A 118,629-nucleotide genomic window follows, 5' to 3' on the forward strand; every position below is an offset into this window, starting at 1 on the left:
GACGGCAACACAGCTGAAGCAGAAGCAGTCCATGGCGAACCTGAAGCAGTCCATGGCGAACCTGAAGCAGGCAGCGGTGCACACACAGTGCAGCAAGTTCAAGGGGCGGCCTCTGTGCAGCAAGTTGAGGAAGCTGGTTACGTGCCTCAAGCAGACGCCGGCGATGAAGCTGATGTTGTGGCATTTGACTTAGGTACTCCATTGCATGCACTCATTATTTTATTTTTATTTTTATGCATGCAAAGCTGAATGAACAGTCCCATGCAAAATTTGAGTATGCCAATGTCTTTGTGTAGGCACTCCTGCCAATATCAAGAGGAGGCGGTACTACCCTCCTGAATTTAAAAGAATCATGTACGCGATGTGCTTAGAAAGAATAACTCCAGGCGTGCTGAAGGAGGGAGTGACGAAATCTGTTGCTAGTGATATGGGGGTGCCGTTGAGAGTTGTCCAGCGTGCATGGCGTGAAGGGAAAACTGGTGGTGGAATTTCAGCTTTTGATTCCAATAAGAAAAAAAATTGTGGCGGTAAAAAACATCCATTTAACCCAGATGTAATCAAAGATGTGCCACTTAGAGAGCGTCAAACTATCCGTAGCCTAGCCAATTCCATTAAGATGCCAAAGAGCACATTGCATAAGCGTCTACAAGAAGGAAAGTTTAGGCGCCATACAAATGCCATAAAGTTCACCTTAACTGAACAAAACATGAAGGAACGTGTGCGATTTTGCACACAAATGCTTGACAACCTTAGCTTACCAGATGACCCAACATTCAAATCTTTGTACAATGTCATTTACATAGATGAGAAATGGTTTTATAGGACAAAGAAAAACCAAATTTATTACTTGGCGCCGGGCGAAGAGATCCCTCGTAGAGCTGTGAAGAGCAAAAATTTCATTGAAAAGGTGATGTTTCTTGCTGTGACAGCCCGCCCAAGGTTTGAGAATGGTGTATGCACATTTGATGGTAAAATAGGAATTTTTCCCTTCACTAAATTGGAGCCGGCCAAGAGAAAAAGTCCCAATAGGCCGAGAGGTACGAATTTTAATTTTGTTTAAATAGGAGCACTAAGTATAGCAACTCTACTTATCTTGGTTACTCTACTTGCATGCATGGTTGATTACAGGAACCATGGAGGTAAAGGCCATGACATCGATCAACAGAGAAACTATCCGTACGTTTCTAGTCGACAAGGTCTTGCCTGCCGTCAAAGAAAAATGGCCTGCTGAAGAACGAGGACGCCCAATATTCATTCAACAAGACAACGCGAAGACTCACATTGCAGTTGATGACCCGGATTTTTGCCGTGTTGCAAAAGAAGATGGGTGGGATATAAGGTTGACGTGTCAGCCACCCAATTCTCCTGATCTTAATGTTTTGGATCTAGGCTTTTTTGCAGCCTTGCAGGCATTGTTTGAAAAGTCATCTCCGTCAACCATCCAAGAAATTGAGGCTAATGTGGTTAAAGCCTATCTAGAATACCCGGTGGACAGGGCAAATCGTGTGTTCCTTACACTACAAGCATGCACGAGGGAGATTATGCTTGCAAAAGGAGGACAGCATTACAAAATTCCGCATATGAATAAGGGAACATTGGAGAGAACTGGTCAACTTCCAATAAGGCTGCAAGTAGAGAAGGAAATTTATGTAGATGCAGTGCGTTTCATCACTGCATAGCTTACAACATGTCTCTTTTTTGTTTGATCTTCAGCAAACTAGACTGCATGTAATCGATTACATCATGAAAACATTTAGATCATTCATGCAATTCAGGAAAACTAGGAAAAACGATTTTGTACATCATAGGACGGACGATTGCAAGGGCCTTCTCATTTGGTTCCCTTTCTTTTTCTCTTTCGGCAGCAACAGCTGCAGCAATGCTAGCTTCTTCCTCGACGTCCTCAAATGAGTCTGGAACATAGGTGTCGCCGGCTAGTGAGTCAGGGACATACCGAATGCTGTCAAAGTCGATCTCGGCGCCATGATCGACATCGGCCTTGGTCGCGAGCGGATGACCTCCAGATTCACCGTTGGCTTGCTGTTGCATGGAGACGGCATCTTCATAGCTTTTCTTCGCCAGCTGCCGCGCGCGGATGGCACGGACACGAAAGGCTCGAGCGCGGCGGAGCTCTAGCTGCGCTTGCTGCTGCATGCATCGGGCGCGCATGCAACGGGCACTCACGACCTGCCGCTTCGCCATCGTCGGTCAAATGCAAGTGAAGTGGTAAGAGATGAGAAGCCAGCGAGAGATGCATGCAAGGACTACTATTCTGGGTAGATATATGGACTCAGTTAACGCCATAACGTCTAGATTCAACGGGAGGGGAGTGGTACGAGGAGTCCAGCGCTCCAGCAATTAATCCAGCCGCCGATCCAGCGCATGCGCAGCCCCTTGCGCCTAGTATCCGTGGACAAATAGAAAAAGTAGTTGCGCCTAGTATCCGTGGACGGAGGGAGTACTTAATATCTTCATCCAATTGTGATATATTTTAGTTAGTAATTACTCTATAATATTTTCATCCACATTTATAATCTTTAACTTTTCACTTTGCATCGCAGGTATGCGCTTGAATTTGTTTAATGAACCTTAAGTTTGAGATACAATTTTAGCATAGAAATCTATATTCTCATCACTTTATATCTTATAAATGGTGACACACATCATGCGTATAGACCTTAATTATTATATCGTATAACAATAGTGCAAGATATAAACGATTTAGAATCATATATTGCTGTATATTTTAAATTAAGGTTATTTGATTCAAACATAAAGTTACCTCATGTTATTTTTAATAATAGCATGTGTGGGTAATATAGATGCAAATTTAAGGGGTTACTTTAAGTTTTTTAAGTAATAGTGGGAGGCAATTCAGTTGCAAATTAGGGGGTTATTTTATATATTGTTTATAATAGCATAAGTGGGTAATTTTGATGAAGATTAGGGGGTTACTTTAGTTTATTTTTTATAATGGCAGAGGTGGGTAATTTATATATAGATTTAGGGGGTTACTTTAGGCTATTTTCATAATGGCATAGGTGGGTAATTTTTTAGAAAATGTAATAATCCAATGGCTATGATGATTTTAATCTAAATCGGTCAGATGTTTTGTTTTTTTTGAGAATTTCTATGATTTCTCTCTTTTTCTAGAGTGTCCACCTAGAAATCCTAGGTGGCTTCACCTTAAGGCTTCAAAAGGAGCCTCCAATTAGTAATAGTAAGATGGTGAGTAAGGGTTTCTTTCTAGGCAACATATCGTGTGCAAACCAACCAACCTGTGCAAACTTGGAAACTAACAATCAGGACCACTAGATGCTGATCCAATGGATGGGGTAAAAGGTGGGACGATTTTGCGCTTAAGCCCCCCCACCTGCCAGCCTTTATTCCAAAAAAAACCCCTTCCCTCTATTTCCCCATCGCCCTAGGCGTTTCACTGGGCAGGCCGCCGCCACACCCGTCACGCCGTGCGCCCGGTGCCAGTCCCGCCGCTGAGCGCCCGTGTCCCGCCGCCGCCCGGCGCCCGTGTCCCACCGCCACCCCTTCTCCCTCCGCTAACAGTTTTCGATGCCCGATTGCCGCCAGGCAGGTCCATCGTCGCCATCGTGAGTCCTGCCAGCCATCGCGAGTCCCGCCAGGTGAGTTCATTTTTTAAACTACTGGCCAACGTTGATTCCTTTTTTAAACTACTGGCCAACGTTGCCAACGTTGATTCCAGCAGCACAAAAGTAACTCACCTGGTTTTTGTATCGTTCCGCAAGTGTGCCCGATTTCCTTTTCGTTTGATCTGCTACTCCATCTCGTGACCTTGTGTTTGCCTTGCTATCTTGCAGGAGAATGTACCCGGACGGTGCGATGATGCGGAACGACGGCGACAGCGGCATGGCCGCGTGCAGCTCCGCCCACTACATGGACACCGGCTTGGGCGAGACATTGACAGGGAATGACGCGTCAAGTTATGGACAACGAACGGGCATGGACGGCGGACAACAGCAAGAGCTGCAGCAGCCATGGACAGGGAATGACACCCTCTCTAAAGCCGTCGCCGTTGATCCCGCCGTCGTCGGACTTACAGGAAGAAATTTTGAGGCTGCCACCATGGATCATTTGAAGCCTGTGGTTGGAATAATGTTTGATACACTTACAGATGTGGAGAAATTTTACAAATCATATGCACATGATGCTGGTTTCTCTGTTCGTGTTGGTCAGCACAAGAAGCAAAATGATGAAATATTATTCAAGCGGTATTATTGTTCAAGGGAAGGGTACAGAAAGGAGAATGTAAAAAATGTTATTGACGAATCCGGAAAAAAGAGAAAGACACATAATGTGATGGAAACCAGATGTGGTTGTGAGGCACATATTGTTGTCAAGCTTTGCAGTGACAAGAAGTATCAAATAGCTTCAATGGTTGAGGAGCACAGCCATGGTTTTGTGTCACCAGATAAGAGGCATTTGCTAAGATCCAACCGTAATGTTAGTGAGAGAGCAAAGAGTACTTTGTTCAGTTGTCATAAGGCCAGCATTGGCACCTCACAGGCATATAGACTTCTCCATGTAAGTGAGGGTGGATTTCAGAATGTTGGGTGCACGCTGAGGGATTTACAAAACTATTACCGTGACCTCAGGAGCAAAATCAAGGATGCAGATGCACAAATGTTTGTGGCACAACTTGAGCGAAAGAAGGAAGTAAATCCTGCCTTCTTTTATGACTTTATGGTGGATGAACAAGGACGACTTGTTCGTGTGTTTTGGGCAGATGCCTTATGCAGGAAAAACTATAGTGTTTTTGGTGATGTGGTTTCGGTAGATTCAACATACACTACTAACCAATATAACATGATTTTTGTACCATTTACTGGAGTCAATCATCACTTGCAAAGTGTTTTCCTAGGGGCAGCATTCTTGGCAAATGAAAAGATCGAGTCATATGTATGGTTGTTTAACACCTTTCTTAAGGCTATGCGTGGAGTAGCACCTCATCTAATCATAACAGATGAAGATGCGAGCATGAAGGCTGCTATTGCTCAGATTCTACCGGATACAACTCACAGACTTTGCATGTGGCATATCATGGAAAAGGTACCTGAGAAGGTCGGACCCTCTATAAGAGAGGATGAACAGTTCTGGGATAGACTGCACACGTGTGTTTGGGGCTCCGAGACTTCAGATGATTTTGAGTCACAATGGAATTCTATCGTAACAGATTTTGCACTCATGGGAAATGATTGGTTTTCCACAAAGTTTGCCATGCGTCAATCATGGATTCCAGCATACTTTATGGACATACCTCTAGCAGGAATCCTTAGGACTACGTCACGATCGGAGAGTGCAAATTCTTTTTTTAACCGTTTCATTCATCGAAAATTGACCTTTGTTGAGTTTTGGCTAAGGTTTGACACAGCATTGGAGTGCCAGCGCCAAGAGGAGTTGAAAGCTGACAATGCAAGTCTTCACACCACTCCTAAATTAATGACACCATGGGCCATGGAGAAGCAATGTAGTGTGATATATACACATGAAATTTTTAGTAAATTTCAGGAACAAATCGTAGCTGCAAGAGACCATTGCATTATTCAAGGCATTACAGAGTGTGAAGATATAAAAATTGTCACCATCAGTAGTCTATCTGGAAAAGAGCGAGTGGTTCAGTTGAACAAGTCAGACATGTTTGGTAGGTGCTCCTGTAAATTATATGAGTCCTATGGCATCCCGTGCCGTCATATCATACAAGTGCTTAGAGCCGAGAAGAAAAATGAGATACCATCGATTTATATTATGAAGAGATGGGAGAAAAGATGTAAAAGGTTTGTATTGTATAATTTTATTTTTCTATAGCTGTTTTGTAGAATAGTCTTGATCAGATATTCAATTTTACAGGGAACTATTCTTTGATGAAGAAGGTAACCTGCTGGATGAAAAGCCTGAAGATCCTATGGAGGTGGCAATGCGGAAAAAGATTTCAGATTCACGCAACCAGTTTGAAGATCTTATCCAAATGGCTAAGAACTCTGAACAAGGGATGGACTTTTTATTTTCTAGTTTATGCAACCTAGTAGAACCTCTCCAAAAGATCACGCCTGCTACGAGAGTTAATAAACAAGATGAGTATGAATCTTTCCTTGGCAGTAAAATTCCAAATAAAGTCGAGATACATCCACCAAATGATATCAAGTCGAAAGGGAGATGCAAAAGAATTAAGAAGAGCAAGGAGATGAAGGCTGGAAGCAAGGGTAAAGGTAAACGGACGTGTGGAAAATGTAAGCAAGTAGGGGATCATGATGCACGCAATTGCCCAAACAATGTTGTTGGCTGATTTTTCAAGTTCATGTAATCATTTAAGACCTTTTGGAATGCTTGTTGAGTGATATTTCAACTTCATGTACCCATTGAAGACTTTTTGGAATGCTGCTTGTAAACACTTTCATCATAGAGCATATATCATTATACAACATGGACATGGAGTCCACTGCAATTTATTTCATCAGTGCATTTACATAAATATCATTGTATTTACATCCTTACACATAAGTCAGTCATTACACATATTACTGCCTTACACAGAGTACATTCAGATTGCTAATGAATCACTAATTTCATTGCAAATGCAAGACTCAAAGTAACAGCTAGAGGCAGCCCTTCAGGAACAGCAACAACAATAATAGTGTCTGCTGTTACAAAGTAGTTCACTATGGTCAACAATAATCGGCTTCTCAATTTCAGATGGCTTCAGGCTTCATCTCACGTTTCCTTGGTAAAACACGTTTAGTGTTCTCACGTCATAAAACATTTAACCTTAGATTTCCTTGGTAACCACGTTTAGTGTTCTCACGCAGCAGGAATAATTTTAGAAGATCTCTTAACCTTAAAGTTTATAGCTGGCTTGACTCTTTCGTGAATTCCTGTAGAATATTTTATTAGCAACAAGAATATAAAAACAATTAGTAGCTTTTAAGCACGATTACATCCCAAAGCCAACACCTATTCTTCAAAAAAAAAAGCCAACACCTATTCTTCAAAAAAAAAAAGTCAACACCTTTGACAACTTCATGTGAAAGGGTAGGAATATAAATCCCAGCATATGATTCACCAGCTATGTAAAATGGATTTGTCAGGAACTCATGGTAGAGCTGAAACCACTGTTAAGAGTAAAAGAAAAAAGAAGAGAGAAAGAACTCAGGTTTTTGTTCCTCAAGAAGATGATAAATATCCAGAACCAACATGATGAACCTCTACATATACGAATACGATATACCTTGAGAAGAAAAGTATGCAAATCATTAGCAGTCTGAAGGTCGCCAGTTGTATAAGGTTTGGACTTATCCTTCGCGTATGACAGACCAACACCAGCAGGGGAGTCCAAGTATATCACACTAGACACCTGAAACGAAATGGAACAACGCAATTCTCGTTAAGATTATTGAAGAACAGATAGTTTCTGCGCTTACATTATGTAAATAGATCCAACCTTGGACCAGCTGTACGGGTTGCGATGAAGCTTTGGCAGGCTTCGAGCTGACCCTCCTGACTCAAAGTTGAATGGTCCTGAACGAGAAAGCCACAGAGGATGCAGCATCAGTTCCAGATTCAGAAGGCACAAGCTGGTACTGAAAGCTTCCCCTTGTTCCATGCTCCTGAAAGCTTCAAATCATGCTCCTGAAAGCCAGAGGGTACTGAAAGCTTCGAATCATGCTCCATCCTCCTATATTTCCCCTTGTTCCATGCTCCTGAAAGCTGGTACTCTCAAATTATGCTTGTCATAATGCTTCATTTGAATTCTTTATCAAATTATGACAACACAGCTTGCAAACCTGCAGGCTTGCCATCAATCTCGATATCAAAGTAGACCTTGTGGGTGACCTCCGTCAGGTCCTTCTTCGCCTGAAATCCCGATAAATTTTTCCATGACGCATCCATATCGATATCCGTACAGGAAAAAAAACAAATCAGAAGTCAAACACAACAGTTAGCTACTTGTATAGTTGGATCCGTATCTAACAGATTCAGACACCAGCGCAAGCGTCGCAGATAATCAAATCGACGAATAGCTAGAGCAGTAACGCGTACTAATCAGATCAGATCGCGGAAACAAACACGCAGATGGGGAGAAGGAGAAGTGCAAACTATGGGTAGGTGGGCAGGGGACGGACGAGGTTGATGAGAACCTGGGTGAGGCGAGCGTCAGGGCGGCGCTGAGGGCCATGGGCGGCGGCGGCGAGCATGCGGGCGGTGATGGACAGGGGCGGCGCCGGGTGCACGGGCGATCCCTTCGCGTGGCGGCGGCCTGGGTGAAATGGAAGGAAAGGCACGGGGTGATGGGGAAACAGGAGGAGGAACGGAGTTAGAATCGCCGGGGGGTTTTTGGAAAAAAGGCTGGCAGGTGGGGGGCTTAAGCGCAAAATCGTCCCACCTTTCACCCCATCCATTGGATCAGCATCTAGTGGTCCTGATTGTTAGTTTCCAAGTTTGCACAGGTTAGTTAGTTTGCACATGATATGTTGCCTTCTTTCTAACCTTTTTGTTGCAATTAGATTTCATTTGGAAGTTCACATATTGAAAATAGCATGTTCTCATAAAAACATTGTAAACTATTTTGCAAAAGAGAGAAAAAAATATTGATAACAAACTTTCACATTCAAACTTGCTTAGAAATCAGTAGGCATCTTTGAACTTTGAAATAGCCACTCACCGCAACAGCAAGTACCAAACAGAGTCTAAATCAATCGAGATCAAATATATCCTGGTCACATCTTCACTTTGTTCATTCTGATTGAGAGGAATGGAACTACAATGCACACGTCCGACTGACAGATAGCTCAGCAGCGAGCTTTAGGGCCTGTTTGGCTCACCATGTTAAACTTTAGCATCCGTCATATCGAATATTTGATACTAATTAAAAGTATTAAACATAGTCTGATTACAAAATTAATTGCACAGATGGAGTCTAATTCGCGAGACGAATCTATTAAGCCTAATTAGTCCATGATTTGACAATGTGGTGCTACAGTAACCATTTGCTAATGATGGATTAATTAGTCTTAATAGATTCATCTCGTGAATTAGACTCCATCTGTGCAATTAGTTTTGTAATTAGCTCATGTTTAATCCTTCTAATTAGCATCCGAACATCCGATGTGACCCTGCTAAAGTTTATTACCTCATATCGAAATACCCCAAGAGTACTCCAAAAAATTCTTCCCCAAAACTATTATTGGGGGTTCTTCCAAAAAAAAAATCCAAAAAACATATCAATCCACAGCAGATCGCTAATAAATAGCCCCCAATATTTTAAAACAGGCCACGTCATCGTATTGGGCCCATCGGAAGGGACGCATGAGCGTGCGGGAATCAGGATTGGGGGAGGAATGCCAACGCTAAAATATACACGGTGGTAGGTTGTTTTTTAGCGTTGCTAAAAAATTGGGGAAGGTTTGGGTGGACTGTTGGGGTTCGTTTTTTCTCTTTTTTCCCTAAAAAAATATTGGAAGTAAGATTAACAGCCTCTTGAAGTTGCTCTTATTCCCGCACACTCCACGACAGCAACAGCGACCCCATAGACTACAGGCACACACAGCAGCAATCACTCTCTGCAAGCAAACACACCCGGCCCATCCGCAAGACCGCGAACAGATTAAGTGCCATTGGCAACAACGACGCGGCGGCACCAGCTGTAGTTGCTGAAAGAACAGGGGATCGATCGACGATGTGGATGGACCTCGTGACCAGTGGGCGCGGCGATCTTCGTTCCATCTAATACCGCTTCAGGAAGTTCTCTATCCAGTAGCTTGACTGCTTGCGGTAGCGCTTGAGGCCATTGAGGCGGTCGATGAAGATGAGGCCGAAGCGATCCAGGTAGCCGTCGCCCCACTCGAAGCAGTCCATGAATGTCCAGGTGAAGTAGCCCTTGACCTTGACGCCGTTCCTGATGGCGTGGTTCACGAACTGCAGGTGCTTGGAGTGGAACTCGATCCGGTGCCCGTCCTTGAGCGCCTCCTCGAGCGGGATGGAGGCGTTGTTCTCCTCGGCGATGCCGTTCTCCATGACGTAGATGACGGGGTTGTTGTAGCGGCGGGCGGTGTAGAGCAGGAGCTCGCGGAGCCCCGCGGGGTAGTTGAAGAAGATGGACACGAACTCGGGCGGGCCGATGGGCACGCCGTCGCGGTATCCCGAGGTGTTGGCGCGGATGTCGCCGTCGTAGGTCTGCTCGAGCCCGTTGGGCGGCGCCGCCGCCGAGGTGTAGTAGCCGGTGTAGTAGTTGACGCCGATGAAGTCGTAGGAGCCCTTGACGAGTGCCATCTGCTCCGGCGTGAACCGCGGCAGCCGATCACCGAGGTAGCTGGTCATGGTGCCCGGGTACGAGCCGTGCACGATGGTGTCGAGGAACCACCCGTATATGTAGTCGAGGCTGCGCTGCACTGCCTTGCGGTCTTCGGCGGAGTCGGTGTTGGGCACGTACCAGTTGGTCACCACGGTGATGCCGATCTGCCCGCGCTGGGAAGGCTGGTACTTGGCGCGGTAGAGCGCCACGGCCTGCGCGTGGGCGAGGATGATGTTGTGCGTCACGATGTAGGGCTCCCGGGCAGAGTCGCCGGGGAAGCACGACTTGGAGACGTAGGGGGAGCACCGGCCCGGCGCGAACAGGCCCACGGCGTAGCCGCGCTGCGCGTACGTCCACGGCTCGTTGAATGTCGTCCAGTCCTTGACGCGGTCGCCGAACTCCTTGAAGCACACCTCCGCGAAGTCCACGTAGTCTTTGCTGCACGCACGCACCAAAATTGTTTTATAATCGATGGGCAATTAGGAACTTATAATCGATGGTCGATGACAGGTGTTAGTAGAACTGCACGCACACGATGTTTTCACTGAGGAAGCCTTCGTACTTTTCCTCCAGGGCTAGGGGCGTGTCCCAGTGGAAGATGGTGACAAATGGCCTCATCCCTGGCGATGAAAAGGAGATCCTTTTGTTAATGTTATCGACTTATTATCGTTGACAATGGACTTATATATGTAAGCTCCTGCATGCATGGATGAAGATAAATAGGGTGATTAGCCACTTTAAAAGTACCTTTGGCTATGACCTCGTTGATGAGGTTGTTGTAGAAGGCCACACCTTCTTTGTTGATTCCTCCACTCAGGGAACCAGCTGCAGAAAGCAAATGACGATACATAACACAAATGACAAATCTCTGTTACATACGACAGTTATTCGCGACCGGGTGTATGATATGGTATGTGTTGGGAGTTCAGCAAGTGCTTAGTGGTCAGTGCTCACTTGGCAGGATCCTGCTCCAGGCAATGGAGAACCGGAAGGCGTCCATGTTCATGTCCTTGAGGAGTTGCACATCGCCCTGCAAACAGTTCGGTCAGTCTCACTGAGTCACTGTTCGACACATCGTTTTCGAAATGCTCCGACCGAAAGATAGGTCAGTGTCAGTCACCTTGTACCGATGGTACATGTCAAGTGCCACGTCGCCGGTATCGTTGTTCTTGATTTTTCCTGCAATCGTTCACAAGTTTTTTCTAGTGGTCAGAAAGTGGCCGGTTCAGTGCAGAGCTGTTCTCCTGGCAGAGACCGGGAGGAGGGACTTGTGCAGACCTGGGATGTGGGTGAAGTTGTCCCATACGCTAAGCCCTTTGCCTCCTTCATTGTAGGCGCCCTCGTACTGCAAGCCACAAAAAGATGCAAGGCACCAACTTCATCAGGTAACAAGAACTTGCAGGCTTTGCAAATAGCTTGACAGTTAGGAATGTAGAGTGGAAATGCGCTGCGGGCATCTCACCTGGTACGCGGCGGAGCCGGTGCCGAAAACGAAGTCCTTGGGGAAGCTGTACCTGCTGAACTTGGCGTGAGCGCCGCCGCAGGCGAGCACGGCGAGGAGCACAGCGGCGAGGAGCCCCTTCGCCATTCCGGTCCCGACACCCATCCCCGGAGCTGTGGCACCGGAACGGCTGCTGGCTCCTACTGCTGAAGGTGGAGGTGGAGCTGGAGCTGAATTGCTGCAGCACTTCCAGTCCCGGCCGCCATTTATAGACGGGACGAGCTGGAGGTCCCTGCCCCAAACGATTTTTTGCTATCTGGATACCGTCACGGCACACCTGCATTATCGTTATTGGGAGGGAACACGTGTGCGCACTGCAGGTCGACACCGATCGCCGGACCTGGGGACACCGGAAGGGACAGCCCCGGAAGTCACCGATCCGATCCGGTGATCCTCGATGACCCGTGCGGCGACGGACGCGATGGATGAAATGGACGCGGCGGCAAGGTTTTTTTTAATCCACCATGAGGTCCACGCTGGCGCTCTAAACAAATTGTTTACGCCCGTCGCGGGCACGTTTTCGTGATCCGGCTCCGCCTCCTGGCCCCCGCGAAGGCTACCCGCGACCTGCTCCGGCATCGCGCGCGCTGGCTGGCCTGCGGTGATGACTGATTGCTCGCCCGCCCGGCCCCGGCGTCGCGGATCACTGGCGGTGAATGATTGGTGGGCGAGAGATCGGTCATGTCTCGGGTACAGTGGATTCTTGGGGGGTTCAGATGTGCGCGTCGGGGAGTTAAGGTTTGGAATGGAAAGGACAATGATCATGGTCCGATGATGCTGATCTGAGACAGATGATAAGCAACTTCAAAAAGCTGGAAAGGACAATGATCATGGTTCCGATGATGCTGATCTGAGACAGATGATAATAGAAGTTATGGAATGGGTTAGAGCAACTCCAAAAGGCTGCTAATCTTATCCCAATATCTTTTTTAGGAAAAAAGAAAAAAGAACTTCAAGAGTCCATCTAAAACTAAAAAAATTGGTGACGCGAAAAAAACACCCCTCCTCCCGCAAATATTCAAGACCCCCGTCTTTCCCCAATCCATGCCCTCCCCCTCCCCCCCCCCCCCCCCCCCCCCCCCCCCCCCCCCCGCGCGCTTCTTTCCGAGCCGGACGGTGCCGACGGATCCGCCCTCGAAGGCCACGTGGCCGCCGCCGGAGGCGGCGAAGAGCGAGGAGAGGTCGGCGTAGAGGTCAACGACGTGGCGGATGTAGCATGTTCGCTTCAGCTTATAAGCCGGCTGAAAAGCTAAAACAGCTGATTTGTTGTGAGAGAAAAACACTGTTTGGTGGCTGATAAGCCGACTGAATAAGCTGAAGCGAACAGTTGTTATTCAGCTCCCGGATGAGGCCGACGTTGTAGGAGAGGTTGCTGGGCACCTTGGACTCGTGGTTCTGGTTGATCTCGTTGATGAGGACGCGGTTCTGGTCCTGCAGGCTCTGCACGAAGCTCGTCTGGAACGCGTGCAGCACCTTGGTGTCCACGCCGGCGCCGGCGCCGCCGCCGAAACCCGACAGCGTCGTCTTGCCACCCTAGGATGCGCTCCCTCCTCTGCTTCTTTATCAGTAGCTCTGTTGTTGGCTTGCTGCGCGCATGTGCCTGAATTCTTGGCGTCTACTTGAATTTTGGGAGGGCTTGTCAGCTCTGCATAGTCTGCAAATAAGAACGGGGGAAATTGGTGAGAGAACGGGTGATGATGCCTGCCCAGGAACCGGGCGAGCTCCTGGTCCGGGAGGAGGATGCCGGCCACGGCCTCGCGGACGAACGAGTCGGTGACGCGTGGGGTCAGCGACCCGACCTCGATGTCGTCGGCGAGCTGATCCCAGTGGAGCTGCAGGAAGCGGATGGTGCGGAGGAGGCCCGATGCGAAGATGGCGCCCACGCGGAGCATGTCGTGGCGCTAGCACAGCCTGCAGGCCATCTGCGCGTACATGCTCTAGAACATGTCGGCGCAAAGGATGGCGGCCATCGGGCTGGTGTAGTCGTGGTATGGGTCGTAGAGGTCGTCGTCTCCGACTTGATGAAGAGGAAGTAGAGGGCTTTGCCCTTGCCCGGCACATACCTCTAAGCATCAGGTTGTAATCGGAGCATCAGTACAAACTGTGTGTCTTGTTCCATTCGACACCAATTCATCATGCCATATTTTTTCGTGATCCGTAGCGGCAGCAGTGGCGTGGCGAGCACATCGGCCTGGCGCTCGGCAGGCAACCTTGCCGCCGAGGCAGACGGCGGTGGCAACAACGGTCTTGGGCTAGGCCTCAACCTCGGCATCGGGTTCGGGTAGAAAGACGGCAGCAGAAAGGCGGCGCCGGCGGTTGAGGTGGTGCTGACCAAGTGCCTGGAGTGCTCTGAGAGGGGAAGGAAGGTGTCTGGTGTCATGGGTGGGAGGTGGGCAGGCCAAGTAAATGTAAATGGGCCTAATTATGATAACGTGGTCTTTTTTTTAAATTATTAGGGAGTAGGTTTTAGCCCTGCTGTGGCCTTGATATATTTTTGGAGGAAAATTTTTTAGCATAGTCCCCAATACCTTATTTTAGGGAAAAAAATTTTGAGCAACTCTTGGAGTCGGTGGAATTGTTCAAACACCCGAAACGTACGGCCCCAATCGAAAAGAATTTTTTTTTGGAGTGGTCAAATGTAGGCGTAAAAAATGAATGGTGGTTGTATTTTTGTAAGTGTTTCGATTTGGTAATTATATCAAAAGAAATGTAAATCATGGCAATTAGCCCATTAAGCTTGAATTATGTATGACTGATGATTGACACCACAGCATGGCCAAATCACAACAATTCCCACATTTTTACTTTGTATTTGTACCCCTTCCGTCCTCTAGTCCTTCCATCTATAACAATCCTCTATAGGCAAACCTTAGCAATGACGCTCATCCACATATTATAAAACATAGAGCCATCATTCATATGAGCATATTCCCTTTCTAATGTTGTTGTTGCTTCGTTACGGATGAGGAGATAAAAGGAAAGGACAAAAAGAAAAATAGGGGACTCAGATAGTAAGGAGTGGACAGAACAATGGATGGATAATACCGGACCATCATGAAACATGGGCAATTCAATTAGTGGGCCATCTACGAGCGCTTAGGGTCCCTAGACTTGTAATTGTTCGTTAATTATGCATGTTAAAAAAGCATATGGTTAAGGTGTTAATAATCGTATCGTCGTAGTTGGGTGTGATTTTTTTAGACAATGTTAGGTGAGATTAACGGGCATTATTTATACTTTACTAATTATGATGGACAAACTGAAATACGATGAGAAATACAGTATCTGTTCATCTGTTTTACGATAGTCCATTCATTCACGGAGTTCAAGTTTTACATCAAGAAAAACAAGTGGATCGACAAACTAAGTGCAACACCCTAGTTGGTTCAGAAGCTACACGTATGTGCAACTGTATTTTACTAGGAAACAGACAGGCCCACGTCGGTAGCCCCAGGGGGGTGACTTCACGAGTGCGCTGCATGCCCCTCAAACTCAAAGCCTCGAACATTTTTCTGGGTGGGCTCGGTGGGCGTTCTGGCCAAATTTTAGTGGGCTTCCACACTATTAAGTCCAAAGCCTACTTGCAAGTTTTGCAACTTAAAAGAGGAGCCCTGCCTGAAGACTTGCGTTAACATTCTTTTCTGCCAAAGCCTACTTGCAAGTTTTTTAAGTCTTTGTACAATAATATATGTTTTTTTAAACTATCACATCCTCTACAAACCGAGGGTGCATTTATCACTTACCACTGCAAAGACTTAAAAAAAATTAAATACCCAAACTTTATTAAATATCTACCCATGTCCAACAAATATCTCCATCATGAGTAACACAAAGATATAAGCCAAAGGTTATCGAAAGTATATTTTAAATTAGATTAAATGTGTTTAAGACTTTAAATAAGATCACAATCGCAAGGTATATACATATTTATACTGGGAGCGGAGGAAGCCTGGTTGGCTAGCTACTCCATCCGTGAAGTAAGCAGCCTAAATTCAAATCCTGTCAGACGCATCTTCGCTGGAGTGGAAGACGGTCCGACCAGGGTCACCCGTGCCTAGCGTTTCTCATAACGCAAGCGGGGCAGGGGCTACTCTAGCCTCCGACCACTCCCTCCATATTTTACACTGTTTCTACATGCTATACTGTCTTCTTCCAACAATTACAACACACAAATACCACCTAATCAGAAGCATATGTGTCAGGCGTACCGTGTGCAGCTACTCATGTCGATGAAGTCTTTCGATAGGAACCGAGAATAAAATGGTGAAAGAGTAGGAAAGACTAGAAGTGTTATCACAATTACAACAATGCGGCTCCTCAAATCGCGTACGCACCCTCGATCAAAAATGAGCCTCCTTTGTAGTAATGCAATGGGGCTCGGGTCACGGGCACGTGGGGCCTAGTCGCGTCAGCCGAGTCCGTCCGCGGTACTACACGCGCCAACTACCATGGCAGCCAGCCCTTCCATCTCTCCTCCGCGTTCGCCAGAGGATCGCGCACCAGCGGCGGCGCCGGGTCGTGCACTTGGACCCGCCGGCCACAGACACCGCAGGCGCCGCCCACTCCCGGCACGTCCACCGCGGCCACGACGCTGAAGTTGCAGCCGCAGTAGGCGCAGGAGCCGATGACCCGGGCGTCCATCGCGGCCCGCACGGAGCGGCACAGCTCGTCGTCCTCCAGGCCCACCGCCACCTTGCGCCGCTGGGCGAACTCGAGCGCCATGTCCCGGTGGTTGGTGGCGCGCCGGCGGCGGTACATCGCCGCCGAGACCGCGGGCAGCCCGGCGTCCGCGCGGACGCCTTCCACCCACGTCTCCATGAGCGCGCGCACCTTGTCGTCCGCGGGCCGGGAGCACGCCGGGTCGTCCGACGGCGGCGCCCGCACGAACGCCTCGTCGCCGGCGTCAAGGACGTCGTCCCGGTCGTGGCGTTCGTCACCCGTCGTGTCATCCTCCTCCGCCAGACACATCGCAGGCGAACCGACTCGCCGAGGTTTCGATCGTGCCGACTCTCCGTGACCAGTTACAATAAACTTTTTATAGAGCTGCGATCGAGACATCGAGTTGCTGGATCGTGCCGAGAGGTCGACGTGGTATCGCATACAAACGAGTAGAGTTTGGTAGGTACGGAGCAGCCGGCGGCGCAGGGTTTAAGTTTGGAAATCTTTTATAGACCGAGCTAGTACACTTCTAATTCTGGTTCTGTCACGCCGCTACCTTTCTCCGATGGGGATTCGGACTCATCTTCAGCCCGTTCGAAATGCGGAATCACAAATTAATTCGGATCTCCAGTCAAATATCAAGTGTTAGTACAAAGCAGACATGAATTTATGATGGTTCATTGAAGTAGATAAAATTCACCGTAGATATTGAGTTCCAGTCTTCCAGACTAGTAGTAAGCAACAACACGAGAAATAGCAACAGGACACTTGACAATGACAAGCTTCGTCATAACTGAATAATTCAGTTGGCTACGGAGTTCTAGAATCATAGGCTCATCAGGTGTTCGACCGAGTTCATGGACGCAAATGGGCTACACGGGAAGGGGACTCACGACGATCTACCGGCTAGGAATCCCCGTTCCGCCCTGAAAACAGAGTCGGCAAGGTAAGGCGCGCAAAACCAGGGCGCCCACACAGTGCTCCATGTCTCGTGGCGTGGCGACCGGAGAGGCAGGCAGTGCTGGACTGCTGGGGGAAGAAGGCTCCGTGCTTCCGTCCCTACAGGGACCAGTTCATGGCGTTGCTGGAATGGCCGAAGGTGCCGCTGGAGCTGCCGTGGTGGACGTGCGGCGGGTTCGACGGCCCGCTCCCCTGCAGCGCGAGCTCGAGCTCGCCGGAGAAGTGGCCGTGCCCGACCAGGTGCAGGGCGTCCTCGTGATGCTGCACGTTCCTGGATGAGCCCTCCACGTGGCCGCGGGGGCCAGTAGCCCAGGAGCTGGCCGCCGTCGCGTAGCTGCTCGCCATGACGGAGGGCGCCACCGGGGTGCCCTCGAAGGCGCTCGCCGCAGACATTGTTGGGGACCGGTTGTGGCTGGCACTTTCGGTAGTGGCATCCCATGGCTGAGTTGTTGACAGAAGAGAGAGAGCACAGCTGGAGTCGGTGGCAACTCCGGCGACACATCCGCCTGGCGGGAGCTCGAAGGCTGCGGGGAGCACCGAAGAAGGCCCCGCCACCGAGCCGCCATGGCCGATGTACGCGTGGTTGCCGTAGCCCGCAACTGTACTGCGGTGTGGGTGAATTCCCTGGTTCCCTTGCCACTGGATGGTGCCCGGCATCCGGTCGCCCCCGGGCTGGATCGCTGGCCACGCATCCCTCACGCTGCTCGGAACCCTTGGGTACGAGAAGTCCAGCAGGAAGCTTCTGAACCTGCCAGGCTCTGAAGAAACAAGAGATTGCAGAAACAGCAGATTAGCATACGCATTTGAGAAAAAGAAAGAGTATGAGTTCATAACAAGTTGGGGCACTTTATACCTTGAAATGATGCAGCGAGCCGGCCATAGCGTGAAGTGAGAGGTCCAGGTGGTGGCTTCCTCCGGCGCTCGTTGTGACCAATGAGGCGCCGGCGGCAGCTGCGTTTTCCTTGGTCGAATTCAGGTAACTCGTGGAACCTGCGATAAGAGTGAACAGTATAGGTTTACTCACGGTACAAACTCAACAAGTGAATTTACTGAAGCAGGGTCACAAGACAACCTATATAGCATATCAACTACCAGGGTAGCATCACCAAGAAAAGAATTGTCGATAAAATAATTATAGCATCTATAAATCAGCCGAGTTATAATCTAGACTGGAACAATGTCAGGAACTCATAGTTCTCTTCGATGTATACATTATGGCTACAGTGCACAACATCCCTAATTTTTACATAACAAAAGCAGGCTAAGGAATATCCGAGGATCAACCGCAATTTAGGAAAAAGAAAATTTGCAAGCACATGGAAAGAGAGGAATTGTTAACTCAACAACCAAGACTCTGCTACTAACCTGTAAATTAATACCAACTTGCATCAAATGAATAAACATACAAAGCAAGCCACATGTCATGTGAAAAGCTGCGTCGATTCCATACAAGCAGGGCGTGTGTGTTTTCTAATCCTCCTGAACTAGCATTTTTATTCCAAGTATACTAACTATATACAGCGACATTAACCAAAGACACGCCCTTCCATGATTAGATCCATACAACAGGGCCCCCATGAAAAAGATTTAAAAGGTTACCATGTGGGAAGAGCACCTGCAATCATTCACGGGGAGCGGACACGCGTAAAGCCTTAGTAAAGTGATGTGTTTATCAATGAAACAACAGGTTTATATATCAATCAACGGTCAGAACCTTCTCTTTTCCGGCGATTCTAAAGGCTACAGACAGTATGAGTAGGGCCGTTGCACAATCTTTTTCCCTCTCCAAAGAGTTCATCAATGTTCAGCAAAAACAGCAGCATTTAGGACTATGATGCGCGCGTGACCTTACACTTTATACAGATTTGGAGTAAACAAAGGTAAACAACATTATTGACCTAGTACAAGCAAGAACTAGATGTGGTAACGGATGAACTTAAGATTAATTTCCGCATCAACAAAGATAGTACTCTGATCCATTGCATTTTCACCTGTCCCAGCCCTGTTCCCAACTTCTGTTCCATTTCATTTGGGCATTAAATAGTGTCGTACAGGTTCTACAGTACTGTGGCTAGCCAATAGCCATTCAAGTAGGCTACCTACAGTAGAATAAGAAAAAGAGAAATCTAGGCTTCCTATATATGTGCTGCTCAGACAAGATACTCTGAATGTTCACATCTATGTCCCTTACTATTCTGGTCAGATTCCACTTGCTCAAATTTTACATCAACTTGACGCCACCAAACAATTGCGCAGCAACGGTACTCCCAGCACATCCTACCCTATGGATGTCATGTTACCACAATTCCACGAACACATGAGCACAGCAGCAGAAATTTTGTGAACTTGTCAGTAAACACTGTTAAAGTGGTTTAGATGTGTGGAAATCTTCAGAAAACCGTTGTCTTTCGGTTTAGAGAGAGCTAGATGAGCCAATTGCAGAGATTGGCTTCCCAAAGAAAAAATTCCCAAAAGCTACATGTGGCACATCCAGCCACTGAGGATCCTAGCTCCCAAGGTATCACTAGCGGAAGAATAGGCCGAAGCAGCAACTCCACTGGTGACAGGAATGAACAATTTTTCGAACCCAATTTGGGGTGGTACTGGGAGACGGAAGGAGTAAGGAGTTCGAAATTTTGTTTACCTGCTGCACTGCTGGCAGAAGCGCTGCTCGATGCCGGCGACGACGACGCGCGGCGTCTTCGTGTGCATGGAGCACACCTTGTGGCGGCAGTGGTACGGCTTGGCGCCGCTCAGATCCACGCCGCACCCCTCCACCTGGCACCTCGGCGGGGCGGCGGGGGGCGGGCCGCCGGAGGCCACGCCCTTCCCCTTCCTGCCGCCCGCCGCCGCCGCCGCCGCCGTCCCGCTCCCACCGGCAGCCGCGTCCTGCTCGAAGTAGATCTTCTTGCCGAACTTGAGCCCGTGGACATCGTCGCTCCCGCCGCCGTTGCCGCTGCCGCTGCCGCCGGTCTCCATTGCCACCCGCTGCCGTGCTGCGCCCTACGGTTTCGGTTCCCGTTTGCGGCGGCGTGGCTCCCTATCCTAAGCCCGCCCTCCTCTGACCCTCCCCCTCTCTAGCTACTAGAGGGAGGAAGTGCGAGAGGAGAGGGAGGGGCCGAGTGAGGGAGAGGGAAAGAAAGCTCAGCGCGAGGAGGGAGGGAGGGAGAAGCAGGCGACAACAGTGGTGGCGCCGCCCTTAAAATAACGCTTTCGCGTGTGTGGTGCAGTGTGCGCGCGTGTGCGCCTGTGTGGTGTGCTGCCGTCCCTTTCCTTTCCTCCCGCTCCCGCTCCAGCTCGCCAGCGTACACGCACTCCCACTCGGCTCCCTCCCAGTCCCCAGTCCCCAGAGGCCAGAGTCCCAGGCTCCCAGCCGGAGCAGCTGCTACACCCTAGCTCCACTACCGCACCACCACGCCACGCTCCTCTTTCCTCGCGCCGAGGCCACTGTTCCACGCGGCTACGCTACGCGCCTCCCCTACTTGCTCGGTCTCCCTTGCCGGCCGCCGCGCCTTATATAGCGCGCGCATGTTGGAGTGGTGGTAAAGTCCGGCCCCCCGATCCGGCCGTCTTAATAATTCGGCGCACAGTGGCTGCCTCCGGCGATCCCATCACGCGCGCGCGCAGGGGGGCCGGACGGGAGGGCCCGTCAAGTGTGCCGTCGACGGTGACGCGGGCCGGGGCGCGCGAACAGGGCGCCCCGGCCGGCCGGCCGGCCACACGGGGCCTCCGGCCTGTGACATGAACAGGCACCGGCAGCTAGCGCGCGCCAGCACTGTGCCGCGGCAGCGCTGTGCGCGCAACAGTGGCTGGCTGACGGACCCGTCGATGTAGAGGTAGCCAGCCGTGTGCCTGCCCGCTGAGCCCGTACTGCGTCTCCTGCGTCGGGGCCCTGCCCTCCCCTCCCCTCCCCCACCGCTCGCCCGCCTCGCTTGCTAGTTTGCTACGTCCACACCGGCCGCACCGCACCGCACGGCGGCGTACGTGCGATCAGGGTCAAGTCCATCAAACCGGGCCGACGAATGAACAGGGCGGCAGAGGCAGGCGCGCTCGTGCGCGCGTGGCCATTGGCCGGCGCCAGCAGCTGCCACTGCTCACTCTCGCAGCGGGCGTGGTGGACTATTGATGGCGGATGGTGGTGGTGGCGGGTCCGGCCGGCGAACGACGGTGGCTCCTATAATTGAGGAGGTGAGGCTGCTCGCTCAGCCGCTGGATATTTTACGGTTTAAATCAGGCCTCAGGGGGCTTTCGATTTGGTCTAACGTGGAGAGGTAGAGTACAACCTTTTTATTCTGGCTAGAGGGCTAGTACAGGATTCAATGGCATCAAGTACTATGCTCGTCGTTCTTATTGTAAGACCTAGATATAGGATTTGTCACAACTTTTTATTTAATTTGTATGAGGGTACCTTCCTTAAAGATCACATCACATGATTGTCCGTTGTACTCACGTTGCTAATTTTTTTTTTCTTATAAGAGTACTTCGCAAGTATATATATATTTTTTTAAAAGGGTAGAAAGTATGTTATCTACCACCTCGCGATCACATATAAAACTATATCTTGCATATGTCTACATATGTTATCTTATATTGTGATATACACTTTTCACATGCGAGTTCTTTTTCTTCAAACGTGGTAAAATACCTATTTGGACGTCGGATACAAGCATTACTCCTTTTAGTGTAGCATTGGTGCAACCGTATCTAATACAACTGTTCTAGCTTAGTGGTCTAGAAGACACATCCACAAACTATTTATACGTAACAGTGACCGCAGACTGCCGCATCACATGATGCGAACAGAGGAAAGATGAGATGAAGCCTACTGTGATCTGATACATTTTCGATTAGAAAATTTCCAACTTGTTTTTTAAAAAAAATCTCTATTTTTTGTCAAGTAGTTACTTGTTTGTATTCCTCATATCATGGACGTGAAAATCTTGTATATTTCACTGGCAACATGTCACTGGTAGCTTTTGAACCTTGATTCGGATTTGGAGTTCGTTCAACTGAAAACTTATGAATTCGAATTTGTCCGATGGCAATACAAAAGTCCCCAATTCCGTCCCCTTCATCCATGCATGCCGTTGGTTTTTCATATCATGTGCACGCAGCCTCGTCCACAAAAATATAAAGGAGCAGGTACCATTAGCACAGTCTTCGGCGAGACATAACAAAACGGAAGGGTTACATGGGGGCATGGGTCGATGGACGTTCTTGGCCTCTAGCCTCCCCCCGCTTTTGAGCTCGACAAGACGTCTCTTGCCATAGTTTAACCGCTGGTCTAGCCCCCGGGTCAGGGCGTGCCTTGGCGTGTTCGGATTGGTGGAGAATCTCTCTCTGAGCGCCCGCGCGAGCTCCTTTTTTTAGGGCTCAAAAGCTCGCAGCAGGGAGCTTTGGATTTGCCTCAAAATGCCCCAACTGATTGGCATGGGGCTCCGTGCTCGCTCACTACTCTCCCGTAGCAGCAGTAGGCGGGGGCACTATTTTATGCAACTTGCTTGCCTCTTTGAAAGCCTGAACCGCTAGCTGCTGCTGGTGCCCATGCATGCCACCTTTCTGAAGACTGGAGTTGGCAACAGGGGGTATTCATGCACAGGAGCACGCCCCGAGTATATACTAAGAGCTGCCAAGTACACATGATGAGTGCACTCGTGCAGCTAAACAAAAGTGCAGGGACCATATGCACAGAAGGAAGAATTAGAACAGTAGGAGGGGTTAGGGGATTGTATTTAACTAGGACGGGAATGCATGGTAGATTAATGATTAATATTATTGGATGGAAGTACAGTCTCAGGACTAAGATCGGAGCCACTCGGCGCAATGACTGTATGCTTGCTGCTTGCACAGCTAGCTAGTAAGTAGTAACGGTGGCTGTCCTTGCTTAGCTGCTGGAATCTGCTGGGTTTCTTGAAAAAGCCATTGCCTTGTACTGTTAGTGAGAGCTAGGTCCCCTGCCTGTGCAAAGCCGAGAGTGTATCAGACTATCAGTTACCATCAGTTGAGTTCTCTGTAAAATACAGGAGCACGCAAGTCATGGAGCCTTATCCAGCTTTTTATCCGAGCAAGTACTGGCCATGTGCGTGCTCGGCGGCAGCGCGCTGCGATGATTTTCCGGAAAGAAATGATTCAATCAGGAGCAGAAGAGAAAAGCAGCGGTAGTACTCGCCCGGCCGGCATCGTGTCTATGGATTGGCGACACAACAAACACGGTTCTTTGGCAGTGGCGTCGTCCTTCGCCTTTTGTCCCTCGGGTCGGTCGTTTTTGTTTCCGGCGACCGGCGCTGAGCCGGTTTGTTGCTTGCCTGCCCGTACAAGTTAGGATCGTGCTCGAGCCAGCAGCAAATCCTTTTAGAACTTGGAGATCCACAGTACGTCGTCGTCCCCCAGTTTAGCGTGAGAACGACTCGAGTGTTATTCGGTGGTGAATTCGGCTACGGTAGGTGGACGCCATGGTACAACACGTCGTACAACGTTAACCTGATGTGCCCCTACTCCTTGACCATGGCTTAATGCGGTTTGCTTTCTCACTGTCACCGTCGAGTCTCGGCTGCCGTCTCGATCGCACGGCGATGGCTTCACGAGCGCCCATGCGCGCGTCGCATTCGGCAAGTGCCCGGGTTTCCTTTCCCATCGGCGTGACGTCGTCTACACCGCCACGGGCAGCCAGCAAGCAAGCAAAGCAAACACCGAATCTTGCGGCCGGATGCCTAGCTGCCGCGGGTACCCGGCCGGCAGCGGCCGCGGCCGCGCGCGCTGGACGCCTTTGCCTCAGCTACAGAGACCCGACGGTGATGGTGCGCACGCGGGGGGGATCCGGATCAACAGAGAGAGCCATCAGGCCAGTGGCGCGCGCGCGGCCGTGGCACGAGGCGGGAGAGGGGCCGGACGGCCGGCTGGGCCGATGCTGGCTAGCTGCTACCGCTGGCCGCTGGCGCCAGCACTGTTGCTGACGCGTACCGGTGACTGCGCGGCGGGGCGCCGGGTCGCTGGCGCACGTGGGCCGCCTCGCCTCCGGGCGCCGTGCCGGGCCCCGGCGCGCTTGGGCGGGGTTGGTCACTGTGTGCCTGTGAACTGAACGGCGCGTGTCGCGCGGGATGGGCCGGCGCAGCGATGGCGCTCCGCCAGTCCGCCTGCTTGCTTGGTGATCTGGTAGTGCTAGGGCTATTGGCCGCGCCGGAGCCTATCCGTCCCGTCCGGATGCGTATTGCGTCGCAGGAGTGGCCAGCTACTGACCTACGGTCCAATATTTGCAGGCGGGTGCGGTCCAACCCCTTGTACGAGCTAGCTGTAGAAAAATACAATCCAGGTGCAGTTCTCTTGGCAAAAAAGTACGTACACGCAAGAGGGATGAGCCAACCTTCGACGTCAGCATGGCTCCGTCGTGCAGGGCTCAACAGTCATGGAAATTCGCGAGGCATGGCATGTGTTGGCGGTGTGATTTTGGATTAAGCGGTGCCACCGCTTCCCGGCCCGTGCCATACGTACAGGCAGAGCGCGATGCGGATCCAGGCGGACAGGCCCGCGGATTGGCCCCGCGCTGTGCATCATGTCGCTCAGCCAGCCCGGCCGGACGGGGAACAGGCGACCAGCGCGTGGGCTGCGTGCGATAGCTGCGCGCCGAGAGGAAGGAGAGGTCGCTTTCGGCTTTGTCTCTCTGTCGCTCGCTCGGGCGCCCCCGTCTGATTGGGCTGGCCCGACGGTGGAGCAGCCCGTGCGGGAGTCCGACCGCGACACTCACTGCTGCCATGCCATGGCCATCCCATCTTGCGTGCCGCCAGCAAGCCCCAACCCGAACTCGCAGAGTCCCGTACGCGTACCCGGCGCAGGTTCGTTCTCCCCGACGCAGCGGCCCGGGAGCGCGAGGCGGCGGTACACCTCGGATTGGACGGCACGGGGGAGAGCCAGTAGCGTACGCACACCAGAAAAAAGCCTGAGCCGCTGCCCGCCGCCGAGGACGAGACGCCTTTCTGGCTCGATTCGACGTGCTTGCCTGCTGCGACACTGCGGCCCTTTTCCCGACGTGATCTTTACTGTTGCCTTCCCATGGGTGCAACAACGGCAGCAAAGCGCTCGAGTGATGTGGCGTGCTCCCCTGCAACCTGCATTGCTGTTGGCATCAAAAGCACCAAGCACGTCCATACTTCTTCACAGATTTTGCGCTGCTTGAAAGAACGGATGTCCACCGTCGCCATCGAATCGTCGGCAGACGAAACATCTAGCGCCCACCTACATTCCCTTCTCTTCACTTTTTTACGCATACCAGTACATGAAAGTATAAAGGCAAATGCGCTATAGATGATGATCTTCCAAGAATTCAGCATGTGCCTGACCAGATGTGCCTACAGGCTACAGAATGCAGAAGTTCGACGCAAAAACAGCTGATGCTACCTCGCTGGCCGAGTCACTGCCCCAAACGCAAGATATGGTTCTATCAGCCTACGAATCACAATTCATCGGTCAGTCACATCTCCTTTTTCTTTGAAACTGTTGGACCCTAAAAGTGACAGGTCTGGGAAAATATGGTTAGACCTGTTTAGACCGGTTTTCCAACCGGTCAGACCAGTTTGGGAAAAGTTCCCAAAGTGCAAATTGGATTTCACCATGACGTAATTCTCGTTGAGATGATAGAAATGTATATATGGAATATCCGATTTGGACTTCGGATGAGAGAGTTATGCCCTCGAGAAGATCAGCACCCCGTGCAAACGCGCCAGACCGACTGACCCCACCGGTCAGACCGGTCAGCTGGTTGGATAAAAGTGCTTCAAATGAATATTGGACTTCACCATTGCGTAGATCTCGTTGAGTAGATCAAGATTCATATATAGAACATCCGATTTGGAGTTCCGATGAGGGAGATACGACTTTTGCAAGATCTGCACCCGGGTAGACCGGTCAGACCGGTTGCCCCGGCTGGTTTGACCGGTATGGCTCTGTGTAATCCGAGTAGGAGTTATAATTTAGCACAGTTTATATTAGAGTTGCGACTCCTACGTGGGGAAGATCTCCCCTCCCTATAAATATGAAGGGATTCGACGATTGAAGGGATAATCCAATCGACAAAAACCAATCTACTATTTTGTATCTTTTCCTTTATTCTTTGCCCAAGCTTTTCCAATCTACTACTTGTTGTTCTTCCTTTGTCTCGACAACGTTTGAAGGCACTCTAGGTGATCTGCCGATCCTAAAGCAACCCTGCGTGCGACTGCCCTGACGGAATCCTTCCCAAGCAAGTGTTCGAAGGTCTACCGCTGGCTTGCCCCACAACCGGTCAGACCGGTCTACGTCGAGGTGCTGCAGCGAGTCCCTCCACACGCCGTACGGTCGTGTGCGTTTGTGTGTTGGAAAAAAAAAAGCGTCAACAGGAACGAAGACAGTCACTCACACGTTGAGAGGTGGAGGACAGGAGGAGGATCGTGATCTGGAAGCTGTGGGTCGACGAGAATACAAATCCTTCGTGTAATTAGTCGTCGGAAACAGAGTACCCAAAGAGAGTTTTGGATGATATTGCATCACCCATCGAAGTTCGAACAAACCCACTAGGCCCTGAGTTACACGGTCCATTATGTTTCTTACCAATTTTGGCCCATTAATAATTACTAGAAAATCTCAAAGGCCCATTTATCATATCTGTCGCAATGTGTTTGGATTGATTTTGGTCCATTTGGGCTTCAACAATGTAAAGGGCCACAAGCGTATGAAGCCAGAAGTGATGTCTGTAGACAAGTTTGCTTGTTATCACCGCGAGAAGGCATCTGTAACTCTGTACCCCGAGTTGATTACTAAAGGGTGGTGGTGTCCTAAAAAAACAAGTGATGTCTGTATAAACCGAAATATAAAGGGTTCTTATCACCGCCAGGTTGCTTGTTATCTTCCGAAATATAAGATCTTATTTACCTTCCACTTTAAGATATAAGATTTCTGCAAGAGCTCGCAACGGAAGGTGCAGATTATGTCTTTCCTCCTATCTTCTACCCGCACGACCTTCTGACGATGTCGTCGCTGCCGCCGCGGCCCGTCTGACTCCGCTCGCGCCGCTCCACCTTGGCAGCTGCTGCCGCCGCGTCATGCGAGCATCGCCTCTCCTGATGAGCCGCCACCCCTTGCGTTGCCGTGCAACCTGTCAGGGTTCGGGTTAGGCTGCTCGGTGGGTCCATGTCCTCAGATATATAAAAAGGATGGCCGGGGATGGTCGTCGGTCTGGCAGTGGGTGGGAGGGATCGTGAGGTGGCGAGGGCACCTCCAGGCGTGATGGTGGTGGAGGGGGAGGGCGGTTGTGCAGAGCAGGAGACGGAGGACGTGATACTCACAATAGTTTGAGATGGCCATAGTTGCAGGCGGCAGCTCTGGTGGCGGTGGAGGATGTGAACTCTGGATGGAGATGAAAAAGAAAAGGAATAATTCCTTACACGCCGCGGGTTAAACTCTAAATCCCTCCTATGCTGCCGTCAATGACTATGGGGTCTCACATGCCATAGATACATCGATGTACACGGATTGTAAATTTTTCTGTAGCAAGAAAGAAAATTCCCTAAACGCTATTTTTTCTGTAGCAAGAAACAAACAAGTGCGGCGGCACGGGACGATAGGGAGGAGGAGGAAGTAGTTTCGTCGTGGGTCTGGTGGACCGTGCGATGTAAACGCTATCCACCTTTCCGTGCGATGTTTAGGAGAGCGTCCTTCCGAGAATCGGAGGCTAGCCAAGTAAAGCCCCAGTTTTTTTACGCAGGAAGCCTCAGCGATTCAGGTACTCGTGGGAACCGAAAGCTTAGGGTACACCCCTCGCTAAACTTTTATCACTTATCACATCGCATGTTTGAATACTAATTAGAAGTATTAAATGTAGTCTAATTACAAAACTAATTGAGTTTAATTAGCGAGGCAAATCTATTAAGACTAATTAATTTATCATTATCAAATGGTTATTGAACATCCGATGTGACTTTGCTAAAGTTTAGCACCACATGTCCAAACCTCAAGAAATGGCACCACTAATGATCCAAGCAGAGTCCTGGACAATAAGATGGAAGCAGAGTCACAGCATGCTCATGCCGAATCAGCAACTCCTTGACGCTTGATCTATACAACAGGAAGCATGACAAAAATGAAAAGGAAACGAAAATGCAATCCGTCATGGCTCGCATAGTGGCATGGCTAATCCAATCCAATCAGGAGCCTCACTTGCACTCCACCCCTGCCTCGGCTGCTCGCCGCGGGGTGCTCTTCCGCCGGCTCCCGTGGTGCCGGAACCCGCTCTGCTTGACGGCCTCGTCCTTCTCCTCCGCCGCCGGGTCGCAGCCTCGCTTCCTCGGTTGCCGACGCCTCCGCTTCTTCCCTCCGTTCTCAGCCGAGCCCTTGCCCGGCACGGCCGGTTTGACGCCGTCACTGTCCTCCATGGGCTCGACCTTGGCACTGTCTTGCTCCTCCTCGTCGGTGTCGTCAGCCTTGAGGTGCTTCTGCGGCCGCCCCCTCCTCTTGTACGCTGGCATCACGGCCTCCTCGTCGCCGCTGGCGGCGTCGGTGTCCTCGCTCTTGGTAGCTTGGGGCGTCGGCCGTTTAACCTTTCCTCCTCTAGGCCTGCCCATCTAGGAATGGAGAAACACCCTCAAACCGCGCCCTCAACCAACAAGGGAGTTGCGAGCTTGTTGCCCTGGTGCCACTACTCGGTCGATCCCACACCTGCAAATAGGCACGGAATAGAAAAGAACTGGTTCAGGCCGTTTTCATTCACACGCATTTTCAATATGTTTTTGAAAAGGTGGGAAGGAAAAACAGTGGGGAAGAGGTAACAGGAAGAATCTGAAGCTAGAAGTGGTTAATAGGAGACAATCAACTATTCTGTGATTATTTGTGATATGCTGTTGAAAATGACATTCAGATATTTTTTTTGAAATAATGACATTCAGATATTGGGGGAGGAAGATTGCAACCATAAATCTATTACTGATGAAGCGATGAACACCGAAGTAGAACCAAGTACAACTGAGACTGTACCATACTACCATCCAATGGAAAAAACCTGAAACAAAGGCAAGAAATGTGTCCGGAGCTAGTCTCACATCGCCTGCATCGACCTCTCCAAGACATTGACCAACACAATAAGCTCCGAGGCACAAGATCGATACGTATACTGAAGAAGAACACAGACATGAGGAGAGCTAGCAAGAACACGCACGGAACTGACCTGCTGTGGGCCCGCGGTATCATGCAGAGAGGCCGGCGATCTGTCGACTTCTCTCTGAATAGAAGCCCGTGATCAAGAGAATCCGTGGATAAGATATTTCTACCTGCATATCATAGCACTACAAAAATCATGAGAGATCTTCAAGGTTGAGCAAACGAAACTAGCAACCAACCGGGGGGCAAGAACAAGGCGAAGCACGGAGGACGCACGCGAAGATGCTGCAGATGGCGACGGATTGTAGAGAGCGGCGACCGGCGAGCGTCCGATCGAGGTTTCGCCCGCCGCAAGACTTCCACGGGCTTATCTGAGCAGAGGAGGAGGCCGGAAGAAGGAAGAGCTGACTGGTCACACTGTTCTGCAGACAGAAAGATAGAGGGGAGGGGACGGAGGATGCTTGGCTTGGCCGCCAGAAATACACTACTCCCTGACCCGTACGAGCACCAACGCGGCGGACGAACGTACCAGGGGCCCCATCGACAAGCGTCACAGTAAAAGCCGTTCCGCGCACTGCTCCCGCTCTTGCCCGCCGGCCGTGGTAACACAGGGCCAAAGGAAACGCGACGGGGACCTGGGAGCTCGATCGGTCGTAACCTGCGACACGCCAATGTGCAATGTCCCCTTGCTGTCTCAGTACGCGCACTGCTCCTCCCCGTACGGAGGGAGGCGACGAGACGAAACGGAGGAGGAAGGAAGCGAGCAGGGCAGCACCCCACTAAACGGCTGGCGAAGAGACACCAGACACGGGAAGGGGAACGGGACCTCCTCCCCCCACCTCTCCGGCACTGCAGCACGGCGGGTGAATAATCAGCCGGCTGGGCTCCGTCGACGGGTTTGAGCCAAAACCGTGTGCCCACGAAACCGGCCGTATCGATCGGCTCGCGGATCGGGGCCACGCGTTCCAATCTGATTGCTCGGACAGGACCGGCCGGGTCTCTGCCTCTGCCTTCTGTTATCCTGTGCGAGACGGGGGCGATGGCGTGTACGTCGCGAGACGGCGGCGGTCCTGTGTGTGGTGCGGCAGGGCTAGCTGCGGCGGGAGCAGCGCCGGCGTTGAGGACGGAGGCCGCCGCCGCCGTGCTGGACGAAGCTTGCAACGCACGACGGCGGGCATCGGTGTTCTGATCGTGTCATGCGTGATGCTACTGTCTTTTGGGCGGCAAATCCCGGCGAGCGACGTACGTCCGACCAAACGCGCGCACTCGGACAAGTCGAGATCTCGTGAAAAGGAAGCCCGGAGGGAGCCGTGGAACGGAAGGCGCCACGCGCGCGGCCGCGGCGGCGGTCGCGTCCGGCACACGAAAAGCCGCGCGCCGGCGGCTTCCCCGTCACTCTACCTGTCCGGTATCCGCCCGTCGCCTACCGCATCATGGAAGCAGCGAAAGTCACAGCTCGCCGTCGGTGTGGTATTCTTTGGTGAGAGGAATTCGTGTGATTTTTTTGCCTTTTCTTATCTCTTTGGTCAGGACTCAGGACACGGTAGCGGGCGGCTGGCGTTGATCGGGAGACAAGGGAGTACGGCGAGTGGGCGCAGCACGGCAGCAGCGGCGTTGGTGGTGTCTGCCGGCCGCGGCCCGCGGGTGCGCGCGCTGGCCGACAGCCTCGTGCCAAGCCCTGCAGCAGCGCTCGTGCCCCGCCTGCCCCGCTCCCGCGCCCCGTTTGCCGGGTTCAGACTTCAGACCCGTGCCCGTCCGTGTTCAAACAGGAGAGGGAGGGAGAACGGGAGACGCCAGCCGGGCAGGCAGACGCGTCGCGCGTGCACAGACGCGCGCGGGGTCAAGGCTCCAATGATCCCCTTGGTCGCCACGACGCGATGCAGGGGAGGAGCAACTCAGGGGAAGCCAGAAGCGTGCTGCCGTGTTGCTGCCTTGATGACCTCTCTTTATTTTATTTTTTCCCTCCCTTTTCTTGACAGAGAGAGAGAGAGAGGCGCCTATTTTTCCTTGTGTTTTTTTATTATTTTGGGATAAAGACGGAACTTAAAATAATGTACATGTTTATTTGATTTCTTTTAGAGGATGCATCGCTAGATTTCTCGTCTGTTTGAATTTTTTCTGGAACGTCGTAGTGCGCTTTGAGCTATAGGCCCATCTTGTATACCGCAGAAAAGCCCATGGACCGGATCGTATACTCAAAATGAGAGAAAGCCCACTTATTGGGTTATCGTTGGTCCGTTGCAGCCAGCAAGTAATAAAAGCCCATCCAGGGAAAGATGTGCGACCAATTTCTTCGGTCAAAATGTCAGTCGGTAACAAACAGTGGATTCCACTGACGAAAAACCTGGAGGTTTCTCCTTTTCAAAAAAAAAAAAACTGGAGGTACTAGCTGACAGCAGTTTCACTTTCACTTTCAGCCAAAGGTAGTATGCCACTCCACACACCCCAAGCCGCTCGTGATGATCTTTCCAACTGATCGCTGTAGGAAACTAGGAATTCATGATTCAGAGATAACGACGGTCACTTCGTCGCGAAGCAAAAGAGAGAAAGACGTAGATGATCACTGCTATGACTATGATCATCCGTGCAGAAACGTGAACTACGAACTATCACCCCTACATACTCGTATTGCAGGGAGGCAGCGGCGTGCCGCACAGGCACTTGTTGTGCGCGTAGCACTCGGCCCCGTGCCCCGACATGAACCTCCCCGCGGGGATCTCGCCGCAGAGTTCGTTGTAGCTGACGTCGAAGTGCTCCAGCCTCACGTCCATGAGCGACTTGGCCACCCTCCCCGTGATCCTGTTGTGGCTCAGGTCCAGGAACCGGAGGTGGTGCGGGAACCTGACCCCCGTCATGTCGAACTCCAGCCCGTTCCACGACAGGTCGATCTTGGCCGCCGGCTTCGTGATGCCGGACAGGAACGGCGACGGGTCGCCGGTGAGCTGGTTGCGCGAGAGGTCGATGGTGTCGATGCCGTCGCCGTAGCCGCTGGGTACCTCCCCCGTGAGCCGGTTGTTGGAGAGGAGCAGGAACCGGAAGCTCCCGTGCAGGAGCCCCGGCGGGATGGCGCCGGTGAGCAGGTTGCCGCTGAGGTCCAGGTACCTGAGGTTGGGTAACGCGGCGAGGGACGCCGGGATGGGCCCCGCGAGCTTGCTGTTGGCGATGGCGAGCGTGCTGAGGTTGGCGGCGCCGGCGAGGAGGGTGGCCGGGACGGGACCGGAGATGGAGGTGCCGTTGATGTCAAGGTCGCGGAGGCGCGTGAGGTTGGCGAAGGACGCCGGGACGGGGCCCGACATGCCCGGGACGGAGACGACCTGGAGGATCTCGAGTGCCGCGAGGTCGCCGAGCGCTGGCGGCACGCGCGCCGAGACGTCGGAGAGGGAGCAGAGGGACAGAGACACGACGCGGCCCGCCGCACCGCAGACCACGGCGGGGTCCCACGCGCAGCAGTTGGCGGCGGAGGGCCGCCACGCGGAGAGCCGGGCCGGGTCGCCCAGCTGCGCCCTGACCCGCAGCAGCGCCGCGCGATCGGCGGGGTGGCAGGCCATCACGGCGTGGGAGGGGGCGGTGTAGCCCGACAGCAGCAGGAGGAGGATGAGCAGGGGAAGCGACATGCGCGGCGACATTGCCTTGGCCTTGATCCGCTCTGCCCGCCGTTGCGCAACCCGTGGCGAGCGTGATATATGGCACTATAGCAGAGCTCGAGCGGAGGCGGCGCTGTGCTGGATTGGAGCAGCTAGCAGCATGCATGGCGCGTGATTTCGCACCAAGATCGTAGCACGTGGCCTTCTCCCTCTCTTGTTCATTGCCATGTGATTGTGTGAAACCGTGCATGGCTGCACAAAAAGATGCCTGAGCGGAGCCGTGAGCACGCACCTGACGACCTGAAGGGTACAGGTAGTTCAAAAGCTTCAACACTTTCTGTTCATGGTCTTCGTACTAACGGAACCCAATAATTGTCGAAACTGGCTTGGGCAGCCGGTGACGAGTACGAGTGGCAGAGGCGCGTGATGAACACGGATGGCAGTGTCTGCGCAGGACTCGGGCACACGGGCCGGACGAACAAGAGACGACGCGGGCCGTGGCAGCGCTGTGGGCTTCTTCTTTCTGTAGGCGCCGCGGCTTACCTACAGGCCCAGAACACCATGGAAATCCTATTTATTTTTCTTACCCACCTTGCACCGTTTGAGATTCGTGCAACACTACGTTGATATTGTATCTGGATAATAATTGGATCGGCAGCCGCACCCCCATGGAGGAGCCAATAGCACATGATGAGGACATGTGTCACGACGTGAGTGGAGGGAGGAGGATGGAAATCTAAGCAAACTCTAATCTTTGAATGATCTTTTTTCTCTTGAATCCTGCATCCAATTTAAAATCCGATTAACCGTGATCTTTGCTGGAATTACTATTACAAAGAAATGAGATGCAATATGATTATGTTTTGTTATATTTTTAAAAATCAACATTTTAGATGAACTATCTCAACATATTTTTAGTAAAAAAAGTAGGTGAATGTCAAAAAAATGTTGGTGAATGCAAAAAAAAAGTTGGTGTGCGTAAATTTTTTTATTGAGCAATAATATTGGTGAGGGTAAAAAAATATTAGTATATAATAAATACCGACAATCCTGCAAGACATTCCATTGTCCTACCTCCCATAAAGAAAAAACACCTCCCATAAAGAAAAAACAGGTGCACTAGTCAATTTATTCTCTCCACTGTTCGTCTTCTCAAAGGAGCAACAACTTAATAGTTACTTGAATTAGGTACCATAACTGCCGGATCAAACATTAGATAGGACTCAACTGACTCTACAGTATTATAAGTGTCTGTTAATTTGCTAGTGGTCTGAGATAGTGGAGTCAGCATGAACGTGCGCGAACGAGTCAAGTTAACTTCATCTTCCAACAATTCTCTAGTCTCGCAGATACTGTTGAAATTAGTACGCACTAAATAGAATCCATCATATACAGCAAGAACAGTAGTATTTGACTCTCTTGTCAGAAAAACCCATCCTCTCGCCCCCTCACAAAGTTAGATGAAGATATCACCAGTGTTATTTTCTTTACGATCCTGGGTGATTCCTGTTCTTGACTATAACATAGTCGCTACAGTACGCATCACCTTCTCCATTTCTCTTGTCCGATACAACCACCACGGATTTTCTAGCTTTATCATGAGCTACTAATGTGTTGGATGCCCATTCATGCGCACCATTTGAATGCATTAGTAATGTCAACCAGTAGGGGAGAAGCTAGAGCTCTTTCTCGACAAATATAAACCACCAAACAGAAGGAGTATGAAAGTTCTGCACAATATTATATTATTAATATGTTTAGCATACAAAATTCAACCTATTGGAAGAGATGTCCCACAGGACAATGCAATCATAAGGGCTTGAGTTCGAGGATAGACGTAATCACGATTCAGAATGTATATCTCTTAAACCAGGGTTTCGAGCAACCGGCAGTACAAGTCCACAACTAGTTGACTTACCACCACGTTATCAATGCATTTCCATTATTTTTAGGCATCAAGGGTCTCGACTAATCCCATGATATTTGCCTCTGATTGCAACTATGCCGAATATCATTTTGTTTAAAAGAAATTGATTACAATGGAAAGCACTAGAGGAAACATGAAAGGATTATCGATGTAACATAAAAATCATGACATCATATACTCGTGCTAATACAAATGAAGGCACTTAAACACATATAATCTTGAAGTGATGCGTGCAAACATTAAGCTGTTTGAAAATTCTAGGCAAACAGATATATCACATCAATGGAAATTAAAACCAGTTTGCGGAAATTAAAAGAAATTGTATATTTCCCAGGCTGAACGATTTGACAAAGTTTTTTTTATAGGATAAAACAGAACTGACAAATGACAATTGCAAATCAGACATGCGGGAGAGGGAGAGGGGTGGATGGTGACCGGCGAGATATAGCCGAAGCAGCGGGAGTCTCCTCTCCGATCCGACAGATGCAGGTTGTCTTCGCCCTCGGTCCTGCCTTGCACCGAGAATCCTATCAAAATAAAGAACACAAGACATGGTTAGGGTTCGAGGGAAAGGTTGGGTGGAGCTGAATGCGAGCGGGAGAGGGGGGAGGAGAGGGAGAGAGTCATGGATGGTCACTGGCTAGGTGCGGTGGAAGTAGCGGGAGTCGGCGTCATCGTGAAGAGGGGAATCACGTGAGGGGTAGGGCAAGGCGGCGCGAAAATCATAGCAGGAACGCCCGGCTATGAGAGAGAGAGAGAGTAACTTCTGTTGGACCATGAATTCACTCCCATCTCTGAATGTTGGACCATGTACCTACGTATGTCAATTTCATCCTTGGTTTTGTACCACTACTTTACATTTGTGTACATGCACGATTGATCTGTCAATGTTCAGCAGAGGAGAAGGGGACGACAACGGACAACAATATCCAGTGCTACTAGGGGCTGCCATGCTATGAGCAAATCGCATCCACCGGGATCAGTACAGGATGGACAGGATCTGGGCTAGGCAGGGGCATCGAGTTAGGCTAGTACAGAAACCTCCCCACAGGCCATGGGGCCATCCCAGCCTTTCACCTAGGCAAGAAGCCCGTGCGGAAATCGGTCATGGGCCAGATTACCCTATCGTTTTGAACATGAGATGGAGGTGCCAGACTTGAAATCCTATGCATCTTCGGGATGGTGGGAATGCTAGATAACTTTCACTTTAAGATTCATCTTAGCAGTTAATTTCGACAGCTGCTGAGCCTTCTCCTCCACCTATCATCAACATGCGGTGCAGATACTCTTGCTTGTCGTCACACTGCCGCCGCTCCTTCCGACTGTCATTCCACTGCTTTGCATTCAGGCAAACAAAGTTCGACGAGATCAGAGCTATTCCTACGAGGTTCAGGTTACAGGTTGGGGTTTGGGTTAGGGTTTGTTATTTGGGAGGTTTAGGTGTGTCGGGATTAAAATCATGGCTTGGGGAGGCCGCCAGCTAGGCGGTGGTGGCGGTGTGGGGGTGGGACGTCGGGGCGGTGAGGGTGCCGCCCGCCGCGGTGGTGGTGTAGTCCGGTTGGGAAGGGTTGGAGGGGGCATCATGTTCTCTTGAGTCTAGGGGAGGTGCTGGTTGTGGCCGGTGGCTCCGGCGACGGCGGCGACGTCGAATCCGGGTGGGACAGTGAATGAGGCGGGGGCTTGTGGCCGAAGATGAACGAGGAAGGAGTGGGACTTTGCTCTGCCTATGGAGAAAAGCAGCATCAAGACGAAGAAGAAAGGTCCACCCTCCGTCGTGGCCCTGATGGGCTATGTGAGGTAAAGATTCACACCTTCTGTGCGATGTATAGGAGCGCCCGCGCCAGACCAGATCCACACGTTTTTTTCCCCTCAGGCACGTACATAGGCATTAGCGGTGGGTAGCTGTTGACACTCATTATTGACACTTTTTGTGCTATTTAACTAGTGTTTTCATGCTTATTCTTATACTAACCCGCCACTTGGCACCTAAAATAACCCTATTTTTGCATATGTGTTGTATTTTGGCAGAAAATACGACATAATCAAGGAGGTTTGTATAAAGATCTTAATGCATATTTGGACATGGGTCATCAAGGGAAGCTAACACGAGGAAGGAGAGAACCAGAAGGACCAGGAAGGGCCCAGGCCAATCGGCCTGGGACCCTCTGGGCCGATCTGCCTGGCCCATTCAAGGATCCGGTTGACCTTCAATTTCTTCAGCATGAATTCTATGATGATCTCTAGAAATTTTTTCACCGACATTGATCCAGAGCCACTGCCTATTGGAGACTATAAATACCCCTCATGGACTTCAAGGAAGAAGAGTTGGAGAGGAGGAAATCACCACGCAAACACCATCCACTACCGCTACAAGTAGGAAAAACGGAGAGAAGATTGGATCCAAAGGAGGCCATGTGAAGAGGAGCACTAGGGGAGGAGGAAACCCCCTGAGCCGATCGGCTCAGAGGTGCCCGGGCCGATCAGTCTGGGTCTTCCCTACCCCCGTTCGTCATCATCTTCGGTCTAGTTGATCTACATGGCGTCTTTACCCCAAAATTCGTCAACATGTGTAAAATCATGGGGTAATACCTCTGTTTGTCCTCGGGGTTGTATGGAGATCTTGATTTGTAATCGCCAAACCTTTGGTTGAGATCTATTTGGTTATCAATCTTATCTTGATGATGCTCTTTCATGAAAAGGTTGGCCAACACTACTTTGGGTTGCTTATTTACTTACCTAGAATGATCATCTTGATGTGTTCTTATGTTTTGATAGTTGAGTATCCCTATGTAGTGACATTATTCTGGGTGGGAAAGTATTGGGTATGGTTCACAACCACTCACGATAACACCTAGATCTAATTCGTTCATGCATGACGATTGCATCTACAAGTGATTCTAGATCACTAGGATAAGCGTTTAATCTATCTTGTTCACAACCTTTACTCTCTATTCATCTTAATCTAGATTGCTTAGTTCTTTTGTTAGCATAATCATATCCTATTCAAAGAACTTTCGGTTACATCAATTAGTGCTTAGTTAAGCGTGCAAATCCCTTGTTCCGTGGATTGATAAACCTTGGGGGAATCTTTAAGGGAAAAGCTACAACCGATCCGTGCACTTGCGATTCATAATTTAGTGTGCTAACTGCTGTCAACAAGCTTTTCTAGCGCCATTGCCGGGGAACAAGTCAGTTTTGCTACATTTAACTTCGCATTAATTTTTGTTAACCTCTAATACCTAACTTTTTCTCTAGAAAAGAAAATCTTTGTTTTTGGTTTTAGTGTCTAGATGGATTTGATCAATCACTACAAGGAGGAAGGAGAAAAGTCGCTGAGGGACTATGCAATTCCATTAACCAATCAATTCGACATGCAGAAATCCAATTCAGGGCTTGCAACTAAGGAGTACGATCCGAATAAAGGAATAATCGACATGGTTAAGAGCAGTCCTTTCCAAGGAGTAGAGATTGATAATCCAAACAGACACATTGAGCGATTCACAACGCTTTGCAACACGCTACAACAAGAAAGAATTCCACCAGCTTGGTTTAGGTGGAATGTGTTCCCGTTTTCAGTTGCAGGTAAAGCAAAACGATGGTATGCAGAAGCTTTTTTTGATGCGAAGGGGAATTGGGAGATGTTAATGAGAAAGTTATGTGGGAGATTTTTCTCTGTGAGCAAAGTTCAAAATGTTCGGAAGGAAGTGATCATGTTCGTGTAAGAAGAAGATGAAGGAATAGATCAAGCTTGGAATATATTTAATAGACTACTTGAACAAGGACCTAAGCTTGTATTCTCAGGATGTTGCATACATTCTATTTTTCACTAACTCAAAAATACCGGAAGTTTGTTCACATGTGCACAGAAGGAGATCTAATGGAGAAAACACTTAAGGAGGCCGCTCAATTGTTACAGAAGATCAGGAAAGAAGCAGCCATAAATAGAGAATGGGATAGTTATCAACCTGGAGCGCAGGAGGAAGAAAATCAAGAACATAAGCTTGCTGGGATTTTCATAAAAGAACTCCATGATGATGCAAAAGAAGAACTTGTGGTGCAAAAAGAAGAAGAACCGACACACATAAAAGAGGAACCTACTCGGTGCGTCAAATATGACAAACAAGAAACATCAGAAGCTCGAAGCGTGGCGAATGCAAAGCCCTTGCGGGAGTTTGAACAAATGGATTGTATTCCTATTGACTTCAGTGAAATATTTGATAAGCATAGACCATATCCAAATAAAAAAGGCTAGGCTAGAGCTATTGAAATAGATTTTCCACCGGAGAGAAACACTGGCTATGTGCTTGATAAGGAGATAACTGGAGAGATAATTCAAAAACTCTGAATAAGAAGTAGACCCATACTATGTCACCGAACTGAAGAGAATCATGGGAGTGAAGCTGGAGACCTCACCATTTGCTAGACTGGGAAAAGTATACACGATTGGGGCTGATCAAGATTAAGGAGAATCTTTGCTTACACGACATATCAATTGCATGATTAATAGGAAGATCATATACAAAGCGCTTTGCGACATCAGAGCACATGTAAGTGTTATGTCTTCGAAACTTTGTCATGAGCTTTATAGTAAAACTTTACAGCTTGCTCCAACCCCGGTAAATTTAATCATAGGAGATGGTAGAACAATCAAACCTCTAGGTGTGCTTAGAAATCTAGATGTTGCTATCTCGTGAAAACTAATACCAACCGACTTCTTTGTTATTGATGGTTGCCATGAGGAACATGATGATATTATCCATGGTAGACCTTTACTTGAGTTGGTTAATGCTGTGCTTGATGCTGGGAAGGGCAAAGTAACAATTAATTTTGATGGTGCCAACTACACTTATAATTTTCTACCTGCTTCTTGACAAATCTTGCCTCTACTTCCTGATAACGAGGAAGTAGAAAGTGTATGTTTTGCTAAAACTTTTAGGGATTCTCTACTAAGAGCGATGGAAAACAACAAGGATGGTTAGGATAATGAACTGGGAGAAGCAACTGAAGCATTATCACCGCAATGTGGAACTTTAGAAAAAAAATTGAAGACATTGGAGATTTAGAGTAGCAAGAGCCTGAAGCACCAAATGTTGAGTAGAAACCATTACTCAAGGGATTAAAATATGAATATTTAGGGAACAATAAGATGTATCCAGTCATTGTTAGCGACGAGTTGAGCAAGCAAGAAACTGAGAAGCTGCTGAATTTTTATTAAGAAAGCATCAAAAAGTGATTGAATATACGATCAAAGAATTGAAAGGAATCAGTCCAGCCTTCTACACTCATCGTATACAATTAAAAGATCAATACAAACTAGTTATGGAGAAGTAGAGAAGATTGAGCCATGTTATGCGTGATGTAGTAAAGAAGGAGGTGATCAAATTGCTTAATGATGGAATAATCTATCCAGTACCACGTAGTGAATGGGTGAGCCTAGTGCATTGCATGCCAAATAAAGAAGGATTAACCGTTGTGACAAATGATAAGAATGAGCTAATTCCCCAGAGGACAGTGACAGGATGGAGGATGTGTATTGACTATCGGAAGTTGAACAAGGCAACTAGGAAGGATCACTTCCCTTTACCTTTCATTGATGAAATGTTTGAAAGGTTAGTAAAACATTCTCACTTTTACTATCTTGATGGATATTTCAGGTTCTTTCAAATTCCTATACATCCGTATGATCAAAATAAGATCATGTTCACCTGTCTCTATGGAACTTTCGCTTATAGAAGAATACCTTTTGGTCTATACAATGAGCCGGCATCATTTCAACGCTGCATGATGGCTATATTCTCGGATTTTATTGAAAACATTATGGATGTATTTATGGATGACTTCTCTGTACATGGCACTAGTTTTGATAATTGCTTGGAGAATCTTGATAAAGTTCGTAACGATGTGGAGAAGTTGATATAGTCCTAAACTAGGAGAAGTGCCACTTTAGGGTGAAGCAAGGAATAGTGCTAGTGCATGTCATCTTAGAAAGGGGGATACAAGTTGATAAAACGAAGATTGAAACTGTGGAAAAGTTACCTCCTCCAACAGATATCAAGTCATTGAGAAGCTTTCTCGAACACGTCGGATTCTACAGAAGATTTATTTAGGATTTCTTGAAGATAACAAAACCATTAACACAACTTCCGCAGAAAGACGTGAGCTTTAAATTTAATGAAGACTGCCTCCATACTTTCGGAACTTTAAATCAATCACTTATCAGCGCACCCATCATTCAACCTTCGGATTGGAATCTACCTTTTGAGATAATGTGTGATGTGAGTGATTACCCTGTTGGAGCAGCCCTTGGACAAAGAAAAGAAGGAAAGGTACACGTAATTTACTATGCTAGCAAGACTTTAAATGAGGCTCAAATGAATTATGCAACTACAAAGAAGGAATCGCTTGATGTAGTATTTGCTTTTGAAAAATTCAGATAATATATTGTGAATTCTAAAGTGATTGTGTACACCGACCATGCTGCAATTAAATATCTTTTATCCAAGAAAGATGCTAAACCATATCTGATTCGTTGGATATGGTTACTACAAGAGTTTGATATGGAAATTAGAGATAAAAAGGGGTTAGAAAATGTGGTAGCTGACCACTTATCAAGGATGTACCAATAAAATGATGGGAAGGAGCTGATTGAAGACCGAATGAGAGATAACCATTTATACATAATACTTGACAAGGATGATTGGATGCATGACATCATAAGAGCAATCAAAAGGGCGCCTTTGTATCACTTGGATAGTAATGAAAAGAAGAAAAGTTATTGCTGAAAGTAAGAAATGCTATTGGTCTACTCCTTTTCTATATAGGTATGGAGTAGACGAAGTGTTGAGAAGATGCATTCCTAGAGAAGAAAGAGACGTGATGCTTAGAAAATATCATTCATCAGAATATGGAGCACATTATGCACACTTCAGAACTCAAGCAAAAGTATGGGCAAGTGGATTTTATTGGCCAGAGATGCATGAAGATGCAAAGAGGTTCATTGCTACTTGCTGAGAATGCCAAAGAACAAGAAATATTTCATCTAGAAATTCTATGCCTTTGAACTGTAATTTGCAAGTAGATCTATTTGATGTTTAGGGTATAGATTTTATGGGACCATTCTTAAATTCACATGGCTATGAGCACATCTTGATTTTGGTTGATTATGTGTCTAAATGAGTGGAAGCTATCCCATGTCGTAAGGCATCAATGGAGGAATCAATTCACATGATCAAGATGATGATATTTTTTCTAGGTATGGAGTGCCCAGAATATTGATAAGCAATGGAGAATCGCATTTCACAGGAAAAGATTTTAGTAAATGTTTGAAGAAATTGGGGATTGAACATAGAGTGTCTACAACTTATCATCCTCAAACAAATGGCCAAGCAGAAACTTCGAACAAGCATCTCAAAGATATATTGAAAAAGACCGTAGTCAAAGGAGGGAAGGATTGGTTAAAGAAACTAGATGGAGTATTATGGCCATATAGGATAGCTCATAAAACATCTATAGGTATGGCCTCATACCAATTCGTCTATGGAAACATATGTCATCTTCCCATTGAACTTGAACATAGAGCTTATTGGGCCATAAAAGAGATGAATCTTGATGTTGATGCTGCAAGAGTAAAAAGAAGGATCCAAATAAGTGAATTGGAAGAGATGAGGCTTAAAGCTTACCATAGTGCAAGCATTTATAAGGAAAGAATCAAGAGATGGTTCGATAAAAGGCTTCACAAGAAGGAATTCAAAGAAGGGGATAGAGTGTTATTGTTCAACTCCAGATTTACTCTCTTCGGTAAAGGAAAAATGATGAGCAAGTGGGACGAACCATACGTGGTTCATTCTGTATCACCTACCGAAGCAGTAGCAATCATGGATGTCAAAGGAGATCAATATATTATGAATGGACAACGACTAAAGGTAGTTTTGGAACCTAATGTCGTGCCTATCAATTATGTTGACGTTTATACCATGGAGGAAGAACGGCCACGACAAGCCTGACGAAACTAAAACAGGTACTTATACATAATCTATCTTAAATTATGTTATTTTCTTTTGAATTTTATGTGAGACTCAAAAAATTAGATATATTTTTAAACGTACGCGATGCCACGAAAATTTGGAAGGTAGAGGGGCTAAAAACCCCCAGGCCGATCGGCCTAGGAGGTTTTCACCTCCGATTCGGTTCCCCCTTTCCCATCTTCAGTAACAACGGAATATGGAAGTGAATTTTGGCGGGAAGGGGCAAGGAAGTTTTTGGAAATGTGTGGATCCTTGACCAAGTCTTCAAGAGTATATAATGAGGCCAATTGGAGCTCGAGTTTCGTATCTATACAAGCAATTTAGATCCACCAAATAAGAAAAAAAGTGCAATGGCGACATCCATGACCAGGAGCTCGGGAGATGAGAGGGGGCAGCAGCCGGCGAAGGAGGAGACTAGGCCGATCGGCCTAACCTCCCCAAGCCGATCGGCACTGCCCCCTCCCTTGGCCGCCGCCTTCACCTTTCACGTGAAAGCCAAGAGGTGTGAGTGGGGTCCCAAAACTCTGCCAAGGACTGCTCATGACGCTCGCATCAGTGTTGGAGGCAATGTGCCATATGGAAAGCTTGCGGATCGCAAGTTGACCATCCTCTTGAGCGAAGATGAAGCGCCCAAGAAGAAGGAGGAGGTTGTCATCACCCCCCCAAGGCGTTCAGCAAGACTCCTCGGGGTAAAGCGCAAGATCGACATAGAGAAGACGCTCGAGTACACGCCGACTGACTATGGAGGTGATAGCGATTGGGAGGATGATAGGAGCCCCGGATCGTGGGGTGTTGCAGGTGATGACGAAAAAGATGCCAACACGTACTGGGATTAGGCTGACGAGATGAAGAAAACCAAGGAGCAACATGACCGTCATCAAGACAAGCGCAAAGAAAAGGATCTAGAAGATTATAGGCCAGAACTGGAGAAGCATGATCGTATGTGTTGCACAGCTTGCAGGAAGAACATCCACTGCCTTTTCGACGCCGTTGATGACATCATGCAAGCCTTGCAAGCTCTGGAAGGCAGAAGATAATGATCGCCGTCAAGAGGACGACTTCAAGTTCTTGGAGAGGAATGTGAGGAAGCTCAGGGCGAATGAAGTAGAAACCATCCCGTGTGCAAGCAGTGTGTGCAGCGTCACTAGTGCGTTTACTAGCGTCTTTCCTTTTGTCCTCCATATGTTTATGATGAGGACATCATAAGTTTTAGGTGGTGGGGGGGGTCGTCGCTCGTAAGAGTTTTTGGATCTAGTTAGTCGAGTTGAGTCGAGTCATGTGAGAGTCTAAATTAGTATTTTTATTTCAATCAAAAGTAGATAAACTAGTAGTCTTCTTAAGCTTCTGGGAAGACTTAGGCCTAGATTGCTACTTTAGCATCTTTGCGAGAAGAAGCATGAATAAAATTCAAGGATCGTGCGAGTATTTGGGAAGACTTAGGTTTTTCATTTTGTCTTTGCAACTTTGGATCAGGAGCATTGTCTTGAATTTTAAATTTTAGTTGTGGAGTTTAGTAATCGATTTGTTTATGCAATACCCATACTTTATGATGATCAAGTATTTTGGTTTTGGTTATGCTTTATGAGTAAGGTTTGAATTAGAGGTGACTTAAAATTTTATTGTTTATTTTAAACTTTTGCAAAAAACAAGATTGATCAAGATCTTCTAACCAGATTAAGAGTTTTTATTTATCCTACCCAATTCCTAAAAATATTTATTCATACCATCGTAACCAAGACTTTATGCTTTGAATTCAATTAGGATCGCTCTCTCTTGGTTTGCTTTAATTCTAAGCATTGATCATATCTTTTTTACCATCTCTGAATGCTAGCCCTGTCAATATTCAGTAACGAGAGTTCTTCATTGGAACAATCATATTTTATACTGAATTCCTAAACCCGAACCATTAATTTGTCAATTTTATTACTTTTCCTTGAACACAACCCATTATACGAAGATCTGTTCCGTTTTTTGTCAAGCTTTATGAAATTTTTGGAAAGATACAAGATAATGAAGCTTCACTAGAAAGAAGCCATAGGGGAGGAAAGGAGAGGCCAGGCCGATTGGCCTAGGGTGTCCTTGCCTCGATTTTCATGCAGCAAATTCCTAGAAGGTCTCTGGAAGGATCTAAAACTAATTTATATGGTGTGGTGTTCAGAGGAGGTTCGGAGAAGAGATTAAAAATAAAGAAAGAAGGAAGGAAGGCAGGGAAGAAAGAAAAGTATTGAGAAAAAGGAAAAAAGAAATAATAGGAAAAGAGAGAAAGAAATGAAGGAGGAGTTTTTACTGTCATGAAGATCAAGAGATATTTATAGCCAAAACTAAGGTAAATCACAAGAAATCTTTTGAAACTCATATGAATGAAAAATATTAGTTGCTACAAAATCAAACTCTAACTTTGGAATGCCCAGATTAGCATACCATGATTTTGGCATACTATAGTTTTGGCCAGGTAAAAATTAATCCCCTGCTTGTTGCGCGCTTGACTTTGGGCCTGTTCGCTTCAGCTTATAAGCCGGCTGAAAAGCTAAAACGGCTGATTTGTTATGAGAGGAAAACACTGTTTGGTGGCTGATAAGCCGGTTGAATAAGCTGAAGCGAACAGGCCCACACTTCGTATGCTATGACATCACCCGTCGTAGTATTGCAGTGCAATAATCACCTCGTGAGTCGTGACCCGCCGGAACCCGTAAGGCGGAAACACAGAATATACAGAGAGCCCCCCGAAAAAACTTCTCGGCCTCGAGACGGTTAGTGCAAACACTATTGCGGGAAAAGGGAATTTGTCAGGGGTGTAAAAGGAAAATACACTTCCTAATTTCCCCGATCGCCTTGAACCCTAGCCTCTCCGCCCCCTTCGGCCCCCGCGTTCCCCAACCCTCATCCGACCGCGCTCCACGCCTGATTTGGCGCCGGAACGCCCCGCAGGTCGCTCGTTCGGAGCGCAGGCGCGCCGGCGCGCCCGGATCCGGCGGAAGCGCGGCGGATTTCGGCGGTTCGCCGTCTCGTCGGTCCCGGCGGGGTTATGAAGGCGGCGGGATACGACCTCTACGATAGTAGCGGTGAGTTTCCCCGAATCGACCGGGGTTTCCAGGCCAATAGATTTTTCGTTGCAGGAAATCCACGTTCTGTTGGGTCGATTAGTAATCTTAGCTTGGTTGTATGATGCCCCGCTTGGGTAATAATGTGCGGATAGATGCGGAGAGTCTGCTAGAAAATTTGTCTATTCGCCACAATTTTTTTTATGAATGTAATGAAATGAAAGACCGGCCATTTGAGTAGTTCATTGCGGGCGTTGTTGTGAAACATGACATCAGACTCCAAGAAAATTTTGTAAGGAGATTGGTCTCCATTACTACTAAGCATGTAAATGAGCAGCAGAAGACGTAAGTTGCCTTTAAAGATAGGGCAATGGATAGCTTGCTGAAACTTTGTTGCTTCTATGAAATAAGACAGGGGCTTGTTCATAGGGATTTCACAGATGTAGTATATTGGCTATGGCAAAATCTATACCAGTGCTGCAGTAGTTCTACTTGTTATGTTGATTTCTTCCTTACAGTTATTGGTGTCCCAGCTTTGGGTTGATGATACCATGCCCGTCACCTTCCCTGGATAGTTCTAGGCTTCTGGCAGGATATCCAAATTGTAAATACGAGCTTCAAGTTAGGTTGTGTAGCACTCAGGATTACATAGTCTGCATGTCTGCTTATTGACTTTCTATCAAGTTGTGCGTTGCATACTACAGTATTGATTCCTCTCCCATTGTTGTAGGGACTGATGATGATCTCCCCCCAGCACAAAATAGAGGACTAAGAGGACGATCTTTCAGTGGGAACGGACGCGCATCTGCTGGGGCATTTCCTTACATGAGGGCAAACAATGATTTGGAGAGCGAAATTCATCGGGTTGAGCAAGATGCATATACTGGTGTTCTTAGAGCATTCAAAGTGCAATCTGATGCAATATCATGGGTATTATAGGCAAATTCATGTTTGTGCTAATAGTTTCAGCTATCAATCTTGGTCTGCCTGTTGTGCTGAGAATAAAATAAATGAGCTTTTTGTGCAGGAAAAAGAGAGTTTGATTACTGAACTCAGGAAAGAACTGAGAGTTTCTGATGAGGAGCATAGGGAGCTATTAAATAAAGTCAATGAAGATGGGACCATCCGTCGAATGAGGTAGCATAACAATCTTTATGTATGCACATGTTTTACTTAGTCATCAAGAGATCATCCTTTGTTGCTTGTACCGAAAAAATCTGCAGGGAGTTAAGACAGGCTGGTGGAACCCCAAGTGCTCTGCATCGTGGCAGCAGGGCTCTATATGATGCAGAACCTGGGCCCATTGCCAAGAGACAAAGGCCATCTCATTCGATTCCTTCGCAATCTGCAGGCCTCCAGTCCCCTGTGATGCCTTCCCACTCAGTTCCATCTGCAAAATGGGGCCCACTATCAGCAAGAGGCAAAAAGCCAAAGACGGTATGATCAGAATATATATGCATAACGTTTTTTCACTTGCTGAGAATAATTTTATGATGGTTTCTTGACATGTACAGCCCATGCCATCGGCACTACCATCTGCGGACCCAAACTCATTAATAAATCACAAAGTTTATACAAGGTGGCCAGATGACAACAACTTCTATGAGGCCACCATAACCCGTTATAACCCCGTGACGGTTGGTTTGAACTTTTGCAAGTTTCCTTTGATGGTTGATGCAGATACGCATCAGTGTCTAGTAATGTTCTTTCATGATCTCTATTAGGGTGAACATGCACTCGTCTATGATATCGGCACACAAGCAGAGACTTGGGAAATGGTCAGGCTTTGTGATGTAAGCACTATTTGCCTGATTGTATTGTTTTCCTTTATCTCTTTCCTCATCTTTTCCCTCTGTATTTGGTTTTGCCTTCTTAGTTATCTACCATTCAAGTGTTTCTATTTTTGGTTATGCTTCCAGCCCATAGCTAATATTTTCATCTCCACCCTTGGCAATGAATAGTTGATTTTTCTGTATGTGCCTGTGATAGTATCTCTTGACTGACGCCAATTAGTCAATGTCTGCTCATGCACCCAATAAGGTTAAAATGTAAATGGTAAAGGATTTGTCGCTGCAGCAGTTTTCTTGCCAAATATTTGTTGCAGTTGTACCATACCCTGAATATTAATAACTTAAACTGATCTACTAAAGCTGAAATTTACTGCTCGTATGATCTAGTGTATGGAAATTTGTTGAATTTTGCTCGATCTGTATGTGAATTAAGATTTGCTTGTTGAATTAGCCTGACTGATTTCCACCATGACATTAATTATTCCATTGAATATTAATTGATACCCCTTTAACAGATGCCACCTGAAGATATAAGATGGGAATTTGATGGACATCTTTCAAATCGAGATGGTTGGGGCCCTTCTGGCCCTATGCTGACGAGGCACCCAACCAACAATGGTGCTATGACAGGTCCAATCAGGGGTAGAGGCAGGTTATCAATAAATGAGCCTGTAAAGGACTACACTCCACCTCAAAATGGCATCAATAGGAATTTCGATAACATTGACATTCCAAACACTGAAAGTGTTGTGACAGAGGTATATTTCATTCAATAAGCCAGACGCCAGAAGGTAATCAGATATAATTTTGTCTCACAGCTGTATGTTTCAATACAGGTGGAGAGGGTATTGTCCAATCCGAATATGCGTGAAATTGAAAAGGCAAGGAAACTGCTGAAAGTGAGTTACCTCTTCTTTTCCCATGCTATTCCCTTTAGAAAATATTTGTGAATGACAAAACCTAATTATCATCCTTTCTATCCTTTAATCAAGATATCTGAAGCCAAACTATTGTCCTTGTAGGATCAAGAGCAGTCACTACTGGATGCAATTGCCAGACTTGATGAAGCATCAGATAGTGAAAGTGGTAAGTTCTTGGCCAGCTCTACTGTTGGAATGCACTGTTGGAGTAATCATAATATTGAAGGGCAGATAATATTGCGCAAAATGGTGTAACAATTGAGAATAATGTATAGTAGAAAATAGGATCCTTGGATGAACTTTATGTGAAATATTATGGTGTTACCTGGAATATTGTGGCATTCCTTGATGTTGCTTGTGCTAGATGTTACTTGTGGACATCAGGGATATAGGGTTGAAGCATCATACGTGGTGTTTTACTACTAACTATTTCTCTTAACCTGTTTTTTTGTGTACAGAGGATATGGCCACGGCAGGGCGAACGGGTCCTGCTGGTGATGGAAATGGCATTGCTACTTAGTTGTTTCTGGCATGTTGTTGGAATCGGAAGGTTAACATGCCGTTTTGTGGACCACCTGCCCCAATCACTGGACAAAGAAACCATGTGATGGCGAACTGACATGAAATGGGAGCAGTTGCCAGTTGGTGCCTGAAATGGGATTCTTTGGTTACTCCAACGAGGGGCAGGGAGATGACGAAAAAAAAACTCCCAAAAAACTGTTTGGGTGCCATCTCTTCTGGTGATTATGGTGGTGGTACTTCCCATGTAACTCTAGAAGTAACTTCATATTCTAGAAATGATCATTAACATGAATCACCTGAAGATGTCTAACCCTAGCGTAATGTCCACCGTACCGTGTTCTCAGATGTACATTGTATTTTGCCCTGGTTGTGATTCTAGCGAACAGGCAAAGTTGGCTGTTCTTGTATTCTAATGTGAAAAGACTTCTCATACCATTTTCATGTGCCGTGGCCCTTGGAGCCCTAAGGTCTGACGTGCTTGTGCCCAATGGCTTCTATCCCTTTGGCTCGTTGAAGTGGTAATGTAAAGACTTTCTAAATATGGGTCATTTAGCACTACAATCGCTTAGCGGGGATAGCTCAGTTGGGAGAGCGTCAGACTGAAGATCTGAAGGTCGCGTGTTCGATCCACGCTCACCGCATTTTTTTTTATCCTTTTGCTACAATGAATTACCTCTCCCACATCTAAACATGTGGAACCGCACAACTACTAATTGCCGATTTTTTCAACCCTTTTTATGATTTCTACGCATTTTTTTCTTTCACCTCTTCCTAGGACTAGGAGCGTAAGTGGTTCTTTTTTGCGATTCTACGCATTTTCCTTTCATTTGTTACTGGAATCTAAGTGATTTAGAAACTTAGCACCACAACGGGGAAAAAAAAGAAAAAAGAGAAGAGAGAGACCAAAAGAGTTGCAGGCTTTGCAGCCCTTCCCACTACCCAGTTATCATCAGTTCAAGCATAACCAGAAACTCAAAAGATCCGTCAGTCCGACAGCAGGCATGTCAGCTCGGCACGCTCCCTACCACAACCTACGTGATTTACGCACAGCTCAAACTATGGCTTCACTCGCTAGTTGCTAGGACTACTACTGCTTCTATCCTTCTATCGTCATCTTTGTCATCACTCATCAGTCATCACCCAACCGGTCGTCTCCCTCCACGCTTCCCCGTTCCCGACGGCTTCTCCGATCGGGTGTTCGTCTTGGCCCGCTTGGAGGGCGGCGGCGTGGCTGGAGCCGGGCCCCGTTTCAGCGGCCGCCCGACGCCTCTCTTCGTTCCGGTACCCCTGCCGCCCCTCCTGGAGCCACCGCGGCCGGTACCCTCCTTCCGGCCGGCACCTCTCCTCCGGGTGGTGGTGGTGCTCTCCTGCTCCGCCGCCGCGGCTGCAGCCGACGCCGACCGCTTCCGCGTCGTGTTACCCAGCGGGGAACCCCGCTTCCGGGAGGGCGACTGGTTCAGCCGCTTCAGGAAGTCCACGGCGTTCCGCTTCTTGGCTGGCCCACCTGCCGCCGCTCCGCCGGCGCCCTTCTTGTCAGCCTTCTTTGCTCCGCCCGTCGTCGTCGTGGCCGCGTCGCCGTCCGCCCCCTTCGTCGGCCTCGGACCAAGACCGGCTGGGTTCCGGACAGCACCGCCGCGGCCCTTCTTCGTCCTCAGCCCCCACGCTTTATCCTTGGTCGCCGTCACGGCGGCCGCGGCCTTCTTCTCGTCCTCGCTCTCTTCCTCCTCCTCCGCGGCATCGGCCTCGGCCTTCGTGGAGCTCTCCTCCTTCCTCGCGGCCGCCGCAGCCTTCGCGATGGAGCTCCGCTTGCGGCACACGATCAGCGGCTTCCCCTTCTCGATCAGCGACCCGACGATGTCAGTGCCCGCTGGCGCCGGCGCCGGCGCCGGCACAGCCGCGCGCTCCTGCTTCGGCTCGCGGAGCGCCGCCGACGCGTGCCCGGTGACGAGTGCGCGGGCCTCGACTGCCGCACTGTGCTCCGGGGTGCTGCGGCGGAAGAAGACCACGGCGTTCGTGCAGAGCAGCAGCAAGTCGCGGTAGAGCTCGTGCGCGGGGTAGTGGTCGTCGTCGGCGGCGCGCGAGCCCGCCGACGTGGCCATCCTGCGCCGCACGGTATCCAGGTCCACGTGGCGCCTGATCGTGCCCCGGTATGCGGCGGCCTCCTGCAAGTGGATCGAATTGACTCAGACGTAAACAAGAAAGCTGAATTGAAAAAAGAAAGGCAGAAAAGAAAATGGAAGAAAATATCTGAGAGCATCGTCTAGCTCCAAGGCACCCATGCCATGTATGATTGATTGCAACGCTGCACCCAAATTGGCCGTGCAACGAGCAAAAAGATGGAAACTTTCCTTCCTTCTCCATTCACCAACGCATCGAATTAACCCGAAGAAGATTCTCTGCTTACTAACTAAGGCCTCTTTGAAGATTAGAAATTTCGAAAACAGATTGGTTATTTTAGGAACCGGGGAAAATTTGCGCATTTGCACGGGCTACGGGGACTTCCCATCCATTTGTAGCTACCTACCGCAACAAACCTGAAGTCATCCTACTCGCCGAGGCAAATGCCATCTCGCAAGCAAGCGCGGTGACCTGTTCAAACACGCCTCGGCGCCTCGCCCATGTAAATCTGGTAGGTCACGGATTAGGGCTTCTAATCACTGGTCATCATGCATGCCACATGCACTCCTGAACTTATCCAAGATTTCCACATCCAGGAGACCCGCGGGACCCGACCCCTGACATTTCACCGGACCCAGTCAATTTTTCACCGCCAGGTTTTACGATTTCACCCCTTCCCAAATTTTTAACCTTGTAGCATCCCGCCGGTCGGAAGACGAAGGAGAAGGGGGGGAATTATTGGGGGCACCTACCTCGCCTTCGTGCTCGTGTAGCCGCTGCAGCACGGAGCCGAGCTTGGCCGCGACGGCTTCGAGGAGGGCGGCAAGAGGAGGGGACCGGGCGGGAGGCGCGCGGGGCGCGGACGCCGCCTCCTCCTCCTCGTCGGCCTTCCCGCTGCCGGTCCCGCGGCGGCGGCGGCACAGGCTCGCCGAGCTCCGCACGTCGCTGCTCTCCTTGGACGCGGCCGCCGACTCGCCGGACGCCTCCTGCTTCGCCACCTCTTCCTCCTTGGCGCCGCCGCCCTGGTGGCCGGGGTGCTTGGGGGGCTTCAGATCTGTGGAGTTGGACTCGCGGCACGACCGCCCGGGCTCCTCGCCGGAGAGCCGGTCGTTGCCGCTCGCCTCGTCCGGCTTCGCCTCGCCGGAGACGCTCCGCTCCCGCTCCTCTCTGAGCCGTTTCACTTTCGACTGCAGCGTCCTGCGCGAATTAAAAAAACCAATATTTTTTCAATTAAATAAATCGCGGCCGAGTGATCGCCATCAAACGGCTAAGCAGACGGGGCGAGGGTTTTCAAAAGGTAGTTTTTCTTGTTTGGATTTTTTTCTCTCTCCCTTCGCCGGATTGCATACCCGATGGAGAGATCGCATCGCTCGACGTCGCGGCGGAGCTCGGCGACGCGCAGCCGCCGGAGCTCGTCCACCCACCCCTCGGCGGCGGAGGCGTCGGGGTCCTCCTCCACCTCGTCCTCCTCCCCGCAGCTGCCGGCGGTGGAGAAGCGGCGGTGGAGGTGGCGGAAGCGGAGGCGGCAGCTGTGCGGCGTGAGGCCGGGCCGGGTCGCCAGGGGGCTCCGCGTCTGCACCTCCATGGCAACCGAGTCCCAGCTCGCCGTGCCGTGCCGGGTCACGGCGCACGCCAGGAGGAGCTCCTCCAGCGTGCCCCAGATCTCCCCGCCCTTCTCCGCCGCCGCCGCCGCCGTCGCCTCCGACTCCGGCGACACGTCGGTGCCGTCCGACCCGTCCGCCATCCTTCCTGCCCGCGTGCTCGCCCGTCAGGCGGTGGTGCTGGTGTAGGTGCGGTCTCAGCCCTGCGTCCCTTGCCCTCCTCCGTTGCTTTCCCCCGTCGCTTTTCTCCTCGGCCCGGTTTGATTTTTATCGGTAAAGAAGATGGCATGGTGGTCATGGCAGCCAGGCCAGCCGAGCCCCGCGCGCGCCCTCGCACTTAAGGACAATTTCCGAGTTTGCCAGGGGCGTTTCTGGAAGAATTCTCAAAGTGGGGCCCACAGCGGCTATTCCTTTGCAATGCCCATATTACCCTGCTGCTGGTACCGTGGTACGTGTACGTCCGGTGCCTACTTGGCTTGGCAGCACCACGCAACAGAATAAGCTGAAGCAGCTAGGCGAAGTCAAAAGCGTCCCAGATTAAAAAAAAGGGGGTAAAGCTTGATCTTGAAGGTAAAATTCCAGTAAAGTTTGCGAGTTTGGCATACTAGTTTTGGATTTTAGTCCTAGGCCGAATTGATTTGGTGCAGCCGTGCAGGCTGATACTAGCAAGCACCATCAGCTCGATCTGGCAGCTTCAACTCGTACATGTTTGCGTCGAATCTAACATCGATCTTCTTTTATTCAAAAAAAATAACATCGATCTTCGTCCTGAATGCTCGAAATCAACACAGATTTTCCTAAGAATTTCACTGAAACAATTAGAGGTTTTGTAGGAACTGGGCACGCCAGACCATTATTTTCCCAATTCCACTTTCAGGAGCCGTTCTTCCCAACTGTGCTTGAGCAAGCCCAAATTTGGCCAGGTTCAAGCCTACATGCCACATCATTCAACACGACCCATTGCAAAAGCTAATCATCCATTCATTCAGAATTGAAAAACACGAATTTATACAGAACAAGACATCCTAACACAATCAAATGTAATAAAATTGTAAGATTGAGGCAAAGCCATGACATCACCTATGGGAACCTCACTTGCTTCCAGCTAGGGATGTGAACTGCCCTTCCCGGTCTATTATTAAGCACAAAACTTAACACGGCAGACAGCAACCATGTCAAATTGCAGAGATTGCAATGTCAGCAAACCCTAGCATAGTTCCTCACTTCCGGCGGGCCTCAAGCGCCTTCTTCAACTCCTCGCTTGCTTCATCCGAGGCCGGTTTCAGTCCACTGTCCACCAGTTCCTTCCCACTGCTATGGTAATGGCGATCTGGTTTCGACACGAATGGCTGTTGCGGAGCAGGCAGTGCTGCTGGCAGCCTGCGACCCTCGCCTTTGCCAGCCCCAAGCTCAGCACGCAGGTCCGCTACCACACGCTGCAGTAATGTGCTCTCGGTGCTCAGCGCCTCCAGCTGCCGCTTCATCAATGAGAATTCCTCTCCCTCGCCTGCTGGAGGGGCGTCTTTCTTCCTCTTCTTGTCTGTTTCAGACTGTGACGACGCCTTGGGCGTATGCTCAATGGTGATCTTGTTCATCACCAGCAGCGGCAGCTTGCTGATGGCAAGGCTACCGGCCTTGCGCCCGTAGCCATCGTCGGCGAGTGCAGCTTTAAGCTCCGGCGGCACACGCAGCCCCCAATGGAACCGCAGGCTCGCCTTGCTCCACAGCGGCAGGACGCTCCTGGTGGTGAGCTGCATCCCGGACAGCAGCGCGCCCACCCCGCCACCGCCCCTCCCCGCGGCGGCCGCGACGTTCGCCGCGAACCCGTTCCCGGCGAAGGAGAACCCGTTCGCTTGCGCGTGCGCGTCGCGGTCGTGGTCGTCGCCATTGGTGGTGAGGTCGGCCATCTTGATCGCCAGCGGCGCCTGGGCCGGCGCGGGCGGCGGCGACGGCGGGGAGCGGACGGAGCTGGCGAGGCCGAAGTCCCCGATCCGGGGCTTGAAGAGGAGCGAGAAGGCTGGCGCGTTGGAGGAGAGGAGGTTGAACTCGGCGGCGAGCGCGAAGGGCGCGCGCGCCGGGGAGCCCAGCGGGCCCAGCCCCGTGCGGACGGAGAGCGCGAAGGGCTGGAGCGGGTCGTTGGGGCGGTACGAGAGGCGGAGCGCTGGGCCGGAGGGGAACGCCGTGGAGAGGTCGAAGCGGAGGTCCTTGGCGTCGCCCCCAGCCGCGAGGCCCGAGAGGAAGGGCAGCCCCAGCACGCCGACCGGCACCTTGGCCCGCAGCAGCGGTCGGTCGTCGTCACGGAACTTGATTGACGCCTTCATGGCGGGCGGCGGCTAGGGTTTTGGGGCTCGAAATCGAATTGGGCGTTCGGCGAATCGGTGAAGGGGCGGTGGGGATTTGAAGCGCGGAGGCGATGGATTTTGGGGGGGGGGGGGGGGGGGGGGGGGGGGAGGAGGCGAAGGTCACGCCATCACGGCGGCTGCGGAGACGGTGGCGGCCGCGGCCGGATTTAATTAGGGGGCGGAGTTCAGGGAGGGGACTGACTGAAATGGGGAAGGAGGTGGGAATGGGATCGGATTGGGTTTCGAGCTTGTTGGACCGTTTGTTTTCTCCTTTCACCTCGCTCTTTCTTTTTCACTTTTACGGCGCTGATTTAGCTCGCTGGGACAGAATAGTAAAATGGTGTGATTTGGGCCGACCTTGATAATGATGATTCTTCAGGAAAAGGGCTGTCCAAATTAAGCCCGTAGCCTGCTTTTTTTTTTTTTATGAACCGGGTTGCAAGATTCAGAGAAAGGTTTACACAAAGACAGTCTTGATTGAAACAAAAAATTACATTTTGATCCTTGCAAAGATCTTCCAGTGTTCTTCCAGTGTTCTTCGTCACCGGAGAACGGAGCCACCACTCGATGCCAAAACAAACACCAAGTTTGCAGCTTGAGGCTGAATCCCACTTCAACTTCGACGAAGCTTTCAGTTTTAATGCCACATGAGCCGGCACAAAAGATGTGCACCTGAATCGTTGAACGTTCACCAAGATTATGGGATCGGACGCCACAAGCAACGCCGATGACCCCACAACACCCAGCAACAAAGTAACCCTAAGGGCTAGTTTGGGAGCCCAAAATCCTGCCGGGATCCCAGCCTTTTCCCCGACTAGGCGCTCCTCGTGAAAATGCGGCACGGGCCAAAAATTCTCGCCATTTGGAAGCCCACGCTGAGGAGCTGGGCGACCCGTTTCCTCGCATTTTCCCCGGGGCAGGCCCTCCCCACCTCGAGGGTTCGATCGCCGCTTCCCCGTGCGGCTCCTCGAGCGACGCGAGTCGAGGGTCGAGGCATCTTCGCAGCTAGCGCCACTCCGTCTCCTCAGCCAGGCTTCGCCGCCGCCGCCTCTCCGTCCAAGTACCGCCGCCGCTTCACGTCCCTATCCAGGCACCACGACTGCTTCGCCTCCCCGTCTCCTGATCCGTGAATGTAACACCGCCGCTCTCCTTGGCCATCTCGATCTACAACGACACCTCCACCAAGGCATCCTCCACATCGACCACGACGTCTCCACCTCGTGTTCCTCCTCTGCCACTGTGATGTGAGTTCTCCCCCTATCCTCCCCTCCTGTTGCCTAGGGTATGTATGATGTGAGTTGATAAGTTCTTGGTATGTTGTGTACATGGATTCTTGCTTGTCTATCCATATTGGAATAAATTCCTGGAAGTATGGCATCACTTTGATGCACTGTCCATCTCAAAATTTGGAATCTGAAGTTCTGAACTAAATGTATTTCCTGTTTGTTCGGTGAGATCAAATGGTAATTTAGATGTCTAAATTTAGGTAACATTTATTGCTAGATGGTCATATTTGTTAACTGATTGGGAACTTGCTCAATCTTGGTGCAGGTAAAGGAATTACTGGTATCTCATGTTTACCGAGCAGGCAAGTGTAAATCGTATTCTATGTCTCCTCAGATGCCACTTACTACTGTAGAGAAGATTATGGATTCTCATGGTGTGGATCACCTTCCTGTAGTCTCTGAACATGATAATCTTTAGGACAACAAACTTTTGATAGGTTTTGTAGACAGAGAATGCATCGCCATCGCTTGAAGGTAAAAGTAGGATTCTTCTAAGATCGAACATAGTATTGCTTGTATTCCATAGCCCTTTCTCCTTCAACTGCTAAAATTTTTGAACTTGGATAGAATTTCACTGCACTGCATCGAACTACAAGTCCTTTATTTCTTGCCTATCGTGAGTGTTCCCTATGCTATGCATGCCTAAACTTGTTCTCGGTCAACTGTCAGCTCTGGATTTTGAAATGTAGTACAAACATGTTCTCTATGCTATGCTTCGCATGTCCTTGAAGAGCATTAGATTCTGAAATATAGTACTGACCTCCAACTCGCAGACATTACTTTCCATCCCATGGTACTTCGTTCAGATCAACATGATTTGTTTCATGAATAAATGTTGTGAATAATTCTTGATCTGTTATATTTTTAATATTTGGGTTGGATAAATCTTGGCTCAATTCTTCGATATTGGTTAGGATGTAGTTATACGGTTTGTCATAGGCTTCAATAGGGGATTTCTCTGAGCCACATGCTCTAAAACTGATGAGGCACTGAGGCAGATGCCTTTTGAGATAACTACAAATAGTAAATAATACTTGTTAATTCGATTTCCTCTCCCTCACTAAGATTTCTTTGTGAATTCAAATGGCTGCTGAAATGACTCAGACTGTTAAACCGTTTCAAAGCCTAAGGTCCTGGCAAATTGTAGGAATTAAAGTTGAATGATCAGGGCAGCTAGGAAAGAGTAGCAGTAGTGCATATTACAGTCACTTGAATTGGTACTTGTGCTTCTGATTTGCTTGCCATAATTGACGATGACTGCCTCTTTTAATAGGTTGCACCACCTAATATCGGTAAGCTAGGATCTGGAATGCATTTTTCAAAAATACTTGATAAACAAGTACTAATTAACTCGGTAGCTAGACTCCATTTTCTAATTTCAGTGTCTATTGGTACTCTCATGTTGCATGTTGTATTTTTGGTGTGTTGAACAATTAGACTTGGTTTGGGCCTTGGGGTCTTTGTTTACGATGCTATTCATGCTGTAGCTTACCTTTCCTTAAACCTTAATCTGTTTGATTTTATTTGGTTTATGTGTTCTGATGACTTATTGCCCTTCAAAAGTAAAACCTGTTATCCCTTTATTTTATATTGCTCAGTAGAGACATACTCTATCTCTTTTGGCCAGTGCTTGTGTACATGTGGTTATTTGAGGATTCTGAAAATTTATTGCACTTCAAAACCTCTACCCTTTGTTTGATATGCATATGAATTTATTCTTCAGGTTTGAGCTTCTAACTCATGTGACCTCGTGGCTTATCTCTGTCTAACTTATGCTCAAGTGTTGTTTAGCGGAACGACCACAAAGGTTCCATTATAATTATCCGATCGTGTTATATAGTTTGGTAGGGTTGTAACTGATTGTGTGCACTGTTGCGAGGGAGCAAAATTTTCTTTTCATTTCCTGTTTAGCTTGGTCTGGTCTTTGTTGTGATTAGTACTGACATCTGCACCTGCAACTTCTTTGAAAGCGTCAAATAGGAACGTCTTTGTTTTCAATTTCCTGAATTATAGTAGACCACAGGAGAGACAATCAATGCTAAATCAACTTATAGAGAGCAACTCATCTCCCCCTTTTTTTTTAGGGCAGCAGCTGATCTCCCTGAGTTTATTGCTAGTTATTACAATTACCTCTCTCGTGCTTTCCTAAGTCTGCAGTGCATTTCCATTGTTTGAGCAATATTATATCTTAATTTTTATCCCATTTGATAGATAAAATGAGGTTATTTCTAACAACAATTATATCTGTCAGATACAAGTTGAATCAGCTGGCCAAGTATTCCAGATTCTTGATGAACCCATTAAGGAACATGGTACTTCTTGAAGAGCAGTAGTTAACTCTTGCATGAATTATATTCATCTGGTTGTACGAATGGGAGGACTGTAATTTGAATATTTGTATATATTTTAGCTATTTATCTTGTAAATGTTGCTACAGATCATGTAATTATTTCACATTTAATCATGAGTTGCTTGTTAAACAGGGAACAGAGAGCGTGCTACTTGCTTGTTGATACAGATTTTAACTATTTAAAAATGAGATTTTTTTATCTTTCTTGCGCTACTTGCCTTTTGTATTGGGTAATGGTTAATGGAGTTTTTTTTCCATGGACTTTTACCTCCCAAACAGCGGGAAGGAAAAGGAGTCCCTGTGGGAGAGGAGGATTCGAAATTCCAGAAAAAACCCTGTGTGATCATTTCTTCCCTAGGCTAGCCAGCCCCATGCTTCCAAACTAGCCCTAAGGAGATTAACCAACCCGATTTCTCGAGCAGGTAGAAGGACAACCTCACATATCCATTTTTGGAGATAGCATCACCATCGTCGGAAGCATCTTGGAGGGACAAAAGATCCGGACAGCTACATAAAGCCACCGGGAATACATTCCTCCATACTCCAGCAGCCATGCCGTGAATTATGAGATCAGCGCCGGCGTTGTTATCATGGGCTCCGATGGTGCGGAGAAGCTCACGGAGGATTCGAACATCGATGCAGAAGGAAATCTTGAAGAAAATATTGTCTATGCTTAATCCCACGCATATAACACCATCGTCGAGCAGCACAAACACAACAACCACCACCAGAATCATATCACCAATGATAGAAATAACAGTTGAGAAGCTCAGGAGGAAACAAAAGACCTCACCGCCGACACCGCACCAAGGCCGAAAGATGACGACGGCATCCGAGCTGGCGACAAGGAATAAAAAATCCCCATTGAAGCTGACCATAGGGAGATTTATTGTAGACTAATAGCTATCCTAGAACCTATATATACACCGTCCAGCCAAGATCCTCAATCCCCTCAACCACCCGAAGCAAAAGAGGCTCGTGGAGGCGAGGGGATCGGGAAGCTCGCCAGCGGGAAGAACTGGAACCAACGGAGCTTCCTTTTCACCCTTTCTCTTCTGTAGCAAAGAGATAAAGGACGGAAGGAACGAGAGACTGCTACAAGCCCGTAGTTTGGTTGCAGGAGGAAAAATGGTTGGGCTAGGCTGGGTAAATATAGGCCTAGGTCCATGTACCCCAAGAGCCACCATTGCTGCCATAGCCACCGATCTCGAGCTATGGAAGCATCGGGTCAAAGATGTGTCTGCTAAGCATCATTAGTGCTGTGGAGTTTGTCCTTTAGGAATATTGTAAATTAGTCATTAGTTATGTCTCTCCTTTTTTTCTCTCCTTTCACAAATCTTGTATGCAACAACTTCGTATGAATATAAAAGTTCAGGTTGTCCTTTAGGAATATTGTAAATTAGTTATTAGTCATGTCTCTCTTTTTCTTATATGCAACAACTTCGTATGAATATAAAAGCCTGCCGTAGCACCCCCAAAAAAATAAAGGCCTAGGTTGGGCTAGGCCCAAACAAAGGTTTCACTCTCAAAATCCTTTAATCGACACTCTTTTAAAACGAAATTATGTAAATATCCATCAATTCTGTTTTTTTTCTTTTTCACTCGAAAAATTCCTTATCATGATGAAGCATTGAAGGTACGAAAGTACAAACAAAATGTCCACTCTCTATAAATCAATTCTGCACAAAGATTTAATCAATAATCAATCCTAACAAACAATCAGTCGCTACTCCTCACAAAAAGCAAGAAAAACGAAAGGGAAGCTGTCCTAAATCCTCATGAATCACTGGACAGCTGCGAGCCTTCACGCGCCGAACGACCGCGCGTGCCAGGACACGCCCTCCTCGGCCATCCACGCCCCGTCGTCGAAGTTGCGCGCGTAGCTGGCCGAGTCGTACTCGTACCTCGCCGCCGCCTTCGGCCGCTGCAACAAGGCCACTCTCCTGCCGCCCCACGGCCTCCGCGCCGACCACCGCCGCCGCGCGGCGTACAGCCGGGCGACCCCTGCGGCGGCCCGCCTCAGCGCCGCCCACGCCCTCGCGGCGCCGGCGCGCGCGCCACCCTCCGGCTCCGACGACAGCCTCTGGTAGTACGTGACCCGCATCGTCGAACACGAACGGGTAGCCGGCGGCGACGCGGGCTGGAGCTCGGCTTCTGCGCGCCTTCTGCTTCGTCCTTCGTGACGTGCGCACGCCGACGTGGTTGGCGACTTGGTTCGATGGTCGCGGCCCGCCAAAGGGGCTTTATAATCGTGGGAAATGACCCTCATGCCGTCGCGATTAGGTGTCCGATCCAGGGTGCTTTGGGGTTTTCCGGGCGGGCATTTCGTGGAGTTGGATCGCACAACGTCCTATCGGCCAAGCTGGACCGTAGGGCCCACACGACAGGAGGACGAGTTCTCCAGCTGCCAAATGGACCCACCGCTACGGATTGTGTTCTGTATACTGATCATTGTTCAGCAAGGGGGAAAAAAGAAGATTTGTTTTCCTAGATGGCATGATTGGCATTGTACTCAGACGTGCATAAACTGGGATAAACCACACAGGCTGTTTGATTGCGTTTGGTGAACTGAACGGCGACTGCCAGTTGCTGCACTAAGCTCAGCTTGATACTTTACCCCAAACCAGCTGTTATGAACGGCTAGTTTCCTTTTTCTTTATATATAAGTTGGCAGGGATGTTTAAAGGTGGCATCAGAGAGTACTAAGCCATTGACAGCTGCTTCTCAGCGTCCAATCAGCGGCAACACCGACGAAATCCGATACACCAACTAGGCCACTGCAGAGTAGCTTTAGCTGACCATTTATACAAACTCATATTCTAGAGCCAGTACTGAGCTGGTCTAGCGGGCAATAACCTGTAAACATATCAACAAGAACAAGGCATCACAACTGACAGCAGTCTTCAGTCGTCATTAGGTCCATTGCAGATGTTCTAACTGCCCAGTTTTTTAAATGCCAGTCTTATAACATCAGTAAATACATTACTCTGTTTCGCTACATTTCAGGATTTTCCTGTACAAGAAAAAAGAATCCAATTTGGATCAAATAAGGGCTAAGCAAGGCTACGGGACCATGTATAGTCCAGTACTGACTATTGAGTACAGCACACAAGCTACAGCTCCTCAGTGCCAGTTCATCTCCTCTCATTTCTTTGCCTTGGAGAAACGAAGGCACCTGTACTTCTCGCCACTGACGGTGATTTCAAGGGCTCCATCTTGGTTGTCCTGGCTGGAGGCAGTTCCCATGAGGACGCTCTTTTCCTTCTCCAGGTTCTCCTTTTCCATCTTCAGCCTGGCCTCTTGCCGTGCAATCTCTGCCTGTTAGAGAAACAACACAGAGAAGTCATGTTGCAGGTCCCGAGATCAGAGTTTGATGGATTGGATATCAAATGCAAAGACTATGGTAATCAGATATACTTGACTTTAACTGTCAAAAATGCTTAATTAACATCAGAAAGCTCCTGCTCAGATTCATGTTGCTCTAAGCCTCTAACAAAATTCAAAGAATTGGAAGATCATGTGCTTTAACTCAAACTCGCTCCTAATTGGACAAAAGAGAACCAAGTTAAAAGCTCACATTACAGCTCTAGGGCATGACACAACTGTTAGCTGCCACAATATTAATAACTTCACTATATCTAAAGTCCATTCCATATCATACACTTCAAACTAAGCATTGCAAACATTTATCCACTTAACTGAGTCATGCTCGGAAACAGCCAAGATATTTATACATGTACAGTTACAGGTATCTCAACCATGGCTGTAATAAGGAATAAGCCAAGACTCAGACTAACTAGCTAGACCAAATACTCAGATAGAAGTGCTACCAAGGTTGTCAGAATCGTAGATTCTAAATCAAATCATAGGTATCCAGGTAAGATCGCAATCATAATATAAAAACCGTACAAATCATAGAAAGGTAGACTCTATTGACTAGAACCGTGGAATCAAGCCCCTCAATCAAGATTGTAAAGACTAAAATCGTGCAACAGAATTACAATTTTGACAAACACGAATGCTACATACAATAGACATAACTACACAGTAGCAACATAGAAACTTGTGGCATACCCCCACTGCCGCTGCCACCACCAAAACACGCTGCTGGGGTACGTACCGCGGTACCGGTGCACAGCTAATCCTTGGGTAGGGGGTAAGTGAAACCTGAATCCTGAACGACCATCCCAACCATAAAGCTCGCAAGAGAACAAGGCTAGCGCACCAGGAGGATTCAGGTTAGAAAATTGAATGATTTTGGAGTTGATTTCATCTACTATTCTACTGTGTGAAAGCTATTAAAACCATATTTCATATGCAAGGATCGATTACTACAATGTTTAGGACAGAAAGGCTGAAACCCAAGACTCTATCAATTTATCACTGAAACAAAATACCACTAGATGAAGAAAGCAGTTCCCCAGTCCCAACGTGTAGTGGTTACTGATTATTGATAAGTGATATACCTGCATCATCAACCCAAGCTACTTCACTTCAATGGTTCATCAAGTTTTGGGATGCAATTGAAACATCGCATGAACAATGAGGATTACGAGCACTGATTATGCGGAAGATGGAAATGCGTCAGCGTTGGGCAATCGGCAACACGCAACATCAACCAACCAGTCCATCAACGCCAACAACAGCACCCAAGCAGGAGCAGCGCGCACGGGTTGTTTCAGAATCTCAACGCTAAGCCGGGATAGCGCAAATTGCTGGGGTGATTACCTCGCGGCGGGAGAGCTCGGCCTTCCACGCGGCCTCCCGCTCGGCGACCTCGCGCTCGCGCTCCTCGATGTAGCTCTGCATCTCGCGCTCCTTCATGATGCGGTCCTGGATGTCCGCGTCCAGCGCCTCCTGCAGCTCCTTCACGAACCGGTCCACCACCGCCTTGATCCGCACCGACATCGCGCCCCGCCGGACTCTCCCCCTCCTCTCCTTCCCCTCTCCTTCCCTCTCCGCGCCACACGCCTCGGGCGGAGCGATTCACAGGGTCACGGAACGTCCTCCCTTGCGTCCCGCTATCGGCGCCGGTCGACGGCGATCTCCATGGGCGGGGCGGCTAGGGTTCCGAGGTGGCGAGGTCGGGTGGGCGCCGGAGTCTCGTGGGCCGCTGGTTCACTTTCCTGACCGATCGTCGTTTGGGCACTTTCGCTGCTGCGTCCGTGTGGAAGAGAAGACGCCAGGGCCCAGCGACAGCGAGTCGAGTCAGCATGTTTACGTCTCCTCGTTTGGGAGGCGTATTCGAAGAAAGCCGTTGGCAACTTGGCATCCTGCGTAGCATATACCTCGATTGAATCAGAATCAAACATAGAGCGCATAAACATAATATTTTTCTTTGATAATGCATAAACATAATATTATGACGCCCTTTGGTCTATGCAGGTTTCAGATTATCAAGAATATCCGAGCAAAAGGTTTCAGATTCAGAGTCATCCCAATAGGATTATCCAGTTTTACACGAAAATCATTCTACAGGAAGAGCTAAAGCTGTTTGAGGAAAAATAGACAACATGGAGTGATCCATTCTTCTTCTTCACCCAAAGGTGGAGAAATGACGTGCGCCAAGTCAAAACGCAACATAGAAACCATGGACTTCCAACATGCTGCATAATCGCATAGCATAAACGGCACAGGTTCAGTACACGGCACCCAGACGACAATAAGCAACGACCCTACGATCAACAACACCTAACAGCAAGAGCTACAGAGTCTGTCTGATGACACCACCTACAAAGGCTACAAGTTTTTCGTCTCCTCCCTGAGCTTGCTTCAGTCCTCCACGCATCAGTGCATCACGCTAGTAAATAGAGACTGGTCAGACGGAGTCGGGTCACTGATGCCGCGTGGCCGCGTCGTGGGTCATTTCCAGGACAGGCCGGAGAAGCCCCCCGACTGCTGCTGCCCGTGGCTGCCGCCACCGCTGGCCCCGCCGTGCGGCGGGCTCGGTGGGCCGCCGGATGACTCGCTCAGGCTCATTGTTCCTCTGGACGGCGGGCTGCTGGGCGCCGCCGGCGTGACCTTCAGCGGCGCCGGCGATGGGTCTGACGGTGACGGAGCAAGCTGCTGCTGCTGCTGCTGCTGCTGCTGCTTCGGCGGCTCCTTCTTTCCATCGGTGTTGAAGCTCCCCGCTACGATCTGTAAAAGAAACAACAATGGCGATCACTGTGCAATTGGAGTGTGGAATTGACGCCGGAAGAAGATTCGGACAGAGGTTGACATCGCTCTGTCGCAGATGCTTTGTGCTACCAAGAAATAAAATCAGGAAGCTACAGCCTACTACATATTTCAGCAGTACTTGTGAAGCCGAAATCTAATCATCGGATGAATGAGGATGGCAACGGACCTGTACTGGTGAAGCAGCTGTCAGTAGTCCGGCAACACTACCACCCAGGACACGGCCATCAGGCCCTGCTAGCGAAACGCTGAGCCCACCAGTCCGACTGCGATGGCCGCCGTTCTCTGACAGAAGGAACGACCCGGACAGGGACAGTATCTCGAACCGGCCCTGTTCAGAAAACAGAGATTTCATCATCAGTTTCATCACCACAATTCTTTGACAAACTCCATGTGCGTCTTTGATCACATTATTTCACCACGGGAAGAAAGGTCTAGCGTTAACGATTTGCGTCGTTTTCGCTGACTTCTGATAGTAAAACTACAAACCTCGTATGTCACTGTTCCACCGGAGGTAGCAGACTGCCGAAGTGTCACATTTGATATGGCGCCGTTTGCTGAAAGGATGCAGACCGCGCGCGTCCCGTGCTGAGAGAACGACATGATCTTTGCTGATACGTCCTGGAAAGCAAAAGTTTGAGCCATTTTCGGTGTTGAACCTCCTCTGTTTACAAACATCTGCAGCACTATCCTCACATCTACATGCAATTTAGCTCCACAAGAACTGGCACAAGGTTATATAAAATGCGGCCACTGCTAAGAGATAAGAAGTCTAACCATCCTCAATGCTGGTTTTTTTTTTCGGGAAATAAAAGACATGGCTGTAACTGATAATATAACAGAAGCTGGTAACTAAGTTGGTAACAATACATTGACTCTCCACTTAAGCGTCTCATGGGCTCTAATGTTATATGGAGTTAAGCCTTGATACCAGGTTACAATGAGAGACTTTGCATCCTGCTAACAAAAGTTCTGGAAGTGTAAAAGATGAGCATATGACTAGATTTTCTCATACCTAAAACAAAAAAAGACTAGATTTTCTCACATACTCGATTGTCTAGAATACCATACGTCCTGCTTTAGTAATTGCTCAGGATAACTCCAGAAAGGAAGAAAGTGGTAAAGTTATCACTAATTCATTAAGATCTTGCTTAGTGCAAAGTAGGAATTTCCACTGACGGTAGCTTAGCTTATACAGCAAATGACATTGTGCAGCATCCAAAGTGAGATGAATTGCTGATATATGAGATTGAGGATTAGCCATACCTCACCGGCTTTAACAAAAATAACATGAGGTGTGAATCCAGCCCCTGCTGAGCCTGTAAAACATACTTGCATCAACACGAAATCCAACATGTGTAAATTGAAGCACTAGACATTTTTAAACATCAGTTTTTACTATTCTAGGACAAAGCCCAGAGTTTTAAAAGTTCAATTAAACAGATATTTCATACTCCAATAATGTGATAACCAAGCATTAAGCATCCTCAGCCAGACAATCCCAGAGAAATCCCAGAAAGTTGGAATGGACTATCTTACATGCAAAATAAAGAAGAATAGGTAGCTTTTTAAAGAAGGCTAGGAAAGTACTAATTTCCTGACACCAAACCTGCAGTCCATCATCTCAGATCTATTGAAAAGTCAACCAGCAATTCTGAGCAAGTCCAGACTGCAGGCAGTAGTCTTTTAATTTGTAACAAAAAAGAAATTAAAAGAGCGAAGGTGGAGATCTCCCCTCCTTAGTTCTTGAGCTTCATAAAATAAAAAAACCTAAAAAAAAAAGCTTAGTTTCGGATGAGGATATGCCAATATTACCAAGAGCAGGCACGTGCTTCTTGTTGGTGGAGCCCTTCGGCCGGCCCCGCTTCTTCGCGCCGTCCGGCGACGCTGACGGCGCAGTGCTCGGCGTCTTGGCCCCTTCAGGCGAGAAAGGCCCGGAGGCGCCGGGAGCCGCCGACCCCGGCGCCGCCGCCATGGACGTGTGCACCAATGCCAGCGACATGGAGCCGTCGGGGCCGTACTTCCTTGGCCGACCACGCTTCTTCTTGGCCACCGGCTCACCGGCGCCACCCGGCGGGTGCACCGGCGCCCCGCCATTGCCTCCTGCGCCAGCCAAGCTCGTAGCAGCCGCGCCGCCAAAGGGCTGGTACGTCGCCGTCGCTGGCGGCGCGGAGCTCACCGGGGCGAACACGGGGGTGCCGTCCGTCGTGAACGCCATGCGCAGGCTCTGCGGCGGCCCTCCGGAGGACGGCGGCGTCGGCGGGCTTTTCGGCAGCCCGAACGGCTCCCTTCCCGGCATCACCCCTTGCTCCGAAGACGGCCTCACCTCCATCATTCCACACTAAGCAAGTGAGCGGGAGCAGAGCTACAAGTCAACAGCTCCCTCCAACGATTTCTTGCTCCAAAGGCTGCAACTTCTCTGCTGCAAGGAGCAAATCTTAGGAGCGGCGGAGTGAGCTAGGAGCTGCAAGAACCCATAAACCCCGAGGAAAATTTTGACGACGAACAGAGCAGCACAGATTTTACAGCGTAGGCTGGTGGCAGCTTGGAATGGCGGGGAAGAAGAGGGGGAAATGGAAAACGAAAATGGGAGGAAGAAGGGGTAAAGCACGATAAAAATAGAAAATAATGGGGATGGTCAGGATTTGGTAAACAAAACAGAGAAATTAGAGATCTCCGTCTGAGAAATGAACCAGAGAATTCTTCCAAGAAATCTTCAGAAATTAGGATAGCTAGGAAAAATTAGAGAGAAAAGGCAAGAAAATAGTCATGAAAAAGGCAAGAAGCAAGCTTGCACACTGGCAGTTCAACCGGCGAGCTCAAGGGTGTCCTCGCAGACCACTCAAACAACTCAGCTCAAGCAGCTGAGAGAAATCAATGGATTTGGCTTATGTCCTACGTAATTTCCCCTCACATCACACAGCCTTCTTCTACCCCCATTTCTTCTTCTTCTTCTTTTCTTTTCTTTTCCTTTTCCCCAGCTCCCCTCTTCGCACGTAATCTTTTGGGAAAAGAAAAGGGTTTTAATCGGGAAATAAAAAAAACAGGCGGGTAAGTGAAGCACGTCAGGATTGCATTGGTAAGGGTCTACCTTATTTGACCCCCCTGCGCTTATTTTATTTACTTTGTGGCCTCCTATGCTTTTGGCTTTATCTGCTTCTGCATTTCTTTTCTTTTGCTCTGTCTGGTTTTACACTGTGCACATGGACCTAACCACGACTATTTCCAACCACATGACAACTGGCATGCAAAACCGAAAAACAAAGAAGCATGTTTTGTTTTGACCCTCGTCTCGATCTCAAGCCATTGAGAATTTGAATTTCTCTAGCAGACTGAGCTGCTTTATTATCTTTGAAAAAAGGTGTCACTTGATTTGGAGGTTTCTTAAGTCCTGTAACATGTTTTAAGTTTTTTTTAAAAAAAATGCATTTACGTACCTAGTAACACTTTTATTTTGAAAAAAGAGAATGGGTTTCTGTTGCGTACAGTTTCTCTCTCTAAAAACTACACCAACTCACGACCATGTTTTTCCCCGGCAAAAAATAGAACCTGTTTCTAAATCACCTAAAAAACCACAAATGTTGCTAGAGGTATTTCAAATCTCTAGCAAATCTCTTTTCGGGTCTGTCTATATCTCAATCGATTTATCCTCAATCACTTTATGTGATAGTCGGATCTCGATCCAACGGTTGGGATCCACACCCTCTTCCTTCTTGTCTTCTCCTGTCGCCTTCTTCCTTCTTCGTCTTCCTCTTGCTTGCCGCCAGCTCGCCCTCCGCCTTGCCAGCGCCGGCGAGGCCCGTCGTCAACCTCCCCCCCCGGCCGCTCTCCGTCCTCCTCCTTAGCCAATGGCTGCTCGCCCCCGCCTCTGTCGCCGTCATCTCAACCGCTCCCGCGCTAACCCGTTGCTAGTGCTCGCTCCCGCCACCTCCACCGCCCAGCCGGGGCTCCTTCGCCGCCCAGCGCCAGCGGCGCCCGCGCCGCCTCCGCTCTCCCGCCGTCTCGACCGCCACCACCGCCGGCTGGCGAGCCGTCCCGAAGCCTCCTCTAGATCCGCAGACGACCCGCAAACCACAAGTAACCCTACCCCAACCCCAAACTTGAGAACCCGAACCCTAAGGCTCGCCGGCGCAGAAAAAATGATTGAGAGAAACTTAAAAATCAAGCATTTGAGCCCTAGCAAATCTCTTTTCAAAATCATAGACTTCTCATGATGTCCCTCACTGCATCCCGGCCTTCAATTCATTACAGCACTAATTAGCCTACTTACATGCTATATATCGAGAATTAATTCAAAGATTTCACGGGATCTGGTACTCTGTACCAGGAAATTCTGCTGCCTGGCGGGGGGGCCTTTAATTTGTTTTCTGTTAGGTGACACAAAACATCAAAAAGTCGGCACCAGAACCACTGGACCTAGTCAGCAAAATCGGATTTGGAGCAGGGAATCGAAACGGGACACGGCGTCCTAGCAAACACCATTTTTATTCCAGACGATTTTGACATCAAACAGTACCAGAACAACACGCGGGCCCCGGATTAAAATTTGATTTGAGCCCTTTTCTCTCTCTTTGTCCCGTGCAAGGTGCAATGCTTGATCCTTCACGGCAAAGCATGCGTATAGGTTTGCATGAATTTCTTCCATTTACGCGTGGTCCTCCGAAATAATTGCGGGTCACTTTGGAAGAAGAAATTGTTTTAGAACTGGGAGGTGAAAATGATACGCTAGGCTCGAGCAGCGATTGAGTGCGTGCCAAGAATTAGCCCTGCAAATCGAATAAAGTAAAAGTTTCCGCTTTATTTTATTGTTATTATACCGCCCCTGGCCACTTCCTAACTTAAACTTGTCCAGCACGTGTCGCTTGCTTCGTCCTTATCGCCCTCGCGTTGGCTTCTTTAATCTCACCAGTCACCACCTTTTGGTCTGTAATTTTGTGGTGTAGCATGCGGCTTGTTTTGCCGTCCTGACGTGGTAATTTGGTGCGGTGTATTTGTTAAATTTGGAAGGAGGCCAAAAAAGTGGAGGCTAAGTCCAAGATTCGTAGCTGGCCTGGCGGCATGGAATATTTGGGTATAAACCCTTCAAAGTGGAATTAGATTTTTTTCCCCCTTCACTAAAAATAAGCCAAATTGGACTATTTGTTGAAGAAATTCACGGAGGAGTTCAGGCCAGCCAGGAGTCTGCTCAGTGGGAAGCAGCTAGATCAGCTGGGACAACACGTCGCCAGTACAAACTGCATCGTGCCAAAAAGGAGAAATCCGATTGATTTAAATGGGCGAAAAGGGGTGAGGGAGAGGGGAAAAAAGATGAAATTATTGACTGCATCTGTGCTGTAGCACGTGGCGTGCGTCTCTGGAACGAGCAGGAATATACTGAAACTTTCCGGTGAAGTGAAAGCAGAATATACGCAACAGCTACGTGTACCTGTGTCGCTGGCCGCAGCTCCGGCGTACAAACGCATCCAGGACGCAATCACGTTTGCGACTGCAAAGTACAGCGCCATGGTCCATGGACGTATACCACGTATCTCTCGTGTGCACTGGCAGTTGGGTTGGTTTAGCCATGTCGCTCATAGATACTTGATTTTGACAAAACCCCTGCCAATTAACTTTAAATATTTGGTCCAAAACATAAACATAGGTACATATTTGTCTTGTAGATGCACAATGGAGACTTTTTTTTATTATACTAGAGTAAGCATCGCATTTACATTGATTTAAATTATAAAATTTATTAAAAAATATCGGTTTGTTTTTGCAGAAGGCGTGCAACAATTGCGTACTGTGATGTTTGCGTGCACCTGTCGACTACCCTCTTCTTCTTTTTCCTGCAATAACACAAACAGGAGCACTGTTACCAGCTTCCTATTTCCTCATGGCATGCCATCTTTTTCTCCTTTTCCGTATTCAAACCAAAGCCGTCTATTTTCGTGTACCTTCACGTTCAGACTCCCTCCCTCTCTTTTGCACTAGTGCGTGCAAGCTTATCCTGAGAGGGAGAAAGAAATCTTTTGTCAAAAGTAACCCTCGCAATTTCCATACCTCGATCGGCGCATGCGTGTGACTGACACAGAGAGAGAGAGAGAGGGGGGGGAGGGAGAGAGGGAGATAAGAACGAAATGCAGCCACAATTTCCCGAGGAAATATCTCCTTTAGATGATGGAATCTTTTGTGTTATTTTAACAGCCTAAGCCGAGAGGCGACAGTGAACTGATAGGTGTGTGGCCGGTCTCCGTGGCTCCAAACCCTCCACCGTGCAGTATAAGCCAATTATTGGTCGGCGAACTGGGAAAAGTTGGAGGAAATTTGGCCACATGTATTGACTATTTCTCCTGTTTTTGAGCTTGCTTTTTTTTCTCTCTCTCGTTGTGAGAGAAAAAGGTTGTGTCTACAAGGCATGCGCATGATAATTAGGTATTGGAGCATTTTCTCCTGTTAGGCAGAGGTCTTTGTTTGTTGGGAACTTCTGCTTGCTGAAATCGACAAATACCAGCGCACACTTGGCTCAACTTGGGGAGACATTGGCCCTGATAGCTACAGGAATTCTCCTGAATGAAATAAGGTGCTACGAAATTTCTCTTTGCATTTAGCACAATATTGGTGTAGGTTGAGCCAAGTGGCGTGTCTATTTCAGAGAAATAAAAAAAAAATTAGCGTGCATGGAAATGTTTCGCTCGATGTCTTCTCGATGTATGTAATTAAAGAGACAAATTATACAACACATCACTCTTTAAACTATAGGGCTATGTCGTCAAATCACAAATGAAAACACCGAGAGCATGATTACTACTGGAAAAAGAAAAGGAAAAAGGCAAAGGAGGGCAGGGCTCACCATGTGACCTCCCCCTAAGAAACGAAATCGCGCTCCTCTTTCAGAATAGTTGGTTATGATGGCTTTTGGAGCCTTGTATCCCAGCAAACCATTCCGGTGTAGCCATGTACTCCTCCCTCGCTCCCTGCAATCTTGCTTTGTTTTCTGAGAACACGCAAAAGCTTTGTGTGCCTTTATGTTGTACGTGTTGAAATCGGGTGTTGCAACGTCATTACCTATCCCAAAAGCACACGGTTCGCTATGATGCAGTTGTTGATGTAGGGCAAAAAAAAAAAAAAGATCATGCGTATGTGCAGTTTTTACTGTTCTGCAATCACTGCATTTTGTGAGTGCTTGCGTGATCCTGACTTTGTTTCCGCCAAACCTCCCAAGCTTGTACTAGAAACGAGCAAATTTCACGAGTAAAAACCTCCAAAAATTTGTGTTCTTACGAGTTAAAATTTTTTTACTGCCACTTGCACCGGGGGCGAGCATGGTTTCCGGTCTCCTCCCTGCGGTGGCCTCTCGTGGGGTAAGTAGCCTGGTCCGGGGGGGCGCTAGTAAAGACGCGAGTAAAGAGGGGGAGCCTGGGAACTGCTTGAAGTCCGTCGTCCATCGCCGCCCCCGGGGCCCGGAGGCCGGAGCGTAGGGCCGGCGCCCGGCGGTGACGATGAATGCGGCGAGAGCGGTGGGGCGCGCCAGGGGGACCCGTGGAGGTCGAGCGCTGCGCGCCGCTCCTGCCGTCCTTCGTCACGCGTCACAGTTTGCTTGTTTGGCTTGGTTTTGGTTCGGTTCGAAGAAAATAAAGGCTGGGAGCGTTTGGTTTTGGGGGCCGCCGGGGCGTGCGGTGCCTGTGCCTCTGTGGGATGCCATGCATGTGCAGGTCAGCAGCGGCAGCAGCTCCGGACCTCCGGTAGGCGTAGGGATCGGTGAAATCTGCGAGAAATTAACGATGTTTTGACGGGAAACCGGGCATCTTGGGCGAATTAGGGGTGTTTACTGAACTTTATCACCCGTCACATCGCATAATTGATACTAATTAGGAGTATTAAATATAGTCTAATTATAAAATTAATTGCACAGATGAAATCTAATTCGCGAGACGAATCTATTAAACCTAATTAGTTCATGATTTGACAATGTTGTGCTACAGTAACTATTTGCTAATGATGGATTAATTAGCCTTAATAGATTCGTCTCGCGAATTAGACTTCATCTGTGCAATTAGTTTTATAATTAGCTCATATTTAGTCCTTCTAATTAGCATCCGAACATCCAATGTAACCCTGCTAAAATTTAGCACCTCGTATCTAAATACCCCTGTTGAGCGTGAGAAAGGAAGGGCGCCGGAGAGGACAGATCAGAGGAGAGCTGATATCACGGATCAGAAATTCGGAGTGATCGAATCTGAGATGACTTCGGCATTCGTTGACGGGCGCTTGCTGTTGTCATGTTGGGCATGACGGCTGGGGTCCGGGAGAGGCAGGATGACGAGTTGACGACCACCCGACCCGATTGCTAGTCCGCCTCGGATCGGCCGTTCCTTTTTTTTTGAGGCGGGGGATCGGCCGTGCCTGACTGCCTGTTCCGTGCCAAGAAAATAGAAAGAAAGAAAAAACAGGACTCGCGTGTTGGGCTGGGCTGCTACGCCGCCAGGCCAGCTGAGATTTTCTCTCTCCCCCAGCCCGTTATCCACCACGAGGGAAACGTCAAACGCCCCGCGCGCGCGCCGCGGCTCCGTTCGGCAAACGGGCAACGGGGCAAGCAAACGAGAGCCGCGCATGCTCATCACGGCTCTTCCAAAAAGGTAGTGCTACCATGATGCTGATTTTGAAAACTATATTGATGATAATGATGGTCACGATGGTACTAAGTATTACTCATGATGGAAGTGTTTCATATAGGACAGTGATATGTGTGCTTTGCGGAATTTCATTGCTGCGGTTTTGATAGCATGATTGCTCATGTAGTTGCTTTTGTTATTTTGGACGTACGAGGAAAGATTGTAATAGGATCTAGTAATAACAATTGATGCTTTAATTAAAAATTAATGAACCTGTAATGTCAAAAATTAATATAGTTATTGCATTCTATGCTTTTTTTAGCAACTAAACAAGGTATTATCACTTTCAGGGGCATACATGTTATTACACACTCAGCACAGATAATATTCTAATAGAAAATTAGGTTGTCAAACACTCTACTTTTTTTACCAGTATATTCTGTAGACAACAGTTTTTTTAGCGTGGCGGCTAGATTTTCAAAAAAATCGATAGCTCAAACAAACAGGCCGACGCCCGTCAACGAATGCCTCGGCGTGACGCCACGAGCCCACGAGACTCCTGAGTAGCTAGCTAGTCACACGACCGGTGCGGGAGGCGGGGAGGGCACGGGCTCGCGTGTCCTCCAGCCGCGGGCCCCGCGCCACGAGGGTCGCCACACGCCCACGCGCGCTGGGGCGGACGCTGCCGTCGGCGCGGGCCCGGCCGGCGTGGCAGCAGGCTCTCGGTTCAGACTCTTTCTTCCAGCGAATAAACCAGATCAGAGAGCTGCTTGTATTTCCCGCAACGCGATACAACGAGCTAGACAGCGCGATACTAGAGACGTGGCCGCCGCCTTCTCCACTGCATACCGCACACCAGTGAACCGGCACGGGCACATGCGCACTACGCACACGAGTCACGGCGACAGCGTCCACATGAAGAAGGCGGAGCAGGCGGTCACGGCGCCGGACGCGAGCGCGTACGCCCACACGAAGATCACGGAGCACTCGCCCTCCCCGACGCCGAACAGCTGCGTCATGGTCCCTGACGACGAATCCGCACGACAGATCCGATGAGAAAATCAGCAACAAATATAATCTACATTTTCTCCCACGGAAGAAAAGATTAGCCTCGCTCACCGATGTTCATCGCAGGCGGGACGGCGTACTGCGGTAGCAGGAGGATGAACTGGTACAGGGGATCGGGCTGGACGAGGCCGAGGCGGACCGCGCCCCTGACCAGCCCGGTTCCTAGCAGCGGCAGCAGGACGGGCATGTTTGGTTGCAGCCCTGAGCCTATTTTACATGGATAGATCGTTACCTGTACTTTGCCCGTGAGTCCCGGATAGCTGCCTGTACCAGGCAGTTGCTTCCTCTACCAGGCCTTTGTACCTGCTGCCTAAGCTCTAATTACTGCTATTTCTCGATTCTTGTGCACCAAGCAGCTGCTTCCTCCACCAGGCCACCAAAAACGAGTGCCGGCGTTGCTTGTTGCTGCCTGAATTTTAATTAGTGCCATTACTCGATGCTTACTCCAGGCTTCAACCAAACAGTTCACTCTACCACCTGCCTGACCACGCAAAATGGGACACGTTCGCAGGCAACTTGCAGGCAGCATCAGCATATGCTCCGAGGCAAATCATTCAGGGTTGCATCCAAACATGCCCTATGTATCTGACGACGATGACGCCTGCTATCACTGACGGCTGAACGCTTGATCTTCCTCCTAAGCCTGGGAAGAGTCCATGTATCGTGTGCTTCAGCTCAACAATTATACAGCTGCGTCCGTACGCGACGTGCGATCAGAGAGAGAGAGAGTTACCTGCTTTGAGGAGGTTTCCTCCCATTATCAGCGTCACGGCTGGAACTGCAGCTCCGCTGTGCAGGAAAAGAACCACAAAATGATCAGAATTCATTCGTTCCTGCATTGCACATTTTAATCTGGTTTTTTTGGCAAGAAGAGGTAGGATACTCTACAGTAATGTTAGCTACATGCTTAGAGGAAAAACAGCAACAAAAAAGTGCAAGGGAAATAAGGAAAACGTGAAGTATATGTGTCCACGAAGTCAAAGAAAACGCAGGGATTACCCTATGAGTTCAGCGGATTCTTGAAGGGCGCGAAGAGGGGCATTTTCTCCAGTAAGAGCATTTTTAGTTAGAGGTGTTGCTCCGAGTATGAGGCCCACGATCTACGAAATAAGGCGGTAAATTGCTTTGGTTTGAAATGGATATTCTGACATTCTGTTGAAGTCGAATGGGAGAACCCATCAAACAAAATGGTACTATCTGGGTTGTCAAACAATACGATTAATAGCTTATGAAAGAAACTGTACCACTGCAATGGTTGAGGGAGCAAAGAGTTTCCTGAAGTCAACTCCTCCAGCGATCGATGGCAGAAACTGCCTTGCTCTTCCTAACAATGGGACCTACAAAAAATTAAAATCTGTAGTGCTGCAACTGCAAGCCAGAGAAACAAAATTGCATGGGGAAGATAAATCTTTTACAAAACCTTAGATTTGTTGGGAGGTATGTCTGTGGATATCAATGGGAGTGTGCATTCGTTCATTATAGAGGTCGAGAACTTCTCTGAAACAGGTCCGGTAGCACTTCTTGGAATGAAGACTGCTGTCTGGTTTGTTAGAGCATCGCCATCTCCTTCAGACACTTGTGATGTCACACGTATGATATTATACGCAAATGACCACAGAAACACAGCACCAATCTACAGTAAATCATTGGCGATAGTGGCACCAAATTGTTAACAATAACAAATCCGAGCAGGCTCACGTGATGCGGTGATTGTTATTAAGAAAAATAAACAGTTGCCTTACTGCCAATGAGAGTGAAGAATATGCTAGTCCATAAGTTTGACATGCATCAGGGGCTCCAAACGGGCTTCCCTTCTCTTTGCAAAGAGCTGGTACGATGATCAGGAAAATATTGCCCACGTTACCTGCATCCATCCAACCAAACTGACTGCTCTTTTTGAAAAGAAAAAGATCGAGCAAGATTGAACTCAAATTAAGCTGAAGTTGTTGTTCAATCCAAAGTCCTAAAGTGCCCAATTTCACATTCAATGATCAGGTAACCAGTCCCTAAGACCAAAAGTACCCCATTTTGTCAATAACATCATGGCAAATTGTTTCATTACAAAGGTAATTTTCAAATATATCATGCATTTGTCTCATTGTATCATTTTTGGTTCATCAGTATTATTGCTACTACCATATCCCTACTAGGCGCAACCGATCGTGCCAGCTGAAAATTCCGATAAAAGCCTTAGCTAGAATTGGTGATCCGACCAAAGACTAGCTAATTATAGCTTCTTTTATTTCCATTCATAAATGATGTTCCGTTTAGGAAAAAAACATAAATATTGTACAAAATTGTGGGACTTTTCCAGAAAGAATTCAGGCCATCAGGTTTGTATCAAGATGAGGTTCATGTTCTCAGACAAGTTATGTATTTCCAAAGGTAGGGTGAGCTCTGCGCAGCCAATAAAAATAGAACTTTCCTTTCAAAGTCTGAACTAGAACCCTCCTTCAAAAAGGACCATGCTAGAGAAACAGGTACTCTTTAGTTACCAGCAGAACAACAACCCAATATGAGGCCCTTTAGCTTCGCAGGTGCTCTGGTGACTTGTATCAGGATCCATCCGAAGAATAAACCAAAAATAAAACTGAGAAGAATATTCACTGGCATGAACCACCTGCGTTATGGAACACCAGTAATCCTGTTATGTAGTTCTTATTGATGACATAGTAGTAAGTAAAAAAGTATTTTGAAGTACGACGCTACCATTTACTGAGACCATCGAATAACAGTTTAATGTATAAATATGGGACTCACAGTTTACCCAAGCTTTCCATGGTGACTGTCTTCGCCAAATAGGTTGCGATGAGGGAAGGATTGAATACGTAGAACACAAGCTGTGGACAACAAGGATTCAGTTTCAGGGAAAAGATGCGGTGGCAACTGTCCTCTATACCAGTAAGATAAAAAGTAACTATGAATCTATGACAAAACACTATATATGCTAAATGAAACTTATTGTTCTAGGTCGATAATGACTATTTTGGCAATTGTGATTCATTTAAGCGTCTATCATTTCGCCTGTGCAAATCAACAGCCGCACCACTTACATTGTTTAGATGCTTTCTTGCTTCTTTGTTGAGTATGCCAGCAAAATCACTTGCTAGGAAGGACCCAACGGCTGTTACCAGGAGCATGTTGAAGACCGGCACGCATGCCGTGACGAAGAGCTACAGGAGACCCATATGATCTTTTAGGATTAACAATCTTGCAGTGCTTTCTTTTCCTAGAAAAAAAGTAAACAACAGAAATGTGCAACGTGCTAAGTTTCGATCCAAAGTTTAAAACCAAAGCGCATACATTCCAGAGTACCAGACAACGGACGGAAGGCGTAGGAATTGAAGGTTTTGAAGAACCAGCTGGGATCCCATAGATCATGCTACAGAGGAGGGGGGCAGTAACATACCTGGGCACTACACGTCCTCCAATGCGCCGGCGACCTGCTTTGCTTCCATGGCGACCTTCTTCTTCTCGGTGAGGCCTGTCGCTGTCGGCCTCCCGGCCTCCTCCGCCTGTCGTCTGCTCGCGCGTGGGGTGCGTGTGCATGGGCGTGGCCAGCCGCCAGCGTCGTCCGTCGGCGGCTTGTTCAGCGGCCTGTGCTGACTGTTGTAGCGTCTTGGTTGTCTGGACGTCGTCCGTGCGGCGCCGTGCCATGCTCTACGTGTTGCACGTGCTCACCTTGCACCCTTTAGGCCTTTACAGTTGCCCCGGCTGCTCAGAAAAAGCACTGTGGATCTTGATGCACGGAACGGAGCATCTTGGGTGGTGTACGCCGCTGTGCATCGCTTGGAGCAGGAAAGGACCCCGTTGGGACTTGGGACCAGCATCCGCTGAAATGTTCTTCCAACGTAGAGCAGAAATGTAGAATACAAAATTGAAAAGATTTAGACTCCACAACAGTCGATCAAAAGATGTGGGCCGAGCTACAACATGTTGGTTTAGTTTTGTAACAGAATACGAACCATGGTGCGCTCAAGCTTATCTCCCCGAACGTGCTTTGCTTTCTACAGATCCAGGAAACCCGGTAGACGGGGACAGTAAATAATTCTTTGATGAAAGTGCGAGCCGACGTTATAACTAAGGCCTTGTTGTCAAAATTGGGAGTGCCAAAATTACTGTGCCGGCACTGTAGCATACTGTAGCGTTTCGTTTGTATTTGTGAATTATTGTTCAAACATTGACTAATTAGGCTTAAAAGATTCGTCTCGCAAAGTACAACAAAATTGTGCAATTAGTTTTTAATTTTATCTACATTTAGTACTCCATGCATGTACCACAAGTTTGATGTGATGGGGAATCTTCTTTTTGCATAGTGCTAAAATTAGGAGTTGGGGGTGAAGTAAACAAGGGCTAAAGCCTCCGTGCATGTCAGGTACTTCCTCCATCCCAAATTATATAAGTTTTTTCAAGAATATTGAAGAGTCAAAGTATTTCAAGTTTGACCAAATTTGTATAATAATATAATAACATTTATGATGTCAACTAAGTATCATTAGATTCTTCATCAATTATATTTTCATAGTATATCTATTTGATGTCATAAATTTTTATAATTTTCTCTATAATTTTGGTCAAACTTGAAATGCTTTGAATCTCCAAGATTCTTGGAATGACTTATAATTTGGAATGGAGGGAGTAGCTTATAGGATTAAAATACAATATTTTGTTTAACTGGAAGAGGGAGGAAGAAAGAAAGAGAGAAGAGTCTTGATCAAGAAATAGTCTCGTACACATATTTCAAGATTACGTGGGCTGGTATATGAGTTCATTTATATTTTGAGCTATGTGCTAAGAGTTAGATTATTGAATGTTCATCCATCAATCACCGAATTGTATCAATCACCGAATTGTCCGAATTGTATTGAAAATTGAATGGGGAAAAGAATTTGGGGTTAGTGTTTTGAGGATTTGGGATTAGGGGTTACATGTACCCTACGGACCGGAGTTTTGGGCGGGAGAGTCGGAGCCGGGCGGTGGAGGAGCCCTAGTGGGCGGTGGGGGTGGCAGGGGCGTGTTCACTGAGGGATTAGCGTGGGCGGCAGGCGGCAGCTGTGGGCGGCTGCGCCACCTTCGCTGGAGTCGGTGGTCGCGGGGGAGTCACGAGAAAGACGGAGACGGCAGATGGAAGGAGATTAGAAGCATGGTGCTAATCTGGATCGTTAGATTTAGATCCAGTGGTTACCAACGCTGACTGATGGAAAAATGAAATCTCAATGAGAAGACAATCCCAGACTAAAGTGAAAGGAGAGTGAAATCTGGTCATGGTACAGAGGATAGACCCGGCACGCTCCGTGGTTGCCTCGGCAGCGTATACGTTTGCGAAACGGACCAGCAGTCCGGCACAAGGCCAGCCATGACGACGAGGAAAACGTACAAGAAGCCCCGGGCCGCGGCCCGCGGGTGCACGACAGCTGCGGCTGCGGGCGTGGCGTGCGGCCCTGAGGGGCTGAGGGCAGTGGGCACGGGACGACAAGGCGCTGCCTGCCGCGATCGTTGCGTTGCTGCCAACCCGACAGCCCCAAGCAGCAGGCGCGCAGGGGCGGAGCGAAGCGGGTCGGCGGTGCAGGGACGAGGACGCCCGTGCTCGGCTGCTCGCTGCGGACGCGGCACTTTGTCTCGGCAAACAAACCAGAGGGCAGAGGCGCTTTATTTCCAGCAAGACGATACAGGGAGAGACACCCACGACGTTCCGGCCTCGCCGCGTTCCGATGCCCCCAGATCACGACGATAGCGTCCACATGAAGAAGGCGGACCAGACAGTGACGGCGACGGACGCGAGCGCGTACACCCACACGAAGATGACGGAGCACTCGCTCGCCCCCACGCCGAACAGCTGCATTATAGTCCCTGGAAAACAAGACACCGACTCCAATCAATCACCACGGATTTTTTTTTTCCTTCTTTCGCAAACACACAAAAGAACTGTGATCGAGAAACCGACAAGGCTCCGTGTGCAGTGTGCATTACCGATGTTCATTGCGGGCGGCACGGCGTACTGCAGGTGGAGGATAAACTGGTACAGAGGGTCTGGCTGGATGAGGCCGAGGCGGACCGCTCCCTTGACCAGCCCGGTGCCGAGAAGGGGGAGCAGGATGTATCTGACCACTATGACGCCGGCAATCACGGACGGCTGAACTCTTGCCCCACCTCGAACTCCTGGTAACAGTTTCACACATCATGCTTGCAGCTTGTTGCCATCATCAGTATTCAGACTCGTGTGTTCATTTTGTTGTCTTTATGTGACGGTGAAAGATAGCACATGGGAATGGGAGTAGTATTAAACTGGTGTCTAGAAATTAAGGGCAGATCGGTTACCGTTGAGAAGGTTTGCTCCCATTATCAATGTCACCGATGGAATTGCTCCTCCACTGTCAGAAAACACCTAAGAGAAAGATCAGATGTGCAGACAAACTAGAGATAAAATGATTAAGAGCTTTCCTCTCTTTTTTTGACATTATTTTCAAGGGGGTCAATTTTTACAACTGACCACAAAATCAAGAAAGTGAAGGCCTTACCCTATCAATTCAGCGGATTCCTGCAGGACACGCAGAGGTGCAGAGTCTCCAATTATAGCATTTCTGATTAAAGGTGTTCCTCCAATTATGAACCCAACAATCTGCAAGAGCCGATAATTTGCCTCGAATAAAAAGGTGGATAAAGACATCCAATCAAACAAATTGGGGTTATTTGGGTTTACTCCCAAAATTTTAAGTTGCAGTAATATGCTATTAATATAATGACTGCAGCAATTGCTGCCAGTTTCCAAGAGAAAAAAAGAGGGCACTAAAATGGAGTTAATAGTTCACCAAACCAGTGTACCACTGCAATGGTTGAAGGAGCAAAGAGCTTCTTCAGGTCAACTTTTTTGGAAATCGATGATAAAAACTTCCATGTACTCTCCAGCAGGGGAACCTACACAAATTTTAATCTTATAGTGCTGCAAGCAAGCAAACAGTAGAACATATACAGCAGTACGACTTCTGGAAGAAAATTCTTTCAGCAGTGAGAAACCTTATTTTTAGTTGGAGGTATATCCGTGGATATCAACGGGAGTGTACGCTCATCACTGTGATCATTCAAGGCTGAGCAGTTTTCTTCAGCAACTGTTTCTGTAGCACTTCCTGGAATTAACACTTCTGTTTGGTTTGTTTGAGCATTGCCATCTCCCACAGTCACATTTGAGGTGACACGAACAATATTATACACAATCGACCATAGAAACACAGCACCGATCTGCAGTGAAGTCATTCACGTTAGTGACTGAGTATTGCGAAAGAATGCAAACATAACAGGCTTACGTGATCTGGAAATTGTACTATATACTCAAGCAGCAATTGACTTACAGCCATTGAGAGTGAAGAATATGCTAGTCCATAAGTCTGACAAACATCATGTTCTCCAAACGGGCTTCCCTTCTCTTTGCAAAGAGCTGGAATGATTATGAGAAAGATATTGCCCAAATTGCCTGCATCCAACCAGCAAGTTAACTGTAATTTTTGAAAAGATAAGAAAAGGACAAGGTTCCTAGAAGTGTCTTACTTCACTGTCAATGACCAATTGACTTCAAATCCTAATCAGGGATTAAATATCTGAACCCCAACATAACATTGCATAAATAGGAGCAGCTGAAATATTCTGAGAAGAGCCTTGGCTTTGCAGACCCGGTCAGAGACTAACTCATTTTTGCTTCTAATTCAAGTCATAAATGATGTACATATGAAACTAAACTTGAATCATCTTTGAACCATCAGGACTTCCAATTAGTGGCTGGTCACTTCCTCACTGTATAAGCTATAATTGAAGACAGTGACTTTTTCTAACATAACAACAACTTTTTAGTGGTTGTTGCTTTTTAGTGGTTTGCTTTTGATTTAGTTAGTGCAACTGGTGTATGGAAGCTTGTATGTTACTGCAAAAGGTAAGATTTTTTACAATGAAACTTTATTATTTAGCTGTCGTTTCTCACTTGTATATATCTTGAATTCGTGATTCCCCACTTGTCCATTGTTTTCAATTTTATCATTTTTATGTAATTTGTTTTACTTGTATCATTGTGACTACCTTATTCGAATTGACTAGGAACACAAGTCCAGCTTGGAACTTGCCAATCCTCAGTTACAATGAAAACTATACTAAAAACTGATACAACGAAACCACAGAGGTGGATAAACTAATGGCTAAGTGTGGAAGATGGTTCTGCACTATGTTTATCTACAAATTGAAGTAGAATTATCAATAATTTCAAAGAAAAGGTAGTTAAGTACACTTGGTTACCAGCAGAACAACAACCCAAAATGAGGCCTCTTAGCTTGGCAGGTACTCTTGTAACTTTTACCACGATCCATCCAAAGAATAAACCAAAGGTAAAAGCAAGAAGAATATTCACTGGCATGAACCACCTGAATAAGGGAACATAAATAATCCTCTGAATAATAATTACAACAATACACTAAAGTATTTGGATATGTCAGACAGTCAGAGTAGCACTTAATTGCCATTATTGAATACTCACAGTTTAGCCAAGCTTTCCATGGTGATTGTTTTCGCCAAATAGATTGCAACAAGGGAGGGATTGAATACATAAAATACTATCTGCAAATAAATAATTCAGAAAATTTCAGAGAAGGATGTGGTGGCCGGTGGGTATTAGTTATAGATCATGCTAAATGAAATTCTTTGTTTGTTAAGATTATTTCTGCTTTCATGCAGCCTTTTACATCACTTACATTGTTCAAATGTTTTCTTGCTTCTTTGCTAAGTATACCAGCAAAATCAGTTGCTAAGAAGGACCCAACACCAGTTACCAGAAGCATGTTAAAGACTGGCACGCATGCTGTGACGAAGAGCTCTAAGAGACCCATGTTCTCCTTTTAGGATCCAAAAGTATGCAATGATTCTTATCCTGAAAGAAAACACCAAATATGTATGGAAGAGCTTGATGCGCAACTATAATAGGCAGAAGTACTAAACCACATAACCCTTGTTGTGAACAGCCGGAACGATCTGAGATGATGCATGATCAATAAACAGCCCATACAACAAAGCGATCAAGAAAAGAAGAAACACCAAAGCCATCCAAACAATGGGGCCATACAAATCAAGAATTCAAGATAGGATGCCAGATGTGCCAAACAACCGCATGCCATAAGCAATCTTATTACTCCCCTCCCCTCGAAGGATTCCACCCGCGAAAAAGCAAATTAAGAAACGAGCAAGATGACGAAGAAGAGGAGGATCTTAATCCGAGTCAGCCACGCCGACTGAGCAGCTCTGCGCTCCTCACGAGAAATGCAAAAAAATTAAAATCACAAGTAGTGGAGTACCCATCCAAATCGGGCCGTGGGATTTCGGACTTTCAGCACCGGCTTCATTTAAGAAGCCAACGACATAGAGAGACGTGGGCGAATTGAATGCCGCGGAGGCGGTGGCAGTTCCCGATGATTGAAAGAAACTGAACAAGCAAACCAGGAATCCAAGAACACCGATCGACTGGGATCCCCTTGGGACTAGCCGGCGGGGGAGGGGAAGATGGGAGGGAGCGATCAAGAACACGCGCGCATCGTAATGCGATGCAGGACGTACCTCAATCCTCAGCCGCTCCGAGATCACATCCAATGCGGAGAAGGGCGAAGCGGAGCTCCCTCCCCCACTCTCGGTCTCCCTCTCCCCACTCTCGGAATTGTGTCGCCCGGCCTGCGACTTTGCGAGGACGCGATGGAGGTACGGAGCTGGTGGTGGCGGCGGGATTGGCTTGTTCCGTGGCCGCCTTTGCTTGGCTCGCTGTCGCCCGTCGGGCTCCAAGTGTGCTCTGAACTCGGAATTCTCTCCCGTCGCGCGTTTATTTGCGGTGGGTCTATTTAGTGGACTGATCGCGGAACGTGTGGGGGCTGCGTGAGGAGTTTCGAGCTTCTTCAAATTTCTCCCTGTCCGAAACAAGAAACACTTATCGTGGGCTTTTGATGGTCTTGTAATCCTAAAGACGTAAAAAGATCCGTCGTCCATCGCGCGGGCTGGGCTATATGCATGGGCTCCCCCAGAGCCCAGAAACCCCAGCACGGTCGAAGAAGGTTCTAGTAACCACCAGTCTGGCCAACCGCGACCGTCCGATTGGAAACTAGCGGCCAGATGCACCTCGTCCGCCCGTTATATGCGCTTCTAGACGCGAGCCGAAGCATCCACCGAATCCTGCGCGTCCGTACTCTGCTTCCCCTCCGACCACGGCGGCGCTGCTCTCCGGTAAGCCTCCTCCCCCGCATCTATCTCGCGGCGCATTGGTTTGCCTCTCGAGATGCCTAGATGCGCGCGCTTATCGGGTCATGAATTAGGATCGCTTTGCGCCTGCTGCTACATGCATATGCCATTCCCATTTCTTTCCCTCGATTTGATGCCTTCTCTGTTGATTCTTATCAGTTATCAGGTCGGAAGATGTTGGATCTTCCGCTACAAATCCAAGCATTTGAGGATAAAGATAGTTTCCTTTCTGTTAAATTTCTTTCACAGTTATGCTAGTTGTTAATTTTTCCCCAAATTTAAGCGGATGCTATTTTGAAGGTTTCTTCTCCTGGAAAAATTCAAATCCCGAAACCGACTGGGATTGCAGTAGCCTCTGATGCGGTTATCTGTCAAGTTTTCGGACCCTACAATTACCGGACTTGTTATTCGTGTGCTAATCCTAGCTATTGCGTCCTGTGCGCCTTCAATTTCTGATCCTGCAGAAATTTCTAGGCGACGAATCGAATAGAGCAGGTAAAGGAGGAATCAGGCGGCCATGGCTGAGCACCTGGCTTCCATCTTTGGCACGGAGAAGGACCGCGTGAACTGCCCCTTCTACTTCAAGATCGGCGCGTGCCGGCACGGCGACCGGTGCTCCCGCCTGCACAACAAGCCGTCCATCTCGCCGACGCTGCTGCTCTGCAACATGTACCAGCGCCCGGACATGATCACCCCGGGCGTGGACGCGCAGGGCAACTCCATCGACCCGGAGCGGATCCAGGAGGACTTCGAGGACTTCTACGAGGACATCTTCGAGGAGCTGAGCAAGCACGGCGAGATCGAGAGCCTCCACGTCTGCGACAACCTCGCAGATCACATGATCGGGAACGTGTACGTGCAGTTCCGGGAGGAGGAGCAGGCGGCGCGGGCGCTGCAGGCGCTGCAGGGCCGCTACTACTCGGGCCGCCCCATCATCGCCGAGTTCTCGCCGGTGACGGACTTCCGGGAGGCCACCTGCCGACAGTTCGAGGAACATAGCTGCAACCGCGGCGGCTACTGCAACTTCATGCACGTGAAGCAGATCCGGAGGGACCTGCGGCGGAAGCTGTTTGGCCACCTGCACAGGTTCCGCCGGAGCCAAAGCCGGAGCAGCCGCAGCCCGAGCCCGTACCGCTACCGCCGGAGCTCGTCGCGGTCGAGGGACCGCGACGACGACTACGACTACTACTACCACTACCGTAGTGGCAGTGGCAGCCGGAAGAGCAGCGAGAGGCACCGCAGCCACGACAGCGACGGAAGCCGCCGCCGGCGCGGGCGTTCGAGGAGCCGAAGCCCGGTGAGGGAAGGCAGCGAGGAGCGGAGGGCAAGGATCGAACAGTGGAACCGGGAGAGGGAGGCCGCGCAGGTGTGAGCAGAGCATCTGCTGTGCCTGTGTCTACGGCTCGGTTAGTTTGCCAGGTTTCTGAAACTGTCATCTTGTACTGGTAGGACCAGGTCGTAAATTGAACTCAAAATTCGTGTTTCTACTTGTGACCAAATTGAACTTCTTGTCCCTGAACTTGCTTCGGATGTATTGATGAAATCTAGTTGCCTGTTTGATTGTGAACTTGTGCTGAGGATCATTGATCACGCGGTGTTCTGCCTTCTGTGTGATGTTCATGCTCTGCATTGAGTACATCTGTCTGCTCAGCAAAGATATATGTAACGATTTTCAGACAGGTCACAGGCTCAGGCTTCAAACAAATCTGCTTTGTTCCGAATACAATGTCCTGATGTTTATCTATGTTTGGGCCCGTCAGTAGATCATTGGTGGTTTTGACCATGATTTTTTCTTCCAAGTTATGGAGTACAATTAGGTCCTGTTTGGCACAGCTCCACTCCTAAACTCTAGCAACTCCAACAAAAATTCAGCCAAACCCCAACTCCAAAACTCCATGGAGTTGCCAACTCCAAAACTCCATGGAGTTGCCAACTCCATGGAGCTGTAGTGGAGATGGAGTTTTGGAGCACCTCTTTTGCTGCTCCAGAAACCACTCTTTTGAACCTCCTCGTGGAGTTGGTGGATAATTACCCACCAATGCCACTGGTTACATAGAAAAACGGTTTGTTCTATTTTCCTCCGAGACTCCACGCGCTCGGCACCACGCTAGCGCCGCCCGCCGCCCCAGACCAGCTCGCCTCCGGCCTTGGAGCCCACCGCCGGCCGCACCCCCCGCCGCCGGCCGCACCTCCCGCCGCCGTCTCTCCCTCGTCTCTACTCCCGTGAACCCGTCACCGCCGGCAGTTCACCTCGCGAGCGCCGTCGGGCTCCCGCCGGCGGCCGCCGTGGTCCATCCCTCCCACGCGCTCCTCCTCCGCCGCGCACTCCTCACTCCCGCCGTCGGCCGCCATGGCCTCTCCCTCCCCGTCGGGCGTGCCGCCGTCCCCACCCCCAATGCCGCTGGCGCCACCTCAAGGCCGTTCGCCTCCACCGCCGGACTAGGCCGCCGTGACCCCTCCCTCCCACACGCCGCCGGCCGCCGTGGCCCCTCCCTCCCCGTGCTCCGATGGCTGCTGCTGAGCTCGTCGTGGAACCTGGGTGCCGTACCCGCGGCGGTGGCGGCCGCCCGCGCCGCAGCAAGCTCCTGGCTCGGCTTCGGGCTGACATGCAGGGCGGCGTGCACGAACGCAGCGTGCGCCTCGAGCGGCAGGCCGGCCATGACCATTCTCTGCGCATGGAGGTGGTGGTAGGCTGTAGCTGAGGACGAGGACGCCAAAGCCTGGCCAACTATTTTCATCGTCATTATCTGCGGCGGTGAGGAATGACAAGCTAAGGTCAGAGGAAGAAGAAGATAATGTGTGACCGAATGACAAGTAGGGTCATGGATTGGGGTAAAAGTGACAATCCACCAAAAAGATACTCCTTTTGGAGCTGGAGGCATCCATCCAGCCAAACACCCCATTTTAGTTCTGGAGTGGAGCTGGCTCCACCCGAAGTTCTGGAGTAGAGCAGCTCCACCTAAAGTTGGAGCCATGTCTAATATGAAAAAGGTTTTGTTTCACCATAACATGTTTAGATCGAGAAAACTTGTCACCAGAGAATATCTCTTGCGGTTTGGGTACTGAACTAGCGAGTTCAAATAGCATGGGTAGCTAGATTTTTTTCATGCTAACATTTATGCTCATTTTCACTTTAAGAATATTCAAATAGTTCTCTTTTTATTTGTTCATTATCATTTTTCTTGAGTATTCAAATAGTTCTCTTTTTATTTGTTCATTATCATTTTTCTTTTCTGAATGGTCTTAACCACATCATCATTTTTTATCATTATATTTTGTGACGTGAAACATGAATTCGTGAAAAGAGAATACCTTTTATAGAAATATATTGTTTTTATGTAAAGTAATCTAATTTTATTTGTCTTGTAATAATATGAATTTCTATCCGAAAGTTTTAATTCGTGAAAACAGAATACATACTTCTGTCGCAAGAGTTTTAATTTATTTGCATACATCATGCAATGGTAGCCGACATGCCTCTCATGTTTGTTGGGGGTAATGTCATCAAAGAAATTCTTTTATTAATATGATTTTTTGTGAAATAGAAATTTTCCATAAGCCATCAAGATGCTCTTGAGTTCATATACGATGGCCACAGCTGATCCTCCCTCTTGTGTTACATTGCTATTTTTCCTGTTGAGTTCATCCGCAAGGCGAAGCTTCAGTTTCAACTTTTGATTCTTTATGTTTCAATATGAACTTACTTACTCAAAACTACCACTGCACTACGTAAAAAGTTACCTACCCTTGTTGATACCATCGAAAAAATAGGTTTTACATCCTATTCCTCTTATTCACTCAACAAATGGTTGCTCTTCCCATATCGATTCATCGCAATACGCATAGGAAGGTCATCAATTAGTTGACTATAGTGTTTTGCAGGGGCTTTTTCCACCCGAAGACCCCTACTCTTCACATGTGCGCCTGTTACATGCTTCTGCCCATGTCGCTCCGTATGCACCACACCGGTCTAGCTTGTAGAGCAATAAAAAGTTTACCCTACTTGAAAGCACCCCATTTGACACCCTTCATTGTCATCAATGGTTGTCTAGATAGAGGTGACACTGTCGAGTTGTGCTTATCTCCCCGCTGTGCTGCAGCCGTCGACCATCTCTTGCCCATCCATCTATGCATAGGAACACACAAAATTAGTTGTCCTACCTGCGAGAGAACCTTATTTGGCCCTGTTAATTGTCCTCCATCCATTGACATGTCATTGAGACACTACTGTACGACGTTGTCTACTTGCCTCCATTAAGAGCAAAAATTGCTTCATTGCATAATCATGAGTTCCTCTTCCAACGGTGGTGGCAGCATCAGGAAGTATTTGATCCGTTCGAGCTCTGTTGTGCAACCATTTAACAAAGTTGTCATGCCACATGCTAGGAGCTCTGCAATGTTGCCACTCCAGCACCAGGTACCATCGGATGCCATGTATCACCGTGAACAACCCGACCACTCCAAATTGAACAACCTTGCCAACCCGAAGTTGTCGATATTCAAGATGATGTCATTTAGTGGTTTGAAACATGGAGCTGGAGATTTTGGGTTCTATTTTTGGACTAGAACCGTTTGGCCATGTCTCCTCCACCATTTCATATGGCGACCAGAGCTGTCATTCGCGTCCACAATAGCCTTGAGCCAAGCCGTGCCAGAGGTTTGCTCTTGCCATGCTGGAGCCATATTTGACAATTGAGATGGTAGGCAGGATCAAAGATTCGTGGCAGACAGAGGGGCGTCATGGTGATGTAAGGAAAGGAACGATGGTTGGATTAGGGATGCCTAATTTATTCTCAGCTTCTCGCAGGTCATTCCCTCCATTTGTTTTCTAGTCGTCTACTACCTACCATCTGCATCGATGATGCCGAGCCTCTAGTTGGTTTCATCGCGACGCTAAGTCATTGTGTCTCTATCTCTCTACACTATTGAATTGGACGTACACATGTCGTGCACTAAAATACTATGTTTGTAGCTGATGAGCACTACAAACCTATAGATAATAATGCTTAAACATTTGATACAAAAAAAGAATATCAAGATATGGTTGACATTCTTTGAAACACTCCTTCAAATTTAAGGACTTATGTAAATTAAATTTAATAAAATAATTTTTTTGAAATGCTTGCTCTCAAACATTCTAGAAAATAAATAACCAAACAATCATGATCTATATTTGCTAATACGACTTTATTTGCATTCCATTCAATGTCTTATGAAACGTGCAAATTCTAAAGTCACGACCAACATGATGTTTTTTCTTTATTTATCTATTTCATTTTCCAATTCATAGCCTTCTAATTTCAAATAAATATACTTATTAGTGATAGATTCTTGTACCAGGGGTACCCTCATGGATGGGGCTTAAGGCAACCAGGCGCCAAAGGGCCAAAGGACCAACAGCTAGAAGCATCCTGGAAATGGCCCAGATGACGTAGCGGCCCACCGCCCGACCTCCCTTGATCAGAAGCCAAGATCCATGACTCGTCGGCTTAGCCAGCTCGGGGGCGAGGCCTGTAAGGGGCCCACAACGCCTCACCCACTCCTTGACTCAGGAAGACCTGCGCCATACGAGAGGCATTAAATGCATGGTGTGGCCCGCCTGACCATCCCACGTCGGAGACATGACCAGACGAGGGGAGTCGACCTTTAACCAAGGGGTCCGAGCATGATGCTACACCCTTCGGACCATCCAGGACAGCCTATAGGATGAGGCCACGTGCGGCCGTACGCGACCAAGCACCCCGGTGTCATCATCACCTTCGTCATAAAGGAAACCCATCAAGATCAAGGCCATGCCACTATGCTAGGCCCAGTACGGTCCCACAGGTGAGGTGGGACCCAGCGACAGACGTTACGGCGAGGAGCGGCCGTGAGCACACTAAAGAGGTCGGGGAAAGCTGGGACGAGCAGTGCGCCCCATCCAGGCCACTAATCATGGCCCGCCCATTCATCATCAGTATGGACGACAACAACAACACCCATCCTGTTCACTGCAATGGAGTTAGCGTACGGGACGGGAGCACGCCATGGAGCAGGCTAGGCCGTGCGTAAGTAGCCCATGCCGCACAGGAGCCATCGTACAAGATGTGCGAGGACCATGACTAGCTACGGGGATAGGACAAGGAAGCCTGTTGGTGCAAGGAAGACCCGACCACGCCACAATCCCCGACCTTTGAGGTCGGGGACCCCTTCCAATTCTCAACGTTGTTGCTCGGTCTCTAGCCTATATAAAGGGAAACAGGCCTCCATTCACTCTCTCTCTCTCGCATTCAACGCATACACCCACATATCGCACGAACTTGCTTGCAACCATCCCGTTGTAAGCCTAGTGCACTTGATCCAAGGAACACAACTCCTGCCGAAACTTTACGTAGGAATCTTCCCGAACCAGTATAAGACCCCCTTTGGTAGATCTTCTCAAAGTGCTTCTCCACCAATTTTTAGTGAAGCCCTAACAAAGGGGCAATTTCAAAACGGCTCCACCACCAAGCTAGGGAGAAGCCGCAAAACGGCTTACACTAGAGAGGAGGAGCCAAAAAAAGTGGCTTCACTGGCTTCTCCCCTCTCTCCAAGCATAAATGATCATAAAATTACCCATATTGCCATTGAGAAGCCGTTTTACCAAACATTTTGCAAAACGGCTTCAGCTCCACTAGAGAAACCACTCCACCAAAGGAGCCGGAGCCGGAGCTAGAGCCATTTTGGAAGGAGCTAGAACTCTACCAAACGGGGCCTAACTCCCTTTCCCTTGTGTGCTAGCCATTGGAAGTAAGGAGAGTGCGGTGTACAATCACAAGTCAGTTGTACGAAACACTGACAGTTGGCGCGCCACATAGAGGTAGTCGCACATCCCTCGCTAGGTTTTGATGGCCTCCTTCGGTCTCAGCGCCGACGGTGATGCCGCCCCGGGCGACACCATTCGTTTCGGGAGCCTCGAGTTCGCTGTCGATGCTGGAGGTGAGTTAGAGTTTATCCCCAGTTTTCTTCCAGCCCAGGCATTCCATTTTGGAAGCTTGGACTTCATCGCCGACCAGCTAGGTTACCTGCACCTTCTCGAGGAGGGATTCCCCATCCAGCCTGAGCTGGAGGGGGCGCCGCCAAGTGGCGGCCCCACTGCGTTGCCTATCGATGGCGATGCCCTATCGCATCAGATTGATGTATACCTCAAGGCGGACCCTGAGCTCGAGGCCTGCCAGCGCACCTTCTATGTGTTGGCCAACATCTTTACCCAGCTTTCTGGGGAGGCCCCACTCCCCCGAAGAGTGAGTTCTGGGACCCTACAGTTCAACTGCCGTATGATCTCCGAGATGCAGCCCAGCTCTTCTAGATGGACCTCGAGCGCAGGCTCCGCCTCGACCCTATGAACCCCACATTAATCGGTGCGGCGGAGTATGCGCTGACGTCCTTCCACGATCTCATGGAGATCCACTCCGTGAGCAGATCCTCGTCCGAGGTGGACCTCATCCACTGTGATAACCTGTCGAGGGAGTGCTTCATGGTGGAGCTCGCCGAGCATACCCCTTCTGACGGCCTGCGCATGCAGCCGATCCAGCGCAAGCTGGAGGAGAGCAAGGCGTACCTTCACGAAAAAGCAGAACGTCTCACCGCCGAAGCGTTGGAGCTCGACGGCAAGCGCGCCCAGCTGAAGCGCGAGCGCACTGAGGTCGACAAGTAGCACGGAGAATAGGTGGTTGGAGTAGCCCGCAACCGTTCCTATCACGTGCATGAGTAGGTCATGCACGACGAAGACAGAGTCCACTGCTTTGCCCATGCTAGCCAAAACGTGGCTGCCGTAGCAATGATTCTGTGCTCAATCCTTGAGCCGCAGGACCCCAAGGGCTTGTGCATCCATCGCGATCTTAAGGGTCTGCTCGAGACCGCGGCGGTCTAGCAGGCGAAGAGCTCCCTCCAATGGAGACAAGAGGCGAGCAGCAGGCACTGGACATGGAGCGCGGGCAGCCCCCAGGGTTCCCGTGCATCTGCCGCACCCGTAGGTGGCCAGCAGAAAGCTGGCCAACCTGCGGGAGGGGCGCTAGCGCCACGGTGCCCCATGGCCTCGGTGCACAGCTGCTTGGGCGGGGTGCACGACGTGCATCGCACGATCCAGGCATGGCACCACGAACATGCGGAGTCCGACAGACAACGTCGTCATGACCGTGACGACCACCGCGGCTGCCACGACCGATACTACGAGCGCTCACGCTCTCCGATCCCGAAGGTCCTGGGCCCAAAGGCGTTTGGGAGGCGGATACGCTCCATGCCCTTCCCCGAGTGCTTCCGCGTTCCGACCAAAATCAGCAAGTACGCTGGGGACACAAACCCTAGCGTCTGTCTGGAGGACTACCGACTTGCCTACTGAGCCGGTGGCGCCAATGATGATGACTTCATCATCCAGTACCTGCCGATCTTCCTCGCAGATTCAGCTCGAGCATGGCTGGAATATCTCCAGCCGGACTGGATCCACATCTAGTCCGACCTCCACCAGATTATTATTGGCAACTTCCGGGGTATGAACATTCGACCCGACAACTCTTGGGACCTCAAGAGCTGCAAGCAGAAGCAAGAGGAAAGGCTCTAGGAATAGATCCGCCATTTTCCCTAGCAATGCAACAAGCTACCCGACGTGGTTGTCGCTGACATGATCAGGGCGTTTATATCGAGGACCACTTGCGAGACCCTCGTCCACAAGCTCGGGTGTGACAAGCCCCACTCCACCAAGGAGCTACTGGACATCACCACCAACCATGCCTCCAGAGAAGAGGCGGTGGTCATGATCTTCGACAAGGGGAAGGGCGTCGTCAGGTGCGATGGTGAGGGAGGAGGCGGCCCCTCTCGCCATGACAACAAGAAAAATAAGAACAAGAAGCACCACGAGGGCGACCTCGTGGCGACCACCGATTGCCTCGGCAAGCAACAGAAGGGGGGGGGAAGCCCACCCCCGACCATTTCAAGAAGATGCTCGAGGGACCGTGCCTGAACCACGGCTACCCTGTGAAGCACCTCTACAAGGACTACAACCTCATGAAGCGCTACCTGAGGGTTGATCTCAAGATTAGCGCTAAGGGGAAGCATCCACCTGACGCCTACATCAACGCTGGGGTGGAGGAAACCTTCCCCGAGCCCCCGGATTGCCTCATGATCTTCGGCAGTTCCAACTTCTTCGGGAGCCACAAGAGGAAGAATATGGCCAGGCAAGTATTAAGCGCTAACCCTGTCGTCCCGACCTACCTTAAGTGGTTGGATACAATGATTATCTTTGACCTACCTTAAGTGGTTGGATACAACGATTATCTTTGACATGACAGATCACCTCAATCACATTGGGGTGCCCGGGAGGCTTCCTCTCATGGTGGCCCCAATTATTGCCAACTCGCGCTTGTCCAGGGTCCTCATGGACGAAGGCTCCAGCCTCAATATCATGTACATCGCCACCCTGGATGAGATGAAGATCTTGAGGTCGGAGCTCTGACCAACTGGGCACCCTTCCACGGGTGCCTTGGGGTAGATTGACCTATCCATCACGTTCAGCAGCCGTACCAACTTCCGCACCGAGATCCTCACCTTTGAAGTGGTCGACTTCGAAGGGTCCTACCATGCGATCTTCGGGAGGCTATGCTATGCCAAGTTTATGGCGATCTCGAACTACACCTACGTCAAGCTCAAAATCCTCAGCCCCCACGGTGTGATAATGGTCAGCGCCAACCTCGAGTTCACGCTCCTTTGCGATGCGGTGAACTGTGAGCTGGTGACGCAGACCATCCGCTCCCTCGAGTTTGTTAAGATCCAATAGATCATGCAAGAGGTCGCCTCGGACTCCAACAAGGCTTCGACCTTGGGAGCCTTCAAGCCCACGGAGGACGCTAAGGCGGTCCGGATTGACCCAGAGGACTCCAACAAGGTGGCGCGGATCGACACTGCGCTGTCCGTCAAATAGGAAGATGAGCTCGTCGACTTCCTACGTGAAAATCGAGACATCTTCACATAGAAGCCCTCTGACATGCTGGGGATTATGAGGGAAGCTGCTGAACACGCCCTTGACATCAGACCGGACGCCTGACCTATGAAGCAGTGCCTCCGCCACTTCGACAATGAGAAGTGAAAGGCTATTGGCAAAGAGATTTCTCGGCCCTTAGTAGCCGGGTTTATCAAAGAGGTCTTCCACCCTGAGTGGCTGGCCAACCCCGTGTTGGTGAAGAAGAAGAATGGCTCATGGCACATGTGTGTGGACTACACAAGCCTGAACAAGGCATGCCCCAAGGTGCCGTACCCGTTGCCTTGCATTGACCAGGTGGTCGACTCGACCACGGGGTGCGAGGTCCTCTGCTTCCTCGACACCTAGTCAGGCTACAACCAGATCGTGATGAAGGAGTCTGACCAGCTCATGACCTTCTTGATCACTCCATTTGGCGCGTACTGCTATGTCATGATGCCTTTTGGGCTCAAGAACGCTGGCTCCACGTACCAGACGTGCATGAATTGCTGCCTCAACCACCTGGTTGGGGATATACTAGAGGTCTACATTGACAATCATCGTCATCAAATCCCGCAAGATGGAGCAGCTCATCGCCAACCTGAGAGACACATTTGAGTGCCTCCGTCGCTACAACATCAAACCCAACCTGGAGAAGTGTGTCTTTAGGGTGCCCATGGGCAAGCTCTTGGGCTTCATCATCTCCGAGCACGGCATCGAGGCCAACCCGGAGAAGATCACTGCCATCAGGAACTTGGGGCTGATCACCAACCTCAAGGGTGCTCAGAAGCTAATGGGATGATTGGCCTCCTTGAGCCGCTTCATCTCATGGCTCGGGGAGCGTGGCATGCCTCTATACAAGCTCCTGAAAAAATCCGACCAGTTCCACTGGAACAAAGAGGCGCAGAAGGCCTTCGACAAGATCAAAGCCTTTCTTGCCTCACCTCTGACCTTGGTCTTGTCGACCTTGGAAGAGCCCCTGCTGCTCTATATTGCCGCGACCACACAAGAGGTCAGCGTGGTGCTCGTCGTGGAACGTGAGGAGCCCGGGCACGCCCTCAAAGTGTAGAGGCTGGTATACTTCGTCAGCGAAATACTATCCGACACCAAGGTACTCTACCCTCAAATCCAAAAGATGATTTACGCCATCCTGATTTTGAAGCGCAAGCTCCTCCACTACTTCGAGAGCCACCCGATCATGGTGGTGACGTTGGCGCTGCTCGGGGAAATCATCCAGAACCGCGACGCCTCTGGTTGCGTAGCCAAATGGGCAAGGGAGCTCATGGGCTACTAGATCAGCTATGTGCCAAGGAATGCGATCAAGTTGCAAGTCCTCACCGACTTCGTCGCAGAATGGACTGAGACCCAAATCCCACCGCCTCCAACCAGTCATGAGTACTGGGCGATGTACTTTGATGGGTCGATCATGGCAGCAGGCGTCAGGGCTGGTGTTGTGCTCACCTGCCCATAGGGCGATCACCTTGAGTACACGATCCACCTCCACTTCCCTACCACTTTCAACATGGCAGAATATGAGACCCTCATCTATGGCCTCAAGATCGCCTTCGAGCTGGGCTCTCGTTGGCTTGACATTAGGGGCAACTCAGAGCTGGTCGTTGATCAGGTCATGAAAGAAGCCTCGTGTTGCGGTGAGAAGATGGTCGCCTCATACAATGAGGTGCGAAAGCTCCAGGAGAAGTTTGACGGCCTCGAGCTTCACCACGTCCTCAGGCATGATAACCTTGCCGCCGATTTCTTGGCGAAGCTCACGTCAAACCGCGAGCATACCCTACCAAGAGTCTTCGTCAACGACGCCCAAGAGCCATCGATCAAGCTTGCCAAGGTGCCCACGCCTACGCCCAATGGAAGCCACCCCGAGTCAGCAGCGGAGCCAGCCGCAGGGGCCAAGATGGGTGCCCTCAACCTCGAGGTCGTGGTGCTTGAGCCAAGCTGGACCACGCCCTTCCTCGACTACCTCCTGCGGGACACCCTCTCCGCCAACGCCACTGAGGCACGCCGCCTTGCTAGATGCGCGAAGACCTTTGTGGTCGTCGGGGAGGAGCTCTACAAGCACAGCCCATCAGGTATCCTCCAAAAGTGCATTCCCACCGACCAGGGGCGGGAGCTACTTCTGGAGATACATGCCGGCATCTGCGGCCACCACGCGGTCCCGAGGTCGCTGGTCAGCAAGGCTTTCCGACAAGGCTTCTACTAGCCCACAATGGTGGCGGACGCCTAGTGGATCGTTCGCTCTTGCGAAGGGTGCCAGTACTACACACGGCAGACGCACGTGCTAACTCAAGAGCTGCAGACCTTCCCAATCAAATGGCCCTTCGCAGTGTCGGGCCTTGACCTAGTCGGGCCCTTCAAAAGAGCGCCCAGGGGCTACACCCACCTCCTCGTAGCGGTGGACAAATTCACCAAATGGATCGAGGGGAAGCCCATTACCAAAGTTACGTCGGCAGCCGCGGTTGAGTTCTTCCTCCCGCTACAGGTTCGGGGTCCCAAACTTCATCATCACTGACAACGACATGTAGTTCACGGGGAGAAAATTCCCGTGCTTCTATGATGACTATCACATCAGGGTTGATGGTGTCCCACCCATGCACCAACGGGCATGTCGAGCGGGCTAATGACATGATCCTACAAGGCCTCAAGCCTCGCATCTTCAACAGGCTCAAGAAGTTCGCGGGGCGGTGGGCAGGCAAGGTGCCCGCAGTGTTCTAGAGCCTAAGGACAAGCCCAAACAGGTCCATGGGCTTCAAATCCTTCTTCATGGTATACGTCGTGGAGGCCGTCCTCCCCACCGACCTCGACTATGGGGTGCCCCGGCTCAAAGAGTATAATGAGGCAAGGTCGAAGGAGGCTCGCTAGGACTTGCTCGACCAGCTCGACGAGGTGCGAGATGTGGCACTCCTCCGATCTGCCAAGTACCAACAAGCCCTCCGATGCTACCACAACAAGAACGTATGAGGTCGTGCCTTCCAGGTCGGAGACCTAGTCCTCCGAATGGTCCAAACGACCAAAGGCAAGCACAAGCTCACGCTACCATGGGAGGGACCCTACACCGTAGCTGAGGTCCTACGCCCGAGGGCTTATCACCTCAAGGACAAAGATGGTGACATGCTCACCAACTCCTGGAACATCGAGCAGCTACGTCGCTTTTACCCTTAGATTTGTTATTTAAGTTTGTAAAAATAGTTCGCATCATGCAATCAAAAGAAGTGTCATACTTGATTAAGTTCGCGATTTTCTTATAACTCTCCTGACCAAGCACTTTGTGTCGACCAACAAGGGCAATCGGCGTGACCTGCTCGTCGGGGCTACCTGCATACATATGCATTCCTAGGCTGCACCTATGAACACCTCCCAGGACCCTTACCTGCGTCACTCGACCGACCAGGGCAAAACAAAGTCTTCCATGGGCCAGCCCCTGGACTTCATTGTGTAGGGAAAAGTGTCAAAGGCAAAGCACGTGCAAAAAAGGAACTAAATTTCTAAAAAAATCGCGACCTAAAAACACCAAGTTCATTATAGGGCCACGTGCCCGATGCCAAAAGAAAAGAAACCTAAGATGTCTACTCTGCAGAGGCTTTGGGAAGGGCTTCGCCTCGAATCACAGCTGGTGAGATCTGCCTGACTAGCTGCTGCGTGCCAGGGGCCACAATCTCTCCGAGTTGCGTAAGCTCCTCGGAGGTATGGTTCCTCGTGTAGCCGCTCCCAATGGCGGCAAAGTCCACGCTGTCGTAGTGCGTGGCCACTGAGGTGAAGGCCATGTGGGCGCCCTGGTAGAGCGCCTTCGCAATTGGGTCGTCCACCAGACCACGGGCAGCCCCAAGCCACTCTGCAAGTGGGCCCTCCGGGGCTACACCAACGGACAGGTGGACCCACAGCGCCTCCGACATACCCCAGAGCGCCTCTAGCTCTCTAACCACCTCCTGCAAGCGAGTGCCGGTTGCCGCCCACTGCTCGGTGATAGCGGCGAGCTCAACGCGCAAACCTGTAGTAGCGACCGCCCGAGTCAAGACCAGCTGAGGGTAAGGTACCGGTGGCGGTGGGGCCAGGATGTCCCGAGCCACGACGTCACCTTGGGGGATGTCCTCGGGGACATCACACGCTGCCACCTGACCTACCGCAGGTTAGGAAGCCGCAGCAGCATTGTTAGACTCCTACGAAGGCGGGGCCATTGCTGGTGCCTCCGACCTTGGCTAAGGGGCCTCGACCGCTGCACCCTCCAATGCTAGAGACAACGGCACCGTTGCAGCACCCCCCGGCACATGATCCATCCCCAAGCTTGATGCGTCGGCGCCAGGTCACTAGGCCGGCGCAGAGGTCCTGCCAGCACTAGGAGCCTCGATCGAGCCCCCACTCGCGGAGGACGTGCTCGCCGCGACCGGCTGGTGGCTGCCACCCCCAAGCTCGACCTGGCATCGGAAGAAGGGAGGGACACCAACCTCCATGCCGTGCTGAGCGGAGCGCTAGGCGGTGGTGGTGATAGCTGCTTGGGGGCTCCTGAACTGCGACCCTAGCTGGCGGGCGACTGCGATCTCCCAGAATGACGACCATCCAAGCACAAGGAAGGCTGATTGGCCCCTCAGCTGGAGTGGGCCCGAGCATGCTTCATGCTCATTTCGGCGCTCAAGCTGTCGGCAACCAATTTTTGGGATGCACGGTCTTGCATCGGGGCTACGCTCTCGCCTTCCTCTGCTCCTATCCTGACCTCCCCGTCATCAAAGGTCGGGGAAGGGGGTCAGGAAGGCCGACCTAAAGACCATGAGAAGGCTTCCGGTCGGGAAGGGGGTCAGGAAGGCCGACCTAAAGACCATGAGAAGGCTTCCGGTTAGATGGGAAGTCGAGGACAGGCACGCCCTCGCTCGCGCTCTTGTCCTCATCCTCCTCCTCCTCCTCCTCCTTGTCCTCATCGGACGGCAACCCCACGTCGCGGCGCACCTGGTGGCGCCTCACACTCTCATGAATTTTCTCCTCCCGAGCACGGACCTCCCTGTCATATTTGAGCCGTCGCTCTTGGACAGCACGAAGCTTGGCGGTAGCCCATTCGCCACCCTGGGGTAACCGTCCGGGTCGGGAAACCTGGACACCGGCCACCCGAGCCCCTGCGCGCCAACAGTAGCTCGGGCCTCTACGTGCTCGCAAGAAAATATGAGGAATGGAAAGAGAAGAGTTCAGGAACTTACCAGGCAAGGAGGGGAATCCCTCGAGAGGGCCTGCGGGTGCCCCGCTAGGGCCGGGGGCACCGGCTCCCGAATGTTGATCAACTCCCGCACCCGTGCTGAAATCTCATGGTCGGGGAGGCTTTCCGAGCGTTCTCAGGACTTGTCTGTCATCCTGGAGTACTCCAAGAAGGCGTGGGCCCTCTTCTTGAGCGGTTGCATCTGCCTCTCAATGAAGGTCCAGACGACCCCCACGCCGTTCACACCGGCTCGCAACTGCCCCCTCCAGCACCTCGATGATTTGGTCGACCTTCTTCTTGTACTCATCCAGGCAGCCCCACCTCCACGACTACCACCATACAGGGCACCCGCCAGTGAATGCTGACAACTTCCTGACGCCCTCCTCGAAGCTGTAGCCGTCGTCGCGGATGTAGAACCAATTAGCGTGCCGGCCTTGATTGGAGTCGTTCGCCTTGATCTTTGGGTATTTGTCCGCGTACCGAGGTGCATCTGGATGGAAGCACAGCCAAGCGGCGCGAGCTCATTGTCCCTCGAGCTAATGTTGCGCTGCCGGACCTCAAAGATCTGACGGAAGAGCAAAGCATGGTGGGCAATGCCGAGGAATCCCTCGCACACTGTCATGAAGCCAACACGTTGTAGCAACCTGTTGGGGTTGAAATGCTGCAGCTCAATCCCGAGCTCGTGGAGGAAGCCCCGGAGGAAGGGGTGCTCCGGCAGCCCGAACTCCCAGGGTTGGAACTCGAGGAAGGAGACGGTCTCCCCAGGCTTGGGTTGCGGGAACTGCCCTCCCATAGCAGTGTGCCCCCCCGGCCTCCTCCTTTGGTGGGAGGCAGCCCGCAGCGACCAAGTCTTGCAGCTTCACCTCTGTCACCATCGAAGGAACCCACGAGCCCATCACTGAGGAAGAAGCAGAGGCGACGGCGCCGGCAGACGGGAGGGAATGCGCGCGAGCAGACCGCCGGACTCACCAAGTCACCCCCACAGCTCCTCTTCTTCACTCTCTCTCCCTTTCTCTCTCTCTCTTGTTCTCCTAGCTGTTTGAGCACCACTACTAGGCAATGGCTGGAGGAACGACAGACAAGGGGAAGAGTGGAGAGGAGAGGTGGCGGATTTAAGGGTGAAGCCCTAGGGAGCCGAACCGCCCCCTTCGAGCAACTGCACGTGGTGTTGGGCCCAGCCCCTGTAGTGGCGCTGGAAATGTGCACGCCAAAAGTGCGACGTGCATGCGTGGCCTGTGCCATCAAGGCGCAACAGGACATGATGGGGTGGCTGCCAGGTGGCATCTCGGCTCCCGTGCGACGACCCTTCAGCTGCTTTGCCCTGGCGGTTGGGCCAAGCCAAAGCAGCAAGCCAAGATACGAAGGCCAGCCCAACAGACGGGCTCGCGGCCATCCTAAGGCCCAACTAAACCTAGAGCTAGGGACGGATGGGTTGAGAGAGTCCCAGCAGCTACGAGTCAGGATGCCACATGGCCCTCGACCTTCTCTCACTGTATCTGAGTCCTAATGACAAGTCCGCTTTGGGTATTCCAGACGACGGAAGGCAACGAGCCCTACGACCTCGCATGCAGGAGGTCGGGGACCAAATGGGCGGACCACCGGGATTAACGGGATGTCTCCCAGTGAGACATAGCTAAACTTTCCGCAATCGAAAAGGTGATTGGGTCCTGCTCAGATTGCCCAACAACGCTCAAATGAGCACACTTGCCCGACCAGCCTGGTAGGCAAGGAGCTGCTCCCCGCAAAGGGACCGCATGGGGCACGATGCCGACCACATGAGCGCACTCTCTCGGGAGCAGCACACCCAGGGGCTCGGAGCGACCAGCCCCCAAGGCCAAGCAAGCCGTTTGCAACATGCACCGAGGATATAATTTATTATTCCGTGGAACAAACATTACAAGAAGGTTGTCCAAGATGCCATGTACAGATACAAAAAAAGCTAGTGTTGCCGAGCAAGGCAACACCTAGGGCCCATGGGAAGTGGTGTTACAAGGGTGGTGTGAAGTGGCGGATGCTCACGTTGCTGAGTTTTTGGTAGCATCAGCACCTCGAGGGCTGTCTGTGCGGAGGTGGTACTGAGGACGAGAGCACTTTCATCTCCAGCAAGTGATGCCACCATCTCCCCTGGCAAGAGAGAAAACCACAACCACACTCAAAGACTCCCATTGAAGATGAGAGGGGGCCGTAGTTGTACCCAATAGGCTCAGGAGTAGCATCATGGCGGCCTTCGTCGAGCCCGCTAGTCCGCCGTGGGATCGAATGGGAGCACTGGAGCTCCCGAGTGATCCCCGAGAGACCCAGAGGTTGTTCTTGCCTGTTACCGGTTCCTCCCGCTAGATCTGCAAGGATCTTGGAGCAGGACCGGCAACGAGAATGGAGGTACCTCAGACCCCCTGTGGTACGCCCAGCTGCTCGCTGAGATTCTTCAAGCATCAAGGACAGGCTACACGGCAGCCAACCTGGAAGACTCGGAGATGCCCTCTTGGAGCCCTCATCCCTCTATCCGCACATGGAAGCATTTTGGGAAGTGAAGCCAGGAGCCCCAAGTAGCGCATGATGCAAGGTTTATAGCCCGAGTACAGGGCTAAGCTGCGCGACACCGCGAGGTTCAAAGAGGGGCACCCTCTAGGCAAAGATGCCGTGAGCTCCAATGCACCAGCAAACCCACGTGAACAACTATAGGACGAAATGATGCCCTGAGTAGGACCTCGGGATTCTGCATTGCACAAGGCACCGGGTGGACCGATCCTGGTTGCGCACCGGCATGCAACCACGAAGAAACCATAAGGTTAGAAAGGGTCTCCTGACAACGCCCGAACGGCGGCAAGAGACATGCAACGCCCACATTAAAAACCTTCTTGGTGAATCTTCGATTCCCTCAGAAGCTCGGGGGCTAGACCCAGTGGATCCGCTCGCGCAAACCCACAGGACGCCTCAGCCATCGAACGACGTGCGAGAAGGGAGAAGAAGCCTTCCGCCAACCACAAGGTTAGAAGAAGCCTCGGGGGCTACTGACGGGTTCCTGTACCAGGGGTACCCTCATGAAAGGGGCTTAAGGCAACCAGGCGCCAAAGGGCCAAAGGACCAACAGCTAGAAGCATCCTGGAAACAGCCCAGATGATGTAGCGGCCCACCGACCAACCTTCCTTGGTCAGAAGCCAAGAGCCATGACTCGCCAGCTCAGCCAGCTCGGGGTGGGGCCCACAAGGGGCCCACAGCGCCTTACCCACTCCTTGTCTAAGAAAGACCTATGCCGTACGAGAGGCATTAAATGCACGACGTGGCCCCCCGACCGCCCCACGCCGGAGACATGACTGGGCGAGGGGAGCCGACTTTGAACCAGGGGGTCCGAGGGTGAGGCTACACCCTTCGGACCGCCCAAGATGGCCTGTAGGATGAGGCCATGCACGGCCGTACGCGCCCACACGCCCTGATGTCATCATCACCTTCGCCGTCAAGGAGACCCGTCAAGATCAAGGCCATGCCACTATGCCAGGCCCAGTACGGTCCCGCAGGCGAGGTGGGACCCAACGATAGACATTATGGCGAGGAGCGGCCGTGAGCGCACTAAAGAGGTTAGGGAAAGCCGGGATGGGGGGACGCCCCTCGTCCAGGCCACTAATCATGGCCTGCCCATTCGTCACCAGTACGGACGACATCAACAACACCTGTCCCGCTCACTGCCACGAAGTTGGCGGACACGACGGGAGCATGCCACGGAGCAGGCCGGGCCGTGCGTAAGCAAACCCATGCCGCACAGGAGCCACCGTACAAGATGTGCGAGGCCCACGACTAGCCAAGGGGATAGGACAAGGAAGCCTATTTGTTCAAGGAAGACCCGACCACGCTACAACCCCCGACCTCTGAGGTCGGGGACCCGCTCCATTTCTCAACATTGTTGCCCAGTCCCTAGCCTATATAAAGGGAACCGGGCCTCCATTCACTCTCTCCGTATTCAACACATACACCCACACATCGCACAGACGCTTGCTTGCAAGCACCCTGTTGTAAGTCCAGTGCACTTGATCCAAGGAACACGACTCCTGCCTAAATTGGACGTAGGGATCTTCCCAAACCAATATAAATCCTTGTCTCTTGTTTGCTAGCCATCGGAAGTGAGTTGAGCGCGGCATACAATCACTAGTCGGCGGTACGAAACACCGACAATTAGTTATATTTAACATGGACTCTTTGGATTGGCATAGACTATTAGATCATCATAAAATCTAACAGTGTAAATCCTTCTATTTTTCTAATTAACGTGGTAATTTCTAAACCTCTCCTACAGATTTGTTTATAAAAGATGCTCACTTCCATTGTAGTAACTACCACATGAATTGGCATCTTGTCTATGTGAGCCACTGTTTGCCACCGTCGGTCATGACTGTCTTACCACACCAATGCTCATAAGTACTTATCCGTACCTACCATGCTTGACCTGCTGAGGGATCGTAGATGTTTTATGAACTTAATATGAAAACAAACCAAAGTTTATGATGCCTTTTGTGGTTTGTTGAGATTTCCGTTCAGTTTATCACAAATCTATTCTTGCCCTTACTCCTCGTGAAAATGTTTACCACGCTAGCAGCTCAGTCTCGCTGCTCTGAACCTTCCTCGCTCCCTAGTCTACTAAACTTCTTTGGTCTATCGCGGTCGGACGCCCCGTGTCTAGTCCCGGATGTCAGCGAGGGATATCGCGACCTCAAGCAGCATAGGTCAGCTCGCAAAAGGTGACCATGGCTTAACTGTTTCGGTATCTATTTAGCCAACATTTAGACTTTTACTCAAGATAAGCGTAAGCAAGTAGTTTTATTTATTTGTGTCATTGTAAATTAATTGTCCTAATGGTCAGGAAAGAGTCCCCTAGTTATTTCTTCTTTTGTATTTCATTTTTTTCATATTCTTTTCACTGGTAATCCGTTGTGCTAAGGAGCCAATAATTAAACAATGTGATCCTCGTAAAACAATCAAATAACTTTTTTTTCGCCTAGTTGTCGATTGGATCTGTCCAGCTTGACGGAGCTGTTGGCATTATTGTGTTATTTAACTGTGTTTCTCGATCGGCTCTATGTGGCCTAGTCTGACTGTGCATACGATTAACTATATTATTTTTATTTTTATTTCCCCCTTCACGGTAATAGTTCTTGACGCAATGCTGATGCACACCGTGTTGCTAGCTATTGTGCTAAATACAAAGAGATCAAGCAGTCTCACCTTATTTTTAAACTCTCCAAGGGATCCACGTTTCTTTATTTGACTTTCAATGATAGAGTTCTAATCCAATACTTACATGTTAGTAAACCTTGTACTTCCAAATTTTGCTATTTAGTAATTGTATTTTGCATAGATATTTGGGATTTTTGAATTAATTTACACCGTTAGATCTTCATAAAATCCAACGGTGTATATTCTTCTTCTTTTTGATAAATGTGGTAATTTATAGACCCTCTCGGCGAACGTGATGGCTTCTTTTAACACTATTATATTAAAATAATAGATTTTTAAGATTAAAAGACGGCCATAATGCCCTTCCGGACTGGGAAGTAAAGAAATTCGCGTTAGTTCTCTCAATACACATACAATCAGAAATCTTTGGATCAGCGTCAGGTCTTATACTGGACACAATCTTCGGACGTCTAACTGTAGGCTCCTTTTTATGTGGTTGTCACTGAACCTAGGCTTTGGATTTGTTGATGGAACCTAGTCCTTACTTTTGTCTGCGTTCAATATTACAGGACCACTTTACTCACTGCTGCCGTTGTAAACAAATTTCACATCTTCGGAATCTAGTCGGAAAAGAATCAGGACACAGCAGCACTTCAGGCAGGGTCACCGAGTCGCCGTCGTTAGGTAATGGGTTGTGGCGAACTCACGCAGCCGGGGGAGATCCCCCCTCCGTGTCCTCAATTGAGAACAAGTGAAAAGAATCTCACAAGAAACGTGGGTAGAAAACTCGGTATTACGGTTGGTAGGGTGAAAATCTTTCGAAAATCAATCCGGGATAACGCAATCGAGATAAAAGGGGATGCCTTTTGTTCTGGATCCCCAAACCGGGACAAAAGATTTCCTTTAATACCAAACGGGACTAAAGGGGCTGCCATGCTAGGCGCGAGACAGGCCCCACCAACCGGGATAAATAGTTTTGAAAAAGAAATGCAAAAAAAAAAATCCACGCAATGCGCGGTCCGTGTGATTCAAACCCACGACCTCAAGCCTCGTGCGTTACTTCCTTGCCAAAACCTACACACCATATCTAACTATATAGGGGATGCAATCCTTTTGTACTAAATCTTAGAGGACCCTTTTATCTCGGTTTGTAATACCAACCGGGATAAAAGGACCAACCAGGATAAAAGGACCAACCGGGATAAAAGACCCACTTTTATCCCGGTTGGTATTACAAACCGAGATAAAATGTTTTGAGAGATTTAGTTATTCGAAGAAATTCTGACTGTCGGTCGGTATGTTCCCATTCACTTGTTAAAGAAATGGCTGGACTCTTTTATTCCGGTTTGAAACACCAACCGGGATTAAAAACCCTCTTTTATCCCGGTTGCTATTACAAACCGGGATAAAAAGGATCCCAGGCCTTTAATTCTTTTTTAGCCACCCATGGGGGACCCTTTTATCCCAATTGGTGTTTCTAACCATGATAAAATACTCCATTCTATCCCGGTTGGTGTCGTGAGCTTTAGTCCCAGGATAAAATACACCAACCGGGATTAAAATGGTGACCTTTAGTCCCGGTTGGTCTTACCACCTGGGATTAAAAGGTCCCTCATGGGTAACTAATTTTTTCACCGGGACTAAAGGGTCCTCACGGGTGGCTGATTTTTGACCCGAGACTTAGGGGGATCTTTAGTGCCGATTGATATTTGACTCGGGACTAAAGCACCTTTTATCCCGGATCAACTTTAAACCGGGATAAAAGAGTACGTATGGAAGGTGAGTTCTCTACTAGTGAAAACAGAAACCTGCTACAATACAATGAAGAATGGACGGACAATCACACATTAATCTATGAATCTATGATCAAAGTGCAAATGTGCAATGATACTGCCTTGTCACCCCAAGGCCGGCCTTTCGAGAGAGAGAAAAATACTGCCTTGTCATAAATTTTTGTTCAGCTTGACAGTGATCATTGCCGAATGCTGATTTAAGATTAATAGTAATACCACTCTTACGAGAGGCACGAGGCCGCTAGCATTTTGATAATCGGTTATGGTCTTCTGGATGGTAATGGCTGACGAAGAACGAGAGCTGCCTCATTGTTCTTGGAACTGAAAATATATTATTGCGCCGTGCCGTGCAGCTCTTCTTTGTGAGGGGTAACTGCAAAGGAAGGACGTTTGGAACGACCAGAAGCGGTCAACCCCACCGATGCCAGTGTCTCGCGCAATCTGCAACCAAGAAGAGTCAGTCCACCTTATAGAGAAAAACAAGAAGAGTCAGTCCACATGTTAACCAATGGTCACCAAGCTCCAACAACCAGCTCCGTCCAAAGGACATCTGGAGAAGGCACCAGGCAGAGACACCTATCGTCTGGCAATCATGGAGTTGGCACGGCTCCTCCTGATCCCGGTCGTGTGGGTGCTCGCCGCCGCCGCCGCGGCACGGAGCCCCGGCTGCGCAACCAGGTGCGGCAACATCGACGTCCCCTACCCGTTCGGCTTGGACCCGCAGTGCGCCATCCACGACGGCTTCCAGCTCAACTGCAGCACCGTCGGCCGCGACACCAAGCTCTTCCACGGGACCCTGGAGGTGATCAGGTTCTCCGTACACGACGGCAAGGCCTGGCTCAAGACCTTTATCTCCCGGCAGTGCTACGACCAAGCCACGAGCGACATGTCCTACAACAACGCGTGGGTGAACATCAGCAACCTGCCCTACGTGCTGTCGGCGAGCGACAACAAAGTCATCGTCGTCGGGTGCAAAAGCCTCGCCTACATGTGGAGCGATTCTGTAAGTAGCAGTCTACACCACACCACCCTGATGGTGTTCTTTTTTCGTCCATCTCTGTACATGTCTAAACTCAGCAGCTCGATGATACATGCTCAGTACATAATTGGCTGCAAGTCGACATGCGACAAACCACTCAAGAACGGCTCATCATGCTCCACCGGTAACGCTGGGTGCTGCCAGGCGGATCTGCCGACAGGCGTCCGGTATTACCAAGGTTTTTTCAATGAGTTGTACAACACTACTGAGATATGGAGGAAGACCCCTTGCAACTATGTCACCGTGATGGAGAGCGCGGCCTTCAGCTTCAGCACCACTTACCTCACCTCAACGGTGTTCTACGACACTGATGACTCAAGGACCCCGGTTGTGATGGAGTGGGGGATCACGCGGCAAACATGTGAACAAGCCAGGATCAACAAGACTAGCTATGCTTGTGTTAGCGACCATAGCGACTGTGTCAACAATGATGCAGGCTACCGCTGCAGGTGCTCTGACGGATTCGAAGGCAACCCGTATACCATGGACGGATGCACAGGTTCCCACTACTCTCCTTTCTCCTCGGGTGCATTGTTTTTCATCTATTTCTCGCGTTCGCAAAGTTAATGCAATGACTTTAAGGAAGCATTTTTCTTCGTGGCTTCAGATATCAACGAGTGCCTAGACAATGTTACTTACCCCTGCGCTGGAATATGCAAAAATACACCGGGGAATTTCACGTGTTCATGCCCGCGAGGAAGAAGTATGATCAACGGCGTTTGTGTGAAAAATCAAAGGTCAACTTGGATGACGCCGGTTGTTGGTAGGTTTATGAGCAAGTTATCGGTTTTTTCTATTTAACATTTTAATGGTTTACGTAAGTTTAACAAAGACGATCGGTTTTAAACTTGGATGACGCGGCAAAGAAGTATGATCATGCAGGTGCAAGCGTTGGACTTGTGGCCCTTGTGATCGGCATTACCTGTGCATACTTGATCAGAGAAAGGAGGAAGCTGCATCGCATAAAACAGCGGTATTTCCGACAGCATGGTGGCCTGCTTTTATTCGAGGAAATGAAATCACAACAAGGCGTCGCGTTCAAAATCTTCTCCGAAGAAGAACTGCAGCAAGCAACAAACAAGTTTGATGCACAGCAAGTCCTTGGCCATGGAGGCCAGGGAACTGTCTACAAGGGAATTCTAAAGAGCGGCATCGAGATAGCTGTGAAAAGATGCATGACAATCGATGAGCAACAAAAGAAAGGGTTCGGTAAGGAAATGCTAATTCTGTCCCAGATCAACCATAAGAACATCGTGAAGCTCCTTGGTTGTTGCCTTGAAGTTGAAGTTCCCATGCTGGTGTACGAGTTCATCCCGAACGGCACACTATTTGATCTCATCCATCGAAACCATAGTCAACACAATTCCTTAAACACTCGCTTGAGGATTGCTTATGAGTCCGCTGAAGCATTGGCCTACCTCCATTCCTGTGCATCCCCACCAATTCTCCATGGCGATGTCAAGTCTACCAACATCCTTCTAGATGGTGACTACACAGCAAAAGTCTCTGACTTTGGCGCGTCCATCCTAGCACCAAATGATAAGTCACAATTTGTCACAGTTGTCCAAGGAACTTGTGGGTACCTCGATCCGGAGTACATGCAAACATACGAATTAACTGACAAAAGTGATGTATACAGCTTTGGAGTTGTTCTCCTTGAGTTGCTCACACGCAAGAAGGCACTCAACCTGGAAGGACCTGAGGACGACAGGAGTCTGTCAATGAGGTTTTTGTATGCAATGAAAGAAAACAAGCTTGAGGATATCCTAGATGATCAAATCAAGAACAATGAGAACATAGAGTACCTTGAGGAGATTGCAGATTTAGCGAGGCAATGCTTAGAGATGAGTGGCATGAATAGGCCATCAATGAAGGAAGTTGCAGATAAGCTTGGTAGGCTGAGAAAGATCGTGCAACATCCATGGGCACACGAGAATCCTGAAGAGTTGGACAGCTTGCTCGGAGAGCCGTCCATGGTGAACTCGACTGGTACTACAGGAAATTTCAGCATTGCAAAGAAAGCTGCCATGGGCTTAGAATCTGGGCGTTAGTTACAACACTCCACATTATAGATATTTGTACATTTTTCTTGACTGCAATGATTTGCGGAGGATCTGTACATGTGCCGTCCTACTTTTACATTACCCTATGATGAAAAGGTGATGGTGTAATTGTTTTCATAGGTTGATTGCTTCTCTAGGAATTAGACTTTGTGAAAAAATATTTCTTTGAACGTGAAATATGGCCCATCAAAATTTTGTCTGTCGTGGCTCTTACGTTTATTATTCAATTTCAAACTATACGGTGTGGTTTGACACGATGTCGGGCTGTGCCTTAGGAGGCCTAAGGCTAGAGACTCCCTTGTATGTAAAAGAGGTCCAAAATGGGGTCTAAGGGCTTATTTGTGAGGGTTAGGAACTCAGTTGTAACATCTAGGAATCTCTTTGTGAACTCTAGACCTATCTGTAATATTTGACCCTACCAATGGAATTAATATAAATAGCCACCTCCTCCTCCCTATAAATAGAGCTCTGGAGCTTTGAGGAGGAGACTCTTGGCCATTTGGTCATTCGGTTTACTTATTCACTTGGCTCATTCCCTCCCTTCTCCCTCTCTCTATCCATGATGGCCAACAGTGATGCCCACTGTGATTTCGCACGAAATAAAATTCACGATTACCACGAGAGAAAAAGGGGTTACAAGCACTAGAAGGTTTCTATTCAATTGCAAAAATCCAAAATGCTTAGCTGAGCACCCTCGGGTTAAAAAAAACATACAAAAGTAAAGGAACAGACGCCGACTTGTTGCCTGATTCCTAATCACTTTGTCCCCCTGACGGTTTATGCAAGATAAAACACCTTCGATACTGCAAGTAAAGCATGTCCACTGCTGCCAGGGCAACCGTATGTCACGGAAGCTGCCAGGGCAAGAGCTCCCAAAACCTCGCAAGAACCTCGCAAGCATCGAAGCTGCCGGCAAGCTGAAGCCAAGCTCCCAAAACCTCGCAAGCATCGAAGCTGCCGGCAAGCTCAAGCCAAGCTCCCAAAACCTCGCAAGCACCGAAGCTGTCGGAGCCTCGCAAGTCAAGCCGTGCTCGGAACCTCCGCGACGCCATGCGGCAACAACCCTCGCGGCAGGCATCAAAGCTGCTGAACCCCACAAGAGGGCATCGAAGCTGCTAGTTCCCAGGTGCAAGAACCCTCGCAGCAACGAGCGCACCGTACCGGCGTACCCTCGCGACATGTGCTAACCTCCGCATTCCACGGCAAGAATCCTCGCGACAAGCGCTCACGTCCACGGCAGGCTGAACCCTCGCGCCTAACACTGTCCTCGACAGTTAACTCAAACTTCCGCAGCTAGCTGAATAGCAAACGAACCTCCGTGGTGAACCTCCGAGGCTCCTAAGCTGCCAGGCAACATGCGCATGCGCCAAACAAGAAGCACACGTATAACTTTCGCATGCACGCACCAAAGCTGTTGACGCCAGGACAGCCCGGCCAGCTCTCCCGAAGCTAGGTGCCCACCAAAACTGCTGGGTATATATAAGTACATAGGCAATCATGTTATCACATCGATGGTTATAATCCTATTCTATAGACAATACCATTTCAGCTTACCACCCTCACCCTCGATGCTTCCTTTTAGGTTTTGCTAAGATTAAAAAAAAAACGTTTTTACCTTGCCTATGACCGGTTTTTCTTTGAGCTAACCTTAGAATATATAGTACCGTGTACCGAGTCATTCTATTTAGGCAACAACAACCCAGCCGGCAAGCGCCAAGCTTCGCAACACGAAACCCGAAGCTAAACAACTCGGCTAACCTAAGCAACTCGGCTAACCTCGAAGCCAAACACGCTAAAGCTAATTAACCTCGTGGGCTAAACATACAAAACGGCTAACCTCGAGGCCAAACAACTCGGCTAACCTCGAAGCCAAACACGCTAAAGCTAATTAACCTCGTGGGCTAAACACACAAAAGCTAATTAACCTTGTGGGCAACTAAGTATATTAACATGCGCTGCCAAGCCAAACATGCATCTAAGTATATTAACCTCGCGCATTCTCGAAGCTAAACACTAATTAACCTCGTGGGCCACTAAGTATATTAACATGTGCTTCCAGGCCAAACATGCATCTAGCGAGCAAGCATGCATGCACTGTCATACACACGATCGAAGCTAGCTGAACCGGCCAACATAATTTTGCAAACATCTGCAGAACCCTCGTTTGTCAAAGGAGTAGTGGCTTTCTTAACTTAGCAACATTAATTAAAGTACGTAAAAATAATCTTTATACATGCACAAGTAGGATTAAGAGCCTCGGCAGCACTAGTTCTGGCAGCTCAGCAGCAGCGATGGTTCGGCCCCTTTTTGCTTCAGGAAAAATTAAGGTAAGTCTACAATTTGTCAAAAATGATGCTATGGTGAGACTCAATCCCAGAACCTCTAACATCTCGAGGGTAAGTAATCTACCAAATCAACCACTCTGATTTGTATAGTACGTAAGCTTCGGTTTGTTTTCTGTTTGTCATTTTACCGCAATATGCATGATTAAATGTCTAACTACTATAGCGTACTACTTAAGGCCTTAGAGTAAAAGAACCACGTTTTACATATTCAATAGCTTCAGTTATGTAATAAGGTTTATTGGGTTTCCTATACACATGCATCTTATACACTATCTGCGTGCGTATGGAGTTATAGATAATGCTCTCTCAAAGCTAACATCTATGTTTGCAGGATGTATCCTTCTTATTATTTCATCCTTTCCATACACGCGCATGTTGTCACCTCTTTATAAGTTGCTTACCTTTCCCCAACTAAGTTAATTCAATGACGTAAAATTAATTCGCCAACCCCTCCATGGAGGGTACCTCCTTAAAAAATGCAGAGCTCAGCTACTTGGTCAATAATCATTTTGGATGACCTTTGCCGTAGTCATGGTTTTCTACAAGAAACATGATGAAGGGCATTGGCTTATTGGTTTTCTAACATACAAAGGCAATCTGGTTATATGTTTATTGTTCGAGTAACAGATTGAGCTTTAGAGCAGCTGGGCAATTTTATTCACTCCCTAGCGCTTAACTACAGAGCGTGCTCATGCATACTTTGTCTAGAGGGGCTACCCTAGAAATTTTCTCACTAACTATATTCAATGCAATGTTTTATCCCTCGTGAGACTAAGTCTAAATTGATAGTCGAAGCAACCAAGAGTTGCGATATCGACTAGAGCTTGACGCTTGAAAAGTAAGTCCACAAAAGCTTGAGCATGAGTAAACTTTTGTCGACTTATCTATTTATTTGTACTGTTACTATATCGTGGTCAAACGAGGCATGCAAACTCTGATCGAAACTTAAAACAACGCAAGTTACATCTTATATATTGAAATTTCTTTTCTTTAACATGCAGGTTTTCACCATCGTGAGTACCTCTCCACCTGCTCAAAGCTAATCCTTTTATATTAGACCCTCGCACTTCTTATTTTCAGGTACATTGGTTTCCACCTCCTAACCAAGTCAAGAATTGGGGCATGATATATTGGTTTTAATGGCACGTTGGTTTTCATCAAGTGATATATCTTCAGACCTTTGGCTCTCATCAACTATTGGAATTATCTCTATTGTCTTTCATCAGTTATTGGCCTCTCACTATAATGGTTTTCGGAGCACCAAGTCAACCTTCGGAGGTTGATTAAAGCGATTCAGGGCACTATTCTATCGCGTGCTTAAGTTTCAATCGAAACTACTTTCTTTTTATGAGATATATCTTTGCATATGCAAGCATTTCATTTATATGCATCAAAGCATGCATCAAAATCATCATATTACTTTCGTGCATGAATCAGAAAAGCTCGAGAGGCTAAGAGGTTCAATTTCATAAAAGAGAAGTTGGGTGACAACCCACAAGTTTACCTTTTCTACAAATATTACTTTTTGCTCAAACATTCAAAGCCAAAAGCAAAAAAAAGTTGGATGCCTCTACCTTTTAAGCATTTTTAATTACATTGCATTTCTGCGCAATCGAGACTTGCATTTCTGTGCAAGGAGAGGTTTGCTTATCCTAACAGTGGATGCAAACACTCGAATCTTGCATTTCTACGCAAGTAAAACCTTGCATTTCTATGCAAGCAAATGTTTGCTTATCCCAACAGTGGATGCAAACACTCGAACCTTGTGTGTCTGCGCAAGTAAAACCTTGCATTTCTATGCAAGCAGAGATTTGCTTATCCCAACAGTGGATGCGAACACTCGAACCTTGCGTTTCTGCACAAGTAAAGCCTTGCATTTCTATGCAAGCAGAGATTTGCTTATCCCAACAGTGGATGCGAACACTCGAACCTTGCGTTTCTGCACAAGTAAAGCCTTGCATTTCTATGCAAGCTTTGAGCAACAACAAGTTGCGACATCAGTTTTACTTTTCGTTCAAGCATTCAGAGCCAGAGGAAATAATAAGTTGTGGCATCAACTTTACATTGCAATGTACACTTGTTTTCCCTCTAACTTCACAGGGTTCAAAGTTCACGGTCGAAACAACCCAGAGTTGCGATTTTGACCTTACTTTTGATAAAAAAATTTTAAGTCCACAAAACTCGAACCAAGTTTTTGTCGACTTCCTTTTAGCATACTTACGTATGAAATCCTCACTATGCCTCGAGACTTTGAACAAGACCACCAGCCAAAGGTTTTGAAGCTCGAAGCTCCGCAGCATCACAGATACAGGCAAACTCGAACTCACGACTTTGTGGGCTAAAGGAGCTCTGCCTTCATCTTCAGAACTTAATATTCGACAAGGCTTGACACTCGAGGGGCTCAACCTTGGTACCGTCGCAGATATGAACTTGCATATGGTGTCATGATGCTTGAGTTTTATTGCAAGCTATTAGGGTGGCAAGTTGATTAGAAAATGTGGTTTTTAGTTTTGTAAGGACTTATATGGAAGTATCAAATGTGCTAGAATTAAATATCTTTTTTAAAAGGATAGGGACATAACATTCGATCGGTAAAATACCTGAGAATGTTAATTAAATTAGTTAGACAAAAACCACGGTTGCTTATCTGATTGTTTGATCGAGGGTTCTTGACCTGTGGATGTAAAGCCTGGGACGTAGTCACTTTTGTGCGGAATAATAAAGAACACTAATTGGAGTGACGTAGAGCTCCGTGCCGCAATTGTGCACAACTAAGTTATAGGACCTTCGTTGATTGAGTTTGGATTGGAGAATTTGCTTTCTTTTTATGGACTGTAGGAGCCTTGGATAAGCTTCGCTTTGTTGCTAATTTTATAATGCCACTATATTCTACAAACTTGTATCCTGCTGGCCTGCAGCCTCGCGTCATGAACATGCAGGTTTGTCTGTAGTCTTGCGCCTGCAGCCTCGGTGGTTGTTTAGCTTGCAGCCTCGGTGGTTGTTTAGCTTGCAGCCTCGCATGTGTTACAGTTCGCATGCAACTTGGACAAGAGTCACGTGGAGATGATAAAATAGCTTTGGACCCTCGCACCCTCGCATGTTGAACACTGTATGTTGTCGATGCTGTGGTTGCTCCTGATCGGACGGTGGTGACGGCGAGGGTAATGATTACTGCTTCGTGCGACCTTCGCGTGGCGCAAAAGTGATGTCACCATAGCAACTCGCATCTTGTATTTCTATTCACCATAGTGATGTTGCACTGTTGAAGGTTCACCGTCCTGTTCGTGCGGTAACCAAAACAACTTCGTGCGAGGGTAATGATTCCCAATCCTGTTCGTGCGAGGTTCGAAGGTGATAAGACGACACTGATGGCGCTAATAATCCTGCATAGCAACTTCGATTTTTTTTAAGGATCTTTTGTGGTAATCGTCCCAAGCGGCTCAACCTTGGCATTGTCCGCAACTTCGTGTTTTCTGGCACATCGGCTCGAGGGATCCACCTCAACGTCATCCTCGACTTCGCATCTTTGACTACGTCGGCTTGAGGGGTTTACCCTTAGCATCGGTTCAAGGGGCTCGCCTTCAGCATCCCCGTCACCCTCGGCATCACCATCTACCTCAACATCACTACATTACCTCGAGGGGAGTGCCGTCAACTTCGAACTCATCACTGGCTTCACGTACGATTCAGCCTCGGTCACCACTACTACTTCAACTACTTCCACTACAACGAAGCTTCTCTCACGAACACCGGCCAAGAGGGGTTGGGGGTTGCACTGGAGGACCAATCCATCCCAATTTGCCTGGTGCTCGCCAGAGAAAGCTTGAAGATGTTACAACTACCTTCGATCACAACTACTTCGACTACATCAGCTACCAAAGCAAGGCTTACTAATCGAGGCTCAAGAGTGAAGTTTTCTACCGATTCAAAGCTCATCATTCAAGGCACCCAAATACATCCGGAGTATGAGTTGCCGGCCTCTTTTAACAAGAGCAACTATTAGGTCTTGTTGTGCCAGCCAAGACCGAATAGTTGAGGGGCTACTGTTGGGGTGTGCCTTAGGAGGTCTAAGGCTAGAGACCCCCTTGTGTATAAAAGAGGCCCGAAATGGGGTCTAAGAGCTTGTTTGTAAGGGTTAGGAACTCAGTTGTAACATCCAGGGATCTCTTTGTAAACTCTAGGGACCTATCTATAATATTCAACCCCACCAATGGAATTAATATAAACAACCACCTCCTCCTCCCTATAAAAAGAGCTCTAGGGCTTCGAGGAAGGGACTCTTGGCCATTTGGTCATTCGGTTCACTTGTTCCCTCCCTTCTCCCTCTCTCTATCATCTGTTCGCGGTTCCAAATCCCAACACACAATTCAATCTCTGTTGACGCTCGTTATTGATACACTTTTAGTGCCTTTAAGTGGTGTTTTCATATATATTCTTATACTAACCCGCCACTTGGCACTTGAAATAACCCCATTATTACATACGTGTTGTATTTTGGATCATATTGCAAAATCACAGGAAATATGACATAATTGAAGGGTTTTTCTACAAGTTGAAATTGGACCCAGACTTTGGATATTGGAAGGCCCAAACACGAACATTAACTCCAGGCCCGCAGGAGGAGCTGAAACTTGCACGGGCCATATCTTCCTCATCCGAATCCGATTAGGGCGAATTTACAGGGAAAATTGTATAGCTCGACAAGATCTACAACTTTCGTATAAAGCGCTCGGGCAGGGGCCGATCGGCCTGGCCTGTTTCTGGGCCCGATCGTCATGCCCTTTCACCAGGAGGTTGCCCACGATACTCCTAGGGTTATTTTTCAGATACTTGGCCTTGAAAGCATGCCAACCGCCGCCGCCAACTATAAATACTCAAGACATCCAACAAGGAGGAGAATCCCGACGAGTTTAGACCTAGCCGTCACCGCTACAAGAGAAGAAATAGGGATTTAGATCTGATCAGAAGCTTCGTCGTCAAAGGGGAACTCCAGAGGAGGGAGGAAACCCCTAGGTCGACCTGAGGCCCTCGTGCCTCCCCTCGTCTTCGTCTTCGGTCAGGGTATTCTCCAGGTGCTTCTTACCTCCTTTATTCATCAACATATATAAGATCATAGGGTAAACCCTCTGTTCATCTCTAGGGTTGATATGCTCCTTGATATGTAACTACTACATGTTCTTTATGCCCATTAATGCATCATGGTCTATGTTATTGCAATGCTTCGTTTACATATGTGAGATCTCTATCCTATACAACATATGTTCTTAGTAGAGTTTCTGGTAATCATGATGATTAGCTTAACTCTGCAGATGTTTCGATATAGTGTGTGTGAGCCAAGTGATTGATTATCCCTGCGTAGTGACAATATGCAGTAGGGAAAAGGCCGAGCGAGCACGTAACTACTGTGATAGCTATTGAGGGCAGCATCCATCTGTGTAGTAGATGCATATTCTTGTGAACCTAGATCCTAGGGAGGGAACGCTTATATCTATCTCTATCTCCTATATTGTGGTAACCTTTGCTATATTGTCTCAATCTCTATTATTAGTTTAGTTTGTCTCTCTACACAATACATACACTCAATTTCGTTAGCAAGATTGGTATAAAGTGAGAGCCAGCAATCCACTTATTCTACGGATTGATAAACCTTGGGGGAATACTTTAAGGGAAAAGTTACAACTAATCTATACGCTTGCGGTTCACGAATTGGTGCGTTAACTGCCATCAACAATCTCCAAAACCAAGCTTTGGCCATTTATCTACTTGAAGGCTTAATTGACTGTTATGGAAAATAGTTTCATTAGCTCCTGAAGTATTATAAACACTTCGTTCCCTCACAATTCATCCACGATCACAAAGTCGCCAAAACAAATGTTTCGCTTCTCGTAGCCCTCACAGAAAGGCAG

The 118,629-nt window shown here is 49.0% G+C and overlaps 16 protein-coding genes, 1 non-coding gene and 1 pseudogene across 27 annotated transcripts; 6 read left to right on the forward strand and 12 right to left on the reverse strand.

Annotated features, from left to right (window-relative positions):
• The first annotated feature begins 3,855 nt into the window (after positions 1-3,855).
• LOC140221924 (protein FAR1-RELATED SEQUENCE 5-like) lies at positions 3,856-6,623 on the forward strand. The gene is made up of 3 exons (XM_072291878.1): positions 3,856-5,807; positions 5,881-6,239; positions 6,565-6,623. Exons 1-3 carry the CDS (start codon positions 3,856-3,858, stop codon positions 6,621-6,623), a joined length of 2,370 nt encoding a protein of 789 aa, XP_072147979.1.
• On the reverse strand, positions 6,445-8,124 carry LOC117846401 (serine carboxypeptidase 1). Its single transcript, XM_072291970.1, has 4 exons — positions 7,469-8,124; positions 7,256-7,381; positions 7,037-7,139; positions 6,445-6,902 (listed from the first exon to the last, which is right to left on the reverse strand). Exons 1-4 carry the CDS (start codon positions 7,628-7,630, stop codon positions 6,829-6,831), a joined length of 465 nt encoding a protein of 154 aa, XP_072148071.1. The 5' UTR covers positions 7,631-8,124; the 3' UTR covers positions 6,445-6,828.
• Positions 8,125-9,488: 1,364 nt separating this feature from the next.
• LOC117842068 (beta-glucosidase 30) lies at positions 9,489-12,030 on the reverse strand. Its single transcript, XM_034722417.2, has 7 exons — positions 11,781-12,030; positions 11,597-11,663; positions 11,439-11,497; positions 11,273-11,348; positions 11,066-11,143; positions 10,851-10,938; positions 9,489-10,756 (listed from the first exon to the last, which is right to left on the reverse strand). Exons 1-7 carry the CDS (start codon positions 11,922-11,924, stop codon positions 9,751-9,753), a joined length of 1,518 nt encoding a protein of 505 aa, XP_034578308.1. The 5' UTR covers positions 11,925-12,030; the 3' UTR covers positions 9,489-9,750.
• A 617-nt stretch (positions 12,031-12,647) lies between these two features.
• On the reverse strand, positions 12,648-13,711 carry LOC117844312 (uncharacterized). The gene is made up of 4 exons (XM_072291879.1): positions 13,439-13,711; positions 13,148-13,352; positions 12,918-13,032; positions 12,648-12,669 (listed from the first exon to the last, which is right to left on the reverse strand). Exons 1-4 carry the CDS (start codon positions 13,709-13,711, stop codon positions 12,648-12,650), a joined length of 615 nt encoding a protein of 204 aa, XP_072147980.1.
• Positions 13,712-17,136: 3,425 nt separating this feature from the next.
• Positions 17,137-20,930, reverse strand: LOC117841930 (squamosa promoter-binding-like protein 17). The gene is made up of 3 exons (XM_034722254.2): positions 20,083-20,930; positions 18,292-18,428; positions 17,137-18,196 (listed from the first exon to the last, which is right to left on the reverse strand). Exons 1-3 carry the CDS (start codon positions 20,415-20,417, stop codon positions 17,538-17,540), a joined length of 1,131 nt encoding a protein of 376 aa, XP_034578145.1. The 5' UTR covers positions 20,418-20,930; the 3' UTR covers positions 17,137-17,537.
• Positions 20,931-28,331: 7,401 nt separating this feature from the next.
• LOC117846103 (uncharacterized) lies at positions 28,332-30,762 on the reverse strand. 10 transcript variants are annotated; one of them, XM_034727206.2, is made up of 3 exons: positions 29,835-30,585; positions 29,372-29,728; positions 28,332-29,120 (listed from the first exon to the last, which is right to left on the reverse strand). In XM_034727206.2, exon 3 carries the CDS (start codon positions 29,024-29,026, stop codon positions 28,619-28,621), a length of 408 nt encoding a protein of 135 aa, XP_034583097.1. In that variant the 5' UTR covers positions 29,027-29,120; positions 29,372-29,728; positions 29,835-30,585; the 3' UTR covers positions 28,332-28,618. The 10 variants fall into 10 exon arrangements, 8 of the variants coding, with proteins under 8 accessions (XP_034583097.1, XP_034583095.1, XP_034583096.1 ...); XM_034727204.2 differs by having other exon boundaries at positions 28,332-29,505; positions 29,626-29,728; positions 29,835-30,584; XM_034727205.2 differs by having other exon boundaries at positions 28,332-29,515; positions 29,626-29,728; positions 29,835-30,584.
• A 1,080-nt stretch (positions 30,763-31,842) lies between these two features.
• On the reverse strand, positions 31,843-33,500 carry LOC117846309 (polygalacturonase inhibitor 1). Its single transcript, XM_034727452.2, has one exon. It carries the CDS (start codon positions 33,182-33,184, stop codon positions 32,174-32,176), a length of 1,011 nt encoding a protein of 336 aa, XP_034583343.1. The 5' UTR covers positions 33,185-33,500; the 3' UTR covers positions 31,843-32,173.
• Positions 33,501-45,936: 12,436 nt separating this feature from the next.
• On the forward strand, positions 45,937-49,801 carry LOC117843077 (protein EMSY-LIKE 3). The gene is made up of 10 exons (XM_034723642.2): positions 45,937-46,155; positions 46,865-47,064; positions 47,162-47,271; positions 47,358-47,571; positions 47,649-47,771; positions 47,859-47,927; positions 48,440-48,682; positions 48,761-48,823; positions 48,947-49,010; positions 49,303-49,801. The coding sequence occupies exons 1-10, from the start codon at positions 46,119-46,121 to the stop codon at positions 49,362-49,364; spliced, it is 1,185 nt and encodes a 394-aa protein (XP_034579533.1). The 5' UTR covers positions 45,937-46,118; the 3' UTR covers positions 49,365-49,801.
• A 133-nt stretch (positions 49,802-49,934) lies between these two features.
• TRNAF-GAA (transfer RNA phenylalanine (anticodon GAA)) lies at positions 49,935-50,007 on the forward strand. Its single transcript has one exon. It is a non-coding gene; the product is annotated as a tRNA-Phe (tRNA).
• Positions 50,008-50,266: 259 nt separating this feature from the next.
• LOC117843076 (uncharacterized) lies at positions 50,267-53,383 on the reverse strand. The gene is made up of 3 exons (XM_034723641.2): positions 52,834-53,383; positions 52,237-52,681; positions 50,267-51,528 (listed from the first exon to the last, which is right to left on the reverse strand). Exons 1-3 carry the CDS (start codon positions 53,226-53,228, stop codon positions 50,503-50,505), a joined length of 1,866 nt encoding a protein of 621 aa, XP_034579532.1. The 5' UTR covers positions 53,229-53,383; the 3' UTR covers positions 50,267-50,502.
• Positions 53,384-54,045: 662 nt separating this feature from the next.
• On the reverse strand, positions 54,046-55,528 carry LOC117843078 (uncharacterized). The gene has a single exon (XM_034723643.2). It carries the CDS (start codon positions 55,404-55,406, stop codon positions 54,306-54,308), a length of 1,101 nt encoding a protein of 366 aa, XP_034579534.1. The 5' UTR covers positions 55,407-55,528; the 3' UTR covers positions 54,046-54,305.
• Positions 55,529-61,992: 6,464 nt separating this feature from the next.
• LOC117843826 (uncharacterized) lies at positions 61,993-64,239 on the reverse strand. Its single transcript, XM_034724542.2, has 2 exons — positions 63,792-64,239; positions 61,993-62,381 (listed from the first exon to the last, which is right to left on the reverse strand). Exons 1-2 carry the CDS (start codon positions 63,969-63,971, stop codon positions 62,208-62,210), a joined length of 354 nt encoding a protein of 117 aa, XP_034580433.1. The 5' UTR covers positions 63,972-64,239; the 3' UTR covers positions 61,993-62,207.
• A 417-nt stretch (positions 64,240-64,656) lies between these two features.
• LOC117843824 (AT-hook motif nuclear-localized protein 10) lies at positions 64,657-68,356 on the reverse strand. The gene is made up of 5 exons (XM_034724539.2): positions 67,056-68,356; positions 66,507-66,559; positions 65,730-65,861; positions 65,410-65,571; positions 64,657-65,201 (listed from the first exon to the last, which is right to left on the reverse strand). Exons 1-5 carry the CDS (start codon positions 67,573-67,575, stop codon positions 64,926-64,928), a joined length of 1,143 nt encoding a protein of 380 aa, XP_034580430.1. The 5' UTR covers positions 67,576-68,356; the 3' UTR covers positions 64,657-64,925.
• A 5,686-nt stretch (positions 68,357-74,042) lies between these two features.
• LOC117843183 (protein PIN-LIKES 3-like) lies at positions 74,043-78,090 on the reverse strand (annotated as a pseudogene).
• Positions 78,091-80,119: 2,029 nt separating this feature from the next.
• Positions 80,120-84,772, reverse strand: LOC117845675 (protein PIN-LIKES 3). Its single transcript, XM_034726739.2, has 11 exons — positions 84,488-84,772; positions 83,632-83,807; positions 83,418-83,497; positions 83,180-83,304; positions 82,249-82,370; positions 81,917-82,138; positions 81,725-81,817; positions 81,421-81,521; positions 81,221-81,273; positions 80,873-81,061; positions 80,120-80,752 (listed from the first exon to the last, which is right to left on the reverse strand). The coding sequence occupies exons 2-11, from the start codon at positions 83,764-83,766 to the stop codon at positions 80,625-80,627; spliced, it is 1,248 nt and encodes a 415-aa protein (XP_034582630.1). The 5' UTR covers positions 83,767-83,807; positions 84,488-84,772; the 3' UTR covers positions 80,120-80,624.
• Positions 84,773-84,993: 221 nt separating this feature from the next.
• On the forward strand, positions 84,994-86,723 carry LOC117845676 (splicing factor U2af small subunit A). 2 transcript variants are annotated; one of them, XM_034726740.2, is made up of 2 exons: positions 84,994-85,141; positions 85,316-86,723. In XM_034726740.2, the coding sequence occupies exon 2, from the start codon at positions 85,674-85,676 to the stop codon at positions 86,526-86,528; it is 855 nt and encodes a 284-aa protein (XP_034582631.1). In that variant the 5' UTR covers positions 84,994-85,141; positions 85,316-85,673; the 3' UTR covers positions 86,529-86,723. The 2 variants fall into 2 exon arrangements, with proteins under 2 accessions (XP_034582631.1, XP_034582632.1); XM_034726741.2 differs by having other exon boundaries at positions 85,010-85,141; positions 85,621-86,723.
• Positions 86,724-96,648: 9,925 nt separating this feature from the next.
• LOC117844314 (uncharacterized) lies at positions 96,649-97,341 on the forward strand. Its single transcript, XM_034725049.1, has one exon. The coding sequence runs from the start codon at positions 96,649-96,651 to the stop codon at positions 97,339-97,341; it is 693 nt and encodes a 230-aa protein (XP_034580940.1).
• A 10,417-nt stretch (positions 97,342-107,758) lies between these two features.
• Positions 107,759-110,577, forward strand: LOC117842620 (putative wall-associated receptor kinase-like 16). The gene is made up of 4 exons (XM_034723105.2): positions 107,759-108,279; positions 108,376-108,814; positions 108,923-109,078; positions 109,198-110,577. Exons 1-4 carry the CDS (start codon positions 107,785-107,787, stop codon positions 110,364-110,366), a joined length of 2,259 nt encoding a protein of 752 aa, XP_034578996.1. The 5' UTR covers positions 107,759-107,784; the 3' UTR covers positions 110,367-110,577.
• The last annotated feature ends 8,052 nt before the right edge of the window (positions 110,578-118,629 follow it).

The sequence above is a fragment of the Setaria viridis genome, chromosome 2, assembly GCF_005286985.2.
Source record: "Setaria viridis chromosome 2, Setaria_viridis_v4.0, whole genome shotgun sequence".
In the NCBI taxonomy this organism is placed as follows: domain Eukaryota; kingdom Viridiplantae; phylum Streptophyta; class Magnoliopsida; order Poales; family Poaceae; genus Setaria; species Setaria viridis.

Excerpts from the sequence above, each read along its gene's own strand:
- LOC140221924 (XM_072291878.1), top strand. The coding sequence starts at position 3,856 with ATGATGCGGAACGACGGCGACAGCGGCATGGCCGCGTGCAGCTCCGCC. Across the intron at positions 5,808-5,880 it reads TGGGAGAAAAGATGTAAAAG|GGAACTATTCTTTGATGAAG; the intron begins GTTTGTATTGTA and ends TCAATTTTACAG. Across the intron at positions 6,240-6,564 it reads GGCTGGAAGCAAGGGTAAAG|AGTACATTCAGATTGCTAAT; the intron begins GTAAACGGACGT and ends TGCCTTACACAG.
- LOC117846401 (XM_072291970.1), bottom strand. The coding sequence starts at position 7,630 with ATGGAACAAGGGGAAGCTTTCAGTACCAGCTTGTGCCTTCTGAATCTG. Across the intron at positions 7,382-7,468 it reads ACCCGTACAGCTGGTCCAAG|GTGTCTAGTGTGATATACTT; the intron begins GTTGGATCTATT and ends ATTTCGTTTCAG. Across the intron at positions 7,140-7,255 it reads TGCATACTTTTCTTCTCAAG|TGGTTTCAGCTCTACCATGA; the intron begins GTATATCGTATT and ends TACTCTTAACAG.
- LOC117842068 (XM_034722417.2), bottom strand. The coding sequence starts at position 11,924 with ATGGGTGTCGGGACCGGAATGGCGAAGGGGCTCCTCGCCGCTGTGCTC. Across the intron at positions 11,664-11,780 it reads CCGGCTCCGCCGCGTACCAG|TACGAGGGCGCCTACAATGA; the intron begins GTGAGATGCCCG and ends TGTGGCTTGCAG. Across the intron at positions 10,757-10,850 it reads TTCCTCAGTGAAAACATCGT|CAAAGACTACGTGGACTTCG; the intron begins GTGCGTGCAGTT and ends GCGTGCGTGCAG.
- LOC117844312 (XM_072291879.1), bottom strand. The coding sequence starts at position 13,711 with ATGCTCCGCGTGGGCGCCATCTTCGCATCGGGCCTCCTCCGCACCATC. Across the intron at positions 13,353-13,438 it reads CAAGCCCTCCCAAAATTCAA|GGTGGCAAGACGACGCTGTC; the intron begins GTAGACGCCAAG and ends AGCGCATCCTAG. Across the intron at positions 13,033-13,147 it reads CATCCGGGAGCTGAATAACA|ACATCCGCCACGTCGTTGAC; the intron begins ACTGTTCGCTTC and ends AGCGAACATGCT.
- LOC117841930 (XM_034722254.2), bottom strand. The coding sequence starts at position 20,417 with ATGGAGACCGGCGGCAGCGGCAGCGGCAACGGCGGCGGGAGCGACGAT. Across the intron at positions 18,429-20,082 it reads TTCTGCCAGCAGTGCAGCAG|GTTCCACGAGTTACCTGAAT; the intron begins GTAAACAAAATT and ends CTCTTATCGCAG. Across the intron at positions 18,197-18,291 it reads GCTCGCTGCATCATTTCAAG|AGCCTGGCAGGTTCAGAAGC; the intron begins GTATAAAGTGCC and ends TTGTTTCTTCAG.
- LOC117846103 (XM_034727206.2), bottom strand. The coding sequence starts at position 29,026 with ATGGGCAGGCCTAGAGGAGGAAAGGTTAAACGGCCGACGCCCCAAGCT.
- LOC117846309 (XM_034727452.2), bottom strand. The coding sequence starts at position 33,184 with ATGTCGCCGCGCATGTCGCTTCCCCTGCTCATCCTCCTCCTGCTGCTG.
- LOC117843077 (XM_034723642.2), top strand. The coding sequence starts at position 46,119 with ATGAAGGCGGCGGGATACGACCTCTACGATAGTAGCG. Across the intron at positions 47,928-48,439 it reads AAATGGTCAGGCTTTGTGAT|ATGCCACCTGAAGATATAAG; the intron begins GTAAGCACTATT and ends CCCCTTTAACAG. Across the intron at positions 49,011-49,302 it reads AGCATCAGATAGTGAAAGTG|AGGATATGGCCACGGCAGGG; the intron begins GTAAGTTCTTGG and ends TTTTGTGTACAG.
- LOC117843076 (XM_034723641.2), bottom strand. The coding sequence starts at position 53,228 with ATGGCGGACGGGTCGGACGGCACCGACGTGTCGCCGGAGTCGGAGGCG. Across the intron at positions 52,682-52,833 it reads CGATGCGATCTCTCCATCGG|GACGCTGCAGTCGAAAGTGA; the intron begins GTATGCAATCCG and ends TAATTCGCGCAG. Across the intron at positions 51,529-52,236 it reads TACACGAGCACGAAGGCGAG|GAGGCCGCCGCATACCGGGG; the intron begins GTAGGTGCCCCC and ends ATCCACTTGCAG.
- LOC117843078 (XM_034723643.2), bottom strand. The coding sequence starts at position 55,406 with ATGAAGGCGTCAATCAAGTTCCGTGACGACGACCGACCGCTGCTGCGG.
- LOC117843826 (XM_034724542.2), bottom strand. The coding sequence starts at position 63,971 with ATGTCGGTGCGGATCAAGGCGGTGGTGGACCGGTTCGTGAAGGAGCTG. Across the intron at positions 62,382-63,791 it reads CCGAGCTCTCCCGCCGCGAG|GCAGAGATTGCACGGCAAGA; the intron begins GTAATCACCCCA and ends TTTCTCTAACAG.
- LOC117843824 (XM_034724539.2), bottom strand. The coding sequence starts at position 67,575 with ATGATGGAGGTGAGGCCGTCTTCGGAGCAAGGGGTGATGCCGGGAAGG. Across the intron at positions 65,862-66,506 it reads TTTTTGTTAAAGCCGGTGAG|GACGTATCAGCAAAGATCAT; the intron begins GTATGGCTAATC and ends TTTGCTTTCCAG. Across the intron at positions 65,572-65,729 it reads GTGGAACAGTGACATACGAG|GGCCGGTTCGAGATACTGTC; the intron begins GTTTGTAGTTTT and ends TTTTCTGAACAG.
- LOC117845675 (XM_034726739.2), bottom strand. The coding sequence starts at position 83,766 with ATGGGTCTCTTAGAGCTCTTCGTCACAGCATGCGTGCCAGTCTTTAAC. Across the intron at positions 82,371-83,179 it reads TTTGGGTTGTTGTTCTGCTG|GCAATTTGGGCAATATCTTT; the intron begins GTAACCAAGTGT and ends GGTTGGATGCAG. Across the intron at positions 81,818-81,916 it reads TACCTCCAACTAAAAATAAG|GTTCCCCTGCTGGAGAGTAC; the intron begins GTTTCTCACTGC and ends AAATTTGTGTAG.
- LOC117845676 (XM_034726740.2), top strand. The coding sequence starts at position 85,674 with ATGGCTGAGCACCTGGCTTCCATCTTTGGCACGGAGAAGGACCGCGTG.
- LOC117844314 (XM_034725049.1), top strand. The coding sequence starts at position 96,649 with ATGGCAGAATATGAGACCCTCATCTATGGCCTCAAGATCGCCTTCGAG.
- LOC117842620 (XM_034723105.2), top strand. The coding sequence starts at position 107,785 with ATGGTCACCAAGCTCCAACAACCAGCTCCGTCCAAAGGACATCTGGAG. Across the intron at positions 108,280-108,375 it reads CCTACATGTGGAGCGATTCT|TACATAATTGGCTGCAAGTC; the intron begins GTAAGTAGCAGT and ends ATACATGCTCAG. Across the intron at positions 109,079-109,197 it reads TTGGATGACGCCGGTTGTTG|GTGCAAGCGTTGGACTTGTG; the intron begins GTAGGTTTATGA and ends ATGATCATGCAG.